Source organism: Anopheles ziemanni, chromosome 3 (assembly GCF_943734765.1).
Source record: "Anopheles ziemanni chromosome 3, idAnoZiCoDA_A2_x.2, whole genome shotgun sequence".
Classification (NCBI taxonomy): domain Eukaryota; kingdom Metazoa; phylum Arthropoda; class Insecta; order Diptera; family Culicidae; genus Anopheles; species Anopheles ziemanni.
In genome coordinates this window covers 58,883,099-59,027,277 of record NC_080706.1, presented here as the reverse complement: position 1 = coordinate 59,027,277, position 144,179 = coordinate 58,883,099, and the positions used below count along the sequence as shown (strand labels likewise).

The 144,179-nt window shown below is 42.7% G+C and overlaps 11 protein-coding genes across 12 annotated transcripts; 8 read left to right on the top strand and 3 right to left on the bottom strand.

The window, feature by feature from the left end:
* Positions 1-21,219: 21,219 nt before the first annotated feature.
* Positions 21,220-25,945, top strand: LOC131289841 (alpha/beta hydrolase domain-containing protein 17B-like). Its single transcript, XM_058319176.1, has 4 exons — positions 21,220-22,074; positions 24,846-25,220; positions 25,309-25,649; positions 25,736-25,945. Exons 1-3 carry the CDS (start codon positions 21,797-21,799, stop codon positions 25,523-25,525), a joined length of 870 nt encoding a protein of 289 aa, XP_058175159.1. The 5' UTR covers positions 21,220-21,796; the 3' UTR covers positions 25,526-25,649; positions 25,736-25,945.
* LOC131285121 (uncharacterized) lies at positions 25,578-27,860 on the top strand. Its single transcript, XM_058313981.1, has 2 exons — positions 25,578-25,595; positions 25,816-27,860. The coding sequence occupies exons 1-2, from the start codon at positions 25,578-25,580 to the stop codon at positions 27,676-27,678; spliced, it is 1,881 nt and encodes a 626-aa protein (XP_058169964.1). The 3' UTR covers positions 27,679-27,860.
* A 7,122-nt stretch (positions 27,861-34,982) lies between these two features.
* Positions 34,983-36,398, top strand: LOC131285120 (senecionine N-oxygenase-like). The gene is made up of 2 exons (XM_058313980.1): positions 34,983-34,999; positions 35,051-36,398. Exons 1-2 carry the CDS (start codon positions 34,983-34,985, stop codon positions 36,396-36,398), a joined length of 1,365 nt encoding a protein of 454 aa, XP_058169963.1.
* Positions 36,399-36,986: 588 nt separating this feature from the next.
* LOC131285119 (senecionine N-oxygenase-like) lies at positions 36,987-38,768 on the bottom strand. The gene is made up of 3 exons (XM_058313979.1): positions 38,709-38,768; positions 37,971-38,363; positions 36,987-37,892 (listed from the first exon to the last, which is right to left on the bottom strand). The coding sequence occupies exons 1-3, from the start codon at positions 38,766-38,768 to the stop codon at positions 36,987-36,989; spliced, it is 1,359 nt and encodes a 452-aa protein (XP_058169962.1).
* Positions 38,769-43,799: 5,031 nt separating this feature from the next.
* On the top strand, positions 43,800-48,461 carry LOC131289835 (pre-mRNA-splicing factor ATP-dependent RNA helicase PRP16). Its single transcript, XM_058319169.1, has 4 exons — positions 43,800-44,411; positions 44,477-46,638; positions 47,595-47,736; positions 47,800-48,461. The coding sequence occupies exons 1-4, from the start codon at positions 43,834-43,836 to the stop codon at positions 48,389-48,391; spliced, it is 3,474 nt and encodes a 1,157-aa protein (XP_058175152.1). The 5' UTR covers positions 43,800-43,833; the 3' UTR covers positions 48,392-48,461.
* A 5,744-nt stretch (positions 48,462-54,205) lies between these two features.
* Positions 54,206-55,548, top strand: LOC131285118 (senecionine N-oxygenase-like). The gene is made up of 2 exons (XM_058313978.1): positions 54,206-54,761; positions 54,845-55,548. Exons 1-2 carry the CDS (start codon positions 54,212-54,214, stop codon positions 55,546-55,548), a joined length of 1,254 nt encoding a protein of 417 aa, XP_058169961.1. The 5' UTR covers positions 54,206-54,211.
* A 664-nt stretch (positions 55,549-56,212) lies between these two features.
* LOC131289840 (senecionine N-oxygenase) lies at positions 56,213-59,926 on the bottom strand. Its single transcript, XM_058319175.1, has 3 exons — positions 59,912-59,926; positions 56,982-57,540; positions 56,213-56,916 (listed from the first exon to the last, which is right to left on the bottom strand). The coding sequence occupies exons 1-3, from the start codon at positions 59,924-59,926 to the stop codon at positions 56,213-56,215; spliced, it is 1,278 nt and encodes a 425-aa protein (XP_058175158.1).
* Positions 59,927-64,541: 4,615 nt separating this feature from the next.
* On the top strand, positions 64,542-69,313 carry LOC131289836 (kinesin-like protein Klp68D). The gene is made up of 4 exons (XM_058319170.1): positions 64,542-64,683; positions 66,319-66,506; positions 66,593-68,297; positions 68,372-69,313. Exons 1-4 carry the CDS (start codon positions 64,648-64,650, stop codon positions 68,897-68,899), a joined length of 2,457 nt encoding a protein of 818 aa, XP_058175153.1. The 5' UTR covers positions 64,542-64,647; the 3' UTR covers positions 68,900-69,313.
* A 1,498-nt stretch (positions 69,314-70,811) lies between these two features.
* On the bottom strand, positions 70,812-71,677 carry LOC131289842 (N-terminal Xaa-Pro-Lys N-methyltransferase 1). Its single transcript, XM_058319177.1, has one exon. It carries the CDS (start codon positions 71,611-71,613, stop codon positions 70,840-70,842), a length of 774 nt encoding a protein of 257 aa, XP_058175160.1. The 5' UTR covers positions 71,614-71,677; the 3' UTR covers positions 70,812-70,839.
* A 21,754-nt stretch (positions 71,678-93,431) lies between these two features.
* Positions 93,432-95,995, top strand: LOC131289838 (calpain-C). Its single transcript, XM_058319173.1, has 8 exons — positions 93,432-93,895; positions 93,978-94,245; positions 94,326-94,812; positions 94,884-95,250; positions 95,322-95,433; positions 95,499-95,689; positions 95,761-95,893; positions 95,969-95,995. The coding sequence occupies exons 1-8, from the start codon at positions 93,432-93,434 to the stop codon at positions 95,993-95,995; spliced, it is 2,049 nt and encodes a 682-aa protein (XP_058175156.1).
* A 20,912-nt stretch (positions 95,996-116,907) lies between these two features.
* LOC131289833 (patched domain-containing protein 3) lies at positions 116,908-143,166 on the top strand. Of its 2 annotated transcripts, XM_058319168.1 has the most exons (9): positions 116,908-117,038; positions 118,065-118,210; positions 120,931-121,148; positions 121,261-121,622; positions 121,719-121,882; positions 128,164-128,502; positions 140,827-141,353; positions 141,431-142,801; positions 142,871-143,166. In XM_058319168.1, exons 1-9 carry the CDS (start codon positions 116,908-116,910, stop codon positions 143,132-143,134), a joined length of 3,522 nt encoding a protein of 1,173 aa, XP_058175151.1. In that variant the 3' UTR covers positions 143,135-143,166. The 2 variants fall into 2 exon arrangements, with proteins under 2 accessions (XP_058175151.1, XP_058175150.1); XM_058319167.1 differs by having other exon boundaries at positions 141,431-143,166.
* Positions 143,167-144,179: the final 1,013 nt, after the last annotated feature.

The following is a 144,179-nucleotide window of genomic DNA, read 5'->3' as shown; positions in this document are numbered from 1 at the left end:
CATGCAGTGTACAGCAGTGTTTTATTTTTTAAATTTAATTTTGATTTTCTATTAATGAAATTGTACAAACTTTTAAAGACTTTTTCACACCTTATGCTAGTATTTTCGATGTGGTTTTTGAAAGTTAATCATTTATCAAACGTTAGTCCGAGATATTTAACTTCAATTTTCCAAGGAATGTTAGAACTCCCGAATTTAAGTTCGTTATTTGGAATTTTATGTTGACTTGTGAACCTTGTGAAAAATATTGCTACCGATTTACTACCATTTACTTTTAGCTTCCATTTGTCACAGTAATTTGAAAAGGATTTCAAGGCAGTATTGAGTCTTTTAATGATAGTATTTGATCCCTTTCTTCTTTAATGAGACGCTGCGATCGCAACGTTATCAGCGTAAATGTATTGTTTGCAACCTTGCATTTTAGGTATATCTGACGTAAATAAATTAAACAATAATGGAGATATCTCCCTTGCGGGACACCTGCGCAAGGAACGTAGGTGTGAGATTTACAACCATTTATAAATACAATATTCTGTCTGTCTTTGAAGAAACTTTGCACAATGCGAATTAGGAAATTTGGGAATTTCCACTTAAAAAGTTTGTAAACTAGACCATCATGCCAGACCGTGTCAAACGCCTTTGCGGAATCTAGCATAGCGAGTCCTGTAGATTTTTTTGTTATCGAGTTTGTATTAATGAAATTTTTTAGTTTGTTTTACTGGTGAGTAGTGGACATTCCGGGCTGGAATCCAAATTGGACTTCTGGTATAATATAGTGTCTCTCCGCATATTGCCTAAGTTTGAAGGTTATAATTTTTTCGAAGATCAATAACTGCTTTAAGCCAATCATAAATGTACTTGAGTTCCGGGTAACGCCTGTTCATTGAAAAGAAATTAAAAAAAAAACTTGGTTTTTCTACTTTTCTATATTAAAAAAATACTCAGTTGAGTATACAGTCGAACAATCAATCAATTACTTATTGACTAACTAATTTACTAACAATCGGGATCTTTAGTTGATCGATAAGAAAAACATAATGACAACTTAACAGTTCTGACTATTGATTCACATCTGATTTTGCAAATGCTGCACGTATGAGTTTCTATCCACTTTTAGCCATTTTTAATTTAGTATTAACAAAGCCAATCGGGTGTTCCAAGACATTTTGTATCACACATGATGATCTCATAAATGGGTCATATACCGTATTCAAACATGTTCTGAATTTTTATCTTTTATGTTTCCTTTTTCCTCCTCCGCAAGAACGTTTGTGCGTCGCATTTAAAACGCTCAAAACACTACTGGGTCTACAGAAAAAGGGCAATGCGAATATAAGTAAACTTCTTTAAATTCAATTTAGGTTTCACGGATTGTGCACTAGGTGATGTGTAATAATTTTTTTGAATCAATATGAACAAAACTAAGTGCAAAAGAATGGACTTGAAACGTCGAAAATGTTTGGAAATACACTATCTAATTTTACTAAGTGGTTGTATAATTGAAAGAGGATTAAAATACGTTTTGAAATATCAATTGAGTACCCAAGATACATTTTATTAAAATGGAACATTCTATACTCGGTTAGCGGCGCCGTTGCAAATGCAAATTGAATTGGAATCCTACATAATGAATGAAGATTTACCGGTAGAACATCATCATTTTCCAATCGATCACTCAGCTTGATCAATATCACATGCTTTCTATTCGCCCTCGATGCTATGAACCACCCTGGGTGTGTGTGTCTGTGTATCTTGCAGTGGTTTTCTTCAAGAAACAGCTCGTCAATGTTTACCCTTATGCAACCCAATATGCATAATGCAATATCCGTCGCTACTATTATTATTATTATTGATATTTATAATCACTTCCAGCGACCGCCACTTTCGATACAATTTAATTAATTAATTTCCTCTCGTCCGTTCTCTCTTTTCCCGCTTACCAAAACCGTCGACCCTGGACACCATCAACCATAATCGAAATCCGAAATTGCTCCTCCCGGTGTTCACTCGGACGAACGACGCCATCAACAACACCATCCACGCCGACGACCACATCAAACCGAACCCGAACGTGTTCGACATCTCCTGGGAATGCTGCTTGGTGGCTGCCGGCAAAATGCATCCTCATCATCAACATCATCATTGCAACTGCATCGCACACATTGCTTGTTCCCTTTCTCTCTCTATGTATCTATTTGTCTCTCTGTCTTTCTCACTCTTACACTCGCTGACTATCTCACTTTCTTAATATGCTTATTTCTCTTTCTTACCATCCGACGATGACAACAGAACCGTGGTAACAAGCATAGTCTCATTATCCGGAATGTCACATACTCCGATCTCGGCAACTACACCTGCCAGGCATCGAACGCGTTAGGCAAGGATCGTGGAAAGCTGTCCCTCAGCGGTTTGCCCACCCTCTGCTACTTTGACTCGGTAAGTATCCCTTCACCAGCACAGACCGTAATCTCCGTCGTCCGTGACGTCGTCTCGCTCGTCGTTGTCACGTTTCGTTTCCAGGAGCCGGTGCTTCCGGTGGGTTTGCACGGACATTCCATCCTTTCCTTAGCACCACGGCATAACGTGGTTATGCCTCGTTCAAGCTCAACTACGGAGGTAACCGCCGAGGACGGGTTTGTGCGTGTGGTTTTAATTAAATTTTAACCCGCCATCAATCATTTCGAATGGATCGGCCCGCAGTCACCGTTTGGCCATTTATTTCGCCTTTTGCGACTTTGCCGGTAGTTTTCAACGTTTGATTTTTTTTTTTTTTTTTTTTGAGAAAAATGACCGGTTCCGTTTGGGGCGATGGAAAACGGCGGTTTTCACCAGCTTTGCTTTGCTGCTTCATTGTATCGGATACAGGGGCATGTTTGATTGCGAGCCTTGGTCAACGGGTACAACACCACCGCTAACCGTGTTAACCGGTCGTTTATTATCGGCGAAATCGTTTGAAACTTATTGCCACGTGCATTGTTGGTTTTAATCGTCCCGTCACTCCTTTTTTTCCCTTCATTTCTGCGTTCGTTTGTCGTCTAGCCCACATTGAGCAGCTACCGCGATCAGTACAACATTTCCTGGACGGTGCAAAGCTACTCGGCCATCCGCGAGTACCGGCTGTTTTTCCGTTTGGCCTCCAAGGGCATGCACCTGCTGCACCACGAAAAGCCCCTCGAGAACCACATATACAGCGACCGAGCGGCCGGCGGTGGTGCCATCGGGGGAGGGAGCCAGCATCTGTACAACGGCCAGTATGGGGTCGGCGTCGGTGAGCAGTGGGAGAACATTGTCATCCCGGAAATGACTGATCATGGGATACCGAGCCACTTTTACAACATGGTGCCACCTTACGCATCCTACCAGCCGGCCACGATCCGGCACCGCATGAGCTTCCAGCTAAAAGACCTCAAGCCAGCCAGCAACTACGAGGCACGGGTGCAGGCACGGAACGACCATGGCTGGAACAAGCTTTCGAGCATATTTCACTTCTCCACACGCTCCGAAGGTAAGTCCAGTTACAAACTCCGTCCTAAGCTGCATGTCTCTATATAGCTAGTTTTCGGTATGTATTGGTTTTATGCGTGCTTCCAGCAACGAACGACACAAAATATAAAAGTCTTAAACCATTTAGCAGAAAAGTCTGAGATAATTTCATGCAAATTTGTTTTGCTTTAACAGTAAATTGCACAAAGATACAGCTATAAATTTATTAGTACTGCATGGTGGTGGTTTTTAGCTTTGAATTAATTCGAACAACTGATATTTTGGTTACAATACCAATATTTTGGGTTTTGGGACAATTGAATGTGTGCTTTTTTTTAATTTACTAAGCTTTTGTAGGTTCTGTTTTTTACAGAAACGATTTTTAAATGTGTAACTGAAGATTTTTACATGTTCTTTTCATAAATATTTTGCGGCTTTGTACTTTAAACATTTTGTTGTTGTATAATACTTGTGTCAACTGAGAATTTTCAATAATATTTCAACCTCTTCAGTATGAATAAAAACACATTAGAACAGTGATGTCAAACTAGTTTGACCTCGCGGGCCACATTTCGCCCCAAAATAGGTTCGCGGGCCAAAACGTAAAATTGATTGGATTGATGAAAATATGTTCTTATCAGTGTGGTTTGATCCAAACAGTCAATCTTGTTAAACACCTTCAAATTTTTTAAATATTATATTACTTCTTATAAAATTTCCAATTTTCAGTAAAAGATTAAATTTTCTTTAACACTATTGTGCATTTTGGTAAAGAATTAAAAAAAGTAAATGTGCATTATTACTACAGCTAACTTATTGCACCACATCTATTATTTTATTTAGAATACTCTTGTAGTTCATGACGTTTGTTTTGTATGAACACCAGTGGCGGATTTAACGGTGCGCGGACTGAGCGGCCGCGGGGGGCCCTGAGCTCGCAAGGGACCCCGAAGCTTCAAGTGGCCTAGTTCTCAAAATTTATAGATAAACAAATATTCTATAGAATAACAGATTGGAATAGAGTAAATTTTACAACAAAGGATAATTTTACTGTGTCCTTTCAAAAATATTGCTAAGATCCACAACGAAATATAAAATCCGGTATATAATCAGAGTTGAAGAGTAACAGAAGATACATGTTTTATAGTTTATCAATTGGAAACAAGCATGTATTTGCATGAAAACAACAAAAAAAATTTATATATCAAGCATAGGATTAAAATAATGTGATGAAATACTAACACATATTCAATGCAAGCAATGCGTTTTTGACATATCATGTTAGACATTTTAACTATATCATCTGTCCTTGTACAACGAGGTACGTGTTTAAATGAATATTTCATACGGATTTAATGGAAGAAGTAAAATTATATAGTTTTCCTACCCTAACTATTGAATAAGAATTGTTAAACTAGATTTATAAAATCAAACTTCGAGAGGTCAGACAGAAAACTTATTGATTGTTGGATATAAGTAATATCTCAGATTGATTTTGTTGAAATGAATATAAATAAGATGAAATCGCGGGCCGGATCCGATGTGCTTGCGGGCCGCATGTGGCCCGCAGGCCGTATGTTTGACATCCCTGCATTAGAACATCGTTAAAGGCTACGAAATATTTGAGCAAAAACTTGGTTTTGCTATTTGCGTCTTGTGATTGCTAATGCTACCACACATTACTTCGCTATATAGCTTTATTCTGACGATGTGTTTTTGAACTATTGGTGCAGGAATAATCTATCAGAAACTGAAAGTTTTATATCCTTGTTTGCTTTGTGAACTTTTTATGTTTTTAAGTGATACTTTAAGAATCCCTTTTCTGCTCGTCATTTTCTTAAATCATCATCTTTCCCGGCGAAACAATATATTAAACAAATAAATTGACCTGCCGCATGCTATCCAAAAAGAAAATTGAGCCGGCCTGTTTAGGTTGTTTCTTGGGCCAGGAAAAATTTTTCGTGCAGTTGCTAAACACAAATTATGTCACAAATATTTTTCCTTTATTATGGTCCACTTGCCACCCTTGATTGGACCCCGGTTAGTTTTCGACCCATTTTCCACCACTTCCAATTGAGCTCCAATTCCACTTCCAGTCCACCGGAGCATGTTGGCGACCGCTGTGCATGCCGCGCATAATACTGGCTGTTCTCACTTAGTAAACCATAAATCTACAGCCCCAATGGGACCGATAGTTGGAGCTCAAGGAACGAGCAAGCTTATGTGATTTCTCCTTCACCCACCCACACATAGTGTGGACCGCGTAATTGCTCATTGGCGTCCTATTGTGCCATTCATAGATACAACATAATTACTTAATTCACTACCCCGTAAGATGAGGCGAAAGGGACTACTACGGCTGCAGAACCACCAATTACTGTCTACTAATTACAACGATTCTCTGCTCTTTCCCTCTTGCTCGCTCTCACTCGAACGCTTTTTGGCCGCGGTTTACTCTACTACTTACACCACGTCCCCCTTTTTCTCTGTCATCCTTTGCATATGCCTATAACGCTTCATGTATGTATCTCTCGTTGCAGATATGGAGCTCGAGCCATCCGCACAGCCGGCGGTCCACGGGGCCGGCCTACTAGATAAGGGCTTGCTGAGCAGCAGCAGTGCCGCCACACCGACGTTCCCCGTCGCCCGCGTCCATAAATCATGGGCACTTTCCATTTTCACCGTTTTAATTACTGCCCGCCTGCTTCCCTCACCGCTCGCCGGCATCTTATCGGCAGCATGATTTGCGTTACTTCCGCTTTCCACTGCCATAAATCATTGAAAACTCGTAACAAGTTCACCCCAATGCCACCATCATCACTGCAACCACCATCGTCATCACCACCGGAAACCACCGTACCCTCCTGTGCGTCGCGAGCCTTAGCGCGCGGCTTAGTGCCGCGGCCACAGAGCAAGACATTATCGGCAACAACGACTCCCCATTACATGGGCGAAGGAATTTTTGAGCACGCAATCGGCGCTCAATTACAATTTGCCATTAATATATTGTATATGAAGCACAGTCCCACATCCCGCATGCATCCTTCATGATACATTATGCACGAGCAAAGTAGTTGCCCTATGCATGGTTAACGAAGACGAAAGAACTGCAGGTTTAGGGAGGAAGATCAACGGCTAAACCACTCAATTAATTTCTCCAGACACATACTTTACATTCAGAGTCATTGCTTTAACGTGCACAACTCATGCAAATTACAAGATAAAAACAGAGCATAAATGATGCTGTTAAAAGCGTAGCTTATATTACTTATTTAACATTCTTGCTTGCGCCTGCAACAACAAGACAAGCTCCTGGGCGAATGCATAAGTCTGATTTGAATAAATTATGCTTTTACGTTTAAATCTTCGCTCGACACGATTGCACCAACTTATGTTCTGAACTTTCACAGATTGATGTGAGTATTGTTCTTTATAAAGGTTTACGCGTAGCTTTAAAATGTTATGATTATTACAATGCAAACTACACCCTTAAAAGAACCATGCATCGCTGACGACCAGGGCAATACCCAGTTCTATTAAATAAATTACTTATGTAAAGTATTTACAGAGAGAACAGAGAGAAAAACAACATAGGTTAGCTGCCATAAATTTTACATTGAAGCCCAACATTCCATTATCTTGCCACTGAACAGTCAAGGAAACTAGGTGAAATTAACATCTTTCAATTGAAAATGTTTGAGGTTTAGTACGAGACGTCAATGCCATTGTAGACTAGGAGATTTGTACAATCAGTACCTAGGATTACGAGGAACAAGATGTTATTTTGAGTTGAACATCATTTAAGTATCTTTGAAGAAAGGATTCCATTGGCTACCAAAGCTTTCGTCAATGCAAGCAACACTGAACTGAGAACAAACGGAACGAAATTGTAGTTTTAACAAGAGTAAGAGCAATCATCAAGCAATGAATCTAGCAGCAACAAGAAATACTAGCCAACAAACATGTGCCGATTGTAACAACTGGCCACAGTTATGAGCAGCTGGATTAGTTGAAAGAATGGGAAACAATGTGACGTGCATAGTAGGTATATTATGAGAAAAAAATTGCGACAAAGAGTTGCTGCATCACAAATATGGAACAGCTATTGTTCCATGGCTTTTAACCATCAAATTAAAATTCACAGACAAAATTGGGTATTTTATTTTATTACTACGAAACGAATTTAAATGAAGTGCAAATCAACTCTGTTATCTAACATGAAAATATCAGCTGCTTCAGTACAGTTGTCTTTATTGTGAGGAGCATGCACACATTTATCTTGCGGATCGTATCGAAAGTGTATGAAATACATGAGCACCCTGATTCGTCATTTTCTTATCATCAACATAGTTCATATACATGCCCTTTGACTACATTCAATTGTAAATAGAGCTTTAACAACGAACTTCTCCTTATAAAACACAGCTGCAATCAAAAAGGCATCCAAATCTATTGCATTTACACCCATATGTACACAAGAGTCCACGTCAAAATGTAGAGTGAAGCAAGGATCAGTTGTCGTATTTATTTTACACCAATTTATTTTATGGGACCACAAGACGGAAAAAATATCAAATGTGATTGAAAAGTTGACGAAGCAAATTTGCAAAGAGAGAAATATAATCAAACTCATGTTAACATCCACACAGAACAGAAATCAAGCAAAATACAGGAAACGGCTCAAACTCAAATTTAATCCATATTTTCTCGTGAGCGTTCGTGGTAACATTATATGTAAATGAATAGTATCCAACAAGTAGACATAAAAAAAATCTTCTTTCTTACACATTCATCTTTGCCTCACTGCAAATATTTAACGCACGTAGGCAGATTCGCAAATAAAACACAAACAGTCCATTAGAAGGTCAAGGATTTGCACTACATCATAGTCAGATTTCTTTCATATCAAATTGGATATAGAACATAAACATAATAATTAGTGCCGTTACAAACTCGCTTAAACAGTATTTTTTTTTAAGCAGGGTACTTTAGAAAGGTTGCTTATTCGTATATGTATCTATCTTGGGATCCTGCATTTGCTCTCGTATAAGACTGCCACTCGAAAGAAAACAGATAGAAATTTATGAGTGGCGATAAAAATCAGTGGGAAGCGTTTTTTATTTACAAAAACCAATCTTGGGAAGTACACCTTTCTGAAGTCGTTTACCGAACTTTATTGCACCAATACCGTCACATCGACAAACGTTCAAATCTACCAAATATTTTCCAATTCAGTCCAATATAACACAACAACGCATTTAAATCATGTTTTAAGAATCCGGTGCATGTTAATCATGAAAAAGCATAGTCGATTCGAAAAAGTTGTAAAGGTTAAATGACGAACACGTGACAAATGGTAGCGTATGCGAACATCAAATGAAGACAAATTCAATTAGAATCTAGGGGTAAAAAGGCTAGAAAACACTTCATGGTTACTGCAAAAGGGTAAGGATACCAAGCGTAGGAAGAAAAGTTTATTTATTTAAGTATTCTATAGTGGATAATACGCGAATATTGTCGTACAACTGAAGAGATAGTTGACTTCTATGCAGTGCGACCAGAAGGATATATTGAGATACATATGTACTAAATGCGCCTGAAAGTGTAACGATAAAGAAAGAAACAAACATACAAACCGAATCCACTGTACGATATACATTATAAAAATTAAAAAAACACACACAGGAAAGAAAAACAAATAAAATAAAAACATCAGCAAATCATCTCGGCAACAAATTATTACATGAAAAATTTAAATTAATGTTGATTGATCACGGTACATGATTCTAATCTAATATGTTTTAACAGTAAGGTGAGTATGTAGTTTCGTCACTACCACGACAATTGATCCACGAATTGACGAAAATTCCTGTGTGAAATATATGGAGTACACATATGGTCCTACTTGGTAGTAGTCCATCCCTGAGCGTCTGTTCCCCATGTTAGGAGCGACTCGAACCAGCGTCTGTTCCCCATGTTAGGGGCGGCTATACACCCTGTCCTGGCATCTTACGGGACGTGAAACAGCTAGGATGCGTTGTTCCACCGATGAGATAGGAGGCGGAGGGAGAGTCCTAGCAAACCACCCCCTGTACAATTGCAACGAAAAGTCACCATGAAGTAACACCGATTTGGACCAATCATGCCAGACCCACGCAACGGAAAAAGGACTACGATTGGAAACTCGGTACATGGAACTGCAGGTCTCTTACATCACCCGGGAGTACCAGAATACTCACAGAGGAAGTGAGAGCCCGCGGCTTCGAGATAGTAGCACTTCAGGAGGTTCGCTGGAAAGGAGTCTCGGAGCGCCCCTACCGTAGCGATTGCATGATCTACCAGAGTGGTGGAGACAAGCACGAGCTCGGTACGGCGTTCCTTGTTATGGGTGCTATGAGGAAGCGTGTGATCGGATGGTGGCCGATCAACGACAGGATGTGCAGGTTGAGGATACGTGGACGTTTCTTCAACCTGAGCATTATTAATGTACACAGCCCTCACCTTGGAGCAGTGATGACAACAAGGACGCCTTCTATACGCAGCTCGAGAGGGAGTACGACCGCTGCCCACAACATGATGTGAAGATTGTCATCGGAGACCTAAATGCTCAGGTCGGGCGAAAGGAGGCCTATAAACCCACGATTGGTAGCTTTAGTGTCCACCAGCTAACCAACGACAACGGCCTCCGGCTCATAAACTTCGCATCCTCGAGGCACATGAACATCCGTAGCACCTTCTTCCAGCACAAACCTCGTTTCAGCTACACCTGGAGATCACCACAGCAGACATATTCCCAAATAGACCACGTTCTCATAGACGGAAGGCACTTCTCGGACATCATCGACGTACGTACGTACAGGGGCGCAAACGTCGACTCTGAGAAGCTCTGCGCTGTCAACACACTGCGTCACCGGCCTACCCCACGCCTAAACACGGATCGGTTGCGAACACCTGCTGTTGCCGAGGGCTACGCGTCAGCGCTTGGGGAAGCGCTACCGGACAACAACGTGACCGCCACAATGTCCCTCGATGACCACTGGCGTATGGTGGAGCAAGTCATCAGCAGAACAGCCGACCAGACACTGGGCCATAAGCCACGTAACCAGAGGAAAGAGTGGTTCGATGACGAGTGCAGGCGGGCACTATCCGAGAAGAACGCAGCGCGCGTCCGAATGCTCAGAAATCTACAAACACCGGGAACACGGATCCGAAACCGAAACCAACCTACAATTAAATTATGCGATGCATCTTCTCCGATTCCTTCATTGTTACAAGAGTTTCCAAAGCTAACCGCTCCAATCGCACCTGGAACCGCTTTAAACTCCCAAGTGATGCACCGGATCGAAACACAAGGGCAACCAACTTTCGCACGACCAAGACGACTAGCCCCGGATAAGTACGCCGCAGCCCGCGCAGAGTTCGAGTCCCTTATGAGACTCGGAATATGTAGACCGTCTAACAGCAGCTGGTCTAGCCCGCTCCATATGGTTCGGAAAGCAGACGGAACATGGCGCCCCTGTGGCGATTATCGCGCGTTGAATGCAAGGACGATTCCTGATCGCTACCTTTGCCATATTTGCAAGACTTTACAATGACCTTGCAGGGGAAGACCATTTTCTCTAAGGTCGACCTGCATAAGGCATATCATCAAATTCCTATTCACCTGGAAGATATTCCGAAAACCACGAATACAACCCCCCAATACAAACCATGAATTCACCAGTATGCCATTCGGTCTCAGGAATGCAGCGCAGACTTTCCAACGCTTTGTATTTCCTTACATCGACGATATAATCCTAGCATCAACATCACAGGAAGAACATCGCGAACATCTACGTGTTCTTTTCCAACGATTAGCAGACCATCAGTTGACCCTTAACCCCGCGAAATGTGCATTCGAACGCACGGAGATCGCCTTCCTGGGACACCTGGTGACCCCACATGGGATACTCCCACTTCCAGAGAGGGTAGAGGCGATTCGCGATATGAAAAAACCAACCACGATCTGGGAACTGAAGAGATTCCTAGCCATGGTCAATTTTTATCGCCGTTTCATACCACGGGCCCTAGACGCACAAGCACTACTGCTTGAAATGACTCCCGGAAATAAAAAGAAAGTTAAGACGCCTGTAGTCTGGACGCTAGAAGCAACCACAGCTTTCGATCGCTGCATACAACAGCTGGAGCAAGCCACCTTACTGGCACACCCGGTACCGAATGCAGAGCTCTCCCTGTGGACCGATGTCTCCGACTTCGCTGCCGGAGCCAGCCTACACCAAGTAGTCGACGGCCAATTACAACCGCTTGGGTTTTTCACCAAAAAATTCGATAAGGCTCAGAGGAAATATTATACTTATCTTGCCGTTCGGCATTTTCATTACCTGTTAGAAGGTCGTGCTTTCCACATTAGTACGGATCATAAACCGCTAACATATGCCTTCCAGCAGAAGCAGCAGGACACCTCTCCACGCAGAGCACGGCATTTGGATTACCTCGGGCAATTTACCACGGATATTCGACACGTAGCAGAAGAACAGAACACCACGGCCGACCTTTTATCACGCATCGAGGTGATACAAGTAAGCCCTACTATTGATTTTGAGAAGATGGCAGAGGAACAAGACCGCGACACTGAACTGGCAGACATACTCAGTGGCAAGATAGTTTCCGACCTTTGCCTACGGAAAACACAGATCCCCGGAAGCACTAAGTCCCTTTACGCCGATTGCCCTACTGGAATAATCCGACCATACGTTAATAAGTCATTTCAGCCGCAAGTTATGCATGCCGTCCACGATTTGAGTCACCCAGGAGCCAGAGCCACCGCAAAACTGTTAACAGAGCGATTTGTTTGGCGAGGCATTTAGCGGGATGCTCAACAATTCGTAAAAACCTGCGTGGCATGCCAACAAGCCAAAGTCATACGTCACACCAAGAGCCCTCTGCAAACATACCCAGCGACGACAGCCCGATTTTCACACATAAACGTCGATATCGTTGGACCTTTTCCGGTGAGCAACGGTCAACGGTATTGCCTTAAGCGACGGCTAGACTTAGCGGGAATCGCACGAATATTCCCGCCAGCCAGCGGGAATCGCGCTGGACGACGGGAAACTCCATATGAAAAAAACGGATTTCGTTCCCGCTGTGTTTAGAAAATGCGAAACTACGACCTGGCGGGAACGGACGCAGTTGCTTAATTGAAACGTTTTATGAAAAGTTTCATTCGCTTGCTACAACAACGTTGGTATAGGCAACGTATATGGAAGCAGCCGATGTTGTTGGAGAGAAACCAAAATGCGAGTAGTCTTCTACGCAAAATTTTGGAGGAGGAACTCAACAACACCATTCATAAACTTTGATTTGATTCACAATTCCACTTTTACTTGCCGCCAATTTAAATCACGTAAACAAACTAAAACGTACACAAAGGTTCACCTTGACAGATCGGACGAATAAGCTCGTTCCCGCTGGATATTTTGTCGAAACTGGGCTACTTTTTCCCGTTCCCGCCACCGGGAATTCTCGCCATGTTTAAATAGTGGTTTACAGTAATCGATTGTTTCACGCGTTGGCCAGAAGCAGTTCCTATACCAGACATAACAGCAGCAACTGTTGTCTCAGCCCTCCTGTACCACTGGATCTCGCGTTTTGGCGTCCCTTCCTACATAACCACTGATCAAGGAAGACAATTCGAGACAGGCCTGTTCAGTGAGTTGACACGACACCGTCCGCCCTGCACTAACCACACCATACCATGGTCCGTACCCGGTAATTAATCGCAAATCAAAGTCATTTCAGGTTCGACTCAACGATCGACCTTCATGGGTCCCCGGGATCGCCTGAAACCAGCGTACATCGCCAACGAATTGAGTAGTACTCCGCAACGTACCAACTTCCAACGGGACTCTTCGCCCTTACCGATGCTACAACAGAAGACCACATCCAATAAGGCAGCGACTCCAGCCACAGAGCAGAAAACATCGACCGTTGTTACCAGATCGCAATGGAAGGTCATCATCCCGGCACGATACCAATATGGGAAACGCAACGTACATCGTAATACCCCGAACCCCGAACCCGTGCAACCGCCACTCCCACCCGCGCCGCACAAACATCGGCAGACGAAACCCAAACCACAAAACACCGTGTCAGCAAAACCCTGGGAATCAGCGAGGGTCCCCACCAGCACGCAGCTAGCAAGCCGCGCGCGTAAGGCAGCCGCGCGCGCAAGGCCGCGGAGTTCGGAAGCGTGTGCGCACTGAACACTGAAGATCGCGAACACCAACCCGCGTGGCCGCCGCATGATTCAGCGATGCATCAATACGCGCATGTATGCACCCAATGTACGGAACCCGGGTTTCGGGTTACATCGAGGAATGCATCGCTACGACTGGGAGTCTGACCGAACAGGTTGATTCCTGTCGAAACATGTTTATCGGCGATAAGCGATGGAAATCAAATCAAGGAATGCCGCGTTAGCTCGTTTCCTTTCGAAGCGTGGGAAGCGCTGCGGTGGCGGATTGGGCGAATTCGGGAACGTTTTGATAAGCGCTGATAAGCGATGGAAATCAAATCAAGGAATGCCGCGTTAGCTCGTTTCCTTTCGAAGCGTGGGAAGCGCTGCGGTGGCGGATTGGGCGAATTCGGGAACGTTTTGATAAGCGCTGATAAGCGGGAAATGGAAGGAAGGTAGCGGGCCAGCGGGGTTAGCCAAATAGTATATAAGGAATCAAAATATTGTAATAAAGGCTCGCAGTTTTGACCTGGAAGAGCCAGGGAGATATACAACCGATCATTGTTGCGTTTAATTGAAGGTCCGTTTCCCCGCCGTTTGGAAGTCCGCTTCGCATCTGACAGTAAAGTTTAAGGTAATTGGTAGAAGCCATTCAGCCTGGCCACTCGGTTCTCTTCACCGGTAACTCCGCTCTTAGTAAAGTTAGTAGCCTCGGGCAACTGAGCTACTAACTGTACTAAAACAAACCAACTAGCCGACTCGCTCTAGCGCGTAAGAGCGAGTCCACCCGAGCGATCACGAGGACACCGGTCAGACCCCATTGTCGCAAGGAGCGTACAGCTTTCTTCCATCTGCAGCATCCCCAGTGATCGGACGTCGAAATACACGCTGGACCGCGCCGCACCGACTAACTGTACGATAATCCTGTGATCCCGAAATATACAATAGCACCGACCCCGGTCGGCTAAAGCTAAACGCTTTTTATCTCGTTGACTGAGCAACCCGCGTGGGTTTTGTGGCAAGCCCGTTCTTGCCATCTCGCACGATACTCGGGGTCCACACTGCAGCGCGACGTCCCGTTTCAAAAGTAGCCCAGTTTCGGCAGAACAATCGCGCAAGCCAAGCGCGACAGAGGTAGGGGAGTATGTGGAAATATGTATCAAATTGGGGCGCAAACTCGGCTAAAATTTTTTGTTGAATTTTGAGGTAGTAATGGAGTTCCAGTTCGGCGTCGCATCAGAGCGGATGGTTAGCAGTGCACGAGGTTCCTGAAAGGGTTAGCTGAAAAGTAAGGTTATCTTAGGCACGGCCGCGTGGTGTCGCCGAGCTGGAGCTCAAGTCAGAGAAATCCTAGCCGACGCACATCTCGTGCTGTTTGAGTAATCAAGCGGATCACGAGATTCGTGCGATCTGACAAACGGAAGGAAATATTCCTTTCGTTACGGCGGGTGACCAGCCGCATTTTGACTGCGCACTAGCGTGGTTGGCTAGCAGTGCTCCTGGCCGCATGGTGGCAGTCAAAAGGCGACGCCTACAGAAAATCGAAAACCACAGAAAATCAGGACATATGGCCTTTAGTTGCCAGTCCTTAACCTAAAGAGGTCTATGTCTCCAGGTTAGCTTGCGAAGGCCCAGGAAGCTGGATTCAATAGCCGTACTGGAGTAAATCCTCGACGAAGTTAAGAAGAAGAAGAAGAGGTAGTAATGCATGATATTTGTTTAGCTACGTATTTTATGCACCCTGAGTGAGTTTGGCGCTTCTACATTTGAAATTCACTGAGAAAAGAAACTAAAACAACCATCGACGATATTTTGCCCCACCGTAGGAGGTATATATTTCTCCATCATCTCCTACGTATTGAGTGCAGTTTGTTTACGTTTCGGCACCCGAAAACACTTTGGTAAAAATATCAATTAAAACTGAGTTTCATAACTGAATTACATTTGTGAAGGCTAGAAATAAGTAGTACAACGAAAAATCCGATGTTTCGTGGAGAATATTGCTCGTTTTGTTCGCGTTTGTGTTTTGGTTTGTTTACGTTTTGTCCAGCTGTCGGCTTGTTTTCGTTTCGAATTGACATTTGACAAGAGCTATCGCGACGTCGCGTTTTTCGCTGTTTCTACACTAGCGCGATTTGTGCGACATTTTTTTTTGTATGGAGTTCGGCCGCCTGTCAGGCGACGTCGCGTTTCGTGACGGGACGTCGCGCTGTAGTGTGGACCCCGAGCGAAATAAGTTTTGCAGCGACGAACGCACGGTAAGTCTGCGGCCGTATCGTGCGGGCTTGAACCGTCAGTTGTCTCCAATGTCCGATGCCGCTACAAGGTGCTGCGGACAACCATTCCGCGGGAGGCTGCAAAGTTAATGCAGCGATGACCATTGTTATTAGAGCAAGCATGCAGGCTGTGAGTCCCGATGATTGCTTTAAAACACTCTTCCCTGCCAACTTGCGTGTTCATTTCCCATCATAATGATGAGCTTGATGTCACGCCTCGAGCAGCTGTCGTACGCCTGCTCCATTAGCGCATTAAATGCATCCTTCTCATCATCGGGCTTTCCTTCATGAGGGCAGTGTACGTTGATGAGCGCGTAGTTGCGGAATCTCCCTTTAACTCGCAGCACACTTATACGCTCATTAACGGGTCTCCATCCAATGATGCGCTACTGCATCTTACCCATCACTATAAAGCCAGGACCGAGCTCGTTGGTACTGCCACCACTTTGGTAAATGGTGGCCGCACACTGTCGAGGCTTCCACACTCTACTTCCTCTCCAGCACTCTACTTCCTTCCTGCAGCGCAACAATAGAAAAACCGGGAGGGTTTATGGCGTCATATAGAAGACGATCAGCTCCGTCGAAGTTGAGAGATCTGCAGTTCCACGTCCCAAGCTTCTAATCATTGTCCATTATTCGTAGCCTGGGTCCGGATCCGTTATTCCGATACGTATTTTGCATTATTTGTTCATTCTTAGTATATGTTAATTCGGCTGGCCTCCTTACTAGGGATGCGCAGCCTACACCTCGTGATGGGATTGCCACCTTAGGTATAGGTGACGAGGTTCCGCATTTCAGCTTTGTGGCACCCGGTGCAAATGAAGGAGCGATAATCCTACGATAACGATAACGGATGCTGGATGAAACAAAGGCTCCACAGACAAAAAGGCTTGACAGATCGAAGAGCGACAGATGCAGTACCGGTACGGGCTGAACCACGTGCGGAACGAGCAGACGAGTAGGAAACAAGTTAAGATAAATAAAGAAACAAATAAAGTGAATTTAATTAACCAGAGTGGGTACAACAAGCTTCAACCGCTCCTATCGGATAACAGACGCTCGTGGAGATTGGTGAGCCGCACCACTGGTGAACAGACGCTCAAAAAGCGCCCGCAGAGCGTACCCTGTAGACGCCCCCCTTTCCCTGTCGGCATACAACCCAAGTACCCACCAGGGTTGGTTACCTGATCTTCACAAAGGTTACTCGCATCCCGGTTGGCACCACTAGGAGGTAGGGTACGAGTTGTTTGGATGGTGAATGGCCACTATCAAAGATCGATATATGGGGCCTCATGTTGCACCGGATCCCAAACCATTTACCAACCAAATATACATGTTGGATACATGTGACATGTGTGAAGACCATTCGATTTAGAGACCACAAATAATGTGAATATTGCCCATATTACCCATATTGCATTTTTACCATTTTTGAGGTGTGGGAGAGCCACGCTACACGAGCCGCAAACTCAAAAACTTTGCGGCGCAAAGAGGGGAACAGCCGAAAAGTTTACGTCAGAAACTTTTCAGCACCGTGAGCTGAAAACTGCACCCGCAAAGTTTTTGGCAGGTAACCGCAATCTCAAATGCGCCAGAAGAAGAAGATGAAGAAGAAATAAATGTAAACATAACAAATCTCAAAAACAAAATAAACGAACATATGGTGATAAATTTACGTGTTTATTTTGCAGCTACAGTAATATTTTGTCATTTTATAGCTAGAATATCAATTATAAATTCACTATAGATCAGGGGTCGGCAAAGTCCGGCCCACCAACTGATTTTATCCAAAAGTTTCAAAAAGTTTAATGATAAAGATTAAAACATTTTATCCTACCACTTTTTATGTAACTTGAGAACATCAAAATCTTCCTTCTTCATGCGAAGAAAGCTAATTATAGTTTCATTTGCTTGCTCTGCTACAGTATTGTCCAGCAAACGGTTGCCATCTTCTTGCCTACGCACAATACGCCTGTTGCGTTGCCCCGGTGGCAAAATCATCATGCTCTCTCGTTCTGTCGGCATCAATTGTCAATTGGACAGGCACCCCTGTTGCGTTGTTGCAAATTTTGGGTACTCGATGACCCGCGATAGGGTAGTTAGCCACACTGCACTCATCAACAGATTATCCATCTTTTACTTTTTGTGTGAATTGAAATAAGATCTTGTTTGCTTTGAACGAAGATTTTTGAGTTAACTGAAAAATCAAAAACAAAAACCTCTTTGCGCCGCAAAGTTTTTGGGTTTGCGGCTCGTGTAGCGTGCCTCACAGAATTGGTACCGCAAAACGCGGCTACACGAACCGCAAAGATTTTGACGTAAACTTATACGGTTTTTGAGTCTGCGGTTGGAGTTTGCGGCTCGTGTAGCAGGCCGGGGATAGTGTGAATTCTATCCAGACAACATTGACTTTTATGTATTAGATTTGCAATGATAACGCACTTAGCTTACATGTACCTTGGTTATACCACTACCGATGTGTCAAACTGTAAATTGTCACATCATTCTTTAATATGTTACCTGTAAAGCTGTCTATAGTTTGGGTCACTCCCATCTAGGGGTGGGAAAATAAATAGAGATTTCTTCAAGGACACAGAGATAGAAATACGAATCTTAGGAATTAAATCTAGTATGAGATCTGGATCTCCAAAGCTGAGTCCTAACCCATCATATACAGTTGGTCTCCGCAGTACGCTATACTCGATATACTCGAATTCACGCGATTACTACGCAATACGCGATTTTTTACAACTGACCGCGTGACTACATTAAGCGTACCATACCAAAAACCTGGTACGGTCTAGTGACAGCCCAAGGAGAACCCTGCTGCACTTGCCTACCAAAGGTATCCATGCCTACCTAAAAGAACCTTGCCAAGTGTATTTTTACCAAAAATACTATATATATATTTTATATATATATGTGTATATTTTACCAAAAATACACTTGGCAAGGTTCTTTTAGGTAGGCATGGACACCTCATAACCTACCAATAATTTGTTTTGGGAGGCACCGCAGTGGAAAGAGGTACTGGCTGTCAAACCTTTGTTTGTTTACTGTTGGCTGTGCAAGTCTGGCCAACTAGCTGCGAGTTAAGAATAACGCTTTCGCGGGTTTGGGTGTCGGAATCGGAGTGAAGTTTATTAAACAATGTGTTAAACAACATCATGAAACATGGTAGGAAAAGGGCAGGAAAGGAAACAGGATGAGACGATGACCCTTAGCGACAGGCGCCGAAACTGCAACTCAGTGTTAATAGTTGGTCGGTGTCGGTTGGACATCACGGCGATCATCGGCTGTTACCGGGTGTAACATAGCATCGGTGGCCCGTGTCCGATAGCAGCGCTTGGACTCGCACCAGACAGTAAGTACGTGTGTAAGAACCCACAGCAGAGAGTTCTTACTGATGATGATTTGTCCGCACTTTTCACACATTTCAGTGTCTCGACAAGGAGGAAGAAGCGGCTTGAAATAAACATGAATGCATTCTACGTGTTTTCAATGGGCATGACGGAGTGGTGTTGCACATCGTACATCGAAGGAGCCTGCTACGATCCGTGGTCGCTGTTTGCCAGCACGAACCAGAGGAGGCATCGGACGATTTCTGAACATTTCCCCTGATTGCCTTCCGAACCGGACGATATGTATATAATATTATCGTTGTATCAAAATAATAAAACAATCAAAAATATTTTCCTGCATGAAAATAATTATTTTGGGAAAGAAAAGATATCCTGAACCCAGCTCATATAATCTACTACGAATGGGTATAGGTTTTTTACGCGTACAGCCAGAAATAGGTGTTATAAACACGTTGCACAGTCACGTTGTCAAAACAGTTCTCATTTGCGGTGTCCCGCAAGTATCAAGAGAATTGTTTTACCCTTCTTTTCAGAAGTGTTTTACATCCAAAATTGCATAGGAAATCTGCTGCAAAAGAAGGGGTAAAACACTTCTGAAAAGAAGAGCGATCAGTTCTCAAAAGAATTCTTTTACCCCAAAATAACGCCAAAATTTCTCGTTGGGTATTGAATCCAGCTTCCTGGGCCTTCGCGAGCTAACCTGGAGACATAGACCTCTATTGTTTAAGGACTGGCTACTAAAGGCCATATGTCCTGATTTTCTGTGTTCTGATTTTCTTTGATTCAGATTTTCTGTAGTCACATTTTGACTGCCACCATGCGGCCAGGAGCACTGCTAGCCAACCACGCTAGTGCGCAGTCAAAATGCGGCTGTTCACCCGCCGTAACGAAAGGAATATTTCCTTCCATTTGTCAGAACGCACGAAACTCGTGATCCGCTTGATTACTCAAACAGCACGAGATGTACGTCGGCTACGATTTCTCTGACTTGAGCTCCAGCTCGGCGACACCACGCGGTCGTGCCTAAGTTAACCTTACTTTTCCGCTAACCCTTTCAGGAACCTCGTACACTGCTAACCATCCGCTCTGATGCGACGCCGAACTGGAACTGGAAAGGAAATGTCGGGAACCGTCAGTTTGCTCGACGCTGTCCCATACAAAAGATAAACAGCTCGTTGAACAAAGCGAAAAAGGGCTGGCCGAAAACGTTCATGCCTGGTATCCAGAAAACCAAAGGGATGGAATCGGTTAACATCCGCAACAACTAGCTTGCTTGATTCCCCAAAAGCGACTACAATTAGATATTATAAGCTTACGGATATCCCTCAACCGGTTATGGAACAATCCCTGCAGACCCTTTAGTTAGATTCGCATCGTGTCTGAATCACAACACATCGAGTTCAAATTGATTCCTTAAAGTCTGAATTAAATTGAGTCCCTACCGAATACCATCTGAATCGAATCTGTCAAATGGGATCCAATCCGATAGAATCCGTCAAGAGATCGACTAATCGAATCTTCCGAACTCCAATTATCCCAACACTACTTCGGCCTGAGGCAGTAAAAACAAAAGCTAGTTGTGTGGTTCGATAGAAAACACAGATATTTAATTAATGTTTCCTTCGTACGGAAATGCACTGTGCTTAGCGCGCTTTGTAATAGCTTCAGCTTTTATGTAAACAATATTTTTTACTGATCAAAAGTCGTTCTGAACCACCGCCAACCAATCTTTGGCTGAAGTAGACGGTTTTCGTCATACATTTATTTTACAACTTTTGATCGTCGTCGCCCTCGCTTTCGTGTACATCGACCGTGCTTATGTTCCGTGGAGAGTATGCATGTTGTGTGCGTGTGTGGCATCGTATGTGGAAAGTGAATCTTTAAGCGAAAGAAGATAAAGGAAAACACGAAGCATCATGGAGCATTGCTACGATAAATTTGCATCGTCTGAGATGTAAACGTGTTTCATAAAGGAAAAACTAGTGATTACATTCAGTTACTCTCGCTTGTAGCTCGTTTTGCTTCAGCAGCTGACCCGCTTCGAGGTAAAATCCTAGAGTTCGTCAACACCAACACACGTCGTCGAAGTATACGGTGCAAGGTGCTTTTTCGTCATTTTTTACTCCATTAATGTGAGAAAAACCCTCCTCCCGTGCATAGTTGAAGCGTGTGACGTAGGCGAGGCTTTTGTCGTAGAAAGTCTATTGTTTGTTGCCAGTTGTTGCACGAAAACGGGGCTCAAACCGGTTGCTTTGCCAAGCTGAGCATCACAAACGGACTCCAAACTGGAACGGGACAGGAAAACTCGAGGCATCAGCAACACTTCCACCACAGCAAGAAACAACGGTGGAAGTACATCGCTAGGTGTGGAAGTGTCGGCAGAAGCGACGGCAACGACGGAAGCGGATACGAACACCACCGGCACCGAGAAAAAGAAGATGAACGGTTTGAGCTTCAGTGAACTGTGCTGCCTGTTCTGTTGCCCTCCATGCCCCGGCCGCATCGCATCAAAGTTGGCCTTCCTGCCGCCTGAGGCCAGTTACGATTTGAAACCGGAAGCCGAGAGCGCCAACAGCAAGTTCACCCTGACACTGTACGATAAGGCCGATTGGCAGTACAGCGACCGAGAAAAGGAGTGCTTGGAGGCATTTTATGCCCGGTCTTCCCGCGGCAACAGGATCGCTTGCCTGTTCGTCAAATGCAGCGCAAATGCACGGTAAGTCTGAAACGCTGGAGGATAGGAAGGTGTTGATCCACATCTTTCTAAATTAATTATCCCCATGGGTCATGAAACCTTCGTTCCCTATTGAACCTAGGTAGGTGCGTATCGTTCTAAACCCACAATGACTATTGTTTTCCTGTTTTTTTGTAGAGATGACATCATGAAATGATGAATCATTAATATGAATCTAGAATGCCTGCTTTTAAGATTAAGGACAGTTTCGAATGCCAGCAAGAATCTTGTTCGCCTTACCATAAAAAATTATCTGTTCGCCTTTGAATTACTTGAACTGATTAGATTATGTTTTATGTATTATCTGCTTTAATTAGTGCATCACATTTTTTTCTAATATTGTTCATATTTTCTTCAATCATGTTTTTTATGTCATGTCAGAAATCAGCATTGATGTGCTACTGTGTAGAAACTACGTTGAAATAAATTTTCGAATATGTAAAAGAAATTGGTGTTCTTTGGTTGTAAAAATGATCGTTGGGATTCCAAATATTTTATAACCAATAGTATGAACTAATTCTTCTTCTTCTTATTCTTTTTGGCGTAACGACCGTGTTGGTCATGCCAGCCGTTAAGGGCTTACGAGACTTTTTACCCTATGTGTACGTGGATAGTCGGTCCTTTCGTACAGGGGAGGGTCCAGTCTCGATTGGCTTTCGAACCCACGCCGTCGAGGTGGTGAGCCCCGGCTGTCGCGGACCCCTGATGGACTGATTATCAGTAGCTAATATCAATAATTAAGAAAGATGGTTAGATTGAATGCGTAAGAGTTTACTTGGCCTAGTGTTACCATTTTGATTGTTCTTGACTAGACCCCGAATTCTGTTTCCGAAGCCCCTGCTGTCGCGGACCCCTGATGGACTGATGCTCAGTAGCTAATATAAAAAATTAAGTAAAAAGGATAGATTCAGTGCGTAAGAGTTTACTTGGCCTAGTGTTTTTGTTGTTCTTGACTAGACCCCGAATTTTGTTGTTGATTTTCAGCCATGGAAATAAACACACTTAACAATTTTACAAATACATACCAGTGAAATAAACCGCTTTCGGCACAAAAGTGTTGTGAAAGTTAAGTAACTTTTATCATAAACATAATCTCATTTATGGACTTTGCAATTCATATAGTAAGGACTCGTTCACCAGCTTTTGATTATCACCAAAACCAAATGTTGACAGACCAGTCACTTTGCCATCGGTGACCAGTGTGATGAGGCTATAAAGGACCAGACCATTGACGATGCAATGATTCGGATTTCGAAAACGTCAGGTCCTCTCCTGTGTTCCACGCAAAGGAACATGACCTGTAAGTCTTGTGCTAGAGCAGTAAAGGGCTTATTTTATAATTGGAGGACTTCATTTTGCTTCAAGTAAGCAGCATGACACTACATACTGTTGCACAATAAATTGTTCTGTGTAATTTAATGTGTAAGTGCTCAACAAATGTCCTGTGCAATGTCAAAGAAGGAAATCACAGCAGTCACAGCATGGTATATTCTACATATGATCGCCGCGCTCGGGCAACCACTCGGTATCCTCTCCCCAAGCGTTAAGCAACCCTGTTTGATGGACATTTTGCCGGGCTGTTTGTCTATCCAGCTCAACCTAGGGCGTCTCCCTCGTCAGGGGTGGTGGATGTACCGCGTGATGCAGTCAACACAAAAACCGTGATTATTGATGTACCCCCGGTGATCGCTGCGCTTAACCAGCTGAAATGCTCCTACACCCCCGGTCCCGACGGCATTCCCAACTTGGTGCTGATCCATGCCATTAAAGCATTCGCCCGGTACACAAGAGGGGATGTCGCACGCCCATTCCTAACTGCCGAGGCATTGCCCTCCTTTGTGCTGTCTCTAAAGTCCTCGAGTTTGTTATCCACTCAGGCATCCTTCCTCGTGTCCAGCCTATTATCGCACTTGTTCAGCTTGGTTACATGCCAAGACGGTCCACTGTAACTAACCTTATGTCATTGTTGTTAGACATGTACCCATGTCTGGTTTTCTGGAGAGCAGGTCGATGTCACCTACATTGACTTTAAGGCGGCGTTTACCTGCTTGCCCTACCAGTTACTAAAAAAAACTCTTGGCCAATCTCGAGCGGATTGGCTTCTCGGGCTGGGAGTGGGAAGGCGGGGGGGGGGGGTGTTGCGCTTCTTCACTGGCTCCAGTCTTTCCTATCGGATCGTACGCATACGGTCAGGGTCGAGGGGTCCCTCTATGATCATAGGGGTCATAGGCCCATCCGGGGTACCTCATTGTAGCGTCTTGAGTCGCCTGCTTAAATTTTATCCTCCTATGTCCTCGTCCAGTGATCTCTTTTCCCTGCAAAACTTTACGGATACCTTCTCTGGTGCTATGCGTGGCGAAGTGTTGTGTCATCTCGTTTGATCGCACTCCTGACAAACTGGTGCACAATTACCGTCTCAGTGGCGTGCCACTCCCTCGTGTGACTGTAGTCAAGGACCATGGGGTGTGTCTAGACGATCGGCTAACTTTCAGGCCGCACTGGAGAGGGCGCAGAGAAAATTCACGTCTCCTACCGACAGACGATTCCTGAATGACCCCTCCGCTACCTTTCCTCCCTACTTTTGTCTGTCGTCGTCATGGTACCGCAAGTTTTCTAAAAATTATAAAACTGATCTGTCTATTCTGCCCAAGTGAATGATACGCTCAACGGATTTAACGATATGCTATTCAACGTAAAACAGTGGAAATGGTGTTCTTTAAAAAGTTTCTAACTTTTCCGTTGAAATGTTGCAGGTTTACCCTTCTCTTCTCACACGGAAATGCTGTCGACCTCGGACAAATGACGACATTTTTCATCGGTTTGGGTCAACGCATCAACTGTAACATCTTCAGCTATGATTATTCCGGGTACGGCCAAAGTACCGGTAAACCAACGGAAAAGAATCTCTACGCAGACATCGACGCCGCCTGGCATGCACTGCGCACTCGGTTCGGCATTAGCCCGGAAAACATCATTCTCTATGGGCAAAGCATAGGCACGGTACCGACGGTGGACCTAGCGAGCCGATACGAGGTCGGTGCAGTGATTCTACATTCCCCGCTCATGTCGGGTATGCGCGTCGCCTTTCCTGCCACCAAACGTACCTGGTTTTTCGATGCATTTCCTAGGTACTTAGCGTGTAGTTTTCGTTTACACATCAGCGGCTGATAGCGTTTGTTTATTTACTTTCTTTCCGGTTCCGGCACTGCCAAATAGTATCGATAAGGTGCCCAAAGTAACTTCGCCCGTACTGGTGATTCACGGCACCGAGGATGAGGTCATCGATTTTTCCCACGGTATGACAATCTACGAGAAGTGTCCAAGGGCCGTGGAACCACTGTGGGTGGAGGGCGCCGGGCACAATGATGTTGAAATGTACAGTCAATATCTGGAGCGGCTGAAGCAGTTCGTATCGGTTGAGCTGGTCAACTGACAAAAACTTAACAAACGCGGAGGCGGCAGTGGTGGCAAGCGTAGCAAAGGCGATGGTACCGGAACCGAAGGCAAAGACGATGGCGATAATGCGGAGGAAGAGGAGGATGAAGATTTAAACACAGGTGTGAGGGCTTACCAATTGAAAGTATGCTTTGAAGCTTTTGACCACAACCATTAAGCTGTTATTTTTTCTCCGTCCCATATTCAGATGATGAAATATTAAATGCATCGATTACAATAAGCTCAAATTCCACCAATGATGCATCGACGATTGAAAAATTACTCTAGCATCAGGGACCGGACGGGGTCAGCGAGAGTGATCTCGTGGCCTCCGTCGCACCGAAGGCTGATCCAGCCGCCCGTTCTGAAGGTGACGGGAGGGATACAACTGATGAGCAGCAGCAGCGTGAACCACCAACCGATGCCGACTGTGCTTGCAATAGCGATGGTAACACGAACAAATTGCATGATCCTTCATCAGGCGACGGTGTGTCGACGATCCCGGGAAGCACCAAAGCCACGGTGCACATTAATGGTGTCGCTGTCGACCACTTTCATCAGAACTCGGACATCGACGAGGAACGTCGCTCGTTGTGTCAGAACAGTGACATTCACGGTTTCATCTCGTACTCGTCCGACAGCAGCATGATCGAGTTGAACCTCAAGTTTCGAAAGTGCGCCTGCAACGAGAACATTATCAACATCTCGAAGGAAAATTTGCAACAGATGCAACGTACCAGCCCGCCGGGAACGGCGACGTCGGGTGACACCGGTGACGGTCGGTCGATGCCGCTCAGTACCGGTGGTGTGTTCAAGAAAGAAGGTAAAAGCAAAAAACTACTAGCATTAAACAAGGACAACTTGAATAGCTTAGTGCGCAAACTGAACGACACTTCGAATAGTTCATCCTCATCGTGTACAAAGTGTAGATTATCATTAGATGTCAATCATATTTTAAAGCAAATCGTTAGTATTAAGTCCAAAAGCGGTGGCGGTGAAGATGCCGTAGACGCCGTTGTTGACGGCAAGCATTGTGAGGGTTCTTCCCGTTCGCCTCGGGATGATTCTTGTTCGCGGCACTCGGCACTACCTCTCATCATCGATGACGACTCAATGATAGGTTTGCGTGCCGATGATTCACTAATTGGCAGCTCAGCTTCCCCACTGCCTTCGCCCAACTCGCCGATACCAGTCCTTGGGCTACCACCGCTCGAACGCCGCCACAGCGAAACGGTTGAGCGAAGATCGATCGGTGTGCAGCATGCCGGTTCCAGGCTGCCGTATCGCAAAAAGCCTCCCCTACTTCGTGCCCACGGTCGGGGCATAGCGCAGGCAGAGGAAATAATTATTATTTCCGATGAATTTCGACGTCAATCGCTTCGCGACCAGCAGTCGGTACGCGTACAAAAAAGTGGCAAAAAGATTTCCAAATCGATGGAAAGCATTGACAAGCGCAACCACCCGCCGGCATTATCGCTACGCCCGGTGGCAATAAGAAGCTTCCATCTACCGAACTCTGTGGACGGTGAGCTTGATCAGGCCGATGAGGTACTAACGATTGTGGTCGACACCGCCGATCGTGATGCTGGGAACGGAAAGACCGTCAAATCGATATCGAAATCGGTCGATAATATTTCGCTCGGTCCGGGGAACGAGGAGGTGGAAATCTTTGCCCACCAAAAAACACCGGAGGGCCGGTCGCCCGGTGCCGGAGACGATAGTGTCGAGTTGATATTCATTTCGGATGAGTTTGTCAAACGGAAGTCCAAGTCCAGCTCGGACGTGATCATCGTCGAAAATGCAGGCCACCGGCGCGAAAGTAAGCGTAGAAAACCGGTCAAACATCTATCGGTAGGCGGCGGCGCAGATGCGACTAACGTCGAGCGGAAAAAGCTTAGCGTCGCCAGGCGCCCGTCGAGCACGGAGGGTAGAATCGTAAAATCGGCCACCATACCGGCGGTCGCTACGTCGTCACCTGCTGGAAAAGCAAAGGATCCCCGCCGTAAAACTACTATATCTAGTTCGAATAGTTTTCTCACGTACGAGGAACCGTTTTCGCCAGAAACTCTCGAAAATAAAGATATAGGTCAGATGTTTGCCGATGCATCGAATGAGCAGGGAATTCTCCGTGCCACAGATCAGGGTGCCTGAAGACGATCAAAGGTTGCACGGAAAATGCATGTCCATTCGTTGCATGTGTTAGTTTATTTTACGGTTGCTCAACGCCTAAAGGGTATGTGTTTATTTTTATAATAGAATAATTTGCTGTATTCGTGTGAAATTGTAATGTATATCGTATTTGATAAGCTTTCTAGTAAATTTAAATTCTTGAGGTTTGTTTTAGGTTCTGTAAAAACACCACCTAGACACGGACAATTTATCTCATTGACTTTGCTGGCCATATGCGATGTTCTTTTTCCGTTCATATGTTTGCAACGAATGCTTAGCTTATGCCCTTTTGATAACCAGCCGGCAAATCCAGTAGTATACTTGAATCGTCAAACGATGCAAGCCCACTTTTAAGCAGTACTGGGACATTTATGGCAAAATTCGTAAAGCAATATAGTAGGATTGCATAGTTTGATGATCCAAGCATACTGCTGGATTTGCCGGTTAGTGAGCAAAATGTTGTATACCATTTTTCTCTTGAATGTCCTGTAAAGCAGTTAACAACCATCATCATCATATATTTCGAATAATGAATTACACAACAGCTCGTTTAAGCTAAGAGCATGGTCAAAACCACTTGACTGGGGCAAACATATGATGATTCAACCAGTACAGTAAAATTATGAATATATCAACTTGCATGTGACTGATCAATTCGACTGATAATCAATGTAGCAAATGTGGTAGTTTATATCATCAAAACTGGTAATCTACCTAAAATCATCGAATCTGTTCATGGAAGAGGCAATGTATGTAACACATAAATTTTTGTACGATAAGAAAACTTCATCTCCACCTTATTATGAGCTATGGACAGAGACGCGCACAGCAAAAACAGCAAGCATAGTGGAAAGCATTTGACACAAAATACTATTCAACATAAATTTACAAAAATAATACAGCAACACGCACAATGGAAGTAACACCTAGCGAAACGGTATAAACAAAATTACAGTTGATAACCACAGAAATACCAGTTTTGCTTCCATGCAATCAACACACACATGAGTAATCTGACAACGATATTCTTTTCCATAAACCTATTTGCAGATCTGATATGAAACGTAAGCATGCCGTAATAGCCGTCCTACCCATTCTTTGTTGTAATTTAAATAGCCAAAGCCATTCGCTCAACTGAATGCAGCAAAGTACTGAAACACTTACGAATCGAACCGATGTAGATTAGGGTAAAACAACAAAGCGAACTAATCTACATAAAGTATCAAGTTTTTAACAGTTCGTTTGCGTGCAGAAAGGAACGTGTGATATAATCGGACTATTTGTAAAGACATTACAGCACACACCATGCATCCATAAAGGCATACTACGGAAGAAGGCCATTGATAAACGAAACGAATACCCTGTTCCTTATGTTTTGTTCTGTTCTTATTTGTTTAAAAAACTATTTTTACTATTCCTCTAACAATCCGTTCGAGAGTATCTAAGATTGGAGCGCTTCAAGGATTCATATGTCCATTTTTGTTAAAAACGTCTTACCAATCTTCCATTCGCACGAACAATCTACATCACTTTTGCCTGGTGAAAGAATAACAAATTAGATTAAGATTGTTGGTTCACATCCCTTAGGTCAAGCTTGCTCCAAATTCCACTTTGTGATAGACACTCTTCCTCTTGCTGTGTTTTTCGGTGGGCACAAATTCCATGAGCTATACGTTTGCACTCTACATATACAAAAAATCTATGCGTTCAAAACAATCATTATCAATTGTTTTGGTACAACTGTATTTGCTAGCATAAAGCAACGGAATGAATCTAAACCCCACTTCGTTTTCGTTATGCCCCTCGGTTTTCCTATACTTCTGCCATTGTCCACCAAGAAAATTCCCCGGTCTTACGGATTAGAGGATCCGGTTGGCGAAAGACTTCCATAATTTGGATTAAATAATAAAACTTTTCTCAATGTGCACATGTGTGTGTTGTAATTTAAGTGTTTTTTAGACATCATCCAAGACCATTTAAAATTCTTCAAGTCGATCTCTCACTTCAAACAACGCACGCAGCAATTTCTATCGCTCACTTTAGAGTCGCATATTACCAAATACAATTGATAAAAGTACATGCAGTTGTGGAACATTGTTACGAATCGTCAAAACAAAGAGTAATTGTTTTTAGTGTTGATACCGATAGAACAAGAAATAGGGAAAAGGGAAAAGATTTATATACATAGATATTCGTACATATATACACATGAAACTATATTTTTATCATTTATTTACATCCTGTTTTTGCGATATAGCTGTTAGTTTATAGTGCGATTTTACGAAGACCTGTACAGCTAGCTGGATTGGCAACAGAACATTCGTGTATACAGTGCAGTAGCAAAATTGAAGCAATGGTAAACGTTAACATAATTTGTGCGCGTTGGCTATAATTATAAAAAAAACTTAATTATGTAAGTTTTATCTTCCATGTTTTGAGAGCAAAATATAATATTGTGTCGAATCGGCTTCATAACGCACATTTTGCTACCCTATAAATTATTGCCACAATTATCTAAATTAGTGCAATACACAGTTAAGCAACTTGCACAAACATAGGTCTATAGAGTTTTAGTAATGTTCGGACAAGGCAATATCATAAACACTACACGACGAAGCGTCATCAAATGTGAGCACATCGTTGACGATGCAAATATTATTACCATACAAAGACATCCAATAAATCAATGAATCTGAACTGAAAGTAATGCAATATACTTTCGCAGTCATTCGGTCAATGTATGAACATTTCGAAATAATTCAATGATTAGCGAATTAAATGTATATTTTCTCTTTTTATTTCTATTTCACCACAATCGATCAGTTTGTATTGTATAAGAGAATATTAGTGAAAAGGCGGAGCAGTGACACGAACGACTCCAATACGGCATGTTTATGATCTATATAAAAATCAAATTGTTATAACCAAACCTGCTGAAAGCGTTCTTATGTGTTTCCACCAACGGACAACTATCCGAACAAGTTATTCAATAGCCGTAAGTATGTAACCGAGGAGCCACACGTGAAGCTTTTTACACCGAACGAACGTTTTTTCGAGCGGCTGGAGCTTTCCGTGTGTCAGCACTGCCTCTCGCTCTAATGATAGTTTTCTCTTTCCTTCCTTCGGTTCACATTCGCTAGCGCACAGAAAAAGTCGAGCGAATTTTTTTTGCATTCTTCCCCTTCCATGTACGGGTAAAAAAAACAGACCAACTGTTATAAATATGATATACACCGCCTGTCGCAAAAAGCTCGGACCAAAAAATTCGGTCTACGCGTTCGTTCGCTTACGTGTCCCTACTATCACAAGCTTCGGGTCGAAATAGGAAATTAATGGGCAAGAGCGAGATGGTGATATCCTTGTCTCTTTTACACCAACGCAGAAATTCCCCCGTCCCGCCACCGCCAGAAATTTCACCCTCCCGCGCCCATCAATTTGCTCGGGTTTGTTCTAGCGCGAGCGATCGCTATATGAAGAACGAAAACCGAAACGCGTTGGCCATACGAATTCGCTCCGCGAGAGGTTCAAATGCCTTCGTTTTGGTCGAGTTTTTTTGTTGTTCTCCATCCGTTTTTTGCCTTTTTCTTTCGGACCCCCCGATTTCCGCTTAACGGGGGGTCGGATTACACGCACACAACGTTGAGTCAGAGCTGGCACGCACACCAAGCGCGCCAGTCAAAAAAAGAGCAAAAATATAGTTGCTCTTGTATTCCGTTCTCTCCCGGCTTGCAAAAAAACGAGAGAGAAAGTGCTTTTTCTGTTCCACTTACGAAAGTACTCGCCTAACAGGCGCTGAACTCTATACAAAAAAAAACCTAGCGCGATGTCGCGCAAATCGCGCTACACGCTTGCCAGACTGCACTAGGCGCTGAACTCCATGCAAAAAAAACCTAGTGCGATTCGCGCGAAATCGCGCAAGGTTTTTTTATATGGAGTTCAGCTCCTGTCAGGCGACGTCGCGCTGTAGTGTGGACCCCGAGCTAGATTTTTTTTTGCATGGAGTTCAGCGCCTGTCAGGCGATGGTGCAGTCTGCAAAGCGTGTGACAGAAAAATCGGGTTTTGACACTTGAAGTGTACCAGTTTTTTAGTATGGTACGCCTAAGGCTGGTGTCATTGCTTTACCGCACGATGTTTTGTCGGACGACAGGTCCGCCAATTTTTCTGTAATTCTTTAAATTCTAAGACGATTAAATGAATTTTATTATTTTTCTCAGATGAAAGGCACAACTCCGAGTTTATAAAGTCCAACTTTGTTGACAGATAAAATCGGATGCGTCCATCCGATAAAATCAAATGATTTTGATTTTGTCGTGCGGAGAAATCGTGCGAACCTTGCAGCTGTCAAATCCCATACATTTTCGTCTGTCAAAAGATCGTGCGGTAAAGCACTGACACCAGCCTAATGTAGTTACGCGGTTAATGAAAAATTTCACCATTCGAATAGGCATCCGACCCAAGGGGATTTTTGAAATATTTCCGGCCCCTGGTCCGACCCGTTTTCGCGTCGAAAACGGGTCGGTCCAGGGCACGATGCGCAGTAAATTTCGACCCGATTTGACGGCGATGTTGACGGGCTGTCAGATTCAAATTTTATGGTGGGTTCAAATTCAAAATGGTGGGTTCGAAAGAAATATCCGTCTAGGTTCAAAAATAATATCCTCTCTAGGTCTGTTTTTCCCTCCTCATTCCTCTATCTTTCCCCCTTCACTCCCCTCTCAGCCTCTACCTGTAATGCACACTTGATTCGATATTCTTTCTTTTTTTTACTGTCGCGGTCATGGTTAACAGTGGTCGTGAATACATTGGAGGTAGCTGTTGAAGAGAAATTTATATTGTATGGTTAGTGAGGATTGAACACTTATCGTTATACATACCATACGATGCGCAGACCGGTTGATCCATCGGCGATGTTGGAAAGTGTCTTGTTGATTGTCTGTTTTATTTTACGTAATGATGGATACATTTTCTCAAAATTGCACGCGCGGAATAAAGTAGGCAGTATAAAATCATGAAACTAGAGGTTGGTAGTTGAACAATTTGACGAAGTTTGTGCAGTTTAATAATGTGCTTGATTTTTTCATTGTGCTGTTTTTTAGGTTTTAACACTTAATTGACAGTGACTGCAGCATGTTTTGCTCAGAAAGCACCCGCCAATAAATTGTTACGAGTGAAAGTATTCATGCTACGACATCCACCGGGACAATCCATGAGAAACCAACCGAAACAACTGAAAACCAGCTCAGGATCATTCCATCGTCACAGTGTTCCTTTTCAAATTCCACCAGCATCGACAAATAACGGTAATTATTGAAATCATGTTACAAAGATAAAACTTTGTATTTGTGCCATTTATAAGACATATACTGTGTATCATTTATTTTTAGCAGGAGCTTTCAACGGCAACCTTCAAAACGATTACATATCATACAGCATCTCAGCCATCGATTTCTGGTAAATGAATCAGAGAACAACTCTTCTTTCATTAGTTGCATGAGTTTTGTAGTCTGCAAGGCTTGCATTATTACTTTACCAGTGTTTCGATTCGCCAGCCCACCAGCAGTCGCTTCATGATGCTAAGATCGATAAGATGCAAACGATCAGCTACCACGACATCCTGGACTATGTAAAAAAAAATTAAATCTTAAAGAGGTGTCATCGTTCTTTGGTGTCCTGGATAGGCGCCTTGCCTGAATCCTCCATCAGTTCGTTGTGTTGCTTGTGTCCCAGAAAATACAATGGTGCGAGCAACGCTGACGTATTGACCTACGACGGTACATTTCTGGCAACTGCTGTGACCTGTGAAAATTAAATGAAAGAAAAATTAAATACATGTGAAATTGACTGCCGATAAGTTTTGTAGTCAACCTGTTATGAATGCTCTTGCTAGAGTGTCTGCAATAATGGCCCTTAGATGTATCGACACATGTTTCCCGTTGATGTTTACTCCATATTCCACGACGTTGTTCATCTCCGTGACCATGAGACGTAAGATGCCTCAACGTTCGTCGGCTTCCTTCTACCACAGAAAATAGTTCTCGTCATCACTGGTACTTTCGGCATCTCATGGATATTACATAATATTGGCCAAAACTCCATGCTGCCACGTCTATGCAATGGTAATCCATCCATTGATATATGTTGGCATGAATAAGTGTTGCATTGCTAAAAAATAAGAAATAAAAATTTGCTATTTACACTCACAATTATAATGCTTCAAAAATGCACTGTTTGAAACAAACTTACCATAGTTGGACAGATAAAAATTTTTCTATTCCATGATACCAATACTGGCCGCCGCTTATTTCCATTATCTCGATCGATGGCTTACGGTTGGTTTCCAATCATGTTCTTGCACTTTTAGGTAAATTTGCTACCTTAGCTTTTTTCAAAAGGTCCAAGATCATATCCACCCTCCAGAGCGTTTCGTTGTTATAAAGCGCCCAATATCTCAGGCAATCTCCGATCGACATGTTCCGAAACAAAATTGATCGTGTTGTTCTTCTCCAGCACTTTCCTCGCAGGAACTGTCGTCCGAATTATTATCAAGTAGTGTTGAAAGCCCCATTTCATCCACATAAACTCCATCTCGATTTTCAACTGGCAGAAATTGCTTCCACAGGTACAGCAGCTACAGCTACAGCTTCGATATTTGCTGAAGATTGCTACGATGCGAACATTTTTTCACGATTATCGGATCGCCGATAGAAAACGGCACTATTTCGCAAACGTTTTAATTCGGGTTGCCGCCGCATTTTCACAGGATTTATGAAATAAAATATACACCAAGTATTTACAACACACTGCACGACCGTTTGTTTCAAAATGTAAACAATTCCTCAACGGGCTTATGCTCACACGCACAAGTCTATGCTGTTGGGAACATAACGCGAGAGAAAAGGACGGAACGATAGAGCAGACAGCATTTAGATTGTCATCAGGAAGTAAGGGGTATGACAAACGGTGGCGGAGTGGTTGCGGGGTAGCTCTCCGGACGTGGAGGGGTTTTTTTGTATGAAACTTTCATGGGTTCGGGTCGAAACGTCAATTTGGCGCTCCTTGGGCGAATAAACACCCTAAAATGTCCAAAATGTTGCTTGGGAGTAGCAGACTAGTACACGAATGCCCTGTTTGTCAACACTTATCAGCTGATCGCTTTTATGGAATTTTGGGAGTCGTCATCAAGCTTCGTCTGCTTCAATCGTGAAATAACGGCAAAGCTTGCTAGATGTGTGGAAGATAAGGTGGTTCGACCCTCGGTCTGCAATTGTAATGCTGAAATAGTACAATGGTAGGTATCAAGAGGTAAATGCAGTGTTAGTTATTTCTTTTAAACAAACTTAATTGATAAAAAAGATTAAATGCCATCTGCTATTTTCAGCAAAATCGATACTGTATCATCGGCGCTGGGGCTTCCGGTATATGTTCTGCCAAGACAGCACTAGATGCTGGTGGCCGTGTGACTGTATACGAAAGAACCGATCGGATTGGAGGCACCTGGGTGTACACCGAAGATGTAGGTACCGATCGGTACGGACTGCCGGTGCATTCCAGTATGTACGAAGGGCTGAAAACGAACCTTCCGAAGGAAATTATGGGATTTCCTGGCTACGAAATGCCAGAACAAGATGCATCCTACGTTCGATCGGATGAAGTGTTGCAATTTCTTCAAGATTATTCCGATTTTTACGATGTTACCGAGAGGATCAACTTTGCACATCTAGTGGAGGAAGTAAAACCAGCCACGGATGGCTCCAATGGATGGACCGTACGGATAAGGAATCTCACCGATGAGTCAATCAATACGCAATCGTTCGACTTTGTATTGATTTGCAACGGACATTACCATACACCTCACATTCCCGAGTATGTTGGTCGTGAAAATTTTCGTGGCATGCAGCTACACAGTCATGACTATCGTAAGCCGGACATCTTTCGAGGACAAAATGTATTGGTGATTGGGGCTGGTCCGAGTGGAACGGATCTGACCTTGGAAGCTGCAAAACAGGCGAAAACCGTCTACTTCAGTCATCATGTACCGGAGAAGTTAAAAAATCTGATTTATCCCACCAATGTCATTCAGGTGCCAGACGTACTTCGCATTCATCAAGATTCCGTCGAGTTCCAGGATGGGTGTAACCACCAGATCACCGTCATTTTCTACTGTACTGGATATCGATACAGTTTTCCATTTCTACATCCCGACTGTGGTGTAGATGTGGACGATAATTGGGTTCGGCCACTGTATAAACATGTGCTGAACATAAACCATCCGACAATGGCCTTTATTGGGCTACCGTTTTACGTTTGTGCTACGCTTATGTTCGAATTGCAGGCTCGATTTTGTGTAGCGTTTTACAGTGGACGACTTTCAATGCCCAAGAAGACGGAAATGCTCGATGATCACGAGTGTGAGATGAACGAGCGGAGGAGCAGAGGGTTAAAGAAACGACAGGCGCACATGATGGGTGCCGACTATCAGGGATCGTACTATCGATCCCTTGCGCATCGTGCACAGATCACTCCAATACCGGAAGTTATGACGGATATACATATAGATAGCGGAAAAAGAAAAAAGGAAGATTTACAAAATTATCGAAACGACGTCTATAGAATTGTGGACGATAAAACGTTTGTGAAGTGTCATGTTTCAGAGTTAAATAACTTGATGGAGAATCTTGCTCTTAAAAAAGCGATGAATTAAACGGAAAAGTTGTGTCTGTATCGGTTTTTGATATTAGATTGGTTTTATAATACGGAAAAGGTGTAATTATTTGCTTGTTTATTTCCAAACTACGCCTCAATAAAGAAGTTATTGAAGAATATTGGGGAGATCAAAGAAAAGAAAGAAAAAAAAGGATGAGCAAAGGTAAATAGAAGAAAATGGTAAAAGAGTAAATGAGGCCCCGCACCCCTTGGTTGATTGCGTAGCCGAAATTAACGGTACACACTACGGTTCAAATACTCGTAGGTTGAATTTAACGAATTAATGTATCACCAATTGCATACATTCAGTTTAAACGTCCACAAGAGGTGTAGCCACGATCGAAAACATGGCGGCCGGGGCCTCATTTACTCTTTTACCAAGAAAATTTGTTGTACATATATTATGCGAATTTTAAATAAAAAAAGGAGTCGAGACTGTTCGAAATTGGAAAAAATGTTCGACATTCAACATAAAATTTATTTTTGAACATTACGATTCTATCTATATCGGATGAAATAAATTCCGCCAGTTATAACTTCGTTCAGATGCTAATAGACTCGCAAGCTTGAGCTTGAAGTTATGATTTCAAGCTACTCCCGCAGCGTTGCTATTATTATCAGGAATCTTAATCTTCATAAAATGTTCATCATCAATCACGCGATATTCGTAGGATCTGAAATTGACATCCTCCTTCTTGCTGTTAATACAATCAGCGTGCATTTTGGCCAGCACCGGTTTCAACGAGTCTATTTCAGCAATTTGCGCCAGGTCATCATAATACCGTTGTTGTAAATCACCAGCTAGCATGTGTGTCAACTTGCCAGTTAAACCACGTGTCTGTCGTTCTGCATTCTCCCGTTGCCATGCCGCAAACATCTCCTCACGGCTAGGCAGTTCCTTTGCTCCACTGTAAAATTTCAGACAAAATCTTGCCTGTTGGTCCATCATGAGCATCAGGCACGCGTTGAACGGCAACCCGATAAACGCCATCGTCGGTTGGTTTATGTTGATACAATGATAATACAGCGGAGTGATGGCGTTATTGTGCACTGCTACGCCACAGTCTATGGAGATGAACGGTACCGAATAACGATACCCCGTACAGTAGATGATAACGTCAATATCTTCGTAGCTACCGTCAACAAAAATCACTCCAGATGGGATTAGTTTCGCAATTTCTGGTTTTTGTATAACTCGGTCGCCCGTATGCAAGGGATCTTTTGAGCGATGGCTTAGAATGGTTTTGCTAGCATGTAATGCTACATCTGGGGCAATGTCGACTCCACTATGGCCACCTCCAACTATCAGGACCCGATCGTCAAGGTAGTGTTCGCTACGACGGTAGTCTTTGCTATGCAGCTGACGCCCTCGGAATGTTTCCCTACCGAGGAAGTCCGGTATTACCGGTGAGTTGTAGTGACCATTGCAGACCATAACGAAATCAAAGTTATAGTTATGGTAACGGTCATTGGGTAAATCTTTAACCAGAACCTGTGTAGTAGAATAAGAACAGAAATGTGACCGTACATTAACTCGTGAATAAAACTTCAACGCTAACGCTACACTCACGTCCCACATATTATGCTGGAAATTTCTAGTCACTCGTACCACCTGTTGCTCAAACTTGATCACTTTTTTCAGTTGATGCTTTTCAACGTAACCGTTTAGTTGTTTGGCAACGTCCACCAATCCGACGAAGGTACTCGCTTTCTCATCGATTGGATAGTCCGGATAGCCCATTCCTTGCTTAACCAAATTGGTTTGCAAGTTCGCGTACATGCACGTTATATCAATGCCGTTATGGTCCTGTCCGGTGTAATCAGTGTAATTCCACAGTCCTCCAATTTGTTGAGTTTGCTCGAAAACAGTCACTTCGGAGTTATCATCCAGAGCCAGGGCATGTCTGGCGGTGCATAGCCCTGCCGGTCCGGCACCAATAATGCAAAATCTCTTCGATTTACTCTAAAACATCATTTTCAATGTACCATTGTATGAACATTTTATGTCAAACATCCCATACTCACCATCGGAGAGCACATTCGCAACTAAAAAACGAACGGTATCTCGAACAACACTGATGGACAGTCAAATGTTGATAAGCCGGGTGACCCAAGGCGATTAACACCAATTGGTGATTTTTTTTCTATTAGTATTTGTAGTCACCAGCTGGTCCACTTAACTTTGAATTAACTCGAACTGAGCCAAGTTTAAGGTGATATACATTAATTTATTTATAGAAGTGTCTGTAATATTGCATTGTACAAACTATCTATGAATGTGTGTTTATTCTGTTTTTTCTACTCATACTTGTATCGCCTGCTTTGTGATAAGTACTATCTTTACCAATATTTCGAAGAATTCCGCCATTTATACTTATCTTACCATTGCGTATGTTCCCACGTGGTGTCTACATGCGTCCATCAAACATCGAACACAATAGGCGACTTCATTGCAAAACAGAAGAACGCAAAAACTTTGCCCAAGTCATCTATTAATTCTTTAAATCTTAATTTCTCATAGAAATAGGCATAGGGATCGTCGACAACGAAATAGCAGCAAACAAAATAACAGACAAGTACAGCTACAATGATGCAACCCAAAACGCCAAACTATTCATGATACGGAAAGCTAAAGACTGGTTGAGATTATCCGTTTCAATATAAATGTTCCGTTATAGTTAATTCGTTGAGTGGATGTTGTATGAAAACACACATCACACCTGCCACGCTAAGAAAGAATGAGTTTTTCCGTAGTTACCTACGTAGACGTTCAACCGAACTACCCATATAGTCCATACATTTTGTATGGGAGATTCCGTTTCCGTGTACTTCAGACAAAATAACTTTTTATCTAGACGTCGGATTGATTTGAAATTTTCAGTAAAGATACTTGAGGGTGTTTTCTAAAATATTGTATGATTTTTATAATGTTACAAATTCATTAAGTATATTAATTTTAGGTACCAACAAATTTCACCCTTCACATCTATAACCCAAACCTGTGTAGCTCCAACATTTTAGATAGGAGTTTTCATTTTCTGTGTTTCAGTATGCGTATCTTTGATCATTGAATCTTAATTAATTGAAATTTTCAGAATTTAATTCTATTTTTTTTTCAAAACTGATGTAGAAATGTTAAATGTTCAAAAAGAATAGTTCCATTCGGAAACACGAATCCTTTAATTTAAGCAATTATGCCTTTCGTTTAGGTCTTACAATCTTAATGTTATCTTAAAAACAAGTATGCTACACATCATTTTGTTCAGAAAATGTGCGCCAAAAACACGTTTATTAATCCGCTTCTATTCGACTATGTATGTGATTCGAGGTACAAAAAAAGCTAAGTAACTCGGGGTCCACACTACAGCGCGACGTTCCGTCACGAAACGCGACGTCGCCTGACAGGCGGCCGAACTCCATACAAAAAAAATGTCGCACAAATCGCGCTAGTGTAGAAACAGCGAAAAACGCGACGTCACGCTAGCTCTTGTCACTCGGGGTCCACACTACAGCGCGACGTCGCCTGACAGGAACTGAACTCCATATAAAAAAAACCTTGCGCGATGCCGCGCGAGTCGCGCTGGATTTTTTTTGCATGGAGTTCAGCGCCTGTCAGGCGACGTCGCGCTGTAGTGTGGACCCCGAGTCAAATGTCAATTCGAAATGTAAACAAACCAACAGCAGGACAAAACGTAAACAAACCGAATCACAAACGCGAACAAAACGAGCAATATTCTTCACGAAACATCGGATTTTTCGTTGTACTACTTATTTCTAGACTTCACAAATGTAATTCAGTCATCAAACTCAGTTTTAATTGATATTTTTACCAAAGTTTTTTTGGGTGCCGAAACATACCCGGTTGACAGAAATTGACATTGTTGCTGGTACTATGTAGTTCCAGCAAGAGTCCCAGCAATCTGCCATGGAAAAACTTGCTGGTACTACATGACAGCTGCAAAAAATTTGAATTTTTGTCAACCGGGTGCTCTTCAACAAGTAGGAGATGATGTGGAAATACATACTTCCTACGGTGGGGCAAATATCGTCGATGGTTGTTTTAGGTGGTTTTATCAGTGAATTTCAAATGTAGAAGCGCCAAACTCACTCAGGGTGCATAAAATACGTAGCTAAACAAATATCATGCATTACTACCTCAAAATTCAATTAAAAATTTTAGCCGAGTTTGCGCCCCAATGTGATACATATTTCCACATACTCTCCTACCTCTGTCGCGCTTGGCTTGCGCGATTGTTCTGCCGAAACTGGGCTACTTTTGAAACGGGACGTCGCGCTGCAGTGTGGACCCCAGTAAAAGTGAGGGTTATGGAAAAACTCAATCCTTACTCGGGGTCCACTCTACAGCGCGACGTCCCGTTTCAAAAGTAGCCCAGTTTCGGCAGAACAATCGCGCAAGCCAAGCGCGACAGAGGTAGGGGAGTATGTGGAAATATGTATCACATAGGGGCGCAAACTCGGCTAAAATTGTTTGTTGAATTATGAGGTAGTAATGCATGATATTTGTTTAGCTACGTATTTTATGCACCCTGAGTGAGTTTGGCGCTTCTACATTTGAAATTCACTGAGAAAAGAAACTAAAACAAACATCGACGATATTTGCCCCACCGTAGGAGGTATATATTTTCCGTCATCTCCTAGTTGTTGAAGAGCAGTTTGTTTACGTTTCGGTACCCGAAAAAACTTTGGTAAAAATAATTAAAACGAAGTTTCATAACTGAATTACATTTGTAAAGTGTAGAAATAAGTAGTACAACGAAAAATCCGATGTTTCGGGGAAAATATTGCTCGTTTTGTTCGCGTTTGTGTTTCGGTTTGGTTACGATTTGTCCAGCTGTTGGTTTGTTTACGTTTTGAATTGACATTGGACAAGTGTTAGCGCGACGTCGCGTTTTTCGCTTTTTCTACACTAGGCATCGTCTAGCGCGATTTGTGCGACACTTTTTTTGTATGGAGTTCAGCCGCCTGTCAGGCGACGTCGCGTTTTGTGACGGAGCGTCGCGCTGTAGTGTGGACCCCGAGTTAGAATAGATAAAAACAGAACAGACGCATACAAGAATTACTAGGAACAACATTCCCGACGAAAAAAGAATAAAATAACGGAAAAAATTGTTTCCAGTTGAAGCATGAAGCGAGCGAAAGTTTATTAATTTCTACAATATTTTTTGCAACTTTACATAAAATTTCGAGTAGTTGAGAATCTATGTGCAAAGATATCAGTACTAAAATACATAAAAGGCAAACTACTATGTAAAAAGCATGAACTACACAGATAAATGGTTGTAGATGTGAAGGGTGAATGAAACTTAATGAATTTTTAAAATTATAAAAACTATACAATATTTTGAAAAACACCCTCAAGTATCTTCACTGAAAATTTCAAACCGATCCGACGTCTAAATAAAAAAATATTTGGTCTGAAGTACATACAGGAAAACGGAATCTCCCATACAGAACGTTTGGAGTACTCGGCAACGGATGAACATTTGAGGGGTATCAACCGAAAAACGTGAATGAAAATTATTTAAATTCCTTGAAAAAAAATGTGTTCTTTAGCACTACGATAGAAAATAAGTTTTTCTAGGCAGTCAAAATAAAATTCCACAAACTACCCAGGGTGAAATTTTTTGAAACCTGAAATTAACATGCTTAATACCCTTATTAGACGAGGGCTTTTATACCCTTATTAGACCTTATTGGGAGATACATTCCTTCCTCAATATCGGAATCAGGCATGACCGGTTCCGATTTTCTTTCGACTGGAATTTATATGTCAAAGTGGCGATTGGTTTACTTTTTGCTTTGTTGTTGAATCCTGAGAGATTCATGAATCCTGAGAGATTCATGAATCCTGAGAGATTCATTAATCTCGAGAGATTCATGAATCCTGAGAGATTCATTAATCTCGAGAGATTCATGAATCCTGAGAGATTCATGAATCCTTAGAGATTGAATGAATCCTTAGAGATTCATGAATCTTCATGAATCTTCATGAATCCCCAAAGATTCATGAATCCTCATGAATCCCCAAAGATTCATGAATCTTTCGTTCAGAGATTCAGATTCATTAATTTTGTTGAAAGATTCATTCAGATTCATGAATCTGAATCTGAAATACACAACTCTAGAAAAAACCCATTTTGTGGAACTTTGCGTTATTACACGAGCGGACATTATTTATATGTCAAACGCCCTGCCAGAGCCTTATTTCAATTCCTTCGAATTTTTTTTTGTTTAGCAAAACGATAGAAAATAAGTTTTTCTCGGGGGTCCGCGACAGCCGAGCGGTAGCGCCGGTTAGAAAATCGGCCCATGAGCGCCGGGGCTCACCACCTCGACGGCGTGGGTTCGAATCCCAACCGAGACCGGACCCTCCCCTGTACGAGAGGACTGATTTTCCACGTACAACAGGGAAACAAGTCTCGTAAGCCCTTAACGGGCAGGCATGACCAAGAGGTCGTTACGCCAAGAAGAAGAAGAACAAGGCTTTCTAAAAGTTTCATGCCGATACGTCAATCCAATCAAAAGTTAGAACAAAAAAACACTCCGGTTAAGTGGTTGAACGGGTAACGGTTAAAGAATCTTTATTTTAGGTACAGTCGACTCTCGATAATTCAAAGTTGGAGGGACCCAGAAAAAAGTACGATTTATCGAGAGTTCGAATTATCAAGAGTGGTAGGAAATAAGCAGCTACGGTTGGTGAGTTATGAACTAGAAATAAGTATGCGTGTATTGATTTACTTTATGCCTTTACCCACCGTTTTCGCTAACTGTTTTTTATTTACTTTTCTTTGTGCACCTTCCTACAAAGCATGTGTGCCCCAAATATGTCCGTCAGCCCGTCTACACCATGTAATCTAATTCGGACGAAAATCTTCGTCCCCGTTCAACAGAATGTTACGGGGGGTTACCCGCAATGTGGCGCGTTCTATCACGTTGCAACTTGTTCAGAACTTCGAATTGTTGCGAGTTGAGTGGATAGTGGACAGCTTCGAATTACCGCGTGAAGAGAGCAACCTAGCTTCGAATTTTACTTCGCTTTATCGAGTGTACCAAATCGTATTTTTTTTATTCGAAATAGTGAGAGTTTTCCAAGGGACTACTGATATAGGCAGGCGCGTCGGCCAGCGCGTGCCGAAAGTGTCCGAAAAGATGTTAGTTTGACAGATTGTAGATCACATTCGGAACACGGACGCGTCGGACGCGCGCCGTCTATTTTCGGCCTTTTAGAACCTACCTTGCATTTTCGTCTGTCAAAACCTGACGCGGTACAGCACTGACACCAACCACTGAATGATGTAACCTACTCGCTCGGTCTTAGACCCTTGATAGGAGTGTCAAACCGTGAATCAAAAGTGTTTTGTTTGGAACATGGTTTGATCGAGAAAGTCTATTTCGCCAAAAATAAGAAAATAATGGAACGATTTACAGCCGTCGAACAACTAACTGACGATAATCCAAAAGGAGCAGGCTCGAGTGGTTTAGTAATACGTAAGGATAAAGGCAAAGATGATATCGTTTTTAAACAACCGCAACCATCGCTGCTGGGATTGGACAAACTCGCCGCTGCTCGTCGTGCGGAACGCAAAACAAACAACAAACTTTCTTTTTACGGACACGAAGTGGAAGACGGGGACGATACTCCAGATGAGAGGAACCACAGTGCTAGGAGTAGCAGGAAGGATTACCCTTCTCCGCGGCATCGTCGGGACCGTGACGACAGAGAAGCCCGGGACCGGGACGAGCGAAGCAAGCGTAGTCGGATGGAACGGGAGCAACACTCGCGAAAGTACAGGGAGCGAGCCGTTGAAACGCCTTCATATGGTGGCGGCGTGAATGAAAAGGCAAGGCAAAAGCTCACCAAAGGATCGTCGGACTGGTATGAGGCAAGTAAGAAAAAGGGTAGCCTATACGCTTCATCCAAGGATATGCACCCTAAGCGTGAACGACATTACACACCGAGCGTACGCGCTGGCTCCGAATCGCGGCGAAGGTAAATATTATGATGCTATCTCTTCAGAACCTCTTTGTCATGCTTTACTTTTATTTTCTTTGCAGTACATTCTCAAGGTACGAACCGAGCACTCCGAGAAGTAAATATCGCTCGAAGCAAACATCCAGCTCTACCTGGTCCGACGGTGAAGATGACGGTGATACGGCAGGACCTCGATCATCGTGGGATTTTCCTACACCAAAGCCATTCTCTGGCACTGAATTTTCCGACGCCGATCGTGAGCAGTGGCAAGAGGAACAGCTTCGTCTCGATCGCGAATGGTACGGCAGTGATGATGAGCGACAGATGAACGAATACTCCGAGCTGAACTCGCAATATCTACAGCAACGTGAGCAGCAGATTCAGTCGCGTAACAACCGCCGAATATCGGCCCAGCAGCGCCAGATCAACAAGGATAACGAGCTGTGGGAGAAGAATCGTCTTCTCACGTCTGGCGTGGTGATGTCGGTTAACGTTAACGAGGACTTCGACGAGGAAGCCCTCGAACGGGTGCATCTGCTAGTGCACCATACCGTACCACCTTTTCTGGACGGACGGATCGTGTTCACCAAGCAGCCGGAGCCCGTAGTGCCAGTCCGTGAGCCGACGGCTGATATGGCGATAAATGCCCGCAAAGGTAGCGCCTTGGTGCGCACCTACCGCGAGCTAAAAGAACGTAAGCGTGCTCAGGCGAAACATTGGAAACTCGGGGGTACAAAGTTGGGCAACATTATGGGCGTTGCGAAGGACAAAGACGATCAGGATCCGGCCGAGGGTGAAGACGGATCGTACGATTCACGCAAGGATCAAAAGTACGCTGATCATATCGATGACAAGCAGGGAGATAGTTTCGAGCATGCCCCACGCCGGAAGACGATCCAACAGCAGCGCCGCTCGCTTCCGGTTTTCGCCGTGCGGCAAGATTTACTAAATATCATACGTGAAAACTCGATCATCATTATCGTCGGTGAAACGGGTAGCGGAAAAACGACACAACTCACGCAGTATCTGCACGAGGACGGATACAGTGCCAACGGGATGATAGGATGCACGCAGCCGCGCCGTGTAGCGGCCATGTCTGTGGCAAAGCGTGTTTCCGACGAGATGGATTGTGCGATGGGACAGGAGGTTGGCTACGCAATCCGCTTCGAAGACTGCACCTCTGAGAAGACGGTCATCAAGTACATGACCGATGGTATTCTGCTGCGAGAAAGCTTACGCGATAAGGAGCTCGACAACTACAGTGTGATCATTATGGACGAGGCGCATGAACGTTCCCTTTCGACGGACGTGTTGTTTGGGCTGCTGAGAGAAATTGTCGCCAAAAGGAGGGACTTGAAGTTGATCGTTACATCCGCTACGATGGATGCGGGAAAATTTTCCAACTTCTTCGGCAATGTACCAACCTTCACTATCCCAGGACGTACGTTCCCGGTGGATGTGTTTTACGCTAAGAATGTGTGCGAGGACTACGTCGATGGTGCGGTGAAACAGGTACTGCAAATCCATCTCCAGCCGACGGAAGGGGACATTTTGGTGTTTCTGCCCGGTCAGGAAGACATCGAGGTGGCCTGTGAGGTGCTGGCGGAACGTTTGGGTGAAATCGATAACGCACCAGCGCTCTCCATTCTTCCCATCTACTCGCAGCTACCGTCCGATTTGCAAGCCAAGATATTCCATCGGTCGTCCGATGGGACGCGCAAGTGTGTCGTAGCCACAAACATTGCGGAAACGTCGCTAACTGTCGACGGTATTTCGTACGTGATCGACGCTGGCTATTGCAAGCTGAAGGTCTATAATCCTCGCATCGGTATGGACGCCCTCCAGATCTATCCCATCTCGCAGGCAAACGCAAACCAACGCTCGGGTCGTGCCGGCCGTACCGGCCCAGGCCAAGCGTTCCGGTTGTACACCGAGCGGCAGTACAAGGACGAGCTGTTACCGCTTACGGTGCCCGAGATTCAGCGCACCAATCTGGCTAATACAGTACTGCTGTTGAAGTCGCTCGGAGTGAGTGATTTGCTTCAGTTCCATTTTATGGATCCACCTCCGCAGGACAACATTCTCAATTCACTGTATCAGCTGTGGATTCTGGGTGCGTTGGACCATACCGGAGCGCTCACTCCGTTGGGTCGACAAATGGCAGAGTTCCCACTGGATCCACCGCAGTGTCAGATGTTAATCGTGGCTAATGAAATGGGATGTAGCGAGGAAATTTTAATCATTGGTAAGTTTTATATATTTTCCTTTCTAATTAATTGGTTTAATTGTTGGTTAAAAGATAAAAAAAAACATACACAAACACAAAGAATTAGACCTGATTGTATCTCTCAATCAGATTAACTTTTGCTCTCACGAAATTTTTTTTTTTGCTTATTTTGTATCTTTCATGTCCTTTTACTGCGCACAACATTTTTTGTTCCCAAATTTAATGGATTTAAGGATTGATTCGCGTTATTTGCGTCACGAGAAATATTAACAAGCTGATATATGTTTAAGCAATGTGTTTGAGATCAAAAATTTCAATTAGATGTCAAAAATGTTTTCAGCTTTTTATGTTATCATTCACTATATTCTATAGAATCTATGAATACATTTTTATTCAAGCACTTTACACGAGCATTAACGAAGTATCAACTTATAAAAAGTTGGAATAATCAATTCGTAAGCATTGATTGTTCATTGCCACTTCGAACAAACACAAAAACGATCCTATATTCAAGTTTTATTTATTTTTCCATCTCATTTAAACACTTAAAATAACTGGTGCCGATAGAATTGCTTAAAATATATTTTCTTTCAATACCGATAGAAATGTTTTCTTTTAGCTTTATAGATATGAATATTCCAGTACATATGTAAAAGTCCAGCATCAATCTTGCTGGAATCGTTTCACAAGAACGAATGATTGCATTCGGAAAGTACCAGATTAGCAAGAATGAAAGGTTTGATAATTCAATTTTTTAATGAAGATCATGATTCATGATTTCATATTATTATACTTATTATTACCTAATAAGAATCATCCCTGACGCGGTATGTCTTATAATATTGTATCAATTAGCAATACACTGCCAAATGGTTTTTAATGCAACCGAAAAATAATTTGTGTGATAAGATTCTACGTGGTGTACGTGTCCTATTGATAGCTATTTTATAACACTGTTTTTTTTTCTTCACTAGTGTCAATGCTGTCGGTGCCGTCAATATTTTATCGGCCTAAAGGACGCGAGGAAGAAGCAGATAGTGTAAGAGAAAAGTTCCAGGTACCTGAGTCGGATCATTTAACGTACCTTAACGTGTACCAGCAGTGGAAGATGAACAAGTAAGTTGAATTAAGGTTAAAATTTCTTACATAAAATAAATAATGGCGTAATCTCCTTTTCAGATATTCGGGCTCATGGTGCAACGAACACTTTATACACGTGAAAGCGATGCGCAAAGTGCGCGAGGTTCGTCAACAGCTCAAAGATATTTACAGTCAACAGCAAAGGCTAACGCTGAAATCGTGCGGCACGGATTGGGATGTGGTGCGGAAGTGTATTTGTTCGGCGTATTTCTACCAAGCTGCACGCCTGAAGGGCATCGGAGAGTACGTAAATTTGCGGACGGGTATGCCTTGCCATCTGCATCCCACCTCTGCACTGTACGGGCTCGGTACCACTCCGGACTACGTCGTGTACCATGAGCTGATCATGACGGCGAAGGAGTACATGCAGTGTGCAACTGCTGTCGACGGTTACTGGTTGGCCGAGCTGGGTCCGATGTTCTTTTCGGTGAAGGAAACGGGCAAAAGCGGTCGCGACAAACGTCGCCAGGCTGTCGAGCATCAGAACGCGATGGAAGTACAGATGCGCGAGGCGCAGCAGCAAATGGAGCAGCGTAAACATGACGAGGAGAAGCTCAAATTCACGATAAAGCAAGAGATCGTTACACCGGGAGCCACACCAAGGCGAACACCGGCCCGAATCGGATTGTAAACATCTGGTATCCAATTGTTCTGTGCTAGTATGTTGAATGGACTTAGGAATAAAGTTAAAACAGAGAATTACCCTTCCTACATTAAAATTACCATAAGTATTTTCTATACTTTCTATATTTATGTTATGCTTATGTTAAATATATAAATTTGGGGTTGCCCATGGCGCAGTGATAGCGCGAAGAAACACCACGCTAGAGGTGCGGGATCGAATCTCGAGTGTGGCACCCCCGGGTATTACGAACGGCTAACCACCAATCTATAATATACCGTCTTTCGGTCACACAAACTCTCTTCGGAGAGAGGCCTTGTCCCACTAGGGGATGTCGTGCCACATAAAAAAAAAAAAAAAAAACCACCAATCTATGGTACACAGTCTTACGGCCACAGTAACTCTCTTCAGGGAGCGCCCATAGTACCACTAGAGGAAATATTGTACCACTTTATTGTGATTTATTTATACCTTGATGTTACATCTAGTGTTGTGCCTTATGAGTCTTTAGACGAGAAATTCATTCATATTGATTGATTAATGAATCTTTTGGGATTTGAATCATAGAAAAATCTTTTGAATCCTCAAGGAATCATCATGACTCTTCTTGATTGTTTCATTGACGGGGATCAAGCGAAAACAAAAATCAAAGAGGGGCCTCTTTTCCTATTTTGTTTAACATCAGTTAATCTTTGGGATTCATGAATCTCTCATTTATTGATTCATTCATCTAAAAAACGAAGCAAGTAACCAATCATGTCTTTCTGAATGTTTTATATACTAAAGCTCCCAACTTTTACTGCAATCATTTTTTTCAAGTGTAATACACATTTTCCTATGTATTAAATTTTGTCATTTGAGAAGGTAGAATCTCCCAAAGAATATTGAACATCCATAAGAAGTTTAATATAATGTTTTAACGCAGGACAAATAATCATCGCAATGGAATTAAAGTATTGGTGGACCATAAATGAATCAATTTTTATTCGAATTCAAATACCTACTTTTAAATTACATTATTCATTTTTCAAATATTCAGCTATGTTTGCCACTGGAGTAATATATAATTACCACAACTCAAGTCTGTCACAACTCGATACACACTACGATATACTAGCAAAAAATGTAAAAACTACCTTGCAACATTGTTCTCGATTTTATTTTTTTCTCATTTTTACACAACTCAACGTAGTATTGTTTTGATAATTTTATCAAAACTCAGTGAAATTAATAATTTCAATATTTTATTAATAATTAGCGCATTATTGGCGGAAAAAGGTGAAGTCATTTTAATTTGCAATACGCAAAGAGAGCTAGAAGCGGAATGATGATCACAACAAACATGGGCAATGTATGAATTTTATTTTTATATATCACATAGACTCCATGCGAAAATACAAATGAACAGTAAACTTGGCAAAGAAATTACCTTTTTTAATAAAATTAATATTGAAAACTTAAGTTGCAGTAGAAAAGGTCTCAATGAAATAATTTTTCAGTCACATTTTGTATTGTTTTCTGCAATGTAATAGATCCTATAAATTGAATTAAATTTTGTTAAAATTGAAAATTGTTCAAAACGACAACAAAATGGTGCAAATCAACACATGGCAAAGCAGTTTACTAAAAATGCTAAATTATAAGGTTCGTAGAAGCGTTAATCGCTTTTTTAGATAATAGGGATTGAAATCCTGGCTGAGGGTTCCCCATGTCTACGAAATATATAATTTAGCAGTTGGCACAGCTTTGTCCGTTGTGTTCTGAGATGTGATACCAGAGACATGTAAATTTAATTAAATTTTGTTTTCCATCCGGTTGTGCGATAGTTAAAAAACCGGAATGGCCTCAAATAACCCGCGATAAAGGATACACCGAAACATTATCAAAAGGGCAACAAAACGGTACAACTCAACGCTTGGTATAGAAGTTTACTGGACAAGGCAAAGTTGTATGGTTCGTAGAAACAATCACTTTTTTAGATAAGATTGGTTTCCAAACTGGAGCTGTAAGACGAAGGAAACGAGTTGTTTTCTCAGAAAACCACAGCCAGTAAATTTGATTGAATTTAGTTTTCATTCATTATTTTCTTCTTAACTGAATGTCAAAACGAGCATGCGACTGTAAAAACAACCAAAAACATCCGGGAAATACCACAGATAACCCGCAAAGCGCGCGTAATGGGGGAATCCTGTATTATTTAAAACAAAATGTTTCGTTAATGTATGAAGCAGTTCTTTATTTGATTCAATGGAATCCCGTCCTGTTAGAAAATCAGCCTATGAACCCCTTGACGGCGTGGGTTTGAATCCCAACCGAGGTGGAACCTGTTCGTGAGAGGACTTGACAAAGGAACAAGCCTAGTCTCCTTCATGGGACAGAAATGACCGAAAGGGTTTCGAATAAAGTGCTTTGTAATCTACGACTTGCTAACGATGTTAATCTGAAACAGCAAAGGCTAACGCTGAAATCGTGCGGCACGGATTGGGATGTGGTGCGGAAGTGTATTTGTTCGGCGTATTTCTACCAGCTGCACGCCTGAAGGGCATCGGAGAGTACGTAAATTTGCGGACGGGTATGCCTTGCCATCTGCATCCCACCTCTGCACTGTACGGGCTCGGTACCACTCCGGACTACGTCGTGTACCATGAGCTGATCATGACGGCGAAGGAGTACATGCAGTGTGCAACTGCTGTCGACGGTTACTGGTTGGCCGAGCTGGGTCCGATGTTCTTTTCGGTGAAGGAAACGGGCAAAAGCGGTCGCGACAAACGTCGCCAGGCTGTCGAGCATCAGAACGCGATGGAAGTACAGATGCGCGAGGCGCAGCAGCAAATGGAGCAGCGTAAACATGACGAGGAGAAGCTCAAATTCACGATAAAGCAAGAGATCGTTACACCGGGAGCCACACCAAGGCGAACACCGGCCCGAATCGGATTGTAAACATCTGGTATCCAATTGTTCTGTGCTAGTATGTTGAATGGACTTAGGAATAAAGTTAAAACAGAGAATTACCCTTCCTACATTAAAATTACCATAAGTATTTTCTATACTTTCTATATTTATGTTATGCTTATGTTAAATATATAAATTTGGGGTTGCCCATGGCGCAGTGATAGCGCGAAGAAACACCACGCTAGAGGTGCGGGATCGAATCTCGAGTGTGGCACCCCCGGGTATTACGAACGGCTAACCACCAATCTATAATATACCGTCTTTCGGTCACACAAACTCTCTTCGGAGAGAGGCCTTGTCCCACTAGGGGATGTCGTGCCACATAAAAAAAAAAAAAAAAAACCACCAATCTATGGTACACAGTCTTACGGCCACAGTAACTCTCTTCAGGGAGCGCCCATAGTACCACTAGAGGAAATATTGTACCACTTTATTGTGATTTATTTATACCTTGATGTTACATCTAGTGTTGTGCCTTATGAGTCTTTAGACGAGAAATTCATTCATATTGATTGATTAATGAATCTTTTGGGATTTGAATCATAGAAAAATCTTTTGAATCCTCAAGGAATCATCATGACTCTTCTTGATTGTTTCATTGACGGGGATCAAGCGAAAACAAAAATCAAAGAGGGGCCTCTTTTCCTATTTTGTTTAACATCAGTTAATCTTTGGGATTCATGAATCTCTCATTTATTGATTCATTCATCTAAAAAACGAAGCAAGTAACCAATCATGTCTTTCTGAATGTTTTATATACTAAAGCTCCCAACTTTTACTGCAATCATTTTTTTCAAGTGTAATACACATTTTCCTATGTATTAAATTTTGTCATTTGAGAAGGTAGAATCTCCCAAAGAATATTGAACATCCATAAGAAGTTTAATATAATGTTTTAACGCAGGACAAATAATCATCGCAATGGAATTAAAGTATTGGTGGACCATAAATGAATCAATTTTTATTCGAATTCAAATACCTACTTTTAAATTACATTATTCATTTTTCAAATATTCAGCTATGTTTGCCACTGGAGTAATATATAATTACCACAACTCAAGTCTGTCACAACTCGATACACACTACGATATACTAGCAAAAAATGTAAAAACTACCTTGCAACATTGTTCTCGATTTTATTTTTTTCTCATTTTTACACAACTCAACGTAGTATTGTTTTGATAATTTTATCAAAACTCAGTGAAATTAATAATTTCAATATTTTATTAATAATTAGCGCATTATTGGCGGAAAAAGGTGAAGTCATTTTAATTTGCAATACGCAAAGAGAGCTAGAAGCGGAATGATGATCACAACAAACATGGGCAATGTATGAATTTTATTTTTATATATCACATAGACTCCATGCGAAAATACAAATGAACAGTAAACTTGGCAAAGAAATTACCTTTTTTAATAAAATTAATATTGAAAACTTAAGTTGCAGTAGAAAAGGTCTCAATGAAATAATTTTTCAGTCACATTTTGTATTGTTTTCTGCAATGTAATAGATCCTATAAATTGAATTAAATTTTGTTAAAATTGAAAATTGTTCAAAACGACAACAAAATGGTGCAAATCAACACATGGCAAAGCAGTTTACTAAAAATGCTAAATTATAAGGTTCGTAGAAGCGTTAATCGCTTTTTTAGATAATAGGGATTGAAATCCTGGCTGAGGGTTCCCCATGTCTACGAAATATATAATTTAGCAGTTGGCACAGCTTTGTCCGTTGTGTTCTGAGATGTGATACCAGAGACATGTAAATTTAATTAAATTTTGTTTTCCATCCGGTTGTGCGATAGTTAAAAAACCGGAATGGCCTCAAATAACCCGCGATAAAGGATACACCGAAACATTATCAAAAGGGCAACAAAACGGTACAACTCAACGCTTGGTATAGAAGTTTACTGGACAAGGCAAAGTTGTATGGTTCGTAGAAACAATCACTTTTTTAGATAAGATTGGTTTCCAAACTGGAGCTGTAAGACGAAGGAAACGAGTTGTTTTCTCAGAAAACCACAGCCAGTAAATTTGATTGAATTTAGTTTTCATTCATTATTTTCTTCTTAACTGAATGTCAAAACGAGCATGCGACTGTAAAAACAACCAAAAACATCCGGGAAATACCACAGATAACCCGCAAAGCGCGCGTAATGGGGGAATCCTGTATTATTTAAAACAAAATGTTTCGTTAATGTATGAAGCAGTTCTTTATTTGATTCAATGGAATCCCGTCCTGTTAGAAAATCAGCCTATGAACCCCTTGACGGCGTGGGTTTGAATCCCAACCGAGGTGGAACCTGTTCGTGAGAGGACTTGACAAAGGAACAAGCCTAGTCTCCTTCATGGGACAGAAATGACCGAAAGGGTTTCGAATAAAGTGCTTTGTAATCTACGACTTGCTAACGATGTTAATCTGATGATTTTGTACACTAATACTCAACCTTTAATTCTAGATCCTTGCTTTCTGTATGTGCTATAGACCATTTCACCTTCATGAACAACTGTTGTATTGTTCATATTATTCGCGGTCGTTCGCCTAGTGTCCTTACCCTTCCATTGTGTTAGCGTACGCTGCCTCCGCCTCGCGAATGACCGAGTTAGCAATAGACAAGAAACGACAACAACGAAACCCACGCTACACCCGTTATCAATTGATTTCACGTTTCAATTGACTCCATTATGGAGGGCAGTCGCGAGAGTGAGAATGCATCGGTTGCACCTGCTGCATCTGGGGCACTGAATATGTTGTGAAAAGTAGAGGCGGTATAAATGTATCACTCTGGTAGAAGCCACTACAGTAAGGCCGACTTGCCTGAGTTCGCGGGTGTTACCAATTGGTGTCGAAGTTTAGTAAAGTTAGTAAAAGTGACCATGCGCTACTGCATCATAGGGGCAGGTATGGCCGGAATAGCTGCGGCACGCCGTGTACTAGAGATAGGTGGTGAAGTGACACTGTTCGAGCGGATGGACCAGATTGGGGGTACATGGATTTACACCGATGAGGTCGGAACGGACCGACATGGACTTCCCATCCATACCAGCATGTATCGGGGGTTGAGAACCAACCTGCCCAAGGAGGTGATGGGCTATCCCGATTTTTCGATACCGGATGAGCCGGACTCGTATATTGGTTCGGAGCGTATCCTCGCTTTTCTACGCTCGTACGCCGATCGTTTCAACATCAAAAAGCACATTAAGTTTGAACACCTTGTGCTCGCGGTGAGTCCTTCGGCTGACGATCGTTGGACGGTGGAGGTGGAGGATCTCGTCATGCATCAGCGACAGCTGTACAGCTTCGATTTTCTGTTCATCTGTAACGGTCACTATCACACGCCAAACCTGCCATCAATCGAAGGGCAGGAACACTTTGCCGGTGCACAACTGCACAGTCATGACTATCGTTGTGCGGACCATTACAAAGGTAAGCTTTCCGCGCGCATGTTACGGAACCTGGTGCACAACGGAGCAGATTTTAACTCGCTGCCTGTTTTCCTCATGCCTTAGACAAAGCGGTTCTCGTGATTGGCGCCGGGCCTTCCGGGATGGATATAGCGCTCGAGCTTGCGAAAAAGGCAAACCGTGTTACAATCAGCCATCATATGGAGCCCCTGACATTTCCCTTCCCTCCGAACCTAACGCAACAGTCTGATGTGGCCTGTCTTACGGAAGCTGGTGCTCGGTTCACCAACGGCCACAACGAAACGTTTGACGTGGTGTTGTACTGCACCGGTTTTCGGTATAATTTTCCATTCCTAAGCCCCAGCTGTGGCGTATCTGTCGAGGATAACCATGTCCAGCCACTGTACAAGCATTGTATCAACATTAACCGCCCGACGATGGCCTTCATCGGCCTTCCGTTTTATGTGTGCGCCGCTCAGATGATGGATCTGCAGGTTCGGTTTTGTTTGAAATATTTTACCGGCAGCCGGCACCTGCCCACGGGTAAGGATATGCTGGACGATATGCGACGGGAAATGGAGGATCGATGGCGGCGTGGTTACCGGAAGCGGCACGCACACATGATGGGCCCCGAACAGGGTCAATACTACGCCGATCTTGCCAGAACAGCTGATATTGAACCGATCGCACCGGTAATGACGAAACTGCACAACGAGAGCAGCCAACGTTTTGTAGACGATTTAATTCACTTTCGTGGGGACGTTTTTCGTATTATAGACGATGAACACTTTGAGTACGTCAAGGGTTAGGATTGGTAAAATTGTAATGGTAGACGGAAATATCATCAAATAAAAAAAAGAGGTCCCCCCGGAAGCTGTAGCTGTGAAGCATGATAGATACTGTCAGCAAAAGCAATTATACTCAGCGAGGAATCTGCACAAAAGTTGTGATTATTGAGCAAGGTTGAGTAAATAAGAAAAGAACACGTTGAATAAATAAGGAAATAAATAACACGCATGTTTGATAGTTCTCAGTGCTGTAAACAAGTTTGTTTTGCCCCTTGTAACATACTGTGGCAGTTGCGGAATGCGTGTTGCGCCAATAAACATAAACTCAATAAACCCTTTATGTGCCTTTGTTTCGAAACAAACACTCAGATATGACGTCAATGAGTATGAAATCAAATAAGTTAATCATCCGTGTGTTCTAACTTAATCATCCGGAACTAAACTGTTTAGATCTGTACTGAAAGGATGCCTACGGGTGTTTACGATTGACGTACTGGGACAACAGAACACAGATATATTCAAGCTTGTGTTAAATATTTATTGACATTATCATACAACTTCTACTATCAAGCTCGTACATAGTTTGCATCGATATCTTACTTAATTTAAATCAAAAATCACATTCCCATCCTTCTCCCAAGGGCTTTACATATTCGCTCATTAGACAACCCCCGGAAAAGTGCACCTAGTTCACTTTCACGAAGGTCTCATCGTCCACGATCCGGAACTTATCGTTGCGGAAATTCACTAGATCCTCCGAGAAGCGCATCGCACTGACCTTGTGTAGCTTCTTGATGACCGGTTTGATCGGTTCAATTTCGGCCGTCCGCGCCAGATCATCGTAGTAGTTATCCTCAACCGGGCCCATCATATGGGCTTGCCGCTTCTTCAGGCCACGCTTCCAGCGTTCCTCCATCTCCATGGCCGTGTCCGCGCTCATTTCCTCCTGCGTCGGCAGCGCCTTTCCACCACTGAAGAACTTGATGCAGAACCGTGCCTGCAGGTCCATCATCTGCGCCGCACAGACGTAAAACGGAAGTCCGATGAACGCCATCGATGGGTTTCGGATGTTGATGCAATGTTTATACAGCGGCTGCACGTAATTATCCTCGACCGTTATGCCGCAGTCGACACTCAGAAACGGGAACGTGTATTTGTAACCAGTGCTGTAGCAGATTACGCTGAAATCTTCACTGGTGCCATCTTCGTATAGGACACCCGTCTCGGTGAGACGCGCTACGTCCTGCTTCAGCGTGACATTGCTCGGGAACACCGTTTGCGGCTTATCCTTCAAGTGATGGCTTAGCGTTACACGGATCGCTTTCTTGGAGATCTCGTACGCCATGTCCATCCCCGAAGGTCCCGCTCCAATAACGAGCACAGTTTCTCCTGAAAAAAAAAATAGCTCATTTTAATAACTAGTTCGCATTTAGGAACTAGTTCTAAGTTGTTACCTTCAAACGGTTCATTACTGCGGTAGTCGTGGCTGTGCATCTGTTTGCCACGGTACACGTCCGCACCAGGATATTTGGGCAAGTTCGGTGTATGGTAGTGGCCATTGCACACCAACACGTAGTCGAAGGTGTACGTCAGCAGTTTATCGTTCGGGCAGTCACGCACGATCACTTCCCACGCCTTGTCGTCGATAGTTGGCTTCACGCGCACCACATAATGGCTGAACCGGATGTGCTCCATGATGCCGAACGCTTCGGCAAACTGCTGGAAAAAGTTCAGCATATCCTCCGCCGGGATGTACGAGCTGTCCTGCTCCGGAATCGGGAAGTCCGGGAAGCCCATGATCTCCTTCGGCAAGTTCGTCTTCAGACCCTTGTACATGCTCGAGTGCACATCGATGCCGTACTCGTTCTTGCCTGTCGCCTCGTTGAACACCCACGTTCCGCCGAGCTGCTTGCCCATCTCGAACACCATGACCTCTCCGCCGGCTTGTAATGCGTGCCGGGCAGCACAAAGCCCTGCCGTACCGGCTCCTATCACGCAGAATGTACGTTTGCTCTGTGGATCACAAACATGTTTGATTTATTTTCCCAACACGACGATGAATAACTATTTGCAATGCAGACACAAAATCAACGGACATTCCCATCGAACGTAGGATAATTAAAACGAGAGGAAATTCCCATTCACAACCATTTGCTGTTTCGCTGATAACACGGAGCCATTCGAAGCCGGCTCAAACTGGTTTAACACTGATCGTATGTCGTCGTTTTGTACCATTCTTACAAAAGGTTATAATTAATCAAATAATTAGCGCCGGTCAATTAAGTACTGCAAGCCCTCGTCCATGCCATGATAGCCCGATTTCGCGTGTTAGGCCACAGTCGTAATCACAATTCCCATCCCTACCCGGCCACGCCTTGTCCCTTAATCGACCAGTCTTATCAAGCCAGTTCTCTTTCTTTCTCTCCTATCTGGATCTATTGAACCGCGTGGTAAAAGGGAGACGAAATTGCACAATAAAGCTGAACAGAGTTTGTTTTTAAGCTTTTTGGGTCATTTGCATCAAGTTGAAATCGGTGTTTGACACACTTTCCAACGTAAAGTGGCCCAATTTATTCGAATGGAATAAAGATCGACGGCATCCAATCCAGACGGAAGCAGGCCATCGCACGCTGCACTGTGGGTCAGCTAAGAATAATCAATCCCCCGGCCACGCTTCGTTTCGATTGAGGGGTTTGCCATTTTGCGCGCGTAGTTCCGCATCCAAGACATGCTCAAGAAATACGATCGGCTGTTTTCAAGGTCCACCGGTTGAGAGGAAAAAGCTGGTTCAGAGTCCAGAAACGCTTAACCTATATGGTACCTTTCGATGCAATTTATTCGCTTCTTGTGAATATTCTTTTTCGTTACGTTTTTAAGTTGAACGCTGAGTGTAATATTTATGTTGATAATTTTTTTAACAGGGCCACAAAAACAAATGGCGGGTGAGAATATACCCCTGGATAGTAACAAATGTGCGTCTAAAACGTACCCTGGCAGCATCTTCCTCTTAGGTTATCGGCTTCTGGACTAACAATCGACCAGGAAAAATAGATTATGCATTAGGTCTGTTGCTATGTATCAGGTAGAATAACCGGATCCAGTGATAAGCCGGTCCTAATCATCCGTCCAGGGCGGTGCCTCATCTTCAACTCACCAAAGTTACCACTGAAAGTGTATTGGTTCCCTTTATTTAATTTTTTATTTGATTTTTTCTTTTTATTCAGCTGCATTGCCGGAATGTAGGAAGGGTTAAGCCAACTCTTGGCGGCATCTAGATACAAGCCACACAAAGGATGAACGCTACGCTAATGAATTTCACTGAAAAGGGAATTCAAAGGATTTAGCTGGATTTCACCATAGATACATGGAGAAAACAAAAAAATAAACAAAATAGATAACAATTGCTTCACTGTCGAAACTGTCGTAGAAAAGCACCCTTCCGGGAGGTACGCTGACGCCAAATGCATTAGCCAAGGGATTTATCCTCGGTGATATCGCAGCTTTGCTATCGAATTGGTTTACATAATTGACTGTCCACGTTGGTATCCCACGTCACCGGCCATGGCGTAGATGTGTGCTGTGGACATTGTCCAGGGGAGGCTACGTATTGAGGTGGAGAGTTTCTATTTTCAGTTTTTCTTCTACTATTTTTTTATTCTGTGTGTGTACATTGCAAAAGGTTCTATACGTTGTGAATTTATATGGTTAGAGCTTAATGCTACAACAAGGGTAAAAATAAATGTTTTTTCTTATTTTTTTTTATTAGTATTATAACGAACGATCGCCAATGTCACTCAGAGGAAATCTTGATTAATTCCAGAGAATATGTTGACTTTGCGTACATTAATCAATTTTCAGGGACACTATTATATCATCAATAAAGCAATATAAATTCAAATGAAATAAACAACCGTAGTAATTTAATCATAATAATCTACAGTATTAAAAGAAAGTTATATGATCTTTATCACCAGGTTGCGTTAACGAGATTAGTGATTATTTCTTGTTGGGGCAATAATGTTGGTGTTTAGTGATTAAAATCATAACACTTGATCATCATCGCGAGACATAAATGCACAACAAAGAAAGATAGACACGTAGATAGTTAACGATTTTTTATGGTGTGTTCAATCGGAAAATTTTACCAATGATTTTTTCACATTTCGTACAATGGATTAGCTGATGAAAAGATTTCCATTTTTTAAGAAAAACAAAACGCTTATGCTGATGAAGCTACACGCAAAGTGTTATGTGGCCGAGGTTGTAGAGATCAATGCACTGAGTCTTTGTTGGTAGTTCGGGGTGGCTAGAGCATGGAGTATTTTATTTCATTCATTTAAAAATGCACTACGATCATCGATGTTCACTCATTTTTCAAACGTACCTTTTCCGTTACCATGGTTTAGCTGAAGACAGACCGACAGACTGAGGTTCACTGACACCTTATTTTCAAATATAAAATGTAGTTGATTGTTTCAAAGTGCGTGCTGATAGCATCGATAAATGACGAGGTTGAACTGTTTGATGAATTTTCACTTCACTCGTGTGCCCCGTGAAATGAGATGTATACTTTTCAGTTCGATCTTTACTGCTGCACTATCGCAACTGGACTAACAGTCCATTCCGCGGGCCTTTTTTATTTATTATGCTAGCATAGACCGCGCAGCACCGTCGTATCTCCGTGACTTTGCCCTATTGGATGCAGTTCAGTTTTTTTCCTTTGCTCGGGGTTTACACATCATTTATATGATGCACGGCTTCTCATGCGATGCCCTAAAGCCCCACGCTACGCAATAGGAAATGGACCCTACGTCACGCTCGCTGATGTAGTTCTAACGCTTGATTTGTCATTCGTTCAATGGGAAATACCATGTTTGACAAATTGCTGAATATTTAACTATTAAGGATTCCGGGAATTTTTTAAATTAATTTACTACTGCTTTGGGTGAGCATGCTTTTATTGTTTATTTTGTGTACTACATTTGTTTGACCTATGTTTTCTTATAACACTAGGCTCCCAATTATCTGGGATAGGATTATCCGCTCTACTGGTTATCTGCGGCCATTTCTAGCTTTTTTCATCTTGTGCGGTGTAGTATCATTTCCCAGGCAACAACAGGACAAAATGTGTCGAGTGATGAACTATCTCCAAGAAAACTTTGTGAGTCACTTTCTGTGCCCGAATACATTCTGTTTACCGCTTCTACTTTCAAAGTAATCTTTTTTAAACTAGTGAATAATGACTCTCCGAACTTTGCGTTTTTGAATAAACTTCTTTCACTAACACTTGTTGACTGTACTGTTTCGTTGACAATTTTAACGACGGTCGCCTCATCTGCGCACTTGTGTTACACCTTACACCACGTGTATACACTGTTAGCGATTCTTCTTTTACCACAGATAATTAAGAGTTTACCGTAGTTTTGTTTCATGATTTAGAAATGTAGTGGATTATCAGGATGTTTTAAAACCATTTTTTATCTGTCACACATTCATTTAGTAGTTTGAATCATGCACAAAATCCTATAATAGATCTCAAAACCAATCTTTAATTTAATAATTTTTCAGAAGACTGAGGAAAATTTGATATTTTTAAATTGGTGACTGATTTAAGTTCACATATGAAAATCAACTAATTATTACTTTGAAACTACGAACCATGTTACTTTGTGTGTTCTGAATGACTTTCTTCAAATGTTAATTTGAAACATAATTAAGTCGTTAGAACGTGTTAGATTCGTGTTAATTTATATGACTCATGATAATTCATATTGATATCAAAACAAGTTTGTAACAGTATGGAGGTTTAGGTTGCAGAACTAAGTAAGTTATAAGCAAGGATGGTTCATATTACTTTTCGATTTCAACTGCCTCCAAAAAAATTTAACAATACGGCCCCCTACGTTACTGCTGCCACTTTTTTTTACCAATAAATCTATAGAATGAACACCGGCCATGACCCAATTAGATATTAATTGAACGATTTCAAAATGCTAAAAGTTCGCAAAAAAAAATAGCTTTGATTTTTTATTTTCATTTGGTTTTTATTCAACAAAGAAATAAATAAATACGGTAAAATAGAAATAAATAAGAAATACGGTAGAAATGTTTGTTATAATTTCGATGCAGAACTCAGAGTTTCATTTTTTTTTTTTTCAATGGAAGCAATCATTCTAAACATCGTAATGCTAGTAGGATTTAGCTAGATACATGGTTTTATCATCGATTGATATCTACCTTGTAAATGGTATATTAATTCCAAATCGACAGTGAAAATGCTTTCTCTGAATGAACAGGATTTGAACATTGGAAGATGTTCAATATTTTCCTACATCGCCTAACTAGTAGCTTCTAGATATGATTGGTAATATCTGGTAGGGGATTTTACGTGGTCTCGAATTCGCCTCAAAATCTCCCTTTATGACTTTGTGAGTTGCAAAGTCACTGATTCCAAATCCTATCGCGATTTTCCCCATTCAACGCTGTGTATACTACGTTATTTTTATGAAATATTATACACATTAATATTCCAATATGATTAGTTTACGTTCTGCTAACTTAAGAAATAGAGAGTTCTGCTAATCAAATATTCCAAAATGGAATGAAATGCTAGGTTGAACTGAATAAGTCATGCAACTTACGTACATCCCCAGAAATGTTACATCAACTGTTGGAGTTCATTTTTTTTACAAATATTGTATGTAGAAATCAAAACATATGTCTGGAATGTGATTGCCGATTGCATTCATAATCTACAAAAACTATCATACTCAGCGGTAGAACCCATATTGAAAAATTATAAACAATAACAAGATTTTTTCCGATTCAAACTAGAATCACAGTGTATTTGCGCGAAAATTAATTAAATTTTGCAAATTGCGTTTGATATCAAATAAACTATACAATATGATATTCTCCTTGTTGCTACAGACCTGCCAATATTTTCCGAAAAATTGATTTCTTAAACAAGATTTTTTTAAGACAAAATGAGTGCGTGGTCCAAACAGTGGTCTTTTTGACCGCAAATTCAAATTTCGATTTCAATATCCCGAAACCGGCTGAATATTTTTGCAAAAACCAAGGCTTTTCTTAAAATTTAAACTGAACTTACAGCTGAAGTAAAAATTTCAGATTTATCTGTTTGGCCGCTCTTTTTAACAGGCTATATCTCCACTTTGGGGGTGCCCATGGCGCAGCGGTAGCGCGAGGAAACACCACACCACAGGTGTGGGATCGAATCTCGAGTCTGGCACCCTCCGGTATTACGAACGGCTGACCACCGATCTATAATATACCGTCTTTCGGTCACACAAACTCTCTTCGGAGAGAGGCCTTGTCCCACTAGGGGATGTCGTGCCATATAAAAAAAAAAATATATATATCTCCACTATCTTTGAAGATTTACCAAATCAGTTAACGATTACATTTAAGTAGATTTGTTGACTATCCTTTGGTGTCTTTGGTTTTTTGATGCACCGCTTCATCATTCCGCTAGTTGGATGAATTTTTTTTGCTTTTTTTTCAAAATGTATTATATAAATCCAGAAAAAAAGTTAGAGAGCAAATACATTAAGCAACATTTAAAAATCGGTAAAAACAGAAATGAAGCCCCCAGCCGAAATCACTGTCGTCGCGACAACATAAACTCCCTCATGCATTACTTGCATGAGTTTATGAAAATTTGTCTACACAATCAACCTAGGGGTGCGGTATGAGGGGGTCCACGAGCCCCATCTCTATCACAAATTTATAACAAACTCCCTTTTGTTCAAACTCATTGGTTTATGTTGTTCATCTTAGTTTAACCGATTAGATCAAACTATTACAGATTCTAACGGAAATTTAACGGTTCAAATATTCCAAAACATCAAGCAAACAAAAAAATATGGGTAAAATCCCAAATGAGGCCCCCTACTCGTCGCATCGTCGCTAATTTTTCTAAGTTTGCGCCTGAAAGTTATGCAATAGGTGACACATCAATTCAGTTTGAATATTTGAACCGTTGAATTTCCGTTAGAAGCTGTAATGATTTGAACTAATCGGTTAAACTGGGCAAGATGGACAGCATAAACCAATGAGTTGAACTGAAGAAATGAGTTTGAAACGGCAGCGCGCCCGAGGCGAGCGCAGCGAGCGGACTGCGCTAGGTCTACCGAAAAAGAGAGTTTGTTATAATTTTGAGTAGTAAGAGGGCCCGTAGGCCCCCTCATACCGCATCCCTAGGTTGATTGCGTAGCCGAAATTAACGGTACACACGACGGTTCAAATACTCGTAGGTCGAAATTAATTAATTGATCACCTAATGCATACACTCGGGTATATCCTCGCACAAGAGGTCGACCACGAGCCACGACCAAAAAAACGAAGGCCGGGGCCTCATTTACTCTTTTACCGATAAAGTATATTACCCTGCATTCAACCTAAACTGCATGATTAATTTCAATCGTTATGTTCTTTTAAGCGAACCGTTAGCTTGTGTCGCAAGTATCGCATTTTTCATAGCTTCAGGCGCAAACGAGAACCAGCAGGAAGAGGAGAATCTAGACCGGGGCCTCATTTACCCTTTTACCGGCAATCGCTACCGTTATTTAAACTGTAGATCCTTTCTTCTATTAACCTTAAACATAAGGTATGCTTTGTGCTGCAAAAGACCCATCCGCTAGCAGTTTTATAGTGATGGGTATTAAAGCTCCATCAAATCAGGTTCAATTCCTTAAAATCCAATCCGATAAAGTGGAAAATGTTTTGCGCTCTTGACCCCACAGTTGTTAGTCATTATCAATCGAGTAAATGTAAAATTAAATCTACTCCCGGATGAAGATTGATTTTTCTCATATTTGGTAAATGTAGTTGCTGAATAAAGAAATCTAGCCTTACTAAATGAAAGACGATTGAAAACATTCGCTCCATCTCCGACTTCACATCTCTAATTCCGATGTTGGGATCAGAACTGTGTTCATGTTGAAGTGCTCACCTCTAGTTGGAAACCAGCTGAATCGATATCGCAAACAAACCTTCCAATCTAGTCACCAGTATGTTTTCCGGATGTGAAAAATCTCTGTACATCATGAAAAATTGAGTGTTTTGTTGACAATTTCACAGTGAACGGCAACTAAAGCAATGGATCGAAGTACCAAAACGAAAACCAGTCCTTCGGTAGGTATACCGTGTAAAAGTTTGAGAAAAAAGCAAATGTCTCCTTGAACTCCCATCGCTGCCTTGAAAAATGGTGTATGGCATCATCGGTCAAATTTAGAGCTCGAAGGGGGTGTTGGGTATTCAATACTACGATTTAACAGGGAAGTTGAACGAAAATCGTTGTCTTCTGTTTGCGGTAATAACTTGTAATCGGTGTAAGAAGATGATCGTGCGGTTGAGAAACAAACAAAAGAGAAAAAAGATTGGCAACCAAAGTGAAGTACAGTCAATCGCGAAAGGGAGCATACATATCCAAAGAGAAAAAAAAACTCTTAACATTAGCGAAATTAGAAATATTCCAATTTACTTTTTCAATGTATTTCAATAGCGAATAAGATGGACAATACAAAACTAAAAAAAAAGGAAATATTTTGAATGATTGCTTTTCATAACTTTCCCATGAAAATGCTTTTCATAACTTTCCCGTACCGTAAAATTCAACTTACAGGGTCCAAATTGCTAACATTAGTTCGGGCACTTTTGTGTGTATCCAAAATGTGCTAAGATCGATATTTGGACAGTCTTTTGCTCAAAATATGAACCGCCCCTACTTGAAATAAACGGACATTGCTATGCGTTCCCAGTTATATAGTAAGTGTTTCGATTGATTTTTTGTATCAGTTTACAAAGAAAAAATAGTGCATTCAAATGGAATCCTCATTAATCCTCATACACGCACTCCATATTTAGGAGATCCGCCAATGCTGATGCGGTCCGGAAAATTACCCTGGAATATTATATACCATGACATTACGCATAAATCAGTCTATTTTTATCGGGTTTTGCGACAGAAACTACAAATTTGTCTGGTAAAATTGGAAACATACAATTTTTCGATCACTCTACGATCAAAATGAGTTATTTACTAATCCTAGAACGTTATATTACTTTACATTGAGGCTTCTGGTATAACAGGCCAATGGTATAAATATCGACATGATTATTGCCACAATTAGAATAATTTTCTTTTAAAAAAAGGTAATTCGAAGTCGAATTAGTCAGAGCAATAGTTTTTGTTAAATTTTTACATATCAAACACAATCAATAAGATAACAGAATTTTTAAATCCACATATTTTCATTGTTTTATTTGTCACACTTCGGCAATCGGCTTTTTGCTTTGGTTCGATAAAAATGCAGAAATAATTGTTGGACTACGCACAATTTTGTGGTTCACTGTAGTTGCACAACACCAGTAGGATGTTCCACTTGTCTGGTACCCTCAAAAGTGTGGCTGGTAGCGTCAACGCGTCAAGCAGCTCTCAATCTTTGGGTTGTGTCTGCCTGATCGTGATTTGAAATATTAGCCACCACACTTTCGCCCACGATTCATCCAAGGGAGCCCTCGTGGTGAACCGAAGTGTGACTAACAGCTATTAAAATCGAAAGTGTTGAAATACTAAAATGCCAGTGCGCAAAGAGCATCGTGCCGTTTGTAGTGTGATTTAAATTTTGCCATTGAAAAACGAGGCGGCCGCTTCATGAACAAACTTAAGAAGCATACGTCAACTTTTTGCTATTCGGTGCATATGAGATGTAATTTAAAAAATATCTTGTACTAATAATGTAATTGTTATTGTTTTCTTTCCTGCAGACTGCCAAAAACGAGTGCGTACAGGTGGTCGTACGATGTCGGCCGCTTAACAACAAGGAATTGACTGGCAACTTTCAAAAGGTGGTCGATGTGTTTCCGAGCAGAGGTGTGATTGAAATACTAAACTGCAATGAAGCGTCGCGGGAGAACAAAAAAATGTTCACGTATGATGCCGTGTATGATTACAAGTAAGGATATGAGTTGTCAGCATAGTAACGGCACACCGAATGTGACCATTATTTATTTATGGGTGCATTTATTTTGCAAAATGTAGCTCAACGCAGCAAACGATCTACGATGAGGTGGTACGTCCGTTGGTCGCCTCAGTTATGGAGGGCTTTAACGGATGTGTTTTTGCGTACGGCCAAACGGGAACGGGTAAAACGCACACCATGGAAGGTATAAAAAATGATCCCGACCAGAAAGGCATCATCCCGCGGGCGTTCGAGCAGGTTTGGGCTCACATTAATCGTGCTCAGAACATGAACTTCCTGGTGGCAGTTTCGTATTTGGAAATTTACATGGAGGAACTGCGCGATTTGCTGAAACCGAACTCAACCACCTCGCTGGAGTTGCGCGAACGGGATGGCGGCATAGTGGTGCCAAACCTACACTCAGTCCTCTGCAAGAGCGTGGAAGACATGATGAACGTGATGTACCAAGGAAACAAGAACCGTACGGTCGGGTTCACTAACATGAACGAGCACAGTTCCCGATCGCATGCCATTTTTCTGATCAAAATCGAAATGTGCGAAGCAGGATCGACTCTGGTGAAGGTTGGAAAGTTGAACCTGATCGATCTGGCTGGTAGCGAACGACAGTCGAAAACTGGTGCTACGGCGGATCGCCTAAAAGAGGCTAGTAAAATAAACCGTGCCCTGTCGTCTCTGGGAAATGTTATTTCGGCTTTGGCGGAAAAATCACCCCATGTACCGTACCGCGATTCGAAGCTGACGCGTTTGCTGCAGGATTCGTTGGGCGGCAATTCGAAAACGATCATGATCGCCAACATCGGACCGTCGGAGTTTAACTACAATGAAACGCTCACAACGCTTCGTTACGCCCATCGCGCCAAAACGATCGAAAACAAACCCGTCAAGAATGAAGATCCGCAGGATACGAAGTTGCGCGAGTATCAGAAGGAAATTGCCGAACTTCGCAAACTCATCAGCGAGCGCCAGAAGCGAGAAAAGACGGTGCATCGCGAGAAGAAGACGAAAAAGAAGGCGATACGCGTAAAGCGTGAACCGAGTTTGACTCTGTCGGACGAAAAATCCGACTCCGAAGTCGAAGAAGAGGACGACTGCGAAAAGGAAAACGAACAGGACACAAACGAGCTGGACGCGAAGGCAAAGGAGGAGCTGATGAAGGAGCGCGAAGCAACGGTGGCGCTGGCGTCGAAGCTGCAGGAACTGGAGGGTCAGCTAGTCAAGGGTGGTAAGAACATTCTCGATACTTATACGGAACGACAGTTCGAGCTGGAGAAGAAGCTGTCGGAAATTGCCGAACGAAAGAAGCGAGAGATCGAAATGCAGCAACAGTTGGAGCTGCAGGAGGAGTCGACTATGGAAATTCGCGAAACGTTTACCTCACTCCAGCAGGAGGTTGAGCTGAAGACTCGCAAGCTGAAGAAGTGCTATGCCAAGTGTATGGCCCTGAAGCAGGAGCTACAGGATACGCGGGACGAGCACAATCGCGACCGACGCGAGCTAGAAATGACGCAGAATGAGCTGATCAAGGAGCTGAAGCGGCTCCTGTTGATAATTGACAATTTCGTCCCGGCGGAGGTAAAATCGCGACTTTACACGCAGGCCAAATACGATGATGAGGCCGAAGAATGGTTCCTTAATGGGAGCATGATGCTTAACAATCATCACGCTCTAGTGCGCCCAGTGGCCGACCCGAGCCGCAGGCGGCCAATGAGTGAGTATGCGCTGCATATGATTAAGACAAACTCGCTCGAAGCTATCCGATACAAGGTAGGATATGTTCGTTTATTGTTTATATTTACTCCTGGAACTCTATTAAACATATCGTGTTTCACTTGTTACAGGGTGAAAATATTATCAACTATGAGTTGGATATGCCACTGAGGACTACGTACGAATACTCAAACCCGAAAGTTTCGGCCTCGTTGCAGGCAGTCTTAGCCGAAGCAATGCAAACGGAAGATGATATCGATATCACCGATCAATCGAATTACGCTAGCATAATGAAGATGCGCTTGGATCAAATTACCAAGCGCAACGTGCAAGAGCAGGCTGCCAATGCTGCCAATGGTCCCGCTGGGGTTAACGGTGGAGCTGGTGTAAGTGGCGGGATTGCATCCGGATCGAGCTTGGCTGGCGGTGGTAGCAGTGGCTCATCCGGGATAGCAACCGGCGCAAGCAGCATTATAGGCAGCGGCAGCAGCACTAGCCGGGCTAGATCTTCGATTTACAACCGTGGCAAATCTGCGGCACCGGCTTTCGGAGCACATTCGGCTGCACCGATCAAGAAGACATCTGCCTCGGCGATGATGACCAGCAGCCATGGAAGCGGGAACACGTTCCCGAAAGCGCGCGGTCTCATACCGAAGTAGAGTCTGCGCCACGGTGAAACTGAAGTACTCATCTAGCATCATCCTCATTATCATTGGCCCCGTAATGGGTGTATCATAAATCGAGCGGCTCGGACCATTCACTCTCACATCGCAAGGATAGAGCCGGTAAACACGCTTAATTTTGCAACCTGAAAAACGTTGGTTTTTCGAAAAAAGTTCTTTACCCTTAGATTCGAACCAAATGAATCCGATGCGTGGCAAGCGTTTGTTTTTTGTTTGCTTAATTTATTTCACCAACCCGACTGATGGTAGAATGCAGGAAAAGTTTCACTTACGCGCGCGCTAGCTTAAAAATTCACAGCTTTTGCGGGAACTGGAAAAGAAGTTTATGTGTAGCAAGTACTAGTGACTAACGAATTTCATCCGCAGTGATGAATGGAAGGAAATGAACAGTTTATCCAAAGTAAATCGGAGTAAGTTTATTGTGCAGAATGGATGATTCGATACAGATATAGTCAGATAATTAATGGGAAGTAATTATAAAAATACTCGTAATTTCCATATTCGACAGTTTAACCAAATTCGGTATGCAAAGTATCCGTGTTGTGTTTTTCGGTACTCGGTATGCAACACACATTTCGTGTCGATGATTCTTTCTCTCGAAGGAAATGTGAATTCCCATGAGTATTTATTTTGTTACTTACGAAATTATTATTCACGTATGAAATATGTCTTTTATATTCCTCTCTACCTTCTATGTTTCGCTTCGGTTCTTTGGAAAGCATTATGCTGTATCTTGTATAGTTTAGGTAACGTAAAGGGCGTTTATTTTCTAGATTAACCAAACATTTAGTCAAGCATTGAGTCTTTACGTTGTTAACTTTTTGTTTCCTTAATACTAGGGCTAAAGGCATTTGACACGAATTTGTTGTATTTTGTGATAACTGTTTTGTTTTGTAAATATGTTCGACTGCAATGAGAAAGGAAAAGAATATGGAACAGTATTTTTCGGTTTGTTTTTGTTTTCTTAGTTTTAAAAATAAAGGTTCATTCTTTCCTAGTTTTAAAATTTTGAGCATGACATAATCAGTACCCCACCGAGTACAGGGTGCATCGAGTATTAAATGTTCCAAAAACACTTGCAACACATCAATTTAGACCATGTTGATGAGTGTACTTTTCATTCACGTATGTTAAACGAACCTTCTACATTGCCATAACCGGACATCATGGTTTTTACACTCTCATTCATTATTTATAACGCATAACACAAAGCATTATGGAAAGAAGCATAAAGCTATAGCTCTGCAATTCATCCATCATACATTTGCAAAATAATCAGTGAGTGTGACGCAAAATTAGTAATGGTGAATGTAGTATATAATCCTGGTTTTTTTTTCTATTGGTACCCCTCTAGCAAATCATCCAGGTGAAATAACTAAACCTATCTTTAGATCAAGAATTAAAATTCTATCCTAATCCTACCAATGCACAAGCCCTTTGTACTAAATCATAATCGGTAGAATTAATTGTGTGCTTCACCCACCAGCCTAGGATATTGTTGCAACATGTGCAAATCCATATGAATTCAGTGTTCAATTATTTAAAACTAACTTCCATTGTAACGCTTTTGAAAGATTATCAGTAACGGTAATTTTCTCTGCTTGGAAATCAACAAAATTAATCACAACGCTCTGCATTGAATGAATTTACACTCAAATAAATAAAATAATACAAAAATTCAAATACAAGTAGAAGATTGGACATGATTTCAGTCTGCACAGTCTGAGGGTCGAAGAAGGAAAAGGAAAAATAGGATAGGTAACCCTAGTTGAACGTTTAGCACAACTCCACGAATACAGTCGGTGCAACCAACGGAGAATGTAGAAAAGATGAAGAATATACTATCTGGAAAAAATAAAGCAAACTATATGGCAAACAGGAACCCATGGTGAATGCTGCTGCATGTGCGCATGCATTTAATTCTTTATTACAGGCCTTAGTGCAAGCATGTACACCGGATACAGATCCTTGGGGAAGCTTGTTTGTCGCTGCTCCTTGACAACACGCATGTTGCCCTCCTTTATCAACTGCTTCATAACCGCCAACGGGCGTGTCACAGAAGAGTCCTGCTGGTCGACATCCACTATATTGCTAGAGGTGAAATTTTCCTTTATAACCATCATTCCGCCTCGTGCGAGACCTTTCGTGCAGCGGATGAAAAACTGCACTGCATCCTGATCCGTAAGATGGCCCAATACCCACTGGACCCAGATAATGTCGTAGCGTCCTTGTTCTGGGCTGAAATCCTGCAGCCCGGAATTGTATACCGTACCCAACTTAGGGCCACAGTCCGCTAGTTCGGCTCGGGCAGTCTGGCAGAATTGTTCATCCTGTTCGACGAGGTCAATTTGTTCGTACAAAGGCACGAGCAGGTTCTTAGTGATGCGCCCAATTCCTGCGCCACAGTCCAGCGCTCGCTTGCGTCCCGGTGCCGGCTTCAGTTTGTACAAGTGCTTTAGGAATTGCTCTGAGCCGCGTATATCTATGAATGAGATGGCTCCGAAACCGCCGAGCATGCCGTCAACGGTTGGTGAGACGTTGGACCAATACTTTTTGGCATTATTGTAGGAACATATTCTGTCGGTTTGCACGTTTTCTTCGGTGGTGCTAGATGTATCCGAGGTAGGTTGGTGGTCGTTGTTTTGGGATGACTCGTTGTCGTTCAATTCGTTGGCAGACCCGTTGTCCATTGAGATGAGCGATAAGGAACACTTAGTGAAATAAACAAAGTACGATTCAATTTAGAACACAATCTATCCTCCCTGACAACAAAAAAGCTGACAACTAGTGTTGGCAGAATCGGGATTCGGAAGTTTCGAAGATTCGATCCCTAGACGGATTCCAACGATTCGAATCCCATTTGACGGATTCTAAAGATTCGAATCCCATCTGACAGATTCTAAAGATTTCCCGGCTGACAGACATTTAAATTGTTGCTGGTACTATGTAGTTCCAGCAAGAGTCCCAGCAATCTGCCATGGAAAAACATGCTGTAACTACATGACAGCTGCAAAAAATTTGAAATTTTGTCAACCGGGTTGGATCCCATTTGACGGATTCTAAATATTTGATTCGATTCGACTTGATCCTAAACTGTTTGAATCGACTCAATGATTTGAGTCGAATTAGTCACATAACTAGCCGATCTAGAGACAATTGAGGGTATTATGATCCAGTTCCGCGTTATTGCTCGAAAGTTTCCGCATATTTGCTAGAATAGCAACCTGGGTATTTATACAAGTATTCCAAGGTATATAAATATATCCGCGTGACCACATTAGGCGTACCATACCAAAAACTTGGTACGGTCGAGCTCCAGCGTACCATACCAAATGCAACCCAGCACTTCTGGGTTGGCTGACGATGGTGTGCTCGAAAGAGCTCGATGAAGTGCTCGACTTTTCATATTGGTAAGAACTTGTCGAGCAATTATCAGTTAATTTGTGAAGAGCATCTCCAAAAAGTTAATTGATAGAAAATAATAGCATATTTTAGAATCATGATGGAGTTTAAAACTGTTATTATTATTTTTCCGTACCATAATATTGTTGAAACATGGCAACTTTACTCCATGGATGAAAATAATGCGCTGCAACTGTCGTTCCAACCAGGCGTTAACAAACAAAAATACTCGTTCTCTTTTCATCGTTTTTTTTCTTTTATAATAATTGATACGATGTATTTGCTTAAAATTTTTCTACCCGCTCTGTTGGTCATAGTTCTTAATCCAACAAATATTTCGTTTTTAAAGAAGTTATGCAGCATTCAATCCGTTGATAAAAATATTCTCATGTTTTCTAAGTCGTGAAACAATGTGGTAAAACGAATCTTATTGTTTTTATTTGCCTGTAATTACTATCTGTAACCGTAAACTGCTGGATTCAGTTTGAGTACACGAGGTGAGCAGGACAAAGCATAGAGTTGGAGTGAGAGGTTTCGTGACTACACTTGCATCGCTCGATTCTGACAGAAAAATCGGTTTTTGACACTAGGAGCGTACCAGTTTTTTGGTATGGTACGCCTAATGTAGTCACGCGGTAACACTTGCTGCTCAATTCACTTGCGCCTGCACTCTGAGATTGCTATGAACAGACTGCGCAAATACATGATGCTGTAGTTGCTCCAACAAGGAACACACTCACATATCTCAAATAGGTTTCGTACGTAAGTACGTGCGTATACGCTAATAACGACACATGCTTACTGCAGTAAGCATATTGGGGATAGTTTGGCGTTGCATGGTTGCAAAGGATAGAATATGCATAGGAAGCATTCGCACTCTCTCTCTCCCTAACAAAACGACCAACGCACACATTCTCATTTCTAATCATAGAGTTGAGGGGGGGGGGGGGGGGGGGGGGGGGAGAAGTACAGATTTTTGAATGCGGAGACCCAAAACCAGGATGAGCTGACATTTTTCGTCAACCGGGTTGTTAATAACTTTTGATTCTTTGAACCGATTTTCACGATTGACCCCTCAAAAGAAAGGTCTGCTCAAGACACACAACTTTAACGAATGTGAAATTTTCTTGGCTACTTGTAATGTAACAAAGGATTAACTAAAGCTAAATATATTTAGAAAAAAGATAATTTGAATAAAAAGTTTACATCTATACCAGTGATGTCAAACTCGTTGATGTTGATTTTGATATTATAATACTTCTTAAAAAATTTACAATTTTGAGTAAAAGAGAAGGTTTCTTGATCAATCGTTTTCCAAATTTTAACGAATTCAAATCAATTTTATTTCAATTTATTTTGCAGTTCAACACTATTGTGCATTTTGGTAAAGATTTTACAACTATTTTACTTTAATACGATTTACTGCTCCACACCTGTTATTTTATTTAGACTGCTCTTGTAGTTCATAACGTTTGTTTTCTATGAACACTATTTATTAGATTGTCTCGAAAAATCTGTGTAAACCCTTTGCTCTCAAACCGCAATATAATCGGCGTGATGTGGATCAAAGTTGTATATCACTCTATTATTATTTAAATTGACATTCGTTTTGTTCTCATGCAATTCGCAATTCGTAAAACCATTCAAACAAAATGTTGCTATTCAAACGAAAGCCAATACTACCGCATCCATTGTTCTTGCGGGCCGCATGTTTGACATCCCTGATCTATACCTACTGCTGACAAGGATAAAATTCGACCAAATTTGTTACAATGTAACAATTGTTTAATAACAGCATGTGCGTTCCATTGTAAAAATGTAGTGTGTAATAATTCTACAGTCTTATCAGATTTTAACAACCACTAATATTCATCAGATGACGTGAATAATAAAAAGTAACATATTCTTTAACAGAAATTACCTTGTTTCCATTAATTTATAAGGCCTAGACATAGAAATATCCTTGCGGGTCCGCGACAGCCGAGCGGTATCACCGGTTAGAAAGTCAACCCACGAGCTCCGAATGCCTCGACGGCGTGGGTTCGAATCCCAACAGAGACCGGACACACCCGGTTGTGCGAGAGGACTGTTTATCCACGTTTATTTACGTGGAAACAAACTTGTAAGCCCTTAACGGGCAGGCATGACCAACAAGGTCGTTACGCCAAGAAGAAGAAAGAAGACTAAATATGAAAACTAAAAAAATATTAAAAATCTTTATTAGTCCAAGAACCCCAAACAACCCCAACAGATTTAATTATTTTATCAGCTATGATCATATTATATCGAATGAAGAACCAAGAAGAAATATATATTGGAGATTATTAAAATCAATTGAAATGTATTGCAATAATGCAATGTAATGAAATGAAATGTTAAATAAATAGCTAATATGATGCACATCGCGTTATGTTTTTTTTTAATTTTCTTGATAAATAACAATCGCCGGAATACACAACGTCCACATTACGAATTAAGTCGTATTTTAGAAAGTTTCTGCCGTATTTAACTGTATTACAAGTGAACTTTCATTTTCGACATTCCTGCAAGTAGGGTGTAAAACAGGATTTCAAAAGCATCAGCATACTTTCCTGCGACGGACCTAGAAAATCAATCCCATCAGTGGGAGCATTGTTTGCTTTTTACTTACATATGATGATTTTTGAGAGCATGAAACTTAGCACGAATCATTTCAGGAAAAAACAAGTTTTAGATTTTGATTGCAGGGTCTGCCGGAAGTCATACATCACGAAATTTTGATATTTTAGAATAATGTTTTGAAAATAATCGAAACTTGATAGAGGAATCGATATCGTTTCTATCACAAATGCAATAAGCGGGAAATATAAAATATTTTGTAAATTGCGAAAAAATATGCACTGCTCTACTTGATTATGAAATCAATCAATCACGACTTCAATAAAAAAAAAACAATTATGTTTTCCCGTTTGACGAAAATGTGTGTATCGTGACAGATATGGTGTGCCTTAAATAGCACATGTGTGCCTGTGAGCCTAATAAATCGTGAGCTAAATGTTTTGTACCATTACTCCTATCATGCTTCGGATATGATTCTGTGTCCGACTTATGCTACGCGAGCGTCTGATCATTTACGGCTGAATAAATAAATTCCTCAAATGACAGCTGATTCCTTTGCGTGTTCCAACATTGGACCATAAAAAACCGGTTCCAGCATTATCGTCGTTTTACCATAGCCTCCACTCGAATTCATCGATGACCAGCACGGAACGAAAGAGCATCATGGATAGACTCTTCAATAACACAGCTAGATGGTATTTACTACATGCATGGAATTAAAAATTTGCTTAAGATTGCGAACCTGGAACCACCATTACAACATTAGGTGAATGTGCTAGGGTTCCAAAGATATGGCAAGTTGAAACACTGCGGTGGGGATTTACGTTTGTTTTGTAAGATTTCTTATGTAGATTTATTTGAATCCTATCTAACGCTACGCTACGTATTAGTAATGTTTATTCAACGTCTGTTACTTCGATAATGCATCATTTTATGATTATATTTCCTGATCCTAAGCTACAAGGTTCGTTTCAGTTGTGTTACTGGGTCCAACCAGACAGTTGATGATACGTCTGTTGTTAGTGATACTGAAGATGTGCTTTTCACGTGCATTTTCCTGCTTGCCTCATCCACTACCGGCGATTCGTTTTTCAGTGTATTAATCAAACATTTATCGTAGTGTTGGAAAGGAGGACAGTGAGCGAGAGCAGGTGAAAAATGAAAACAGACAGTGCTGAACGATGAAAAAGAGCAAAAATGGAGAAAGGACGGGGGAACCGCATCGAAGTGTGCTTTATCTCAAACTCTTATTCGACATGTCGCATAGTTTGGCCTTCTTCGTCGTCATCACGTTGGCATGCTTCGGACCTTGCCGTTGAGATATGAAAGTTGCCTCGGGCCATTTTGGGCTCATGAGAGAGCTACGATCATGCTCTTAAACCAAACAAGAGAATCATGCCCTTCAACCAAACGAGAGAATTGCGTTAGTGAGCTTTTGTGGAGAGCAGCTTAAGATGAAGGAATACAATCATTGTGAAATAGCATGAAAATATTAACCAAACCTCCTAGAGCTAATAACAATTTTATTATGTTTGAAACATATTGTATTGTAGTTACCGATGCACTTTGTTTACAAAAAGATAAAAAAAATCAAATTGAAAAAGTCCATTACAGTAACAGATTGTGACTGATTTGTATTTAGTCCTATTTTTATTCAAAAAAATTATTTTATAACGATACATTAATTAGTGTCACCAAGAAAATGGCTGATGATGCAATTGACTAGTTTAAACAATGTGATTTTTACAGACTAGCAATCAAGTATCATGGTACTAGAGATATTTATGTATAACACTTTATATGTTTAAAAATTCCACATAACAAAAACATGATCATTTCTAAAGTAATAACTTAATAAAAGTTCATACATTTACTCATCGATGCATTTATTTCAATTGCAAAATAAGCGGTGTCTTTTGCCATTTTACGGATCAACGAAAACAGTTCTGAGGTTTATTTATACATTATTTTGATAATGCTCCAAAACCGGAGACAAATTTGTATATACAGCACTTAAACAGCAGCTTAGACACACTTGTGTTTTGGGGCAACCAAATGAAAAAGAAAAATTTACAAGAAAATGTGCTGTGAAATCTCGGTTCTGACAAAATTTAACAGAATTGGAAGCATGTCTTCTAAATGATTGAACATATTCCAAAAATACAGGCAAATGTAAAAATACATGTTATAAATTTAATAGTACCACTGTAAATAGTAGTCAGAGTTACCAATACTACTAAAAATAGTAGTTTAACCCACCTACCTTCTTCATTTGAGTTATCGCACGGGTGGACAATTGGTTGGACATGTGGACATTGATCGATATCAAAACCATTCTCCAACAATCAGAAAAACAAAAGGTATGTTGGCAGAGAGAAATCAAAGAAGCTTAGCATAGTTTAACACTCTCTTTTTAAGAAAATCCATGCAAAAGTCCGAAAAAGAGAGAGAAAGAGAGAGAGAGAGATAGAGAGAGAGAGAGAGGATCGCCTGCAATCGTTCCGCCATGCTGGTTCCGGCCGACTCGCGGTGCTTTGGCGCAGTCAGTTCTCAGAAATTGCTCGTCGGACGCAGTCACGATCTTTCCCGTGGGTTCCGGTTTGTACGGTTCAGCTGCCCCCCCATCCAGTGACGGATAAGGGTGGTTCTCAAGTGTGTTGTGGTATTTCTTGGCACCATTCGGGTGCACTAGAAACCTGCCAGTGTGTGCGCAATTTCCCGTCTCGTCCGGAACTCGACTGGTCTGGTGTTGTGCGGGGGGCGTCCCCATATCGGGTGCGTCAAGCAACGAGAACCGTGCAAGGTAACTGGTGTGCGGGGTGTGTTAGATCCGCAGCACACTGTCTAGCTGACTAGCACCGAATTGACGCAGCGTTTTGCGCCTGGCCGCACGTGAATGAACCGCAGGCATTCTTCGGCGTGGCCTTACACTTCGCAGCCCTTGTGTTTTGCCCTTCCCGGTGGTGAACAAGCCCGGGATCCCAAGCGCGAGTCGGGCCACCGAACCATAGCTTCGTAAAACAATATTGCAATCTCAGCATCAGCTCGAACAGAGACTGGCTGTGGAGTGCGTTCAGTGCGAGAAAGAAAAAGTAAGGAAAGCAAGCGACGAACCTCGAACTGCTTCTACTGGGCTGCTGCCTAGAGTCGATAAATGTGCGTGTACGAGTGTAAACACCTGGTAAAATTTGTTTAAAATAAAAGTGTTTGTTTTAGTGTTTGCCTTAAAGTGGCATTGGAAATCTTTCGCATCTATCCCAGCATATGACATCATCAACAGAATCCCGTGTTGCTGCTAGTTCCACCAGAATCCATACGATTCACACCAGCACCACCTGTCCTGCTCAACTACTCTTCGGCAAATCAGCAACGGTGGGAAATTGATCCATGCAGTAAGATGCGCAGTTTCTTAACTTGTTGAATCTGCCCTGTTGAGTGAATTCAGTGGTTACCAAGCGAAATCATACCGGTGCAACCAGTGACAACTGCAATATATGTCTATGCGTATACACATGTACGATATCATATGTTTTAGTTATTTTCCTTTCGTACTACTGGCCCGATACTGGCCCGTGCGAGTTCGTAGAGAAGTGAAATTCAGTTCAGCGTGCGCCGGGCGCGCACTTTCACGTTTTGCGGGTCGTTACCTTTCCGGTCGCTGGTCGAAGGAGATTGGAAATCGCGCACATTAATATTTCATCGTTTTTCGGAACCATCCCCGCCCCGTTGGCTTTCAAACGGGACGGGTTGACGGTACGATTGCTGATTTTTTTTCTTTCTCTCTCTCTGTGTCTCTCAGTGAAAACCCTGCGAGAGTGTATATGTGTGTATGTGTGTATGTATTACTAGTGGATGTGTTTCGGATCCATTCTAACTGATCAAGAAAGCAGGATCGAGAAAGATCTGACAGCTGTGGACGGTGAAGTCAGTCGAACTTCAGATAGATCCAGCTTGAGCTTGAGTCCCGGGGGCAGTGAAACGAAGGCCTGGTTTAACCAAACCAAATTTGCTTCCTAGACAGTGATTTGTTTCTTTGCTCAAGAAAAGGTTTATGTTGAGGCAGTGATTGCTCCAATCTTCGGTAGTGAAGCTGTTCTACGATTTCAGGGCATTATGTACAAAAAGGTATTTAATTAGTTTTGCCAAATTACTTTGTATTTATAGTCAGCATTTTCGAGCATATTTCAAAATTCTTAAAAAAATGTAAAATTTCAAAAGTTTTACTCAAAAACCACTCAAGCAAATATCAACACAACCCGTTTTATGCCTATTTTGACCCGCTAATTCGCAAACCCGACACGATGCCCCCCTTTTCCGACACTGTTCTCGTACGATCGTTTTCCCTTGAGCGGGAAAAAAGAAGGCCATCCTTCGGCTAACGATGGGCAATTCTCACTGAGCGGCGCGGCTGCATGAATGATTGTGTTGGTGCTGCAACCAAGTTGCAACGAAGAGGGAATTTTACCGTTGTGTCTGCGCCTCTAACGGATAATTTATCAGAGCGGCATCTAGGGCTCAGCTCAACGTTATCCCTACCGGGCTGCAAATTGCTCGAGACCAACATATTAAAGCATTTGTTGCACTTTTTATACATTCTGTTGGGGTTGTTTTTTTTATTCTTGTTTTCTCATTTCTGAGAATACTGAATCCGTGTTTTTTAATGAGAAACCTATCTGTGTTTCTTTACAGCTGTGGCTTAAAAACGCCGTCGTCATAGAGGGGGTATTAGTGAATTTAATATATCGTCTTCTTCAAACTCATGTTTATCAGTTGTCTTTCTTGACCAACATGTTTTCCATTTGCAATTTAGTGATAAAGTTATAATAAACAATGGCTGGCTAATAACATAGTTATTTTTAAAATTGTAAGACTTTGCGATTATTCTACCCGAAGATTCAGTTTCTCATATGTATCAACCGTTTCAAGCATCCACTTGTGGTTTTGTTTACTACGGCTAAGAAATTCGTCAAAACTATAGATACAAACTCACTTTACCTCAAGCGCAAACCGGAGCGAGCGAACAAAACCTAGAGCAGATCAGCATAAAGGCGACACTGCCCGCAAACCACAGCGATCCCCATCTGGTAAAGCTCGGGAGCGAAAGCTCTACTGGCGCCGATGGACGCTAGATTTTTCACTGGTCCCTCTCATTTCATCGTACACCGGACAGCGGTGAGAATTTGTTTTCCCTTTTGGTCCATAAAACCAAATTGTCTCATTAGACACTTGTGCTCCATTGTGCAGCACTAGTTCAGCCCGGACTGGAGAAGGTAGCAGATAATTATGCGCCGGTCGCGTAACATAGCCACGGACGGAGAGGGTTAGCCCCTTCGCGCCAAACGCAACAAAAAAGTGATCGGTAAAATGGGTGATTATGTTGGTGAGGGATAGAAAAAAAACAACAAGCCAAGCGCAAAACCTAGACCAACGTTAGCTACGGCCTTCAGCCGGTTGCGTCAGAAGCAACCAATAAAAGAATGACCGGGGTGTAACATTTCATAAACGCAAACCTATGTCGATGTTAATGTGTTAGTTAGCTTAATAAAAATATGTAGCAACAATTTGTTTTGATAGTAATATCTCTATGAAGGTGTAATAATCAAAATATGTGTAAAAATGAGATAAAATTATCAAAATTTCCTTTCTTGTATATAGAATTTGTTTTAATAATAATAATAATATAATGTTTTATGACATCTTAATGATCAAAATATAAACTTTAAATACATTTCCAAAATTTCTTGTCTCGTACATCAGCACATGAATTAAAATGAAGAGAATGTTAAAAAATATTTTTTAAAGTTTGTGTCATTCTTGCAATTTGCAAAATTCAAATTAGAATTAAAAAAATTATTTACAATAAGTTGTTGTAAAGGAAGTTTAGTTAATCAGCTTTTACTGGACTAGTAGAGTCAAGTGAACGAAAAGAACTGCTCTTAGCTCAGATCAGCACAGAGCTCAAGCAAGTAATCATATTCTTGAATTTGTGTTGTGTGCGTATAACCTTCCCGAATGAGACAACCAGTCAATTACAGTACGTGATTGTTTAACCAAACTAAAAAGTAATGCTTCGTGCATTGAAAGCTAAACAACCTCGACGGTTGTGAAAGAATTTCAGTCCTTCCAGCCGAAAAAGAAAATTGTTTAGCAGAGAGAAGCGGTAAAAGCTGGATCATAAAAATTAAATTCTCTCCCAACTGCTTGGAGGCTTGGAATGAAGAACCTGACGACAAGTAGGACGTAAAATATGAGAAAACGAAACGAACGAGAGAAACGTACAATTTCTGCAAATATGTAACTCGCCAACCGAACTCCCCACGCGGTCGAACATTTTTGAGCCGCACCTAGCGAGCCACATTTGCGCACCGTCCAAACTTGGACCAAAATGGGTGTCTTACGCAGCACGACCGAAGCAAGGCACCGGATGTCGTTGAACTTTGCGCGGTGGGGTTGGATAGGCAACAACACACCAACAAGAAGGGCAGTAGTTCTTAAAACGACGTGGATTCTCTGACAGTTGAAGGGTAATGAGCAATGTGTATAAAACAACGGAAGAGACCAAGATTGCCTTCCTGTGCTTTTCTCCAATCTTTCTTGGCCACCTTCTGGCCGGGCGGTGGAAGTGAGGAGTTTGATTTTCCCAATCAAGTTTTTTCTTTTCTTGTTTACTCTACTCTTGTAGGAGCTCAAATTCAAACAAAGCCATCCTAACATGCTTTGGTGAGCAGCATTGAAAGATACCTAGACAACTTTTTCATGCGCAAAATAGTAGAAAAAGTTAACAACAAAATCTCCACGGTTCGTTGCTTCCTTGAGCAACTAAATTACACTTCGTGCAACATGTCATTTAGAGGTGTTCAACTTGTCATCGTGGCATTTAGTAAAAGGAAACAACTAAATAAATGTTTTGATAGAGAAAAAGCTACATAAATGTTTACGTTCTATGAAGTCGCAACATCAAATCAATCAGACGGTTTCATAAGCTGTCTCAAATCATCGCCATATGCTACATAATGCATTGTTCGTCTAGTGCACGAGAGGGTTTGCTTTTGTCTATCTTGGCCTCAACCGCGTGGTTTGATGCGTATTGTGTACAATCAGCCTACTTGAGAATTCTGCTAACATTTCGAACACCATTCGGTGGAATAATCCCGCGCTGGAATGCATAACGAAGGTGCGTTTGGCAAAATGTTTTCCCCCACTCGACGGTGCCCTTGCGAGAAGATCCAAACGCAATTTATGGATTAAATAAACAATGGTTCTGAGATATTCAATGATGACCTAGACTGAACAGCTCGTTTATTGTTGGGCACTGTTCATTGACTTAGAAAAATGAACGCGAATTGTTACACACATTGAATAATATCTTGTAATGAAGCGAACTTTAATCTTAATATTCGGTTGAGTTTCGGGTGCATTGCGCAATATTAACCGTTGAAAAAGACGGAAGAAATAAATATTCTTATACTCACCACCACAAACTAAGGTAGTCGATTTCGTGACAGCATTTATCCATTCGTTCGGGTATTCAAACATATGCAGAATTCAGGTGCAGTAGAATCCATCCACAGTTGAATGTCTGGTAGCAAGTGGGCAAACCAGTCGTCCGTACCACGCACAGATCTGTGGCCAATAATATGAACCACCGCTCCGCGTGGAGGCCGACATCCCACCCACATCCGTGCGACGCAACCAGCTGGCAACGCGATCGAACATTCCTTACTAGGAAACAGGTCGATCGGTAGAATTACTCACTAATCGAAACCAGTTTTCGATTTTCTAGACACTTTTCTTGCTCTACACCAGCACTGATGGTTTAAGTCACAGTCCTTTGTTTGCTTTCTTCATATGGTGTAGTTTGCAAGGGATTTTAGATGGTAGTTAAAGAGATTTTTCCAACTTCGCAAAAATGATGCCATTCATTCTGAATTTTTTTTCTAATAATTCAATTGTAAATATCATTCATTTGATCGCCCTGTGTCTCAATCTATTTTTATCAATAGCTTTGATAAGAATTACTCATTACACATTTTTATTCAATACATTTTTTTAGAATCTAGGACCAGTTTGTAAATCTTTGTTTTTTTTTTGATTTGTAGAAATAGATGTTTTTCTATAATATTTCGACTATCAGAGTTAATAAAAGTTCAAAACAAACTATGTTAGGGTCAAAGTTAATGAATATTTATATCATAATGCAAATACAAGCTGTTTGATGCTGCCATTGCAGAAAATATCAATGAACAATGTTTTTTCCATTATGATTTGGATTTCATGAGTTCGACACATTGATTTTTCCGTTCTTTTTTGCTTTTTCATTGTATGGTGTAATGCGAATAGCTGCCGATATTTGTTATAATTGTAACCTCTTTTTTATTATAGCTGAACCTTAATGTTTTATGGAGATATCCTCATATTGCTCGAAAATAATATCCTTATTCACAGCTGTAGAAACTAAAACGGTCATTATATAAACAAAAAGAAGAGATAAAATGTGTGAGATTTGAAATACTATTCAATATCTAAATCAATGATGTAGCTGTAAATATGATTGTTGCACTGCACTTATCTCTCAACGCGCCACCTGAGTATGATTTTATTATTTTTTAACTTTTGGATTTACCTTACATACACTTCAGTTATATACAACTTTTTATGTCTGAAAATATCTAGGGAAGAAATTTAAGATCCACCAGTTTCTTGTTCATTTTACACCAACATAAACATATACATCATGTGTTTTATGTTCATAAGCGCTCTTTTTTCTTCCCACTTTTCTTCGGATCGTACCGTGTACCCGACAATCATGATCCCAATGTTCACAACCTTGAAATTAATCATCGTTTTGGACGGCTTTCACTCGTAGTCTTCGCTACTCCGGGAAACAATTGAAGATACAGCGGCAAATATTCGTGGGTGCAAAGAAGTATTTGTGTTTTTTTCTATTTGTTGCTTCTGAACGAATTTTTGCTTCCCGCGTATGATCTGTCATGACATGCTAACCACAGATCATCGAGTACAATGCCCAACTGAATTTCCCTCCTACGAAGCAAGAGATCGTTGTGCACGTTGGAACACGGTTTTGTTGCAAATAAATTTTAACTTACAGCTTCCATTGTGGCGCATTTAACAGCGTGATAAATTGTGCTGCTTTTATTTTTGTGTTTTTCTTTTATTATTTTCAACAAGGTCAAGCCGTTGGCTACGAAAGCAAATGAATAAGTCATATGTAACCGTGAATGCAATTGATTTGTGTCTCGTGTTTTTTAATTTATGCATATAAACCCCTCTTTCAGCCAGGCCTTAGTACACTGCATTACACACTTTGTAGGATTAAATGAGTCTATTATATCTCATCAGCTTGGACGGCTGCATGTTTGAACTTCGTTTAACATGTACAAAATACAAGTACCTGCCTGATATAACTCAATTCGGAACAAATCGAAATTGAAAAAAATATTGATAACGTATTGTATAAGAGACAATGCATCTTGAAATCTAATATGTTCCAGAAATAATAGCATATGTTTCTCTACTAATTTGTTACATTTCATATATACACAGACAAATTGTATTCATTAAAGAATACAGTTTCTATTGAGCTGAGCCAACAACTGAATAAATTTAACATGTTTTGCAACACGTGTTTAGAAATGTCCATATTACCCCCGGGAACATTTCACCGATCCATCATCGAACTCATATAAATTCAGCTTTAGGGCCTCGAATATGCTGCCCCCAATCAATGAAACCAGCAGTCGCCTGAGGCCATAAAAAAGGCAAAGCCTGCAAGGAAAACCTACCCTTGGATGGAAAGTGACTGTCGACTGCCGGGGGCCGACTTGACACATTAAAATTCACCAACGACCGAAACTGGACGTCCCGTTTCTCAAGATGGAATGTTAATTGCGTGCGTACAGCTTTGGAAATGCGCTGCAGCCATTTACACTAACTTTGTGTGTCTTCTACTCCCCTCGAGTTGGGAGACGATCGATTAAATTGGCCAACCAGTTCTGGCAGGGCTTAAAAGACCGGTATGCATACCACACAGAATGCTAAATATTTTTCGCTCAGCGCTTAGTTAAATTACTTCAGATTTGTTGGTAAACTGGCAAGTCTATAGGTTCGATGGCCTCTTAGTGTTAGCTTATCAAATGATGATGAGAAAAACAAAATCCTGTATAAGCATAAAGCGTGTTTGTAGAGAGGTCAACAAAGTCACCAAGGTTAACACTTTCTCGAACTAACGATTGTCATTAGTGTAAACACAGGTGATTGATGATATTCAAAAGCCCTATTAGATGTTGGTGGTCGAACAAACCGATGAGCCACACATCTACGTCTTACTGGCTGGTTCAGCAGCTTGAAGATCACGTTGTGAGCACTTTGCTGAAAAACAAGCTCTTGTGATTTCGGCTGCTTTCTATATTTTTGTAAAAGAGAAATCTTCGAGTCGTATTACAGATACCAATATACGGGAAACTGATCTCGATGTGGAATGCCAAGCCAAATCTTGAATTGTTTATTTTGGGTGCCACAAAAAGGAGTGCCATTATTGCCTTTCTTTAGTTAGTTTTATTAAAATGTTTCAATCAATTATTTGAGTATTGATTGTGCGCTTGCCTTTTAAATTATAAATTATACATATACGATTATAATAATGTTTGATATTAAACGCTGTGCCAAAATATCATGCACACAATCTGGATGAAGTTTTATTGTTTTGCTTGCGTTTGATATGTTTTCAAATCGCACATTTCTTTCAATCATAGTCTGCATTCCCAACCATTCAAGGAGTTATACTGATTTTGCGATGAAAGATGTTCTTCCGATCTCAAAGATCTACTCTTGTATGGGCTGAAATTAATAGAATGAAAAAAAAATACCACTAACGATCACTACTTGAGGGAACACGCAACGTGGAAAGAAGAAAAACAAAACAGATACAGGAATGCAAGCATAAACTTTGCAACCACACTGCTCGAGCGTGTGATGCTGCTTAAAATAATTTTCAGAAAACGGACGATGTTCACAAGAACATAAGTTTCCCTGTTTTCCTGTTCCGCGCGAGAAAATGTAGCCCGAGGCGCAGTGGTGAAGTAGAAGAAGCAAAAAACAAAAACAAAGCAAAGAAAGGAAGGAACAGTTATAATATACCACTTGCTCTCGATATTTCCCGTCCCATTTCCTTCGGGTGGGCTGCTTTTCTTCACACATACACACAAACACACACACAAGTAGTCCCACCGTGTGCCTGCGACGGCAGCGATTAAACTAGCTCACGGCCTCGCAGACGCAGATGTAGACTGAGCCGAAGGTTAGCTTAGAGGGTAGAAAATGGTTGCAAAAACTAGGCATAACATACTTTAAAGCTACTTATGTTCATCTACTCCAATGCTGAAGAGGCCTAACCACTGTTAGAATGTAAGTGTTTTCTGAAGAGAAGCTTCTCGGATAGAATGAGTTTCACGATGTCGGATTATTTTTCAACACATTTTATTGAATATTCAGCTATGTTTATTGTGACCAATAAACTGTGACGAAAGATCGCGAACGAATCTTATGTATATCATTTTCGTATTAAATTTCGATAAATTCAACGTTTGCTCACGTGCTGTCGTTTCAAGTTCAGTGTAAACTTTCACAATCATTTACACGGCACAGGGACGACAGTCGAACAGGATGGGGCGGATTGGCCGAAAGCGAAAGCTGAACCTTCCTATGTGATTCCGAGATATGGAGGATACCGAGAGAAATCGTAATAGAAACGTACGCCTTGCCTAGTCGATCTGTTAAACGTTACACGATTTCGTCACTGTAGGCCCCGCGCGGAATGAAGCGAATTCGAACAACGATCATCTCGTTCTTCACATCACTGCTCTCCTCTGTTTTATCCTCCGGCATCGCAGTGACAACGAAGCAATAAAACCGGAAAACCTGGACCGGATCAAGATTTCGCTTTCTCCGCTATGCCTCTTTTTTGGACTGGGGGTGAGAGATAGATGGGCGGGGCTGGCCTTATCATTTTTGCATCAAAAATTTAATGTAGCGTAAAATCAATATATTGGAACTCAATAGTGGCCTAAATGAAGTTTCTAATAAATGACCAGATCGATTCCAACGCTCAAGGACCCGAACCATGTTGTTGGAAGGACTATGGGCTATTCTCAATTTTTTGTTTTGTAGATTGGATGAAAATAACTAAAACGACATTTAACCAGATTCTAATGCTGACTGTTAGATTCTTATGCAGCTATAATAAAATTTGAGATTGCCCCATGTTGTAAAGAGCTGGGTCAAAATACATTATCAACTCAAATTTCCTTAGATTTTTAAGGCTGTGAATTTTGATTCTGTTCTTTTTTTTGTTGTTTCACTGAGAGGGGTTTTGTGATCCTTTTAAAAAGGCATGATAAATTTATTGGAAATGAAACTAAATTTTTCTACGGATTGTTTGCTTTCTATGTGCGCTCAGTAAAGCAGTTTGATTTGAACAAACTGCTGTACAAGTTCATTCGAATTGGTATTTTAGCATAAACTGTAGATGGATCGCCTTGTAATACTGTAAGAATTATTGATTTACTAATTTTGGAAATTTTATTTTACTTTAAAATGTTGGAATTATATAAAAGAAATGCGTTTCTCGTTTCAGTTAAACAAATCCTTTGTCTTGTTCTGTGTGGAATTACTAATGTCGCTTCCATTATGTTCAGTGCTATAGGAAGTTGGGTTAATACAAGTAACAAAAAGTAATATAACCAAGGGTAATTACTGTAGACATTTAAATGCCACTACATCTCTCTCTATTTACCAGGGACGACTGTGCTTAAAATACCATTTGGTTGATAGTCGCGTGAAAAGAGTGGTAAGCCAGAAAACGAAACCAGCAAACAAACAAACAAATTTATACCATATGGCGTCCGTCTGGGTACCGTCCCACGGAAAGTAGAAAAAGGTGCGATACGATAATTTCACGATGAACCACACACACTGTTGCCATAGTCGGAAGCTGTCCCAGCATTATGCGAGCGAAGCAGATCACTTTCGCTTTTTACAACCGCACTTCGCACGTCACGTGATCACGCACTAAAGAGCATTTACCTTTTGGCAGACGCTTCGCCGACCGATCGGTGCATATGTGTATGATTAAGGGGGCGTTGATTTTGTTCCACTAATTGAATTTGGCAACGGTTGCATCAATCGACGTAGCATAATAGAATCGCGCGTGCCTGTTGCGTTTGCACCACGGCACGATACGTTTCCTAATTGCACTTACGAAACTGCATGAAAACCGAAAATTTCGCCAGCGCGTAGTTCTGTCGCCTGCGGCAACGGACGGGTTTTCCACGAGCTCGTGCAACTTTTGTCACCGTCCAAATGTCAATATTCGACTATTCCACGCAGCGGTTCGCATAGCTTCGGTGCTGCTTAACGATAATTACAGACACCATTTTCGGGGTGGGTTTCCTTGGGCACTTCGCCACACGCGTCCCATATGAGCAGTGACTTGCGAGCCCTCGAAAAAGCTGCGTTTCGGAGTGAAAGTAGTACCGGTGTGTTGAAGCGCTCACGCGAGATTCCAAACGTCGTCGGGGTCGATGGTCGTGTCGTGCTGAAGCTTAGCAGTTTTGGTAGGATCGCAAAGCGCATACGTTTGCGACAGAGTAGTCAAATTTGCTTTCTCTGGAAACAGGTTCAGAGTTGGCTGTATCCATGAATAAGATGCTTTTCTTGCTGCATCTTGCAGAATTCCATTATTTTATTTTTAGTACTTGTTGAAGAATGTTGAGAGAATGTTCAATAAACTATGATATTTCTTAAATCGTACTCATTTCATCAAATCGCCATAAAATACCACATTCACAAAAAAACTCGTCTTGTTCATGTGATGCTTGTTACGTCGGAACAGAAAAATTAAACTTAAACGGCAATATGCACTTTTCAAGAATATTCAATTGACATTAATTGTTTGCAGTCCATTAAATCTCCCAAGCAAAGATCTGTGAAATTCTTGGTACATTATATAACAATAAAAAATAATAGAGAGAACCATCTCAATTTACCTTCAAACATTATACTCGAAGAGTTGCTGGCCCATTCGTTTCCGTACGGCATAGTAAACTGATGATGAGGCGAACCTGACGCCAAAATACAGCTACATCGATAGGTTTTTAGCTGTTGAGCAGCTATTTTAACATAATTTAACATATTTTAACGTCATAAGATATTCATAAACCGTCAAATAAATGTTCTTTCAACAATTGTAAATTAGAGACTGATTATGTACATACATACTAGAGTTGATTATGTTCGGAAAGTCCCATCTCGTAAAAGTGTAGAAAAATTGCATGCTTTGCTTCGTATTGGAAGCAACATATTGCAACCGGTGGAGCCCGTTTTATGTTTGGTCTCTATTTCAGGAATACAACTGTCGTTGGTATTAAATCCATTAAAATAAATACCTGCTGTATCAAAACTGATTAAAAGTTTCATTCGATTAAACTATGTAACATGTTGTTCAATTATCTAATGAGCGATTCTTGATGTCTGTCATGCAACTCTTACAGACACATTAGAAAACCTACTTCACAAAGGCTATAGCATTTGGAAGGCAGCTAACGGGTGCGATTAAACTAGTTCATAAAAATTCCATCTTGACCAAGGAGGCGTATTAATTGTTACGTTCTCCCGAGAATGACAATTTAACCAACTGAACTGACTAGTTGTTTTTCTCCATCCCTCTTTGTTGGAATGGAATGTTTGGTTTTTCTTTCCCGTGTGATAGCTGTTACTGCTCGCGATCGGCATTCGATCGGCAATCAACGATTTACATAACATCCACTTACCTGCGCACTTGGCGCGGCTTTCGAAGAACCGAAGTCGCCAGTGTTTGATTGGCTGACACACATCAATCCGAGAACGGTTTCGACTGGATCACCGTTGGCTGAGCCCCATCGAGACCAGTGCTTCTCATATCAACTATGATACTCGCTTTCTAGGTGCGAACCCTAAGGTTCGTGTCTTGCGATCCATTAAGATCGACGAGATCACCTTTTCGCACGCAATCGCTGTTGCAGCTGATACTAATGCAACCAGCGTCGGTTTAAAGCCCCGTGCTGGGACGTGTCGCTTTTCCCCCCATTGCTTCCCGACACAATCGGGCCGTTGAGATTTTCTCTCTCCCCTCTTACACACACACACACACACATGGTCGATTAGTTCCGACATTCCTTCCCGAGTCGGGGTGATTGGCTTAGGCGAATTACTGGCGCCTACATCGAGCCTTCGTGGAGCATCCTTAGGCTCTAACTGCACCGTGTAGTCATAGGGCGCCGTTGCACGCATGTGTGAACCACTCAAATAGTAAGCAGCAAACCTCGAGCAGACCCGGGCAGAAGCCCCACGGCATGAAAGGAGAATGTAAATAAAGCAATTAACTGTTATAAAACGCTATAACGTTTTCCCTTCCCAAAGCCAAACTCTCAACCGGCTCGGCTATTGATGGGGTCTGAATTTCTCCCGTCTGTTTCCAGCTAGACTCGCCAGAAACAGCAACGATCGCGAAAGTATTATGAGTACGTGCAGTGCTGGAAAACAATTGTCAATCACATAATGCCGATCGGGAACATTTCTTTCCCTTCGGTGTGCCGTTACAATGCCAAACAGAGTATGTAGTACAGATAGTATCGAGGTCGATTGTGGGTTCATGAACCACGATCGGCAAATTAAAACTAGTTTGTCTACATGTGTTTTGTAGGGTAGAAAGTTTTCCTCGTCGGTATTTTGTGCTACGGTGACACATCCACACTGCATGGTGTATGGTGTTCTTCTGTTGAGTGTGATATATTAAGTCTAGGAAACTTGTTTCAATATATTTTGGTTAAGCAAATCATTCAAGATCTTCTATTAGTTATAAATTCACTTGGTGGGAACTGTAACTAAATACGCGTGACACATTATGAGGCTACTTCGTGAAAATATTTATAATACATTTTCTACGACCGGAAACCAGTTCCTCAGCCACGTTACGCATCGATACGGGATGTGCTCGTCGAATTAAAAAACAATCCCCTTAGGCATGTGTGTCTTGTGGGTTATTTTTTAACCCACTGCGGACACCGCGGCCTCGCCAACTTCCACAAATAACAACCCTCGTGTAACCTACCTTCTGACCCAAAAATGGGTTAATCAAATGCGCTCACTTATCATCCATCACGCGGTTCATATCGCGCCGCTTTTGCGCGCGTGCGGTTATGTGCATCTTCTTCCACCATTCCAATGACCCGTTAGGATTAGTGCGTGGCTCGCAAGTGGCAGTTTCGATGCAACATCAGCGTATGTGCTTGCTCGTTCGAACGGATACCATACGGGCGAAGAAGTGGCCAGGATGAGGCAATCCGCAACCCGATGGCGAAGTTCAAGACTTTTATGAGTCTCCCGCCATTGGCCTGAAAATTATACGTTAATAATACGTTTTATATATTTATCGCTTTTCTTATACCTGTGAATCTAAAACGAGAAACTGTTGAAATATTTATCAATTACCTGTGATTGTTGCAAGAAGAAACGATTTATTAAAACCCCTTGATCTGACAATCAAATGTGATTAGGGCAAGAATTTTCGGGTGGAGTTAGATAAATTTAACGCAATCATTTATCAATAATATTTGTTTCAGTTCATGTAGATTGGATCCCAATCTGAAACTTAATTTAAATGGTAATAAACTTTACTGAAATATATTTTCTGATTTAATAGCAGATAAGAAGATAGAGCAAGAAGATAAAAACATTAATAATTAAATAACGTCTGATAATTTTTGCAGCGTTCAAGTGTTTTTCTAGAAAGTCTTCATCTCTCCAAACAATATTTTTTCAGTAATCTAATTAGATTGTAATCGATTAATGAACGATCTAGTCGACTTGAAAGATATAAAAAATTGAACGGGAATACTGTCTTGCCCCTTTGTTGCATATTGTGACACAACCTGATGGAAGGATTTGATACACTTTTCTGTTTCTGTGCCTCAACAATGTCCGCAACGGTATGCTTCTTCATGCACAGTTTCTGGTTGTGCAATGAAATGGCTAATTGAGTAACAGCACACAGCGAAGTAGTATAGTAGCGAATATGCGGGCGGGTGGTTAAATCATAAATTATACTTTGGTTATACGGACGTTCGCTACCCAGCGCGCAAGTGTTTCCAAACGATGATATACCGGAAAACTGCTAAATGCAGCAAAGTGCACATTCACTATGTTTGTTATTGTCGGAAAGATATGGCCCATTGCGTCGATCCTTTTGTGCATCTACATATACATCAAACCAATTCTTGCGCATGTTTCTGCCTGCTGTCTTAAGACGCTAATGTGGGTCTGTCTTTGGACTTTATCCTGGGTTTCATTGAACCAAATTAAATCATTGTTCCCTGATAGTTTCGCATAATAAAACTTTTTATTCTGAACAAAGATCATAAAGATACACAGGTTTTATGTGTGAAGGCTCTTAGTACTCCTTTTCAATCGTAACAGGTAATCTCGAGTAGATGGCACCCCAAATTATGAATGCTGTTGTGCTAATTTAGCTTTCCGTTACACAATATTTATCTAACACTTGGAGTTGCTTTAAAATGGCTCGTGTTGCGACCACAATTTGCAACACCATCAACAGAAAGGGAGTATTTAAATGATGCTACTAGAAAATGGAACCTTCGGGCGAGACGGAGCTTGCAGTGAAAACGCAACAAATCATAAATGCGTTCCCATGCTCACGATAAACAATGCAACTGACTGCATTGTGCCGCTCGGGCATGGGAAAACGTGTGCCAAAGCGTATCGTAACAATTCACTCCGTCCAACGCTGTAACGAACGTTGACACTTGGGTGTAAATCGTCATCTGAGACGGCATCATCTGATAAGACTTACTAATTTAGGGCGAAGCGAAAGGACGCGTGTTAAACATAAACAATTCGAGGACAATGGGGAATGGTTGAACAAATGTTCATTTTGCAACTTCCCCGAAAACTACCATTCAAATCGAATTTGAACGCGTGTAACAATAGTGGAAAGCCACTTGACTTGAAATTAGTTGCTTTCCTGTGTGTATCATAAATTACAGGTTGCAATGAAAGCCACAACAGAAATGAAACATTTACCTTCAGATATATTGAAAACTAAATTTATTGCTGTTGAAAACCATTTGACGACAAATGGAAAACAGCATTGTTTGAAAGCAATAGTAATGTTAATATTAACTTTTAATACTTTTTGCAATTAAGTTGGTTAAACATACTGTCCTTCAAAAATGTTTGTTGTCTTTTGTTCATTTTAGGTTCCAAATTATCAAATGAAATGAGTAATCAGCATCCAACGAAAGAAGAATACTTTCGGGCAAATACTTAGAAAACCATCACTAACTTTGAAAGCACACAGTTGTCCTCAAGCGCATTCATTTCGTTTCATCCGTTCACCTTCCCAACTGACCGGAAGCTGACCGGTTCCTGCCTCGAAATGACCTCTTCCTACGAGCGCATTAAATCGGAATGCAAACAAAAAGGCGTCCTCTGGGAGGACGACGACTTTCCGGCCACACAGTCGTCCGTGTTCTACCATCAAACACCTCCGTTCACATTTCAATGGAAGCGGCCACATGAGATCGTCTCGAATCCAGTGTTCGTCAACGACTCCACCGCGCAGTTCGACATCGTGCCGGGGAAGATGGGTGATCGGTGGCTGGTGTCCTGCCTAGGGGTGCTGTACCTTTCGAAAGGGCTGTTCTACCGGGTTGTACCGGCAGATCAGAATTTCGACAAGCCATACTACGGCGTGTTTCGCTTTCGTCTGTGGTGGTGCGGCGAGTGGCTCGAGGTACTGGTCGATGATCGGCTGCCGACAATCAATGGCAAGCTTGCCTTCCTGCAGGCGCAAAACACCAACTCCTTCTGGCCGGGGTTACTGGAGAAAGCGTACGCGAAGTAAGTCTCCATTACGTACACGTCAGTAGTTGATTGATTGGGTTTTCATGTAAGATGTATTTTACTACCCACACACACACAGGTTGCACGGATCATATGAGGCGCTGAAGTACGGCACACTGCTCGATGGCTTGGCTGATCTGACCGGAGGCATCACCGAGTCAATATCCATCAAGGTGGACAGCAATATCATCATCCGGCCCCCGTTGCTACACAACCTACTGGACACCACCAGCATAATCACGTGTACGATCAACAATGGAACCATCACGCAGATACGCAACCAAACCGAAGCCCTGCCAAATGGGATACACATTGGCATCAACTACCGGCTCTGTTCGATGGATAAGGTAATTCTATGGGGACCTGAAAACCCATACCCCTATGGCTCTATCTCAAACGCGGTTATCTTTTATCCCTCCCTTGTCAGGCCGAAACGATCATGGGAGACACAGTTCAGTTGGTACGACTGCGCAACCCGCTCGCACAAACGCTCAACAAAGCGGCTGCGAACTTCAACGGCGACTGGTCGTCCTTTTCCAACTCCTGGGAACGCGTGACTATGAATGAGCGCAACCGGCTCATCGAGCAGCTCGACCAGGGCGAGTTCTGGATGTCGTTCTTTGACATGACGCAAACCTTTACACATCTCGAGTGCGTTCATCTCGACTCGGACACGGCCCGCGACGAACCGCAGCTGGCGGACAAGAGCCGACGCTGGCTGATGCGACTGTACCAGGGTGCCTGGAAGCGGGGCGTAACGGCGGGTGGTTGCCGCAACAATCCGGACTCGTTTCATATCAACCCGCAGTTGCAGCTGTTCCTCAGCGAAAAGGAGGACGTCATCATCTCGGTGAACCAGCACAGTGTGCTAGAGCCGAAAGTCATAGGATTCACCGTGTACAATCTAAACAGTGGTAATGCACTCCCAGTTGTGTTTGATGGAGTTGTTCCGGAGTGAACTAATCGCGCTTCTGCTACTTTCCAGTGCAAAACATCAACGGATGCCTTTCGAAGAACTTCTTCAAGAAGCACAAAAGCTTAGTCAACTCCCAGTACACCAACTCGCGGCAGATCAGTCACCGCTGTTCGCTCGATCCTGGTCGCTACCTCATCATGGCGACCACCTTCGAGCCGGCCGAGGAGGCGTCCTTTAGCGTTCGGGTTCTCGGGAGCACCATTCGACTGGCGCTGCTAGAGACGCAAACAATGCTCCTGCTCGATCCATTCCCGCTGCTCAACTCCAACACCAAGATCCTGATCGATTCGGCAAACAACAATAACAATAATAATGGTATCGCCTGCAGCACCGCGCAGTACGAGCCAGTGTTTATGCAACTGGCGGACGATCAGAGGTAGGATGGACGTCTCTAATAGCGACATGAACGTCCACAACTGACGATGTAACAAATCCGTTTTTCCGTAGGACATTGAACTGCTTCGATCTACAGGAGTTGCTCGAGGCGTGCCTTCCCAATGATTACATTCGCAGCTGTGCCAGTATAGATGTGTGCAGGCAGGTCGTTTGCCTGATGGATGTATGTATATGCCAAATAACCACAAAGTTTCTCTATTAAAGACATTTCTTGAACCTTTTGTACAGAAAACCAACCGAGGCCGTATTAATTTCAACGATTTCAACAAGTTCATGATCAACCTGAAAACCTGGTGGGGCGTCTTCAAGATGCACACGAAGGAAAAGTCGGGTATACTCAAGGCGGAACGGTTAAGGGATGCACTGTTCGACGTCGGGTTCCAACTAAGTACCGACAATATATCCATTCTTATTTTACGGTAAGCCACGGCACACATGCTCTAGTAGTTAAGGTGTCTCCTAACAGCTCCATTGACTCTGTCTTTCGCAGGTACATGCGCCGAGATGGCACGTTGCGGTTGGCAGACTTCATATCGGCCATCCTGCATCTGACGATGGCCTTCGAATTGTTTAAAGCGAAAGATACAAACCAAGATGGCATTATCAGCATGGGAATGAGTGAGGTACGTAACATAGGGCACACGATATGATAGTCCACAGAAATGTATATTTTAACACCCCACTTTCTATATTTTTAGTGGATTAAATCCGTCTTCATGTGTTGAATATAGCTGAGTGTAACCCTCGACCTGGATACTCGGCGTACTATGCGGATATTTGTTGATTAAGCACAGTCGGTATCTTTGCCGAAGGGATTCAATTAGTATGCCATCCAGAAGTATGCCGGTTTTAGCGTTGCTCGTTTGGTATATCATACTACTTCTTCATAGCATGCACATTCTCTACCATAATGAAAATAAGATTAGAATAAAAGTTGAGTAAGAACCCTCCGCCCAGTTGGCGTGTTGTCTTTGATCGATATTGTAATATAGTATGCGTAAAAAAGGTTACCTTATGGTAATCATAAAACAGGCCCACTGTTGCACAAAATTACTAAAGCAACAATGCGGGGTGATGAATATGTTATGCGAATTTTGTACAACCGTATCGAGCAGCAAGTGACAACGTAAGGAACATTGCTTATTCGAATTCCGGTTAAACAGTGAAAAGCTAGTTGCTAATATTAAATGTTGATTTTTGTTGCAGGATGTTTGTGAATTCTGCATAGTTTTGTAAATAAAATGTCATTAATAAAAAGTATCATTACTAAATGAAAAATCACTTCTTGCAGCATTCATTTGTTCTACTCAATAAAACATGTACATAATTTACCCGCGTTTTCTTACAATCAATTGGATGTTTTCTGGTCCCTACTACACGCAAATTAGAAATCTAAAGTAAAGAGGTAAGCTCTACTTTGAACGTTAGTAACCACCGCTCACTGATTCCATTGGTTGAATATTTTGCTGAGCTCTTGAGGTATACTTTCTGTGCTTCGATTCCGCCTATGTATTTACTTGATCCTCCAGAAGCGCAACGCTTCCAAAATATTTATTTTGGTTTTCTCTCTGAATAACATTGAGTTATCAACATATGTACTGCAGATACTCGTATAAATGGTCCCCATTTGAACCATTTTCTCCTTATATTCTTCAGCCAGTTGAAATGATATTGATAGTCATTTCATTTATTTCATCAGTTAATTTTGGGGCAATTATTTATGCGTCATTTACGTACTGTTAATTTCAAACAGCAAACTGCCCTGGTCTTAAAATTAAGACAAATTTTCTTAATTCCCAAGAATAGCTTCTTTTATTTACACTGTCGCAATATTCGTATATCCTGTAATCTGCATGCTTTTACATGCTTTAAAATATATTCAACGTTAAATTTTAAAATTCTATATTTTCACCGGGGTTCGTTCGGTAGAGGTCACTGAACCGGGTACGCTCAAGCGCCCTCTAGCGGAGCCGGGCTACCCGTGATACGTTCTTTGAATTTGAAATTCGATCGCAACGTTTTTTTATTTGCCGTTGATTCATTAAAGGAAAGTTCATGGTTGTCAAAAGACCGCCTTCGCTTCTGTTGCACCATTTTCACCAAAGTGATGCACCTGCATGCATTCAAAATCAGCTTATTTTAAATTAACTAATAAAAACGGAAAATTGATAACAAACTATCGACAAACTGCTACAAACAGGGAAATCATAAGATAGAAAAATGGATATAAATAGATAAATGCTCTAGTAAAGGATTATGTAATGCGGATATACATGTAACGTTTATTATTATTCCAGCTAATTGAATGGCTTTAGTATCTAGCCAAAGGCGGATCATAGGGTAAGCAAACTAAGCAGCTGCTTGGAACCCTCAGTTTTCAAGGGCGTCCATGTAGCTCTTTGTTTTATTTAATGTTGAAATTATTTTTATTATTTTGAAATAACTGGGTTATAAGGCGGTGGATTTACTTTTGAATGAAAGTAAATTAGGAATATGAAAATGCGTGAATGATCCAACTTATCTGAATTGTGCTTTGATGCATAGGTGCAGTGGGTTTTGAAAAAAGATGTGATTGATAGCGTAAATTAAGAGATCAGTGTAAAGATATTGTTAAAGAACAGAAAAATTCTCTGTTAAATGAAATTAAGGTTTGCAAGTTGAGCTCTTGGCAATAAAAACTTTGGTCAATGGTATATATATAGTATGTTTTCGGGCCCTTTACCTTGTAGCTGCTTAGGACCCCTAGACCGTTGAATTCGCCTCCGTATCTAGCGTTTTAATTCAAAAACTATTTTTCTCATAATGTTTCTCTTTCTAGTAGAAAGTTTGTATTATATTTTTCATCGAACAAATCCAGCTAAGCTTCAAATTTTCAGTCTGTTTTATTCATCCAGCACGAAGCCTCATGCTTATTCAAATTAGCTGTTTTCGCCAAAAACTGAATTGAAAAAGAATGCCCATTTTGCCAACATCCTGTAGAATATTTTGTCATCATTTTTAAGCAGCTTATTGACCAAAAAAGCATTGTCTGAACATCAACAGCCTATGTCAATTACTTTACGATCACTGTTAACCGGTTCTTTTTCAGGTTCATTTTACTGGACCAATGTTACCAAACCATTTACCCTGTGACAATTAGATGATGGTCAATTAAGACGGTCTGCAATCATGTCATCCTTCAGGTTGTCGACAACAACATCGTCGGCGACAGAGGCGATTAATGCTAGTGGTGTAACCGCAAGACCAGACACAGCGGTGTTTGGAGATTAGCTTTGTTGACTTCTACAGATTTACCGGGGGGTCTTGCCGGCTACAAACACACAAACTACAAGGTCAAAGAGTTTGTAGCGCATTTCGTCGCGTTGGCGGATGCGTCTGAGGGTCCGTTTCGTTAAAATGGAAATTCATGGCCATTTTTAATGAAATCTGGGAGCATCAAGTGAAACTTATCGCTATGCGTAATCTAGTCAACGGGAAGAGCGATGCCCGGCATGTTGCTATGCGTACTGACCCGCCTGTAGATAGTCATTGACACATTCTGTACGATAAGCGTATAAAAATTGTACCTTGTATCGATAGTCGAGAGGTATTATACATAAGAGACAAGTAATTGGTGGTGAGGGTTAATGCAATAGACCTTTGTTTCATCTTGTGATTATACAGCAAACATCTTGCGTTGCACATTGCTAGAGAGCTGATATGTCTAAACTGATTATCTAATGTCCCATACTTTCAGCATTGAGCCGTTCTAGAAGAAGAGTGCAAAGATTTAATAATTTATCTTATATCATCTTTTATGCAGGAAAGAGTGTCACACTCTTGTTTCATGCGTTTTAGTGCGAGAAAAATCAGCAACCTTTATCCCGATGGGCACACCCTGTTAAAGCGAATGGCGCATAGCGTCTCGAAGGAACTAACTGGGTGACTTGTTGTGTCAATTTCAATTCTAGGTCTATCTGGCAATAATCATGCAGTACCGTTCGACTGCTTCGACTCGTCGGCACATTCGGTACATTTTATTATATAATTGAATTCGGCGGTACCGAATTTGCATACGGACGAACTACATAAGCGTCGGTAATGAAGAGGTTCCTCGAGTAGACCGAGTTGACCAGTATCCTGTCTCTCCTCGAAGGCGGTCGGGTTCTTTGCATTAGGGTCTGCTTGTTTATCCCCACAGATTACACCGGAGTTCCATGACAGGGGTGAATTGATAAATTGCTTTCACGCTGGTTTGTGCGTGACCATTTGGATCAACAGTGTGGTGCGATGATGAGTAAGCGTAGTGGAGCTGAAGATGGCACCAATTGTACTATTGTTTTATTAATTCGTTTTTTTTTGCATTTTTACTTCATCTCAATATTTTCAGCGTAGCAATGTGAAATAGAGCTAGCGAAAAATAAATTGAAGAACAATTTTCAACTTAGCATGCACATTGACGATTAAATCAAAACATGATAACAATCCAATCGAATTAAGCCGATCGAATTGAGCTGTCAAGTTTGATAAATATCACGTCAAAAGTTCGGTACCTTATCGATATTCTTTAAACATATTTAAAACTTTAAGCATGCTCAAATACCACGTGAAGAGAAAATAGTTTAAACACGACGTACAAAAACACTTAAAGGCCTTGAAGTGGTATGGCAGCACTAGTGATGATTAATAACTCTTAATGAAATGTCAAGGAAGCTGATTAATTCCTTCAAACATTTTGTTTGATGATAAAATTTACGAGCCATTTTTGAAGATCGTTGTACACATTCACATCGTCTTAAGCATTACTTTGAGATGGTGTTCTTTGGTCTTCCGCAGCTGTATTTCGGTCCCATGCATTTTTTCTCGAAAATCGATCTGTCTACTAATGGGTCGGCCTCTGGTAATGGGTGAATGATAAGTTCTTCTGCATCAAATTTTGAATAGGTTTTGTTATCACTATTTTGAAGTTGAATTTTGATATTTTTTTTTTCATTTGAAATATCCACTGACTAAAAAACTGTCATTTCAATTACATTCTTAGGGTAATCTTAAGGATTCCAGCACAATACTCTGTTCAGTCTATCTCGTTTTGATACATGATTTGCAGATTGGTTTCAAGGACAGGTTTTAAGACCGACTTAACTTCCCACACAACATTTGTCGGGTCGGAATTAGCAATAAAAACTACCATGAAAAAATAATTCAAACATTTTTTATGATTAATAAACTAATTGGAACTGGTCAAAAGTGAACTAGCCAAGACCAGGTATTATAAACGTATTTTAGTATATGTTTGATTATCCGTGGAATTCGATTATCCGGGGACCTCCCGGTCCCGACACCCCCGGATAATCGACGTTCACCTCTATTTCGATTCGGAATCGCCACATGTCCAAATATTTAATTTATTCTGCACTAAAAAGGCTTAATAAAATCTAATTTGACCCATATACTAAGTACACCCGTTATGAAACCTTGATAAAACTTGCTTAAGTTGTTTGTTCAATGTTATTTCAGGCATTTCAACTAGATCAGTAAATAAACAACGGCTTATCAAATTTGGTTAGCATATTTAAAAACGATTCTACAAAGCTAACACATTATTATTTGTATTTAGAACAAGGATAAAATACAGCAAAGCGAATCAACGTTGCAAATTTTACCTGTAGCGGCTTTTTTTCTATCGAGGTACAGCAATAGGCTCTTACAACATTTGTTCAACAATTTATACATTTCATTAACTCATTAGTTAATTTACTGGAGAACCTCATAGTGATAATGATCTGCAATGAAAATAATTTATTTGAAAAAACAACACCCAAATTCGACTAGCCAAAATCTCTTATGCAGTGATGTTTAGCTATTTGCATGAAACGAATTGCAATTTGTGCGGGTGTGTTGAAGATAACTTTAACCCAAAGCCATCCATAAGCAGATGTACGAGCTATCTACGAGAAAGTATACGAGAAACAATCCCTTTAATCAATCCATCATCGCCTATGATGTTCATGAAACATTCAACCCAATCGAAGCCTATCGACTGTTAATCGCTAGATTAACGCAACACACTCATCTGCTGTCTTTTCCTCAGCTCGACCGAAAACATTACTAACCAGTTTGGTAAAACTTTCATGCCAAACGCAATGTTCGATAAAATCTATAACCAGTTCACCAGTAAGCTCCGGCAGTTCGTAAGTACACGAATAAAGTGAAAACGCACTAGTTTATTTGAAAGAAAAAAAGTACAAACAAACTATCGATAAACACTGAAGGCGGCAACGGCCACTGAAGAGAAATTATGCTGCCCTGTCCGGCACATGCAGCACCAGCAAGTCCCGAAGTGCCACAAGATGCGTGCCGCTGGATGATGAGTGACCCAGCGAAAGTGAGTGCTCGTTCGCGGTTCGTGGAAAACGCAGCACACAGCTGTTGCAGAGAGGTGCCGAGGGACGCTGAGTTGCATTCGCTGAATGCGCTGGCTCAGCGCGATCGCAGCTCGCGGAGTTGTTTATGGTTTGAGCGCACAGCTCGAGATCAGTTTCGATTTGACGGTTGTGGCGTGCACAGTGCGACTTCTCGGGCGATTCGCTTCATTTGAAGATCCTCCTCGGTGTTGGTTCAATTTTCTGTGCGTAACAGGACTTGAGTCCTCGTGCGGCTGTAGCTAGCTCAAATTTTGGAATACATTTGGCTGTTTTGCGGCGAATCCATCGATCAAAATGGTCGCTGGAAGTGTGGTTCAAGGATCGTCGATTGCACGTGCAATCGTGTAACGGTTTCTGTCGGCAAGCAGTAGACGGCCGCAATCCTTTACGACCAGGAACGGATTTTTTCCGAATCCATTCCAAAGCTTCCTCCTCCTCTCTGCCGTCCGTTTTTCCTCCCCTGCACCCGTGAACTGTAGGAGTGATAAATGCTAGTGTAATTGTGCGAGCAAACCCCCGTCACGTTTGGTCGCTGGGAATACTTTAAACCCTCTCGGGCAGCAGCTTTTGGCAACAGGGGTTGCACCAGTTTATACGATTATTGTTATCATTTGGCGTTTATTATTGTGGCCAACGAGCGAAAGTTGGTAGCACCAGCAAGTGCGGCCGGGGTGTTGTTGAAGTTGGCTGATCGGTCAGTTGCGTCGTTTGAATTTTGTGGTGTACCGGACCGCCAGCACTGGCACCAGTTCCATCAGTCGTTCGTTGTTGAGTGCGTGCGTGGTCGAATCGATTTTGGTGTGTTTCGTGCATAAAAACCAAGTGTAGAAGTGTGAACCGTGTCCTGGGCGTTAGTTATTCGGCTGGCGACGTAGATTCCCTCCTGGAATTACTGATCGACACTTCGTTGAACCGTGCTCTGTGAGCTCGATCCGTTCGCATCGCAGAAGAGGGTGCAATTCTCACACGTTTCGAACGAACGCACGCATCGTAGGCACGCACGTTCGCTGCACGGCCATCACGGCGAGCGGCAGCAATTGCGGCCAGCGAGTGCAGTTGCCTCACGTAAAGCAAAACTAATAAAAACGAAAAGCGAAAAAAAATAGTGTGCCAGCCTCGGTGCAATAGGGTGTCGGTTTGCGGCCTTTCGCAAAACCGCTCGCTCGAGGGAGGAACCTCAAGCCCTTGCTGTGGCCAAGGAGTGGTGGAAACGAAAGGAAACGGTACGAAACGGCAACACCGAAATTGACTTGTGAAAGGCGCAGTGAAACAAACCCACCATCGCCGGAGCCGGTAGATTGGTAACGCGAAAACAACCTGAAACGAAAACCCCCAGTGCTTGCCGTCGAGGAGATCCTGCCCCAGAGAGCTCGAGCCGAAAATCGATCAAGGTAAGATCGCGCTTGCGCATTGCAGCCTGCAGGTTTCGGAAAAATCCCTTCCCAAAATCCTAATGACACCTCAGAGCCTCGACGTGAACCTCGACCGTGACTGGTTCATGGCTCGTAATTGACCTTCGGCACATTCTTCGGGACAGGTTCTATGATAATTAAAAGTGCTTACGAACCCGAAGTGCACCAGGGAAGGCACGGCGGACAGGGCCGCTCAAAACAAAGGCCCCGACGGAAAAGGGCCAGATCGAGCGAGAATTCCTCAAAAGGGTCCGCCAGGGGTTGCCAGGTGGATTTGGTTGGCTGTCTGTAGCAACGGCCGGGCCTTTTCTCGACCTTGCCGCACCGAGGGACTCCCATGCTGAACACTCCTGTATGGCATGCCCCGCTACATGGTGGAATGCAGAGACAAAAAAACCACAGGTACCGGACAGGATATTACTTTTACACCTCTGGATCACACGGTAGGGGTTGCCCTTTACAAGCTGGTGTTAGTGCCGGTACCCGACGCAGATTGGTGTGCGTGTGTTTTCCATTCCCTTTACTCCCGTCTGGGGTCACTGAGTGCGAGCCGAACCGATTTGTTATGCTGCCTTAAGTGTTGTTTTATTTGCCGGATCACTCTAGCAACTTTCGGGACCCTTCTGACCTGAAACGTCAAAACAACGGACCGCCGGAGGGAACGGGCGTCCAGAAATAACCCTACAATATATGAATGGCCGAACGCAACGACGAGACAGAACCGCACGCAGCCAGCATGAGCCAGCACGCTTGCTGGTAACTGGCAGGAAAAACCGGGGTGGTCAAACCTGTTAGCACCCTTTTCGGGCGGGACAGGTTCTTCGGGGAACGGTTTTTGTACGGCGCATTCACTTTCTCCCGGTAACACAGTTTGACCCGAGCAACCAGCGGCGAGAGTGACTGCAGTGTAGTAGGTGAGATCACTCCCTAATACGAGTGACGGTTTGATCTGTCCAACAAACTTCTTCTTCGGCACGGTTCGGCGGCGGTTTGGGTTATGCTACACATTATCTAGCTAACTCATGGCCCGATTTGAAGCACCCGAATGTTGGCTTTATCCAGCGGGCGAACGTCTCCACGCGGCACACATTCCTCCAGCAGACTTTGGTGCTTTCGTGACACCAATTTCGTTCCCTATCACACAGCATCATTTGCATTTCGGGACTCCATTCGGGTATGCATGGTTTTATGGATTAAAGCAAACCTGGTGAACGGCTTAACCCATCTTCATTCGTTGAAATTCTCTTCAAACACTCTCTGGAAAGTGTGTCGCTAGGAATTGGTTGTCCAAAGGATTCCTGGATACAACCCCAATCGTTCAAAATGATATATAATTGTTTGTGTAAAACTGTCGTTGCATAAATGATTTGAAATACAATGAAAATTTAAAAAGTATTTTATAAAATATTTAACTAGGTATTGAATCGTATGGACCTATAAACGAATAATACAAAATTGGTTACAACCAGTTTAAGCGGCCTGCGCCAAACTCCGAACCTGATAGAAACGGGTGTATGTTATTTGGGGCTTGGTGTATTGCTTTAATTACGAAATTGACCAATACGAAACAGTGTGGAACTAATCTGGCGGAGGTTGAAAAATCAACTTTCTTTTTACCCCCGCCCCCATTTGCGGATCCATACTTCCGTTTCCGCTTCCTATGCAGCGAGAGATCAATCCACCTACCATGAAAGACACGCGTGGAGGTGTATTTGGACAATTTTGGAGCTTTCCTTTGTGTCGTAGGTGTTCGTAACGTTTTAACTCTGCTGCTTGTGCCTTTTGACTGCAATATTGCGATAAATTTATCAGAAAGCGTTGTCTATCAATAGAAGATGATGCTGTTGAAAGATGGCAAGTTTTTTTTTTTTTAATTCTGTTACACGGCGCACAACCTTTCCTACGGTGCAAAAACCAAGGACCCGATCGTTCTATCACGGAAGAACATCCCGACCTAACGGAACATCGTTGACAACTTGTTGGACGGTATTTTATATTCCGTGCGCCAGCCATACGTCTATCCTCGGATTCATAGCATTTCTCGCGCTCGCCACGCTTCTTCCTTCTATTGCTCTAGCAACTATGAGCAGCGATCGCCTTCAAATGGACGATCGGCTGATCTGTCGGGAGCTTGAGGAAAGAATTCCCTTTTACGAAACGGTGGCAGCGAGACATGCCTCATTGAGTGTATAAATAAACATAACATTGATTTTCTCGAGCATATCGCGAGATTCGACGGACATGATTATGCACAGTGAAGGACCACCGGCTGGGACCTACCACGATACGCTGGTTCTCTCAGGTCATGCAATCATGCAGTCAGCATCCCGAACGGCTGTTCTAAAGCTGATACGGTTATTTAGCCCCAACGATGATAGCGGCTTTAAGCAATGATAGTTTTCCATCCATCCACTGTACGTCGTCTGATAATCTGAGAAACATGGAACGGTTGTCTGAATAAGCATGAACAGGTTTATTTCAACCCTTCGGTCATATTGACCCTGATGTTGAATTATGATGCTGTTATTGGGAATCGGTTCCTGAAGCAAATTAATAAATGCATCGGCTATAACATATTGAACAGAATACAGAAATAACGACGAGCTAATATTATGGAACAATAATATCTTAAGAGTATAATTGAATGAATCCTATTGGTATGCCAATGAATCAGTGAATTAGAATTTCTTAATGGCCTTTACTGTTATTCATTATAGATGCCACAACGATACATCGTTGAGTGAAATTACTGATTTAATTTATTAATGCTTTTTATCATAATATCCTGCAATAGAAGGAAAATACTCAAATCATACAATAAGTTCAACGTTTGTCACAGGTCAGTGTTGCTACCAGAGACGCATATCACCGCCCTACTTTTGAACCCACCTCTGTAGATAGAATCAATGAACTCTCATAACATTAACCGTAGTAATTGCAGATTTGGCAAAGCCCTCCTCTCATTTCCTCCGCTTGCGGACCGACGTTTCTACCGGCGTGTTTGTGCGAGCTATCAGACAACCCATAACATATAATTCAACTTTATAATCATTTCCCTCCACCATGGGAAACCTGCTCTCGATTTGAGAACGGCCCGGAGCGTGTGTTGGGATTGGATGGAATTTGACTAAAGGGGGAGAAAATTTTCGTGCCTTCGAACGGGGGGCGAGTAACAGGAATCGAAGCAGACAAAATCCCATACCAGCACACAATGCTAAAACATGGGAACCGATTGCATGCAGGTGGTTTAACGTGATTGTGCTTAAACATTACGGTTCTGCACCACTTCCCAACTGGAAGACTGGATGCTCAATAAGCCGACACATGGTACGAGGTGTTCTGGCCTGTTTTGCAAAAACCTGTCGAGCGGGAAGGAAAGAAATCGTGAAATCGAGCTGCGCGGATGAAGGAAGAGTCAATGGTTGAACAGTGGTTTGTTTTGACATGCAAACTCTTTCTTACCGTTACTACAAACATTCATAAGGTGGACAGCTTTGACAGAGAAAAAGACTGTGATCGATTGAAAACATAAAATGTAAATCTAACGGAGCAATTTTGGTTTTGAAGACATACTTTTTCCGAGAAACATTCCGTTTGCTTTCTTGGTTTCTGAAAACATTTTAGTAATTGATGACATAATGATGTTGTATTTTTGTTTTTGTTGAACCATTTTCATAGCTTCTGCATTAAAGAGAAAATAATAATGTTATTCCTTGAGATTTTTGTTTTAAATATATTCGGACGACCAATATTGTACTTATTCCTTACACTTTTTTTCTTTTTCACTTATACTCTTTTCTTATTTTAATAAATTATTGATCGCAACATTACACTACAAAATTAAAACCATTTTGTTAAAACATGTCCGGAATTATTTATCGAATAAACAAAATGAAAACATTGAAGCTCCGAACCAATTTCCCATCCTATGGTCACAATTTCCGCATCAAAACAGAAAATTTAGTTCCTACCACGGAAACCCCTCAAGCTGAAACCCATTTAGGGAAGGAAATAGTTTGGCTATTTGGTGCTTTCCTTCACTTTGTTTTTGCCAAACCAAAATCCCTTTACTTCCTTGAAACGATCACTTTTCATCAAGGCCACCACGATATCATTTAAATTATCTCCCGTGACGAACCACACGTCAATTTGAACCGTCCAAAACGAACCGATAGTTGTAGTTAAAAGCAACGTAAAAAGTCATTATGATTTGCACGCATATGTGATGGTTTTTGCAACGCTTTGAATCGACACACATCTGGCCTGCACACTTAGAAGGACGCTGCATTTTCTACGACATTTATCGACCATGGAAAATTGATTTTCCAATATCACATCAGTTTGTGGAATTCGCTGAATAATGCTCCGCTCATGGCCATTTGTCCGATGTCTATACGAACAATCAGGTAATTTAAAGCACATAGGAAATTTGATAGTCAATCTATCAATAGCAAAGTAATAGCGCAATTTAACGCATCAATTACAAGTAAGATTTTCCTTATTATTTCCTGGTTTCTATGTCAACTTAAGATAACAATATGAGGTAAAAAATGCGTCTGTCAACAACTGTATTTAGTAACAGTAGTCGATCGAATCGATAATTCGAAACGGATCAAAATTTTTACGTGATCGATTCCTGACTATCCAAAAATCGAGTAGATTTCATGTAATTTAAATAATCAACGCATGCCCAGCGACCTCAAAGCTTTTTTTCGCTCTCAGGTGGTTTACCTTGCAACCATGTGGTTTACCAATTGTAATTTATTAACAGACGTTATAAATTTGAAGTGGAATTGTACTTTTTTTAAATTGCAAAATAACGGATCCAATCAGCTTCCACCAAGAATTGATTGTTTAAACCGATTGCAGCATTGAATTTTAAAAGATAAACCAAATGGCTAGCTTGATTGTTTGTAACATCTACAAAGAATCGCGTTGCAAAAGTGTGCACAAGAGCTTCAACAAAATCGTCGAACGCCACCTCAGAATTGAACGAAAGCCGAGATGTTGATTCTGTGATAACATAGCGGTACCGAGCATAAAATATGGAAATAGCAAAACGGTATAACTACAACCGCCAGCCGCTCCGTACCACCGTCAGGCCGTAGACATATAAAAACAACATCCGAACATTGGCAGCAAAGAAATCCAGTTTTAACAACTCAACTCAAATCGACCGAGATCACCAACACCATCCTATTTGATCTCACTCACTTTCTCCTCCTCCCTCGCTCTCCATGCCGTTTTCCTTCTCTAACTGCTGTTCGTTCGTTATCTAATCAAGTGTATAATTTTAATTATTTCACCAAACTCTAGAAATTTTGTTTCCCCTGCACCAATATGCGCATGCCGCTTACGGATCGCAAGCTACCCGTGCATCGGCCAATGCCGTAGGTTATCTAATGACTTCTTCGTTAGCTGCGACGGGCTAAACGAGGCCATGTCGATACGAGGTGAAGTACCGTGAAGCACCCGCGACTCCCGCCAGAGCCAGACAACGCCAGAAGAAATCAATTTATGACTCCCCGGCGTTAAGCGCTGCAAAGTAGCGTTAAATTAAGTCCATACCGTCGGTTGATCCTACCGCGGACCGGTGTGCAAATACAAACGGCCGCAAATATATGGTAGTTGGCAGGCCAATGTTAGACGAATGGGAGTCATTGTTGATTGTTTTTTGCAACACATTTTCGTCGTCAACCGTTTTCCTTTGCCTTTCGTTTGGGTATACCCTTGCGACGTTAGTCGTAAATTCAATCAAAAAATCAACCTGAACAGAAAAGAAAGTCAATACTGATGCGACCAACAGATTACGCTACTTCCTCATTTGTAAATTTCGCAAACCCCGCAACGCAACCCCGCTGGATGTTCGTCACGGAGCTCGCAAATGCCATGTCCTTTGATTTAGTAGTAATGTAATTTGAAACAAGTGATCCAAAGTGACACAGTTTCGGGATGAATGTGATAATTGACGTTCGCTTAGCAGATCTGTTAGTGCGATGTCCCGACTTGCGAGTACTGTGCCCGATGGCTCCACCGTGATCATCACGCTGCCCAAAGGGCATTACTGTAAATTATATATTACAAGCCCCCATCTTGAAAGCACTTCCGTTGCGGATCTAGCTTTCCACGTTCCGTTCAGTCACAAAGGCGCAGGAAACCGACGGACCCGACGAGCAATGTCAGATGGTGCCGGAGCTATTACAGGCCACAAAACACGATCAGCCAGTGGGCCAATGCGTGCTAAAACGTTGGACCGGAAATCCATAAGCGAAAGTTTCGGTTCTCTCGCGTGCCCTCGCCCCCGGCACGGCCCTGCTTCAGATTATGATAGCGGCATCTTGAAGGGGGTTATTAATGTATTTTCTTCGCAGCTGTACAACTCACGCGCGCGCACTGCACTGCCCCTGCCGGCGGGATTTCCGCAAAAACACAGGAATCAATCAATGGGTAAAAATCACAGTTTTTCCTTCAGATGTGTTTTCAGTTTTTTCAACAGTGGCCTACCGTCGGGCCCGGATTGGTCGGGAGAAAAATGCCCTTCCGATTGCCGGATTATCCGTATCCGCGTGAAGCTTGGTTTTGTGGCGTTGGCCTTTGCCTGGCAGACACGTTCCATGTCCGTGCGGAGGCTATTAAAAACATTTTAACATTCCGCTAGACCAATGGGTCAATTAGGTTGCTAATTATGAAGGCTGGAACTGTGGTTGTAAATAGAAGAGAGTGCATATAGATGCTACCTGCTGCCATTTCCCTTGTCTCGTAAAGTCTCGACTCGCATGCCATTCTTGGTACTGCACCAAGATTATTCTATCGGGACTTTATGCACCTGTACCACCTATAATATCCCAATGTATACCAGCAGATATGCAAAACCTTCAACGAACTCAATCAAAAACTTTCTCTTGTTTCAGTAATATGTAACACAGTAATCCTTAAGCGCGATATTGTTGTCTTTTTCTCCCAAAACTATTTGATACGCTTGTTTGACGCAACACTAGAAATGGTTCGACTTAGAAAGAAGCACATTCTTCTTAGCATTGCGATGATTCGCGGCGTTATCCAGCGTGTTCAACGCCGCCAGCGAAACATGCCTTTCTGGCACCGTATCTGTTGATCTCCCGTTGGTCAGTTCGTTTAGGTTTTCCACCGTGTGCCCATACTTGTTCAGTTATACAACCCCTAACCAGTTAGACAAGCGCATACAACAACAACTACTACAACACCACCGACCCGTGCGCCATTGGAATGAGCTACTACATCGCTTGAGTGCGTCAACGATTGGTAGATGTTGCTCCTGCTATTGATAGACTTCAACCAAAAACCACGGACTTTAGCACTCCACGCCAAACGGTACATAAGCTCCCCTAGCCCAAGCACCCCAATCAGTGGTTGCTATTAAAACAGTTCCGATGGGTTCGTGATTAATAGAAAGGTTAATCAGGAGTAACTCAATTGACAGCTACTGTTCACGTGTAGCGTTTTTGGAGGTTCGTCGTCTGCTGCCAAAATGTCTTTTGTTTTGTTACTTTCATTCGCTCGAACAAATTGGGTCAACGCAACACGCTACTTGAAAGAAGATTTACTTAACATTCCTTTTCCCCGATGTTATTTAAAATACCACATACCGACTCCCAACGGTTTCCGGTTTGGACTTAAATATAACAACAGTGTTCAGTTACATCTGAGGACTAACAACTGAGGACAACTAGCTTATGATAGGTGTTTTAATTGAACTATTTACACACACGTGCTGGCTCTGATTCTAAGGACTGTTATGTAAAGGTTCAAGTTTAGCCCCAGCACCGACGTGACTGAGGGGATGAAACTTCGAGATCAGTTGCCTCATTACGGAAAGGCCTCACATGGCTTACCTTATTGTTGGCGTGTTAACGCTGTCGTTGTGAACCACACTTCAGACTGATGCCTCCACGACTTACACATTATGTTCTTATGATAATGGGGTCTTGATTTGAAAAAGAGTAATATTTTAAAGAATAATCTTACCAAAATAGATTCTGGTTTTTGACAGCTAACATGTTACCAGTATTGCTGATTAGTAGTTTTAAAAAAATTGATAATAAAGTCGAACAATAAATTTGGTTTCCCCTCCACCCGAAAGATGTGAAAACAAATTGTTTTCTTTCTTTATATCATTTGGATGGGTGAGCAATAAGCTGCTGCTAATGGGAACTATGTGTCCCAAATAACCATGCTTGTGCGACCAACACCCTACTTGTTGGATATTCGCACGAAGTAAAAGCCAGTTTTGAGGAAGTATACTCAACTCAAGCATCGTAATTATTATCACCTACTGCCCTTTCCTACCAGTGACCGGTAAAACAAACCGTAGGAACGATCGTTAAAGATAACAATCCCCCAAATGGGATGCCCGTGGTCCCCTTCGGTCAAAAGTACGAAAATAGTACAAGGTTAACGATGCGAAATCATGTAAATGCGATAGCGTTAAATTTATTTATTAATGCCTCCGTTTTGCGCCATCTCATTCACCCGGCGGAAGCATCAACACAACATGATGAACTTTTCCCCCAAAATGGAGAAAATAAAACATCTTCCTGGGTACACTTTCGGCGTCACGTTAACGCCGATCGCAGCGATGCGATGGAAGTTAAAACGCTCCCAAAACAAAAAAGAAACTCTTCGTGACGTAGGCGAAGCAAGCAGCAATGAACAACGAAGACCAAATTCGGCCGAGTACGTTTTGGGAAATAATTTCGATTAAAGAAAGTTCATCTGCCGAGTGCGTTGGGCTCCACACTGGATCTTCCGTTTGAGAAATTGTTACGGATGGGTTCCACTATCGGAAAAAGTGGAACGACGTGCCTTGCATTCCTGAGCGTGCGGTATCATTAAAAATGATTTAAAACACGCTTTATACTTGCGTCACAAACGAACCGATTTGGCCGTTTTTTGTTCGTAGTATGAGGTCGCTCTGTCAGTTAGTGGATCCAAAGACTTGATGATCTTATTAACAAATCTGTTTAAAGATCATCAATCAATACACATTTTTGAGCCTAAATTGAATAATGTTTCTTTAGTTAGGATTATTAATGATTGTCGCTCAGAAAACCATCCATCGCGGGACCTGTCAACTGGAGTATTATGGGTTCACTGTGCTTTTAATGAAGTCAAAAAAAAATTGAATGAGCAGAAGAATAGTTTCATAGGACGATCAGGAAGTTCATTACCTTTCTGACGCAGGTGAATGAAATAAGATTCTTTATTGAACAATTGATGGTGTTTTTATGGCAAAAGGTGAAAGAACATCCAACATATAAAGATAAGATATAGTTTATATAATGTGTATCTGAATCATGATTTATTTCACAGTAAAAATATGTGTATAAAAGAAGAAATACACAGATATATGTCTCAGCTTGGTAGTTTATATTTTTCAAAAAATATTTGCCACTATCGCTTAAAATTATTTATTGGTGAATTCTGGCTGAAATTGTGTTTTATGGACAGTAGCCTGGTTTTAAAATGTTCCCATTCAAATAATAAGTCATATTAAAAGCTTATGGCCGAGTTGCTCGTTAAACGATGAACGAATAACAAACTTCCTGTGATTTTTAAATTTAGGAAAATGTCTTCCACCTACTGAACTCAAACGCTCTACAAACAAGCAAAACTGATACGCAACAAACAGGTAAAGGTTCCCAAAAGTTCACACCGAATCGATGGTGTTGGATGGCTGGGAAAAATCCATCACCTCTCCCAAATCGAGGCCATTACCATAACCAACGATAATGGACTGTAATTGTTGTATCAAAAAACCCTCTGGTGCCGTTGCAGCGGTGGCGTGCACTGCATTTTCGAGCCAACCTGCACACGACTGACTGACGTGGCGTAACTGCGCGTGAAATATGAACCAGGGAAAGGCGTCGTTCCTGTTTTCCAGACGGCGAAGAATCGTGTGCAGCCCAATCGACAGACCTCGGAAATGGAGTCGCCGCTCATTTGTCCGCCCTGGACCACTTGAGGCCGAGTTGTATATAGGTCGACCTTCTTCCGTGGGCAGTTTCTAGTATCATCCAACTGCGCTCCTACCTCCCCTCCGCTCCTGACCTGACTGAAGCCAACAAGAAGCTGCGAAGATAAACAGGTGAAACACCAGCACAAGCCCTGAATCAGGCCTAGCGATGCTGGTTGTTTACCACTTTTCTCGCTGATACGTATCACGCCTTTACTCTGGTGGCCAGGCCGTCAAAACATCAGTTTCCCACCGATTTCCCCATGGCCGTGGCACTCTCGCCCTCTCTCAGCCCATTCTCTCCAAAGCCTCCGAAAGGGTTGTGCTACAAAATTGCCGACTATCCAAACATGCCAAGCTAATGGCAACGAGGTGTATTGCTGAATCTCTTCACCGACGCAGCGTAGCTTCGAAAAGCACGCAAACAATGCTCATAGTTTTATGTCCCGTTGTACGCGTGTCTGCTCTCGGTATGATAAATATGGATTGTTTCCAAGCGGCCACTTGCAGACAATTAATAACAAAAATCAACAACTTGAATTTTAAATAAAGCTACCATTTACTTTAATGCTATCACTGCAGTAATGTTGCAAGCACCAAGCTAATTTTCATTCAAGAAAAAAAGGTGTTGACAACTCGTATTGCAAATGCGAATTGGAGTAATCGCGTCAATTTGCACATTAATTTTTGACAATTTTCTTTTTGCGTTAATAAGAAACCAGAATGCTTGGGAAATCTTGATCTTGGAGAAATTAATGTTCCGATCAGTTATTGATAACTTTTTCTCGGATTTTTCTCCCGCTTTTAAATCGTTTGTGGAAAAAACGTCTAATTAACAACCAATTCTATCTGTGCGACCACATAATGAAGGCTTTTACTTTCTCGCTAGCCTCTCATTTATAATGAACATACAAACATACACACACATAATCACACAAAATCTAACTACTGAACTCGGCAAGCGAATAGGTGTACTAACTTCCATCGTAGGTAAACGGTAGCACCGTCGGCTTCATTGCATCCAAGTTCGTTGCCCTGGGCACATTATGGCCACACTTCTAGTCAATGGAGTTCGTATACACCTTGCGCTGCCATTTGGTGTTTGGCCATTAACAAACTTCAACGTGGGCTACGGTCGGAGCAAATTTTCACATTCTTCGTGCAGTCGCGAAGGCTGACGGGATTCGTTGCCTGGCGCAGTTCATACCCTCCTCCCATTTGGTCACGAAAGCGAGTATATGAGTTTTGTAAGCTGCTTTCCATCACAACTCGTCTCAGCCGGCTTCTATCAGCTGTTGCATTAACGAGCCAAAACGGATAGGAGCAGGCATGTTAGTGCACTGCACGTTCCTAGCAGAGATTAACTGATGTCAACAATGAATTATATGATGAAAATTACAGCATGATAATCAGAAAATAAAACAATTAACATTTTTCTAACAAATAATCGATCGATGACCGCATTATGATTTCCCCTGAAGTTGTTTTTCTTTAATCCTTTTCTAGTACCCATCTTGTTCGTATTCTAGTAACATAAATACCCATCTGATTCACTATACATCTCACGTAACAAGTAATTTTGTGAAACTGGTTGCTCTCATCAATCATTTCAATCTGGTGAAGGAATATTGGTGTTTGCACAAACGGCAAGTGATACGCGGAAAAGAAAACAAACTATAAACAAATCTCATTGAATTCGAGCTCCAAAGTGCAAGAAGAAAGTTATTCAACAGAGCTCAAAACACTCACCATGAATTACGCAAAGAAATGTGGCGAAAATAAACTCAAGCACCGCGTTTTCCTTGGCCACTGTCGACAATAATAACATTCTTCCTTATGGAGCTTTCCAATGCATCAATCAATGCATTGACGAATGCACGTGTGCTCTGTCATTTGCTACACCCGCTTCGCCCTCATCGTCAGGGTCGCATCCGGATGGGATGCATATGTACGTAGTTTGAATGCTCCAATTAGTCGAATCCGTGCGGCAAATTATAACTGCGCATCGAACGTACACATATCCGCGCTATCGTACGTCGACCTTTGGAAGCCTTTTCCTACATATCGTCCGATCGCCAATGTCGGCTGAAGTAGCGGAGCTGCCCGAACACCACCGGTTAGTTTGCAAAAAACAAACTCAACCATGCACACCTATCGATTTCCACCCCGGTCTCGATAGAAAGTGAAACGGATATGCTGATGGTCTGGTCACATTTCACCGGAGGCTCCTTCGATGCCATCGACTTGTGTGCTCTGGAAAAGCTACCGGCGCCTTCGGTCCTGTCGAGGGGCAGCATGACGCTTAGGAGCGCTTTCTCAAGCGACAAATCCACCTCCTTTCCCCCCACCCCTGGGCGACTCAGCAGACGGGGCGGAAAGTGTAATCATATTCACCCGTTTGTCGCTCGTAATTAATGCTACCACGACACTAAACTCCGCTCAGTCACATGACATTTAGCTTTCCCGCCAGATTATCATCGAGCGAAGTAGGTCAATGTCGGTGTGGGTCGGTTGTACGACTGTACGCGTGATTGTGCGCACTACTGCTCGGTTCCCAATATTTAGCACAAGCGCAACTTTATGCAATGCAACGTAACATGCAATGAGGTATACCTAAAGTACAGTTAAGCACATGTTGTGGAAAAAATAGTTCTTTTACACGTGCACTGGATCCATAACAACGACCATTAAAATCCACCAACTACTAACGTAGGGTGTGATTAAAATCATCCCAAAACACATTTCCAACCAAGACAAATATGTCGCTTTTTTCTGGAGTGTATGAGTTTGTAGATTTGTGTTACATTCCATTCCATTCCATAAATTTGGTTGCACTGAATTCTCTGATTAAGATTATGTTAAACGTAGGTAAAGAGAAGATAAATTATGTGTTCTCTTAGAAAAAATTGTTATTCATTTAATGTTACCCATAACTTGATCTAATGAGACGCTATTATGTAGACACGGGTTATAAATTAAAGCTAACACACAAAGTTTAAGGTCATATCTAGCTGAAAACACATACTACTTTCGAAGTATGCAGCACATTTTGATGAAAATATTATTTTTAAATCACTTTAGAAAGTACTATTGGATGTAATTAGCTACATGGCTTAGCTTGGTAAAGTCCGGTATTCATTAAGTTCAGATTAAACAATCAACAAACTCTGATCAAAATACCATTTGGCATTCCATTGATTTCTCCGCGTCTTTTATCAACCACAAATCGCGAGCAAGCTAGACAGAAAGTGACAAGACGGGGCAGATCATACCCGCTGTCTTATCCTTAGCCGACATCGACCCAGCGGCCGCCCGGGGCCGTAACATAATCATTGGAATTGTACAACGAGTGGGAAATCGACTTGCATGAAATGAAATTTTCCCTTTCGCCGACAGTCAAAGAACTTTGGTGGTGGTTTGTTTACGTCGTATTGGAAATGGAAAGTTGCGCTGTCGTACGTTTTCTCTTCTTCCCCGTTGCCTATCGCGCCCAGCGTCCGCCCACAGCTAATCTGCATTTTACATCCACTTGTAAACTCGAGCTGGAGAAAAACTATTTAATCCATTTCACATCGTTTATGCGAACCTTCGCAGCCCACACTGCATGTCGGAGGGAGTTTTCCAGGGTAAACGGGGTACAAATTTGATTGTGGGTCCAGCGCAAACACACTGCGTTTCTATTTGTATGCTGGTTCATGTTCCAGGCTAAATTTGTGTGCGTGCATCACCGATAGGTCGTAAAGTTAAGCGTAAGAGGAATCCACTCGATTGCATTCCTCCTGTTTCTTCATCGATGACTTATCGAACATAAATGTCTTATTCCTTTGCAGATGACTTGTGGTATCTCCTGTGTAGACAATGCGCTAAATAGATCCTTCTACAAGCTGGGCCTCTTCATCGGAAGGCATCCAGGCTACTTTCTGATTGTGCCAGTCCTGCTGGCTCTGCTGTGTATGACCGGGTAAGTAACATGATCGTACATTAGTACTGCCTCATCATCATGCTTCTCTTCCGAGGAATTTGGTCCGGTGTGAACTTCTCTCCAAGTGGTTAAACGAAAGTGCACGCAAACCGGCGATTCGTTTCACCAAATAGCAAAGATTCATTAATTAACCAATTTGACCAACGAAAGTGGAGGGGATGAAAAACATCGTAAAGGTGCACAGGTGTTAGACTGCTTTTGGCAAACAGGTAAAACCCAGCAGCTAAGGCCACCGCGTCAGCTGACTGGTAGTGAGAGTAGATTTCATGTTTGCTCGAAACAGATTCAGGCCTTATAAATGTGAGCGAAAATGGTGTAAAGATCCATAAAAAAACATAATATTTCTTTATCAAAGTATCGTAAACATGCATAACTTTCTGTTTAACCACCTTCAAAAATCATTATATTCCTTCCATAACCATTTCTTTAGTAGGCATTCTATTGTGGTAACTTTTTTGAAGTTTGCTTTTAATTAGTGATTTTCTAATTAATCTATTCACTAAATTAAATCTATTCAAAAACAAAAGGTTTATTAGTATATACTACCCAGAAAACACTTGAATACGAGATTATTTGAAAAGTTTTTCTAACATTAAACTTGAATCAAATGCCTTTGTCAATCCTTTGAACAATATTGAAATATCAATATGCATAGCATTTGCTTGAATCACGCAAAAATGATTTAAAAAAGTACACCGCCTCATTAGATAACATCGGCTGAGCTTTTATCCCCAGGAAATGCACTGTTTTATTACCGTCCTCTGTCATTCTTTACGATGAGCGTACATGTATTATGCCGTCGAAATTGATGTCCCTTCATTAATCTTTGACACGTTCAGTTTTAGCACCAAGCTTTACGACCAACCGGCTTTGCCGATTCGAAACTCCTCAGCATTTGCGGTATAACACAATCAATACTATATAGCATCACCGTTTCTGGTTTATTGCTAGAGCCTACCTTCTCTGTCTGACGCAGAAAGTATACCGTTTTGTGAATCGTTGCAGCTATCAACAGATCAAATATGAAATCGACCCGGAGTATTTGTTCTCGCCGATCCGCGGCGAGGGCAAATCGGAACGTGCCATCGTCGAGAGCTACTTCAAGGTCAACTATACGCACCGTTTCAACGTTGGACGAATTACACGGCCGGGTAAGGATTGGTTCACAGTACATTCCAAGAACAAACTTGTCCAGAATTATATATATATATAGCTTCAGTAATACCGGTTACATGCGAACGTCGCTCCACATATGCTACTAGGTTTTCATCTCGGCCTTACACGGTCCACGGGGAAGAGCTGTGCGGTAGGAGTGGGTTCACTTGTCTACTTTCTATTCCGTTCGATGGCCAACGAGCCATTTAAAACCGGATCGATGGGCGACATAGCGCCGATTGCTAATTACAGTTTCAAGAAATAGGGCTATACACATTGTTTAATCGCTTTGCATACATTTTTCTTCCTGCTTGATATGACCAAATGTATTATTCCAAATAATAAAATTTATTAATATAATTACTAGAAAATTCTGTTTGAATTATCTGTGTCCTACAGCTGTATTTGAACATTGAAATGGACGTCATTCAAAACGTCAGGAATAATAACAATGATTATAAAATCCATGTCTCATTAATAACCACACGTAGTCAGTTACGCTAAGGCCAAGTCACTGGTTGGGCTTGTGGAACATGATGGTTTCGAATTTTTTTTTCACTACCTAACAAACCTTCATGTGAGTGTATTTAACTCATGAGTTTTAATTCAAAGCAGGTCAACGTATAAAACCTTCGTACAATTTGAATGACTGTGAGGTTCGTCGCTTATATCATGGTGATCAAGTCTTTCGTTTCATTTCTTTAAAGTGAATGATAATTGTTTCAAATTCTGGATTAAACCAATAGAGGGATAATGTTGTAAAATGGTATCTGCGACAACCTAGTTGTTAGAATGAGTGAAAACACAGGTAAAGCATACACTTTAAAGTATGGGTAAAAAACGACCTCAAATTCTCCCACCATGCGATGCCCGCAACCTTCGCACAATGAACGGGTGGTTGCAACCGTAACAAGTTGTTACTAACAACGCTTCGCATACACAAACACACCCTCACATGTTGCTAAATCTTAAACGCTTATCAGAAGCAGCTGAGCCTAGACAATGCTTGGCAAACGATTGGCGCGACTTAGTACGTTCAGCTTTAAGTCAAATCATGCATTCACACGTTCTCAAATGAACTGCCCAATTGTTGATGCATCGCGCTCATCGATTAAATAAAGACTATAAAAACATAGCGCACGTGCCCATAATGTGGTCAACAGTGACGTAGGCCAAAGGGGTTCGATCACATAGAGGCTTTCTTGATGGATTCTCAGGGAACGCATCCCTATGCAAAACGATTCAATGCGCCAGTCCGGTGTAAACCGTTTGTAACTAATAATTGATTTCATTGTGTTTTGTGGGCAACCGCAGCTAATTATTGATCTATTTTAGTTATCAGTTAAGCCACCCTCGATTAATCACGTGCTAATGTTTTTCCGTGCACGAGGGTAACTCGTCCTGGCTTGTTTGCAAAACATTTCCTATTCGTTGTTCATTTTCCCATTAGTCTGAGTTCAATTGCAACAATTCAAAAGTTATGATGCGGTATTATTCCTTATCAAATCGTTATTAGTGCATGCATTTTATAAACAAAACATCTTGACAACTTTTGTCAAATCAGTACGTAATCTTCGTTGAATTCCAGTTGTATCTACATCTGACACGCTGTGATCACGTGGCACATTTTCACACCAGTGCCTAAGAATAATCTCACGATGATTCCGCGCTACTGTAATATTTTTTAGGGCGCTCTACACTTTGAATTCCGGTCATACACACGCCGCCCATAGATCTAAATGCTTTCACGATAATCTGATAGCCGAACGTGTGGGTTCACGCGTAGCTTGGATAATAAAAGTAGCTTTCGTATGATGCAAAAAAAGAGGTCGATAAACGTGTGCATTGTTTCAGCGTGTATTTTACCCCGGTATTAAAACACGTGTCGTAGAACTATTTTAACCACACTCGGTGGGTCTAAAACAAGAATATTTATCCAAACAGTTAGAAAGTAGTCGGGGTTTATAATGAACCTAAGGTAGCACTTAAAATGATCATTGTCTAGGTTACAAACGACCCCCATCTGACGGGTTCTGCACGTCTCAGACACTAGCAGTGTTATGTAAGTCGACCTTCGACGGTGACTTGCATACCTTCCTCGAAGGTTTAAGCTTTAGCGTTGTATGGACACTAATCGATGTTTAGGCCCACAGCCACAGCACAATGCCGTTGCAGTGTATGACCGTTAATTCCGTTATCGTTTTCCGTCATCGATTGATGCAGATAGATACTTGCTCATACAACTTTGCCTACTTTGAAAGCTACTCCAGTTATTCAGCAGGACCAAGAAGGCATCTGTAAATTATTCATCCTTTCAATCCATTCCATACATTTAAATAAAACTACTTTGAGTCAAACGATTGAAATTAAAACATTTTTTAACAACCGGAGTCAAATATGTGTGTCTGAAGTAACTAGCATTTATTAAAGCGAAATAAAAGTTAATTATTGAATCAACTGATCAGTCATTATTTGCTAGATACATGCTATAACCGATTAGCAAGCTTTGACAGCAGGGGCATGCGAAACGAAGCAAAAAATATTGGAAAAATAAGAAAAATCGATTAAGCCTAAACCTTGATGACCGAATTCGAGCAATCCACTTAAGCGCAGTCCACTCCCTCCGCTGAGTCACGAACGTACCACGATTGCCAAATGCAACTCAACACACATACGAACGCGATTCATGTCGAATCTGTTTCGCATTCTCTTCTAGGACGTTTCGGCCGAGTAATTGTGATTTCGAAGGACGAAAGCAACAAAAACCTCTTACGAAGCGAAGTCTGGCAGGAGCTGCGACTGTTGGACGGAATTATCCAAAATGCGACAGTCCAGTACGATGGGGAAACCTTCACCTACCGCGAGGCCTGCGCCCGGTGGGAAAACGAATGCTTCACGAATGACATTCTCAACCTGGATAAAATCATCGATGAGGTAAGTTTCCGGTCTCCGGTCTTCGATCCCCGGTTGTTTCTTCGTTTCTAAAATAATCTTTTGTTCACCCTGTGCTTTCTTTGCTGTATTGTATTCCCGAATTGTCCCACAGGTTGAAGCGGGTGATTTAAATCTTACGTTTCCAGTCATGTTCAATCCCGTCACGTGGGACGCGCATGTGTTTCCGGTGTTCTTCGGCGGGACGCAGGTGTCGGAGGATAACATTATCATTTCGGTGCCATCGCTGCAGCTAGTGTACTTTGTGACGGCCGACTCGAAGCGCCAGGATGCACGGGGCGCCGCCTGGGAGGAAGCGTTCCTGGAGGCCGTCGGCTATGCAGAGGACAACGGCGTGTTCAAGCACATCTCCGTGGCTCGCTTCGCCTCGCGTACCCTCGACCACGAGCTGGAGCGAAACACGCGAACGGTGATACCGTACTTCAGCTCGACGTTCGTCCTAATGATACTGTTTAGGTAGGGCTCGAATACAGGCGAAGAGGTGCCTTAATGGGAGATGCCATTACCCGATACCGGAATACCGACGAATTTCTCTTCCAATCTCGATTCCAGCGTGGTGACCTGCATGATGGGCGACGTGGTGCGTTCCAAGCCATGGCTCGGCCTGATGGGCAACATCTCAGCGGTGATGGCAACGTGCGCTGCCTTCGGACTGGCCATGTACCTGGGCATCGAGTTCATCGGAATCAATTTGGCGGCACCGTTTCTTATGATTGGTAGGTCTTGCCTCATTGCTCTAATTGCCTCACGTACCTTTACTTCGCACACTCAAATGATCGACCCCAAAAAACGTACGTCACTCTTCGCATCTCATCTATCGCATACATACCCACATACATCGCCACATACGGAGATTACCAAGCAAATTACACGCGATCACACCCGAAAGGTAATCCCTGGCCTGATGGCGCCGGTCGATCTTCTCGAGACGAGGCTGACTTTCGAAATAGATGGCACCTGTGTACGGTACTCGCGCACGTAACGCTCGCACTGGCGTCGGCCGGACTTTTTGGCTACCGGCTTTCATTTTCATAATCTAATAACTCTTCTGATCGCCATTCGCCTGTAATGAGGAAAATTGCAACTGGCGGCCATACTGACGCCAAACTGTTTTGCAACCTCTAAATCAAACCCAACACAAACACTGCAAATCGTTGCTTGATATCTGATCGGTTATCTACCGACACCCAACTGGGTCGTGTCGCTAGGATCCTTAGTCATCGGTCAGCCGCTTTGAATTCGATTATGGTAGTACGGCCCTGAGCGCTGCTATCTTCAAGACCACCAAATAGCCGCAATAAAACGGCATGCAGACACAAACAAACAAACGAACGAACGTTCCTTGAACAATGTCACTCTGGAGCTGGGTCCATCGCTAGAGCTCGCCGGCGACATTGCAGAGTTGGTACGACTCTCACATGGTGCGCGTAATGCGTAGAATACTAATTACCCGTTTGAGCAGGCAACTGTCCGATGGCAAGGTGCTACTCCTCGCATCCTCGTCTGAACCTCAAGCGCCTGCACTTTTACGATAAATGTGTGTTGCCTCTGATGGCGCGACGATGGCAGCGGTTCATGGCAGCACCGGGACCTACCGGAATTTTCACGTGTCCATTTCGACGGCGAGAGAGTGCCGTTGCGCCAAACGAGGCCCTCCCCCACCCCAAAATGGCACAATAAAGCCAAATTGTTTACACTTCGCCAATACCGGGGGACGGACGTGCGAGTGCTCAACAACGGCGACTTTTGTCACCTCTACTCAAAGGTTCGTGGGACTTTGCGCCGTTAGTCATCTACCGCAGCTTTCGGACAGACAATGAAAGGTTCTTAAACCAATCATGTGAGCACACAATAACCAACGACGAGCATCTACTGCTTTGTTTCAACGTGAACAATTTTCCTTTATGAGATAATTTCTGCAAACAAACGAACCATATGGACTCGCTTGAAGGATACAACAACAAGTCGGAAAACACTCTTAATGAAAAATATCCGTTCCGAAAGTTCGATGCCACCCGACGAGGGTTGGCACTTCCCGGTTCAACCGCTCACTGGTGCTCGATTTTCGCGGCAGGTGGAAGAATTTCCCCATTTGCGATGCGGTAACCATTGCCAGTCTCATAACGTTCCAATTTTCACTCACACACCGTGCGTTTTTCATATCACACCAGCTTCCAAGCACGAGATGTTTTTCTTTCCTGCCGGCGAAGAAACCGGAAACCGGGCCAGCGGAAGATTGTGTCTGGCGTTTGCCGTTTGCCTCGTGTGATTGTTTGGGTTTCTGTTTGCTCGCCCGCAATCATTTCGCTATCATTGGCTTACGAAATAAAACGGTAACGTCTTATTTTTTAACAAATATTATCCATTACGGTAATGGCGTACCGCGTGGGGCAGGGGTCTCGTGTCGTTGAATTTTCTTTTCTATTTTCCCGCCACCATAATACTATGCACACTATGCTTGGGGCCGCAGTAGAAGCAGATGACTAAGAAGAAGAAACCCGGTGTACCGAAACAATGGCAGCAACCAGCACAGCCAAATCACAATGTAGTGAAATGAACCGAAAAGAAATCAAGCAGTCAGCATGCGAATTAACCATGTGAGGGAAAACCTCCTCTCCGGTCCGGAGCCGACGGCGCACGGGGTGTAGCATATACCCATGGGGATTTTTGCCGTTGCATAACGTCGTGCCCGCCGCCGTCGGGTAGAAAAAGAAAAAAAAAGAAAGATTTAAAAATTTCCAAACTCTATGGTATTTGCCAGTGAGCCGAAAGATAAGTGCGCAAGTGCATGCCCGGGGAGCAAAAAGGGAGCAAGATTGCGAGGGCTGGCGAACCGTGGCCGAAGAGCGGGCCGCGCACGGTGTGAATGTATCGGAGAATTCAGCAATCAACATGACCGATGCACTCAATTGCCGGCAATTTACGGCCACCGAAAGGTGCGCCGCAAGCAACAACATCGCGACGCCGAGAGCGTAGAGCCGGCAGGACCGAAAGGAGCGACCAATTGGCAGCGGCGGAGGCGGCAAGGGATGGGTTGAGGCGGCCAATGTAATGGACAAATAGATCAGCACATCGTAAACCGGTCCGGTGGGCGATTTCGCGAGGGAGAAAGCATTTTTCGGTCGTGCGGGGAAAATGGGCACATCCACGCACTAATGCATTGTTAGCTGGAATTGAACTGGCGCCAACGAGGTGAAGATGGGGTGTGACGCGTGGAGAATTGTCGAAACACATTTTCGTGCGGCCACTCGGCCGGTTGGACTTGGTGGAAAATCAAATGCGTGCCCGTGCGAGCGGCCGCAAACCGGCTCGCTTCCCCACTCGGTAATTGGGGGTTTTATTTTGCAGCCCAATTGTCACGGCATGTCAATACGATTTCGAAGCCGTCAGTGAACACTGTAAAGACGCAAACATGAGGTAAACAATCTATATATACGTTTATGCTCGGGGCTTACGAGACACGCAGCACAGTCGCCGTAAGTGCAATGATGCGCGAGGAGTCGTGAGGAGACGCTCATCTTTTCAACCGCACGCCCAAAGGAACCAACTGGGTTCATTTGCTGATACGCTCGGTTGTTGTTCTTTTTTTCTTTTCCCATATACCCATGCAGCTGCAGCAACAATCTATTTTGTGCCGCAACAATTGTGTAGGGGATAAATTTGAAAATTGCGAAGAAAACGGTGAAGACCGTCGCCGCAAACCCAATCGGCGAGATAATTCAGCCAGACGGTGCATCGGCGGTCAAGTAAACCACTTGTGACATCGCGCCATGATTGACGATCTGCTATTTTAACTGAAGTCGGTTCATGAATGGGAGGCGTAATTTTGATGCACTGAATCTAGGCCACACGGGAGAAAAGCATGTTTGTCCTAACGATTTGCAAACCAATCCCATGCCGTTCTGATACTATAGTATCGACCGAAATACTAGTGATGAGAATAACAACTTTTTTTAAAGATTTGAATTAGAGTGAACAATTATCACGATGATTCGAATCTTCAATTCACTCTTTTGTGATTGACAATGTGGTAAATGAGTTATTAGTAGTCACAGAGAATTGAATACTTAACAAGGAATCAGATTCCAAAAGCGTGAATTAGTGAGAATAAAAGCTAGTTATAGAGATTCGAACCCCACATTGAGAATCGATTCCCAAGAGTGAGTAAAAGAGATACTAGTTGCCACAGAGAGTCAAAACCCAAAATAGGATTCGATTGTCAAATAGGGATTCGAATCCCAAATTGTATATGTATTCGTATATAGCTCGTATGTAAAGTCTCAGTTTGGGATTCGAATTCTTATTTGAGATTCGAGTCACAGTTTGAGATCGATCTTTGTGACGACTAGTAACTCTTTTACTTTTGGGATTTGAATCTCAACTTGGGATTCGAATATCTATGACGACTAGCAACTCTTTTACTCTCTCATTCACTCTTTTGAAATTCGAATCCCAGTTATGGGTTCAAATGACAGAGGAATAACAAAAACTATGCGTTAGGATTTAAATCAAATCAATAGCAATATTCAACTCAATCACTAATTCTTCTAATTTACTTTGTAAATTTATAAAGTTCAAATCATGTAATTGGATTTGGAAGCATTTGGCATGGATGCATTCATAAATAAAATAAACATTTGCCTAAAATTACTCAAACCACATGTCCATGGACTGCGGCATCTTCTTCTTCTTGGCGTAACGACCTTGTTGGTCATGCCTGCCCGTTGAGGGGTTACGAGACTATTTTACCCTATGTGTATGTGGATAGTCCGTTCTCTCGTACAGGGGAGGGCCCGGTCTCGATTGGGATTCGAACGCACATGGACTCCGGCATGTGGTTAGCAATTCTTTTAAAAAAATTGTTGCTATTTCAGTTTTGAAGTAATTTTTATGAAAGTTAGTTTCTTATAACTCTTATATTTATCCATTTTAAATTGGTATAAACTATTTTTAACCGTTTTTTAATCCTGATGTAAGGATTTAGACAGATCGTCAGTGATTTTTTATCGGGAGAACATACAGTAAGGATCAATATTCGGAACAATTTGTCTTTTTACTCAAGCAGAATCAAATATTGTATCGTTCATTGCGTATCCAATAATAACTTTCAATAAAGAATGTCGATCGATCACGCGCAAAACAGTTTTTGAGACATTTTTGTGTACATTGGTTAAACATTAATTGCGGCTGCGTGTACAAGCATTTTTATCTTTTGGAAGAAAAGTTTATTGATCGTCCTTGTTTTTGTGACTTTATTTTACAAATAACTGGAGATAGTTTTACAAGCCCTGGCAGTGCAGGAAATGTTTCTGCTAAATGTTACAAGGTGAGGCTGTACGTGCGCAGTTTATTATACCATCCACCAGAACGTCTTCAGTGCAAGGAACCTTCAATCCACTTCTTCATACCACAACTATCAATGAGCACTTGCTTCAAATCCGCCGCTTGTTTACTTATCGCCACCCAATCCCACCATCCGTCCGATAACACCCGCATACACGCAAACCAATCCTTTCGGAGGTTACTACCTGCCGCTAATACAGAAACAAATTTACTATCCCATAAAGTACCCTGAACTACGCATCATGGTCTGATTGGCTTCCGTACAGTGTTCGGACCTTTGTTCGAACGCGTTAGCTCGCACCGTTTCCGGCTGCCATTTTTACTCAAGTTTTGTACCATACTTGTACTAGCCAGCAAGGTGCACACAAGCAAACCGGCTAAGGTTAGCTTTAATAAGCCGTGAAATATTAATTGAAGGTAGTTGAAGTTAGTACTTCTCAGGAGCTATCGTTGCGTTTAACATTTTTTCACCATGGTCCCATCAGATCTTGTTCCGAAAGTAATCTTCCCAGCTGGCGCGAATGTATGGTAACGTTTCTGATACTAATATACATCGTGAAACTAAAAGTCCAAGGGTTGTTATGAAGTTAAGATTTCGCAAGAACGTGCGAGTATGAAACCACTATTTGCCCCGAGCAACTAGTACTAGCAACGTACCAAAAGTGATCGACAAGTTTCACAACAGCACCCCCCTACGATCCGGTATGGCCCGCCAGTCATGAACAGCGGAGTTGGTAATTATCTCGGCGTCGCGACCGAGAACCTCCGGAAATATTCCGGTCCGTAGTAACCGTAGTCGCCCGATGGCTGCAACTCTCGAACACCGTATCAATATGTCCAACCCTGATAGACCCCAACCATGTGCGAATCGAGGTTTTCCGAACCACGAAAACCACTAAATTTGGCCGACGGTCAGTAATTAAGCATTCATACGGTAAATTTCTCGGTTGGTAAGCATGGTGAAACTAAGCCGTCCCACTACGCGAAACCTCCAGCTCTACCAACACCAACAACGTGGTACAATGTGATAAGACATTGATCGGGTGGAATGGCCATTGCATACATTTAAGAAAAAAAATACACATGCATACTACGCACTCGCTAACAAGCTTTGAACCGTTCAGCTTCGACAACTTCTCCGAACGGCCCTACGGCAACCCTTTTTGCTCGGCAATCTTCTGGCCCATTGGGCAGACCAATGTCTAACATCGATCATCGACCAGCGGCAAGCGGCCATCGGCTATCTAACCTCTGCGAATTACATACGGTTTGAACACGCACCCACACATGCACATCAGAGCACCTTAGTAAACGCAAGTGGATATCGCGATACGCATGGTTATGTCATCCTGCACACAAAGCCCTTGAGGGACGAGAAAAGCAGGCAGACGGCAATGGTGTGAGCGAGATAAAGAGGTAGAAGGAGCATTGATTTGAGTGTGGGTCACAATTATCAGCGCGGTAGGAGCTGCTCACGGAATACCAACAAGGCAATGCCACACAGTGTTGCCCAGGTGGAACACCTTCTGCAAATGCGTCCTGGATCGCGTGCCCGAGTACAATGTCTGCCCCGAATCTTCCTATCCAAACAGCATGAGGAATAACACCTGTTAAACGATTCAATTATTTTGTTTTCTTCTCTCTAACACAACAGGTATCGGTATTGACGACACATTCGTGATGCTCGCCGCCTGGCGACGCACGTCGGTGAAGCTGTCGGTGCCGGAGCGCATGGGCCACACGATGTCCGAGGCGGCCGTGTCCATCACCATCACCTCGCTGACCGATATGATCTCGTTCTGGATCGGCATCCTCAGCCCGTTCCCGTCGGTGCAGATCTTCTGCGCGTACAGCGGATTCGCCGTCTGCTTCACTTACCTCTGGCACATCACGTTCTTCGCCGGCTGCATGGCCGTGTCCGGTCACTGCGAGTTCAAAAATCTGCATGCCATCTTCGGATACAAGGTTCTACCGGAATCGGTTGCTATAAAAGGTAGGTGGAAGCGGCAACACGCGCCATACAGCGTTAAACTGTGCCACGTTGGGGCAGTCACCCCGTTAGCTCTGCCTATGTAGCTCTAAAAGGTGTTACCAGCCAGTTGGCCGATGCGACTCACCACTTACCCCTCGGGGAGAATCGCGCTTCCCGCACGTCCAAACACACGTTGCTTTCACGATCTTTTCACGCGGAAATTGTTCGATGCGTCTAATAGCGACGATTTATAGGTCGATTATCAGAGGGCTTAAGAACCTATTCAATGCCAGCATGGAAGGGCGATTTGATCACAGTCTGATAAAGTGATTTCTCGAAAAATTACGCCTCGAACATATCGTTTGTTAGAACCTATTAGATGAGTGCATCTACATGTTCATATCGTCCCTAGATGCGGTTGTAGATGCGGAAAGCATCGGACTCGAAAATTGCGCTCTCCTTTCAGGGTTGGAACGAAAAACAAGAGGAGTTATAACCTTCCATTATCGTTATCCAACGGTGTTCGTGAACGTAAAACGCATCCTACACGCAAGCGACGAACCCCTGGCTCGAACGAACGAACAAACCTGAATGCTTTTCGATGCGCCAAGCCGATGCCGATCGCAAACTGCGAGCGCGAAATTAATCTGATTATGTCACTATTTAAAATCGCATGCTAACGGCGTCGCCGGCGGATGGGGTCACACGCGATAGGTATGCTCCAAGGTTGGATGGACGATCGGCTCTTGGCTTAATTGAGGAATTAAACTGCTAAAACCCCCATTCCGAGACATCGGGACGATAACCGGCCGGTGGGACGGTATTATTGTCACTGTCAAGCATCTTGATGGGAGTGTTTAAGCTAAGATAGGATAGGATTGCTTCTTACGCTTGCACCTTCCAGAATTTCTGGCCGATCTATTCAACCGGAGAAAGGCACTCCCGCATTGTGGACGCCTCTGCAGTCTTCGGATTGCTGTCGGGCTGAATCCTTTCAGAGCGGGCAAAAAGTAGCTCCAGATAGCTGGAATAACTGTTTTTCGCTTCCGTCTTCACTTGTTCAAATGTGGCGAACCTAGCTTTCATCGCAAACACGCTGCTCACTCAGTTTCATTTAAGCGATGGTTTTCTCACACTCGTTCCTATTGCTTGGATTTCCCTTCCCGAAAGCACTCCTCCCTTGCAAAGGACAACCCAGGGCGCATTTGAACTAACGGTACCCCTCGGAGAAGAGGGTGTGGACCAGATTAGGCTTTGACCGCAATGAAAACACACCGCGGGGGCTCCAGCATCCGTTAGAATGCGAACTAAAAGAATCAATGTGTGGCCCACGCAAAATTTCTTTTTATCAATTTATTCCGAACCAATTTATGGCCAACCGTCGGCGGGATACGACGCCCAAGAGGAGCTAACCGGCGGCTTCAATGCTTCTTGCCTTTCACCAGTTCCTGTCCAAGAGCGCTCCCTGTGAAAATGCGGTTTTCCACCGGTATTTTCCTAAATCATGAATCACGCCTCCCAATAGCCATTCACGCCCCCTGCCCCGACCAAACCAAACTTGGTGTTCGGCGGCCATTGCAAGTAGCTGGCTGAAAGCACCATGCAGCATGCACCGTGCAACCAAGACGTCCCAGGACGGGGGTGTGTTGTTTGGCAGGACGACTGCAGGGGAAGCATTAGAATAAACGAGCGATGTGTGTCGAAACGCGGTTCCAGCCGACACTAACGACAGTGCACCGGACCGGACTGGACCGCGACGACGGGCGTGACGAGTTCTATTAGGGGACCGTGTCCGGATCAATTAGATGGCCGGTTAATGATCACTACCTGCCACACGGCCAACCGACGGATGCGCTGGAAAGGAAAGGGACGAGTGAACGCTTGATCGCGTGATATCATCGCGGTGGAAAGCGACCTACAATAATTTTCAACATCACCCAAGGAGGTGTTCGTCCATCGGGGCGAAGATTTGTGTATATGTTAACTGAAAACGCCCTCCGTCCGACAGCTTTGAATAGGGCGATGCGATTGCTTTCGCCTCATTGCATGCCTGCACTTTCCGCGTTGGAGTTTGTCGGGAACTTGATTCTGTGTCGGCTGGAGCTAGTTGGAGGTTTTCCCACCAGAGCTGAGAGTAGTGGACGCAGAGTGAGCTACTTTGGAGTCGAACGACGAGTTATCGGTACCCGGAGACCCTTTTTTATCGTTACTCGCACAGCGACGATGCTCGAGAGGGGTGTGCCTTTTATTGGGTCGGTATAATCGGCGATTCTGATAAAAGGGGAACATTTTTCACCTAGCCCAGCACCATGACGACATTGAAAGGTGAAACCTTGCAATCCTTTATCGAAGTTTCTATCTTAGACTAAAGAGACGACAAATGCAAATGTTTTATTATATGCAGACATTATGTTGTAGGTTTCAATTGTAAAAAGTTGATAACATTAAACCGAAAACCGTATAAAATTTTGAATGTTGCAATTTACATTTTAATCGATAAGTCTAATAGTGTGTATATTGAAAAACAAAAAATATTCACAATAATTGTGCTTAATGAATCTTTTGACGAGATTCATTCATACGAATCTTTCACCTAAGATTTATTCAGATGGATTCATGCATCTTTGAGGATCCGGATCTTCAAAGCTTAATGAATTTTCATGAATCTTTCATGGATCTCTCACGATTCTTTCATTCTTTCATTGGCTACCCATTTTTGACTTATCACTTTTCATCAGTGTCTTTGGGATTCATGAATCTCTCAATGAAAGATTCATGAATCCCTAAAACACAAAGAATCGTTCAAATTGATGAAACGGAATCTGATTTACACAACTCTAAAAATAATATATCTTTCTACAAAATATGCTAATTTCAACTAAAAGGAGTTTATTGAAATTGCGCCATAACAACGATGACTTCAGGCAATCGTTGATCTCATCAACAAAGATAGATTGGGGAATATCGAAGGTGTTTGTCTGAAATCATCTGATAGAGGTACAAATACACCATCAAGTAGGTTGTCGTTAGTTTTTTAATCTTTAGGTGTTCCTGTGCAGTGTCTCAAGAGAATGCTTATATCCCAAAATGCATTTCATGCATCATTCAAGATGATAATTTTGACTTCTCATGCAAATGATATTCGCAATGGCCAATTTTTTTTTATTTTACATGCGACAGTTGTTCAATTGCAGCTTAAATATCGAATGTTTGGTGTTCTTCCTCCACCCAATAAACGGGCTACAATTTTAAAAGATGTAGCGGCTAATGCAATATCTTTGATTGATATATGGATATTGCTCATTATGAATTAAATAATTGTAGTTTCAATGAATAGCAAACATGAAAAATCATATACCAAACCCAAGGAAAAATAACTTTCATGTAATTATTCGAGTTAAAAATGTATCGCAAGTACCAGGGCATCATTGAATGTTAATTTTCGAAATCAAAAGTCTATCTTGCAAGTGGCGTACCATTTCTAGTACAAGAGTTGTGGCTTTCATCTTAAAATTCATATGAGGCTGATTATGTCATGGGGTGCGCGACCTAAAATGTTCATTGGCATACGTACCCCCACACCTCATGGTCGTAAAACATGAACGGTACAGGAAAGTAAATCATGACGCCCAGAGCTCTGGTGTGCGTCAAAACGACAACAAAAAAGCGTCTCTCCGACGAAACTGAGAGATCCTCACGATACCTCAACAACCTTCCTTTTTTCCTGGAGGCAGTGTGCCGTTTTTGAAGCTCGGCGGTTACATAACGAATCAACTCGTTCTTCTGGCGATGCTCGATTTCTTCCATTTCGAGATGCCGCACGCACTCGCGCAGGGTTATTCAGCGGGAAACCCGTAGGGGGAAAGAGAATCATCGATGGCCAAGGATTGAAGTTCATTAGGTGCGAGGCACATTCAATTAAATTCGGATGTACTGTGACGGATGCAGGCCACGGTTTGGCACGAGGAAGACCTTGCACGTGACAATGAAAGTGTAATGGGAAATTTACCGTAGCGAACGTCGTCAATATTGGGCCAATTCCTCCTCGGCTTTGCCCAAACATGGGTGCCATCGTTAGTCAGGCATGTAGACAGAACGCTGATGAGCGGGGATAAAAAAACAACAAAAACAAATTCGTGCCACGGTTTATTCAGCATGCAGGGGGTTACTTTTGCTTTCGTTGTTTCATTCAACCCAGAGGTCTGAGTGCAGAGCGGATGTGGAGAACAACTTTCACCTGATGATTTAAACTTTGATTCATTTTCAGCGAACGCATTCTCAAGGCTAGTAGGTCTGACTAGCGGCTTCTTGCCCACGACTCATGGGTGGGTTTTCGTTAAACTGGTTTACTTGATATTGCGATCAGACTGTAAACACTTGAGCTTAAAGCTGCACTTTGTGTTCATCTATCAACACGACATACCTTTCATAACGATTTGTTGTTTATGGCTTTTTTGGCACAAGAGGAACTTATTCTGGCGATAGAAATCAAATTCATATACTTTTCACGATCCTTTTTCACTGAATGTGTTGGTGTGGAAACGGAAAACCATTAATCATATTTGATGATTATGGAAAAGAGTTCGAATTTGCAATCCATATTACTCGAATCCTTCACCTTTCAGCCGCTGTATAAAACATTCGTCCCCATTAGCTAGCACTTCAAAACCGAGAAAATGCTAAACCTAAAACTAAAATAACAACAAGTATGACATGATCGCGTGCACTCCACTGCCCTCGATTTCACGCCACAACTCGTCGGCAGTACTCGCCACGGATTGATGAACGGATCGTGATCGATGGAACCCATCTAGACCGCAAACACTGGTTTTAGGGTCAGTAAACTTCCCACCTATCGACAGATTCGCTTCCTTGCACATGTACGTCACCGGCGTTATAGAATTCTAGCTGTTCGCAGACGTGTGCTTCGTCCTTGTCAGGCTTGTCGTCGTAATGAAGCTCATGAGTGTATGTATGAGTTTGTTTTTATCACGCCATATTTGCCGGTGAATGATTGTAGCCGCGGAAAGGTCGCACATAGGCATGAGGAAGTTGATCCGCAGCTTGATGAAGGGAATCAAGTGTAATGGAAAGCAGGAGAGTAACAGTACTTCAATGTTGGCTACGCACCTGACTGGTGGTGCTACTACAACATCTCAGTGGGAAGTATGTCTGCATTTTATCCAATGGTGGATTACTCGAAAATTTAGATTTGAACAAGGATTATGAGTTTAAAACGAGATTACATCCCACTCCAGAATTGTCATACCAATCCAGCAACTCACCAAATTCAACCGCCCGGGTTACGTTTCGGTCGTTGACGAGATAGATCGCGAACTTTCCAGAATTTGACGGTATCATTTGACCGTGTACACGCGACCGATACAACGACGGTGCGGCTGGTTATGCTGGTTGATGCAGGCGCGAGCCAAACGGAAACGAGTCATTTACGTGAATAAATCAGATTATTTACGATACGTCCCGGTCGACACCGCCGACTAACACATACACGACACACTAACCAACTCGTCCGAGATCCTACAAGAGAGGGGCGATGAATTTTTGTGTGTCCGCTATAGCTCCTCGTGGATCCAGAACCTCCGAGGAGCGCTAACAATCACAGAGGAGACAGTTTGCGGGAGAAACCCGTTACGGACTGACTTCCAGAAACAAAATGCTCCTCCCGAAAGACGCTGCCTCCCCCAATGCGTCCACGCCGGTACAACGTGTAATAATCCAATATACACGATAATTAGCTTAAACGGTTGTTCCCGGTTTGACACACGATCTCCGCCAGACGATAGGGAACGATGGCAAGATCATTGGTCCAGAATCACTTGTAGTCAAGTGGTGGTCAAGATTGCGGAAGTGAGCGACTTGATGGGCGATATGGGATCTTTTATTTGAGTTGAGATGCGGCTTTTTGCAGAAAGGCATGGAGGCAGAGTTGATAAGATTGTCATCATTAATAAGTGCAATTATGAAATATGTATAGTCATTGAAGCTAACATCCGGGAGACTCCTTTCCAGAAACGATTAACATCCTCCTGTTTTTAGCTGTATGTGTAAATTAATCAGCGAAACAGCTGTTAACAGCTTTGAGTTTTTGAGATCAGCACATGTGTTGTTATTATTAATTAAAACATCAGACAGCGGCATAACAAATATGCCAACTCATCCGAACCGAACTGTAAGTCTCCATTACGCAACAGTGTCCGATGATGTCCCCAAAGAAGTGTGCCACCTTTTACTCCTACTTATAGATGTATGCTTTCATCTGCCATGTGCCACCATTGGATGGTGTTGGTTTTTTTTTTGGATGGTCAAAGCCTCCATTGACATTCTCCTCCGATGAACGTTCAGTGTGACGACTCGCACGCGCAAAGTCTTAAGTAAACCTGCGGGAACTTCCATCAAGTCCGGGGAAGCTGATGTGTAATCGATGATGGTTCGTTTCGCAGGATGTGGTTTCGCAAAAAAAAAAAAAAAAAACAAAGCCCAAATCGAAGAGCTAACACCGGACAGGGATGGGGTCTCGGGATGGATTTGAATGGTATTTCGTTGACCTAAACGTTCCGCTCCCGCTTGCGAGATGACAACACAGCTTCACACTGCTTGCACAGTGTCCAGCTGTGCTATGGGACGAACGAACGGGAATGGGTTGCAGCTGAAGAAACCGTGTTATGTCATATTGTTTGAGGCTCGGTGAAGATGTAACCGTGATTGCCGGACAAAGGCCAACACAATGAAACAGCTTCACGGGGATTTTACTAGTTTCGTTACTCGAGCAGTGGGTCAAGTATAATTTTTGGGTGCGTACCGGCGTGAGGACGTGGTCAAAAAAACAAAAAGTATGTTATATTGACGCAGACAGTAAACCATCTGCCGGGAAAACCGAAATCCGACAGATAAGAGTAATACATTCGTATCCCAACCGATACCACACTTTCTGCCAAAAAAACACAGCTCCTTTTCACTGAACTGCGCGTCCAATTTTGGATGTGCGTACGACAGCAAGTATGACTGATTTACGTTATTCAACGGGCTGCTTGTATAACACAGGTTGTAAATTAATCGAATCAATCTCTCAATTTAGTGGTACAATCTTACCCAATGCAATTACCACGCCTCGCATTATGCCAATGGTTGGGCCACGCGTACTTTCGGGCCTGTTGCGGTCTGGTAAACGATATTTACCGGATCATCGGCCACTTGCTGTGCGTCGCTGTCGAATGTCAAAAGAAGTGAACAGGAGCACGTTTTGTAAACGATTTCACATTGCTGTTTTATTGAGTTCATAAATTGCATCCTTTGGTGTCGAGAGATTCATGTAACAATTGGTAACAAAAACAGTAACTAATAGCCGGTCTATTTTCTAGCGGTAATGTGAAGAGAAACTGTACTTTATGTCGTTAACAGTGAATTGTTGAAACCTTCGATACATAACCTGCTGACTATAAAGATAAAACGTTATTGGATGAAGATTAGACAGCAGCTTATCACTCTGTAACCTATGCCAGAAATCTCTAGAAGCTGCCAGGTTAATGGAACCGAAAGCGAAGAAATATACAAACGCCATCTACAACAACACTCGTCTAACAGCTGTGGACGTTCAAGTCGATTCCAAATTAAACTACCCTTACTTAATGTTCTACCCGGCCCAAAACCGAACTACTAAATCGATAAATACATACACTACAAACTAAAGCACCATCTCCTTTTCACCGGCGTACACTGGTTGATACTGGCCACTAATATAAAGCTCGTGGCTAAGCAACCTGCCACCAGGGTCTCATTACATAATGTTGCGTTCTGTATGTGTATATCGCTGGTCTCTCCCAACCCAAACGGCAATGGCAAGCATAGTCGCGCATAGGCCGTTTAGCAGTTACCGAACCTGGTCCCACAACTAACTTCGGCCACCGGTTCGGTACGGTACAGGTTGCACCAGTACGATCGACGAAGCCGACGCTAGACGTGGATCAGTCGGAACTGTAGGCCATAAACAGAACGTGTGTGCAACGTGCAGAATCTAGGTACTTGGCCTGCCGGGGTCGGTAATTACATATCACTGTGCAATGCAGGTACAGCTAGTTTAACTGCGCCTGATCATCATCGTTGCCGTTTTGCGACGCTTAAGACATCTTTTATGGCTTATGACCGTCGTTGGAAGACAACCGGCTAAGAACATGCTCGGGCTCGTTTTGCGAACGGATTAACGTATACCGGATGGTAGTGTAGCACAGTAACCTTGCCACTTGGGTCCGACTGGCCGAAGAAGCTACCGACGAGGCCAACACGTGCCATTTCGCCATCCACCATCAGCCAGTCGCCGTCAGCTGGGCGGATCTAGGCTGTCGCAAGATAACATACAACATTAAACCACATGAGAAAATGTCACCATAACGTAGGTCCGAGGGCAACGCGGTTGAATTTCATCGCCAACATCTACTGCGTGGTACGCAATTGTGGTAAATGTTACAAATGTTAACGCATTTTGAGATTTCTATAAGGCATGCAACAACCCCTTCAAACACACAATTTTACCGCTTGAAATAGATGACCTACAAATCTGCCTTATAATTGTCACAAAGACTCTAAACTACACCGAGGAGTTACACGTCCACCCGGAGTCTCATTCTCTCGCCGGATGAAGTTATGATCTAACCTGCGGGCAATAGTCTCGCAATCGGATACAAATTCAGATGCGTGTACAGTTACATAAAGGTTTATCCGTCCCTTTTAAGGTTTATTTCTGTGTTTGTTTGTTTTTTCTCCCGTCACAAGGTTTGTAACCACTCGCAAGTTCCACAGATCTCGCAGCAAACCGGTAGTTCACTACTTGCCACTAAGATACACATTCACTTAATTTGGAGACCGATGACTCCCGAACTTGTAGATTGGATAATCACGCACATGATGCGAGAAAAAGCGCTGGCGGAGAGCAGACACACCAGCAAAGGCGTCGGAACAGGAAGTGTCAGACATCGTCGCTGGTAGACGAGACGTCGAAGGTCGTCGAATGCTTTCGTACGGGATGATATAAAAAGGAAAAGTGGCAGTAATCGCTGATCGATGGCAACTTTTCGAACAATAAATCGATAAAATTGATGGGAGGGTCAACAACTTAGAGAAAAGCGACGGTAAATGCGAATTATTAGAGATAAATCGAAAGCCGCCGCACTGCGGGTCATGATTCTGCTCTTAACGAAGCCTTTGACAAGCCTAAAGTCGACACGATGATGACGAGGGCATAGGTGAAGGTATGAAAATGGCAATTTCTCTTTCAGTTTTTGCTCATCCTCGCGGAACAAAACTTCCCATTTCTTTTCCATCTTCTTTTGTTTTGTCTTGTGGTTGGAGGTCAATAAAATAGATACCCTGAACCGTCGTCCGGCGTGGTGCGTTGTCGTAGCACATGGCGGCCACCGTGTACGACTAGCTTGGGAAAGTTTTTCCGCACATCCACGTCCAGCCCACCGTGCGACGCATGAAATATTGATGATCAACTTTCTATCGGCCAATATAAGTGGGTGACCTTTTCGGAGTTTATAAACGATTCTGGGACGCGAGCGGCGAGTACCCAACCTTACTGGCGGTCAATAACCGTTTAAACACAGGATAGTGGCAAAGATTGAACGACAACAACAACTACAACCGCCAACGATTTTTCCCATCTCGACAACGCATCTGGTACACGCTGTTAGTGCACCGGAACCGGTCCCCGCAAGTGAAGGAAAGCTTTTCGGACTCTGCCCGCCGATGGTCAACCGCACTGCGAACAAGTTCTACACCGCGACAAATAAGCCGCGGTCCTACGAAATGCCTACGAGATGCCTAGTATTGCGCCACGCGCCATACTTCGTGTGGCGATCTATCGACAACGCGCACGATGGACAGGGATGGAAATTGGAAGTTTTCCACGTTCATTCATTGACTCGGAAGTGCAATTCCTATACATTTCCAGTGCCACTCGATCGAGAGGTTGCTCGCCTCGAAGAAGCACGTTATGATGAGCGCAACCTGCCGCTTCTTGTCCGACGTCTCAGTCTCATTTTATGCCCGCGGTAAAGCATGTAGGAAATTGTCAACATAGCTCAAAACTGGTACCGGTAGTGCGCTGCTCGGATGGGCAACATCTGGGCTGCCATGTGGCCAGTCGCGTTTCGTCGATCGCTTGTGGACCGCCAATAACGGTGGTGATGTTGATGATGATGATGATGACGCGAAGGATAGTTTCGGCACAGTTGGTGCGACTAGTTTCCCGCACGGCTGCTTCGCCGTTGGTTTGCTATTTGGCGGATATGGTTTGATTTTCGAAATCGTGAGAAAGAGCCGGTTAGTAATCCATTTCCGGAATCGGTGACACGAAAGTAATGGCCAAGCTGTAAATTAAAAACTTTAAATGAAAATATGAAAATGTTTATAAGCCGACAAAGAAAATATTAATTATTGAATTTTGAACTCCGTTTCAAAATTATTGCTAATTCTTGCAACGATGTATCCCCTTTCGTAATTTACAATAACTTCACAATAACTGGGGACTTGAATGGCATTCCAACCAGATCGACACTTTAATAGGGCAACGATCGAATGTCTACGAAAGTGAAACTGGGTACTCAAAGGCTTCCACGATGATACTTGACGGAAACATTAACCAACTCTTTCTTAAGGAATCAATCACCTCCAGCATAGTGCCGGGGAAAACCATAACGAATGGACACGTCGGGGAAGCCGAAATCAGTCGAACGTATGTGGGTTAAGATACGTCGACCAAAACTTGTGGATTGCCGAGTGAATAGTGAATTTTGGGCGAAAGAGTATTTCTTCCCACCTGAACGAATTGAACGTAAAAATGACCAACGAAAATGGAATGCTCCTACAAAGACAAGATGAAATCCAAAAGCAAACGAACTGCCTCCGGCGATAGTACCACAGTCTGGACGACCGAATCAAAATCCCTCGGTCCAACTGGTGGACGCTTCAGGACCGAGGACCGACCGACCACTCTTCGCCATCGTTACATGTGAGGACATTTGGATACACAGACATACGCACATATCTGCCACACCAACCGCTGCACCGCAGAATCCAACGACGGACGAAAGTGTGTCACTTGTCATACGGAGACTGGTTGGGCCGGGTCCTACAGACCTCGACCACGGACGGAAGATGGTCCATGGTTGGGTACGGACGGATGGGAGAATGATTTTCGCTTTCCTTCAACACCTGCCCTGGTCCGGTTGGAAGTGCCTCGCGCAAACTTTCCTTCGTCATCCACGGCGAGGCAAGATACAGTTTGGTCACGTTCCCGGTCTGGAAGATTGGGGTGGCCTGAGCCAAGAGGGTGACGTACGCAGTCAAAATTAAAAAAAAAAAAGCGAAAAAATCGAGGATGCCAGCACGACGCTGACCAACGAGCGCGACATTCCAACGACGGTCGAAAGCGAACGCAGTATAAGTGCTTTTTCCTCGTGGAGTGTGAGCATTTCTTTCAATGTCATGCTTATGTATACAGGCAAGTGTGAATTCCCGGACTTGGCAAGTTTGTAGCCATGTTTTGGCTTCGCTGAGCGAGCATAGTTTCACTCGGACGAAAGAAAAATTATGCCAGAGTAACTGCGTACCGTTCATTCTGCGTAAGAAATATAAAGTAACGATAATTAGGTTTAGGACAAACATGGATGGTGGTCTGCATTTTACTTAAGCAATTGAAAGATCAAAGCGTACTCACACATTGTTTAATATCTACCGACCTTTCAAATGCTCAATTTGGTTCAAGGTTCAACACAGAGCTTTGCAGAGTACGACAACGGTTTACTGCGAATTTGAAGTAGTTACTACAGCATTCCTTTTAAGAGAGGAACAGAGATGAATAAAGAGAGAAAAAAAGATGTAGAATAGCTGAAAGTAACATTCAAAAAGCATACTTTTTTCAAATTGCTTATAATACGAGCTGACGAGCTGTTTTTTTTTGTTTTGCAGAGGAACCTAACAGAGTCTTTAAAGTGGATCTGATTTTGATAGACAACTGGGACACTATAAAAAGTAGCAGGATTTTAGCTAACCTAAACTGTTGATAAGCCATTAACCCCATGGAACTTTTATTGCACCGGGGGAATGAAAAACGTAGAACGAAGTCATGAAGCGAATTGAGTAGAGCGAACAAAAACTGATGGTGTATGAGAATTGCTGCGAGGAAAAATAAGCTATAATTCTTCTCTATCAAGTACAAATTCATTCCTAATGGATCCTTATACGTTACATTTGATTTTTTTTAGCATCAATAAAAGCAGAAGAACGCATTCTAAGTCATTCTTCTCTTGTTTGCGCTCACTTCCACAGAAAAACGATCATGGCTGTATCGGAAGTTGAACACCGGCGGAATCAACCGGGACGATCCGGATAATCCGATCGACAACAAGGAGCACGCGCTGATGGCGTTCTTCCGCGAAACGATGGCACGCATACTGAACAAGGGCTGGACGAAAACCATCATTCTGGTCATCTTTGCCGCCTACCTTGGCGGGGCCTGCTTCGGGCTGACGAAGATCAAGGAGGGCCTGGAGCGCCGCAAGCTGTCCAAGGCCGACTCGTACTCGGTGAAGTTCTTCGACCTGGAGGACGAGTACTACCGCGAGTTCCCGTACCGGATCCAGGTGATCGTGACCGGCGATCAGAACTATTCCGATCCACACACGCAGATGCAGATCGAGGAGTTGATGCAGTCGCTCGAGAACACCTCGTACGTCACGTCACCGCTCTACAGCGAGTCCTGGCTTCGATCGTTCATATCGTACGTGGATCGCAACAATGACTACCTCAACCTGACGCTGGACAGCGAGCAGGCATTCATCGACGCACTACGAGAGGTAAGAACTGGTTGCAATTCTCATCGTATGGTGCTGTGAAAGTCTCCTCTAAACGCCTTTTCCTTCGCCGTTTGCAGATTTGGCTCTTCCCGGCGAATCCGTTCTCGCTAGATGTCAAGTTCAACGAAGCCGGCACGAAGATACTCGCCTCGCGCTTCATGATACAGGCGGTCAACATTACGGACACGAACCACGAGAAGGTGATGGTCAAGGATTTGCGGCAGATCTGCAAGGATTCGCCTCTGAACGCCACTGTCTTCCATCCCTACTTTGTGTTCTTCGATCAGTTTGAGCTCGTGCGGCCAACCTCGATCCAGTCGATGATCGTCGGAGCGCTGATTATGATGCTGATATCGTTCATCTTCATACCGAACTTCCTGTGCTCGCTCTGGGTTGCGTTCTCGATCATCTCCATCGAGCTAGGTGTCGCAGGCTATATGGCCCTGTGGGACGTGAACCTGGACTCGATCTCCATGATCAACCTCATCATGTGCATCGGCTTTTCGGTGGACTTTACCGCGCACATCTGCTACACGTACATGTCTTCCAAGGCGCGCACGCCGGATGAGCGAGTCCGCGAGGCACTCTACAGTCTCGGCATGCCGATCGTACAGGGTAGCACGAGCACGATCCTCGGCGTGGTGGCGCTCCTGCTGGCGGACAGCTACATCTTCCTCGTGTTCTTCAAGATGGTCTTCCTGGTGATCTTCTTCGGTGCCATGCACGGACTGTTCTTGCTCCCGGTGTTGCTGTCCCTGTTTGGGCCGGGCTCTTGCACCTCCAACTACCATCCGGACGACGATCACAAACTGTCGGCGGTGGAGAAATCCTACCCGCACCCGTACTGCATTTCCCATCCCCAGCTCGCCCTAACTGGAGCGTTCGGCAGTAAGAACTTCCTCGGCGCACCGTACAAGGCGTACGGTGAGGATAAAGACCTCGGTATCGGCACATCCGGCGAGGACTCGAGCGAAAGCTCCAGCAGCAAGTCCCAGCGTCGGCAGGCGATCGAAGACGAAAACACTCGCCGCCGGTACGAGGAGGGCTGGCGACGCTCGACGCACAATCTCACCGGCCAAAGCCAGTTCCAGCCAATGCTGGATCTGTACGGCCAGGAAGCGCTGTGGACCAAGACGGCCAGCAAAGTGCCTCCGCTGAAAGTGGCCAACGGCCGGTACGGCTACGACGACATGCTGCTGAACGTGGCCCAAGGCCAAACGACGACGGCTACTCGGAAGCAGCGCTCAGCAGACCTGGAGCACGACCGCCCGGAAGACCATCGGCGCGATCGCCGGAGGTCGGCCGAGGACGAGCGGTACAAGTCGCGCTACGAAGACAACCGGACGTTCGTTGACGACGAAATGTTGGACGATACCGACTACCAGCACACGAACCGCTACTACGTCTACGACACCAGCCACGTGAAGCGGCTCTCGAACGACAGCAGCGCCGCCGGCAGCAGCAACAGTGGCCATACCCACAACCACAACACTGGGGGCGGCCATCACGTAGCACAGGGCGGTGGTCCTTCCAGCGACCAGCACAACATGGTCGTCCCCAACAGACGAAAGTTCTCGGACGAGAGCGACAATCGGGGCCGACGCCACAGTGACGAACGGCGCCCACGAAAGTTTTCCCCACCGGAAGGCATCTACAAGCAGAACCCGCACCGTTCGTCCTCCCAGCACAACCTGTACTATCCCCGGCAACCGCCGCAGCGGACCGCCTCCCAGAGCAGCCTACACCAACTGCGACACATGGGCGACATGAGATTTCCTTGACGACCCTTGCCCTGACCCAATCCTGAACGTTACCAACCATTCTAGAATGAACTGATTGTCTGTAAACTCTGTACGTAAACTAATTGAACGAGTCCCCCAAAAAAGCAGTATGTGTGTTAGCGAATGTATGTAAGAGCAAAAAGAGAGAGAAAGAGAAAGAAAGAGAGAGAAAAAGCGAAAGGGCGTCTGAAGCGTACGAAGGACGGAATGTATGTATAGTTAAGCTAAAAAATAGGTGCAAATCACAGAAAAGTTAATTCTGATGCAGTTACACCTGACCCGCACAAAAGACTAAGTTCATGCTTACTATTTCATCGCAACTCTTTTGTATTTAGATTCCATACATACTTCATCACTTTAGTTTTGTTTTATCATTAAGGGATTGGTGTTCGCATAACCTAACATCATAGAGGATGGTCTTACACCCCGCTTTTCCAAAGTCCATGACCCCGTCTTTTCGCATCGATAATTTCTTCTCATCGTGGTTTTCCAGATAACGTACTTCTTCCTAGTGAGTGAACAAACGCATCGGTACGACTTGCATCGTTCCCGTTTATAAATATTTAACTTAAGATTTTTTATCTTCCCCCCCTCCCGCGAGAATCTAAGTTTATGGAATAGAGCTCCACTTTGCCTGTGAGATTTGTGTACAGGAGTGATATTGTAACGCGAATATACATGATAGTAAATGGCTTTCGCGTGTGGACACGCATGATGACTAGAGTTAAGAATCCTCTATAATAATAACGTTTGCAAGCGAAACCCAACACTCTTTAGATGAGTGTAGTGGAATGGCTATGGTGATGTTTCATTGCTTCTGCGTAAAACTTATATGCTGTGGAGATTCATGAGAATTACATCTTTCTGGTGCCCATGTGTAAATTATAATATTGTATAGTCGAGGCAGTGGTTTCTGTAGCCGCAGCTGCCAGTATACACCAACGGTCCAACGTATAGCCGTTTAAAACAGTGCTTCCATTCGGCTGGTTCACGATACCTTATACTACTATCCTACAGCTTTTTCCGGAAGTTTTTCGAGTGTACT

Coding starts and splice junctions, on each gene's coding strand:
- LOC131289841 (XM_058319176.1), top strand. CDS start 21,797: ATGAACGGTTTGAGCTTCAGTGAACTGTGCTGCCTGTTCTGTTGCCCT. Junction 22,075..24,845: donor AAATGCAGCGCAAATGCACG/GTAAGTCTGAAA, acceptor GAAATGTTGCAG/GTTTACCCTTCTCTTCTCAC. Junction 25,221..25,308: donor TTTTTCGATGCATTTCCTAG/GTACTTAGCGTG, acceptor ACTGCCAAATAG/TATCGATAAGGTGCCCAAAG.
- LOC131285119 (XM_058313979.1), bottom strand. CDS start 38,768: ATGGCGGAATTCTTCGAAATATTGGTAAAGATAGTACTTATCACAAAG. Junction 38,364..38,708: donor TCACAAAGCAGGCGATACAA/GTATGAGTAGAA, acceptor ATGATGTTTTAG/AGTAAATCGAAGAGATTTTG. Junction 37,893..37,970: donor TCCAGCATAATATGTGGGAC/GTGAGTGTAGCG, acceptor TCTACTACACAG/GTTCTGGTTAAAGATTTACC.
- LOC131289835 (XM_058319169.1), top strand. CDS start 43,834: ATGGAACGATTTACAGCCGTCGAACAACTAACTGACGATAATCCAAAA. Junction 44,412..44,476: donor GGCTCCGAATCGCGGCGAAG/GTAAATATTATG, acceptor TTTTCTTTGCAG/TACATTCTCAAGGTACGAAC. Junction 46,639..47,594: donor CGAGGAAATTTTAATCATTG/GTAAGTTTTATA, acceptor TTTCTTCACTAG/TGTCAATGCTGTCGGTGCCG.
- LOC131285118 (XM_058313978.1), top strand. CDS start 54,212: ATGCGCTACTGCATCATAGGGGCAGGTATGGCCGGAATAGCTGCGGCA. Junction 54,762..54,844: donor TTGTGCGGACCATTACAAAG/GTAAGCTTTCCG, acceptor CTCATGCCTTAG/ACAAAGCGGTTCTCGTGATT.
- LOC131289840 (XM_058319175.1), bottom strand. Junction 56,917..56,981: donor CAGTAATGAACCGTTTGAAG/GTAACAACTTAG, acceptor TTTTTTTTTCAG/GAGAAACTGTGCTCGTTATT.
- LOC131289836 (XM_058319170.1), top strand. CDS start 64,648: ATGGATCGAAGTACCAAAACGAAAACCAGTCCTTCG. Junction 64,684..66,318: donor AAACGAAAACCAGTCCTTCG/GTAGGTATACCG, acceptor TCTTTCCTGCAG/ACTGCCAAAAACGAGTGCGT. Junction 68,298..68,371: donor TCGAAGCTATCCGATACAAG/GTAGGATATGTT, acceptor CACTTGTTACAG/GGTGAAAATATTATCAACTA.
- LOC131289842 (XM_058319177.1), bottom strand. CDS start 71,613: ATGGACAACGGGTCTGCCAACGAATTGAACGACAACGAGTCATCCCAA.
- LOC131289838 (XM_058319173.1), top strand. CDS start 93,432: ATGACCTCTTCCTACGAGCGCATTAAATCGGAATGCAAACAAAAAGGC. Junction 93,896..93,977: donor CTGGAGAAAGCGTACGCGAA/GTAAGTCTCCAT, acceptor ACACACACACAG/GTTGCACGGATCATATGAGG. Junction 95,434..95,498: donor AGGTCGTTTGCCTGATGGAT/GTATGTATATGC, acceptor CCTTTTGTACAG/AAAACCAACCGAGGCCGTAT.
- LOC131289833 (XM_058319167.1), top strand. CDS start 116,908: ATGACTTGTGGTATCTCCTGTGTAGACAATGCGCTAAATAGATCCTTC. Junction 118,211..120,930: donor TGGACGAATTACACGGCCGG/GTAAGGATTGGT, acceptor ATTCTCTTCTAG/GACGTTTCGGCCGAGTAATT. Junction 121,149..121,260: donor TGGATAAAATCATCGATGAG/GTAAGTTTCCGG, acceptor ATTGTCCCACAG/GTTGAAGCGGGTGATTTAAA.